Raw genomic sequence first — 144,179 nt, forward strand, 5'->3', positions numbered from 1 at the left:
GTAATGGCAGCAATCTGCAATTTTTATTGTGACTGCGACATTATGACGGGCACATCGGACACTTTTGACACCATTTTGGAACCATTGTCATTTATACAGCGATCAGTGCTATAAAAATGCACTGATTACTGTGCAAATGACAATGGCAGGGAAGGGGTTAAACACTAGGGGGCGATCAAGGGGTTAAGTGTTTCCTAAGGAGGTGTTCTAACTGTGGGGGGGATGGGCTTCCACTGACATGACAGCGATCAACTGCTCCCGATGACAGGGAGCAGTAGATCCCTGTCACGTCACTAGGCAGAACGGGGAAATGCCTTGTTTACAAAGGCACCTCCCCGTTCTAACTCTCCACACCGCAATCGCGGGCCACCAGCGAACATAGGGTTCCCGGGACCCGCGGAGGCGCGCGATAGGCGGCAAATTTAAAGGGATGTACAGGTCACCTATTTGCCTGCCTGTGCCATTCTGCCGATGTACATCTGTGTGCGGTGGTCGGCAAGCGGTTAAATAACATTTAATTACAATATGACTATGTCGCAATTATATACGCTATATTATTTTTTCTTTGTTTGCTATTTTTTTTTTTTCCCCACGAAAGTGGAGTTATCCTTTAAAGAAATGAGCTCTGGATTTAGAAGAATTCTTATACTGTATACCAGGATCTTTTTAACTTACATCACTTACAGTATATGGCCTCCTAATTGCCCATCGCTCATTTTTTTTGGCCTTATAGTGAAGAGTTTTCTCAATAGCTAACTTAGCTGGCACTTGGTCCTTTTTTGATAACCTGCCTGCAATCTTTTGGCCATGTCACCTCTGGCTGACAGCAGCCCCAGACAGTTCTGCTGAGTACAAGTGACTATCTTTGCCAGCGAGCTGGAATAGGCTCAGACACTGATTGGGTCATGCTGAAAACATTCTTGCCCAGTGAAGTAAGTCTGTTTGTATTTTAAGTTCACTGGGACTAGTGAATTAAAAGCCTTGAACTCCCGCGGTTTGTCACTTTGTTTTTTAAGGAGCGTGACAGGCGGATTTTTTTTTTTTCCCTTCCCCTCCAAAGCAATGACAACATACTAAACTCTGCTGGAAGGATAGGGAAAAGGGGGCTACAAGGAGAGGAAGGAGGGAGACAAAGTCCTTTTTGGAAAAGCAAGGCCGTTGCAGGTAGTTGCATGCTGTGCTGACAGCTGTCCCAGCCATTCAGTTGCTGTCAGAGTGGCTATGCAGCAGGTGCAAGCTTTGCTGCCATTGATTTTTTTTTTTTTTTTCTCCACAAAGACAAGAAGCGGCCAAGGAAGTGGCTGACCTGGGATTATTGGAGCGCAGACACTCTCGGCTGAGTGAGGTAAGGCAACAGGTGTGGACGTTGGACTGCAGAGAGGATGAAGCTGTAACATCACTTAATCTGTGTTGTGATACAGAATTTGCACATAAGCAGCTGGCACCCTTGCCGGCAGTTGTTGTATGGGTGTGACGGCTAAGTCCTTGCGTGGCCCCTGTCGGCTCAGCAAACATATGGTTTTTATGGCTAGCCTAGAAGGAGGGAAAACCTGAGCCCAGTCTAACCCTTTTTTGTGATTAGGGATGAGCAAAGTGAATGCTGCAAAATGAATTTTGCTGCAAAATTAGTGGTTTTGCTGTCAGTAAAATTTTAGTGAATTGCAAACTTTCAGTTTGCTCATTGAGCTGCTTCGGTGACATTCAAATGAAAAAAAAATGAAAATGAATTGCTGCTTCTCTTTTTTTTTTTTTTTGCTTGGGTATAATGAGGATAATTTTACCTTCTTTCAATTAATTTTCTTCTTTTTTTAATCCTTTTTATTAAAAGAAGAAAACACAATTTCTATTGTAGTTCTTTCTTTTATGTCTTTTCGTGTATTAGATTGTCCTTTTGTTTGTAGAAGTTAACATTTTTATTGTCATTCTTTGTTTTTCCGTTTTCCTTTTTGTGTATTTGATTGTCATTTAGTTTTTTCACAATAGAAAGTAAAATTTCTTTTGTAGTTCTTGTCTTTTTTTTTCTTTTGTGTATTTGATTGTCATTTTGTTTTTGCACCGTCGAAAATTAAATTTCGATTGTAGTTCTTTTTTTTTTTTTTTGCTGTTGGTGTATTTGATTTTCAGTTGGTTATGAACAGTAGAAGATTACATTGTCCTTCTTTGTTTTTTAATTTTCCTTTTTTGTGTATTTGATTGTCATTTGTTTTTAGAACACTACAGCATACAATTTCTATTGGAGTTGTTTGAATTTTATTTGTTCTATTTTGTATAATTGATTTTTATTTGGTTTTTGAACAGTAGAAGATAACATTTGTGTTGTTATTGTCCAGTAATCTGAACAATTGCTACATTGATCATTTATGTTAAAATAAAATTGGAATGGTTTTCCTACTAAGCCCTGCCCTTTAATTTTTTCTTTCTGCAGTCTGGGTCTATCTTACTGTGGAAAAAAAGTAAAATCAAGAGGCTAATTAGGGGCTGTTAGATGAACAATAGTTGAAAGGATCTTCTGTGATCCTCAGAAAGCTTATTGCACCTTTAAGTTGGCCATATAGTGTTTTTTAAAGGCTAGACAAAAAAAAAATCTGTGTGCATGGCCAGCCTTACAAATCCAAAAAAAAAAATCACAGCTTACTTACCAGCCAGCCTGCAACAAACTGAATTGACCCTGTCTAACAGTTCATGTTGACACCAAGAGGTTTAGTTTGCACACACACAAATACATGCGTAAGCTGCAGCGACCACATCATGGCACCCCACTATACTGCAGTCCGAACTCTATAATTGCAGCTGGCTGGTAAGTGAGCTGGAAATTTTTGTTTGCTGTTTTTTTGATGTGTGTCGCCTTTCTATGTGCTCCTTACTGCAAAGGCCAGTTCTAGGTCGGGGTGGTTGCCATTTGTTTGTAGTGCTGGTAATTGGTGAGGGCAGGGCTAGCCCAAGACATTACCTGGGTCCTAGAATGAAATGCTGCCCCCCCCAAAAAAATTACACCCACCAAAAGGCCCCCACATCCATTATTTTATATCATGGTAATTAAAACAAAAATTTTAATTTAGCAGGAAGATAGATTTACATGCAACAGCACCTTGTCTTAATGCAAAATTATAATTCCAAGGGGCGGGCCAGGGTAGTATAGGGGAAGGCCACGGTAGTATGGGGGCAGGCTAGGGTAGTATATAGACAGACTAGGGTAGTATATGGACAGGCTAGGATAGTATATGGACAGGCTAGGGTAGTAAATAGACAGGCTAGGGTAGTATAGGGGCAAGCGGAGCAGCCGGGGGGGGGGGGGGGGGCAGTTGTCATCATGACACACAAAACTGCTGGAAAAAAAATCTTGCTTGTCAATTTGCTGGGTAAGTAGAAGAGAAGGAAAGGCAGCCGAAATTCAATTAGCTGCCCCTCTCAAAGTGCTGCCTGGGTCCAATTGACCCACTGGGACTCATGGTAGGACTGGCCCTGGGTGAGGGGATGCACTGGATATCTTCACTGCCATTGTGCTATAGCTGTGTGTCCAGTACGTCCCTGTAACTTTAAAGAGGGGTGGGCTCCTTCCAGGCATACCTGTCCTTAATAAAGCGGAGTTCCACCGACATTTATTCATTTTTTGTTTGAAAATATTTCTTAAGCTCAAAACATTCACTTCTAACACTCGTAAAGTTCGTTCCCCGATGTCTGCTTTACTATAGAAAAGAAAGTTATATTCTGTTCTCCTGGCTGTTCCCATATTGCTTGTGGGCATGTGAAGCCCACAAGCATACAGTTCCGGGATACAGTGCAGCTGAATGACCAGCATGCACCTCCTGTTCTCGTGCATGCGCAGTATGACAGGCTCACAGCACCGTAAAGTTCTCACAATGCCTTCGCAATGGGCGTCGTCGTCGGAAATGCCCACCCCGTTGAGATGGCAACGAAGCCCTCGGCGCTGCCCACTGACTCCTGGGAAATGATGACACACATCTCCCAGGAGCAGTAGCTAGCAGAGGCACCAAGGGAAGTGACGTCAGGAGCCGCGGTGAGGAAGGGGAAGATTTGAAGGGACCACATAGCAACAGGGATTAAAAGCTAAGTAAAAAAATAAATACATTTCTCCAAATGTCATTAGTTATATCATTTGCTGCACAGTAATGTAAAAAAAAAATATGGGTGGAGCTTTAATCTCTGCATTATTATATATGTGCTGCAACTCAGGAGACTCTCAAAATGATAGTTAGGACTGCAACTGCAGTACACCGGGGTGCCGTGATGTGGCCTCTGCAGCTTACCCATGTATTTGCAAATGAGTGAAAACGAAACCCCTTGGTTTTAATGTGAACTGTTAGACAAGGTCAATTTGCTTTGTGGCTTTTTGAGAATTTTTGTTTGTAGCTTTATTGCCGTGCACTGCCTTTCCATGTGCTCCTTGCTGTAAAGGCCAGTTATAGCTTGGGGTGGTTGCCATTTGTTTGTGCAGCCTTAGGCCTCATGCATACCTCCCAACTGTCCCTGATTTTGAGGGACTGTCCCTGATTTGGAGCAATGTCCCTCTGTCCCTCATCCCTTCTTATTTGTCCCTCATTTTGGTCTGACCTATATAGATGTATATAAAATGCACTTTTTATCTATCAAAAAGTGTTTCCCAGTGCTAAACCTTTCATCTGATTTCTAAATTGCTGCATTTGTAAATTCCAAAAGCCAATATAAAGGAATAGTAGTGGTAAAATAAGTACTTGTGGGTTAAACCAATCTTATTTTTTTGTACAATTCTCCTTTAAGGGGGCGTGGCAAAAGGTGTGTCCTATGCCTGCATACTTTAGCTGATAGGTGTCCCTCATTCCCATCTCATAAAGTTGGGAGGTATGCCCATGCACACAGGACATAATAAAAACACCAGTAGCGTTATGCCGCATATACACGAGCGGACTTTTCAAACGGACTGGTCCGACGGACCGAGTCCGGCGGACAATTCGACCGTGTGTGGGCTTCATCGGACCTGCAGCGGACTTTTTCGATCGAAAATCTGACAGACTTTAGATTTGGTGCATGTTTCAAATCTTTACGTCGGCACTCCGCTGGACCCAGTTCCTATCGAAAAGTCCACTCGTCTGTATGCTAGTCCGACGGACGAAAATCTACGCTAGGGCAGCTATTGGCTACTGGCTATCAACTTCCTTATTTTAGTCCGGTCGTACGTCATCACGTATGAATCCGTTGGACTTTGGTGTGATCGTGTGTAGGCAAGTCTGTTTGTTCGCAAAGTCCATCGGAAGTCCGCCAAAAGTCCGTTGGATAGACCGTCAGACCAGTCCGGTCGAAAAGTCTGCTCGTGTGTTTGCGGCATTAGCTGTAGAAAGCTGTAGAATGAGTTTTGCAGTGTTTTTTCAGTAGCATTTTTCAACGGTTTTTAGCTTTTTTTTTTTAGCAAAACTATACTTCCACCAAAGCTTATGGCTCAAAAATGCTGATAAACGCTGAATAGCTGACTGTTTTGGTATTTTTCAGTGTTTCTAAGCTTTTATCAGAGTTAAAGTGTTTTTACAGCTTAGAAAATCCTCCTAAAACCCACTAATTCTGTTGGTTTTTTTTTTCCAGCCAGAAAATGCCCCAGCCAAAAAAAACGCTGATAACAGTTTATGTGTGCATGGACACATAGGATAACACGCCGGGGAGTTTACTGGCTGCCGAGGCCTTACAAGTCCCCCAAAGCATGTACAAAATTTTCAGGAAATTAAAAATTAAAATTTTGCTGATCCCTATTTACGACAAGTTCAGGGGTTAAGTTAAACCTAAAATAATACGTGGATTTTTTAGTAAATCACTTTATGCAGAATAGGTTAGAGTGTTTTTGCCATTTAAAAACATATAGAAGTCTAGAGATATATTATACATTGTGTCAGGAAAGGTCCCCTCCGCTGGTAATATGGATCATTTGGTGTGCAGTACTGAGGTTCACCAGCAGGTGTCTCCTGGCAGTTTGGAGTTGTCAGAAGAGCTTTTCCCTGCTGGTTTTTTGTCACCTTTGGGCCGCAGTACTGGCGTCCACCAGCGGAGGAATCCTGGCAGCATGGAGCAGGTTTTCCCCTCTGCAGACAGGTGTCACCTGACTTTAATTAGCAGCTGTAGTATAAATACCCGGCAGGTACACACATATCTTGCCTTGGTATTGTCCTTGAGCCCTGACCTGCAGCCTGCATCCTGTTTACCTGATTCCTGAAACCTGATTCCTGTACCCGAGACCTGATTCCTGGAGCCTGTGGATCCTGTTCCCTGTCTGTTTCCTTGCTCTGGACCCTGAGCCTTGTATCTGACCCGTCCCTCCTGTGATCCATCCATCATCTCTTTGTCCTGTTTATTTCCCTTCCCCAGCTGCTGACCTCCCGTTGATGACCCTGGCCTAGCTCTGTTTATGATCTCGGTATTTCCTTTACTTGTATATACTTGTTTTGTTATTATTATTATTTGTGGGGTTCTGTTTTGTATTGGTTGTGTTGCACTGAGTGATATTGGAGGTGGTTGTGTTATATTTATTCACTTATCTTTAACAAATCATTTATATTTTCACTTATACACGTCTGGGTTTCCTCTGTTGCAGTCCACACGGTTCTGGTCTTATCTGGTATATGACAGAATACCAGGGCCATCCCTGACCAGAAGTGGCTGCACAGAGGAACCATCTTGGTTCTGCTGGCTTTGCTGGAATGAATCCCAATGTGATCCCATATTATGCTCTGCTGGCGTCAGAAAGTGGCGAGTATCTCCGCCAGTCACTAAAAGAGTGGACCAATGACCAGCTACTTGAGCTCATCCGTTTGGCTCACTCCCTGGTTGACCAGGGCTGTATATTGTTTGGAGATGTGCAGCCTTTGATCCAAATATGTGCTGACTAGCCCCGTCCTGTGTTCCTAAGACCAGAGATGATTTTTCTCCCCCTTTCAGTGCTGATCAGGTAGAGTCTCTGGTGTGGCTGTTAGAGGATGATTCCGCATGCTTTTTTGAGCACTATTCCATCTGTTCTCAGCAGAAGCTTTTGGAGTGTACAGACCCTTGTTAGACAGGCAGCATGTGATCCGTCCTTTGTCCAACCCATACTTTCAGCATGGTCTGATATGTTACAAACAGCCACAACCAATCCACAACAAACCACCTCTGCCATCAGACACCTACCTGCCCACAAGTCTGTCTCTCCATCACCTACGCCAAACTCAGTTGCAGCTCAGTATACATTGCTCCCAACCAGATACTCATATCCGGTCTCTGCAACCTGTACCTATCCTGCATTAAACCCACCTGCCTCTTCTCAGCTGCCTGCTAATCCACAAAAACTTCCTCCAGCTACGATTATTTCTTCTCCACCATATCCCAATCCTCCTTTCCAGTCTGCTGCACCCCCCACCTACAGAGCCTCAGTGACTAAACCCAAGAAAAAACGAAAGGTTTTTCCAACCAAGATGATCCTGCCAGTAACCCAACCTGCCGCCGCACCAGCTAATCCAATCCAGTCTGACGTCCCAGTGCTTCCTATCCAGTCTGACGTCCCAGTGCTTGCTATCCAGTCTGATGTCCCAGTGCTTGCAAACCAGTCTGACGTCCCAGTGCCTGTTATCCAGTCCGATGTCCTGATGTCCGCTTTCCAGCCTGATGTCCTGGTTCCCGCCTTTCAGCCTGAGGTGCCAGTGTTCCAGCCTGAGGGGCCAGTGTTCCAGCCGGAGGTGTTCCAGCCTGAGGGGCCAGTGTTCCAGTCGGAGGTGCCAGTGTTCCAGCCTGAGGGGCCAGTGTACCAGCCGGAGGTGTTCCAGCCGGAGGTGCCAGTGTTCCAGCCAGAGGTGCCAGTACCTACTTTCCAGCCTGATGTGCCCGCTCTCCAGTCTGATGTAACCGCCTTCCAGCCTGATGTGCTCGCTTTCCGGCCTGGTGAGCCCGCTTTCCGGCCTAATGTGCCCGCCTTACAGCCTGATGTGCCCGCTTTCCGGCCTGATGTGCCCGCTTTCCGGCATGTGTGCCCGCCTTCCAGCCTGATGTGCCCATCTTCCAGCCTGATGAGCCTGCCTTCCAGCCTGATGTGCCCGCTCTCCAGCCTGGTGAGCCCGCTTTCCGGCCTGGTGTGCCCGCTTTCCAGCCTGGTGTGCCCGCTTTCCAGCCTGAAGTGCCCACCTTCCAGCCTGATGTGCCTGCTTTCCGGCCTGGTGAGCCCGCCTTCCGGCCTGATGTGCCCGCTCTCCGGCCTGATGTGCCCGCTCTCCAGCCTGGTGAGTGCGCTTTCCAGCCTGGTGAGCCTGCTTTCCAGCCTGATGAGCCCGCTTTCCAGTCTGATGTCTTATTGCCCGCTGCTCAGCTCGACGACCTGGAACCTGGTGCCCAGCCTGATGTGTTCCTGTCCGCTGCCCAGCCTGATGTGTTCCTGTCCGCTGCCCAGCCTGATATGTTCCTGTCTGCTACCCAGCCTGATGTGCCACTGCCCACTGCCCAGCTTGAAGTGCCTGCTGCCCAGCTTGAGGTGCCCGCTGCCCGGCTGGCCACCATGAACTTTCCCCATCAACGGCTAGTTGGAGCGTCCGGAGGTTGCTCCTTCGAGGGGGGGTACTGTCAGGAAAGGTCCCCACCGCTGGTAATATCGATCATTTGGCGTGCAGTACTGAGGTCCACCAGCAGGTGTCTCCTGGCAGTTTGGAGTTGTCAGAAGAGCTTTTCCCTGCTGGTTTTTTGTCACCTTTGGGCCTCAGTACTGGCGTCCACCAGCTGAGGAATCCTGGCAGTATGGAGCAGGTATTCCCCTCTGCAGACAGGTGTCACCTGATTAGCAGCTGCAGTATAAATACCCAGCAGGTACACACATATCTTGCCTTGATATTTTTCTTGAGCCCTGACCTGCAGCCTGCATCCTGTTTACCTGATTCCTGGAGCCTGTTGATCCTGTTCCCTGTCTGTTTCCTTGCTCTGGACCCTGAGCCTTGTATCTGACCCATCCCTCCTGTGATCCATCCATCCTCTCTTGTCTTGTTTATTTCCCTTCCACAGCTGCTGACCTCCCGTTGATGACCCTGGCCTGGCTCTGTTTATGATCTCGGCAATCTTGTTTTAACAAAAATGATCAATTGTTCAGAGGAAAGGACAATCACAATAGAAATGTTATTTTCTTTCAAAAACCGGTTCAAAAAAACGAAATATTTAAAATGACTGATTGTCTTTAAAAGCATGAAACAAACGCAGACAGTAAGTTTCAATCATTCATTTACTGATTTACTGATGATCATTCCAATACTGCAAAGTCAGCAGGGCTGATTTACGTAGGGGCTGTCCACTAAAATGCATTCACTTTTTTTTTCTTTGCAGGAAAACTGCGTTCACGTTAATCAGCCAATCATATTCTAGCAAAAATATTTTTTTTTTCCCTCACACCTGATTGGGTATTTAAATTTGACACAGCTTCACCTTATTTCTTAGGGTACACTTTGTACAGTGAACAGTCTCTACTCTACATTAGTAAATCAACCCCAGTTAATCTTCAAATTAAAAGAGACAATGAGGTTGATGTACTAAAACTGGAGTGTGCAAAATCTCGTGCAGCTCTGCATAGAAACCAATCAGCGTCCAGGTTTTATTGTTAAAGAGGTTGTAAACCTCGGCAAAAAAACCCCAAACAAACCCTGCAAGACAAAGGCATAATGAGCTAGTATGCATAATATCTCATTATGAAGTACTTACCTTAGAACGATGCCCTGGATCGGCGTTGGCCCTCCAAGTACAGCGTGGACATCTTCCACTGGAGTTACTTCTGGGTTCGTGGCTCTGGCACTGTGATTTGCATGGGAGCCGCCGGTCACGGCACGACTCCTGAAGAAACGGCACTAGCGACCCGTTTCTTAAGTGAGCATGTGCCGATGACGTCAGCAGCAGCGCATATACTGCATATCTCCTAAAGTTTAGGAGATATTCAAGGTACCTACAGGTAAGCCTTGTTATAGGCTTACCTGTAGGTAAAAGTGATGTAACAGGGTTTACAACCACTTTAAAGCCTAATTGAACAAGCTGAATTTAGAAGCTGATTGGCAACTATGCAGAGCTGCACCAGATTTTGCAGACTCCAGTTTTTGTAAATCAACCCCATTGTCCCATGTATGAGCGCCTCAGGAAAGAATCCCGGGAGAGCTTTCCATGATTGTGCTCTTATGCCTGCTATACGTAATAACTTAATACAAGTGAACACACCTTGTATATCTGACAGCAATGGCTCAGATTAAATAGCCCACCTGGAGACAACATGCGCTTGCTCCATGTGGACAAGTATGGCCGTGTGTCAGCCTGCGCATATGAATTCGCCTTGAGAAGCCATTTTGCCTGCTGGCATGCCTTTCCTAACACCCCACTCCCTACTTCATCATAGTTTAAACCAATACCTCTACACATACTGTATGCACACTAGTCTCTCTCATATGGCAGCTGCCTCCTACAATGTTTACATCCTCCCCTCAGGAACCTTCTCTTTGGGGCCTTTGCCAGTGCTGTACCTTCCATAGATTGTAATGTGTATACCCATACTGTTGAAATGATGCCCCATAAAAGTCTATAAGAAGTTACTTCACTGGTGCAGTTGACGCCATAGAATTTCTGAAAGGGGGATGTATACACTGTGGGCGGTCACCACTGTCAGAGAGAGGTAAGTGGGCAATTATGTGTGTATGTGGTTTTTGCTTAGAGTAGATTGGAGGGGTAAGAATTGGTAGCTGGGAACGCTTTATCTAAACATGAACTTGTCTTTTCAAATGGACCTTCGACACAAACAAACACGTTTTTTTTCTAGCACACTTACTAGCCTTTTGATAACTATTGCAATTTGCATTAAAAACAGAGGTTTTAGTTGCACACATTTGCAAACATATGAGAAAGCCGCACTGCCTCCTCAAGGCTCCTCTGTAAAGTGAGTTAGTGTGGCCTGAAATACTGCCTTGGATGTGCCCAAATGTTAATGGCTATGTACAAATAGAAGGGCTGATATACTTAAAGCGGAGTTCCACCCAAAAATAGAAGACCTCCTCCCCAGGCTCCTGTTTGTGAAACTGAGCTTTTGGGGAGGAGGGGGAAGCAGGTACCCGATTTTGACAGGTACCCGCACCACCTTCCATCCCTCTCCCAAAGTCTTCTGGCACACATGACAGATTCTAGAAAACTTCGGGACCAGTCACAGAGCACAGCACCAATCGCGCATTCGCAGTGGGCACCTGGCTGTGAAGCCGCAAGCTGTCACAGCCGGTGCCCATAGTGGAGATGCCAGGGCTGTCGAGGGAGGACATGGGGAGAACATGGCTGGGGTGAGCGCACCGCTGGATCATTGGACAGGTGAGTGTGTGTTTATTAAAAGTCAGTAGCTACAGTTTTTGTAGCTGCTGACTTTTAATTAACAAAAAAATGACTGGAACTCCACTTTAATGTTCCTGAAGAAAATGGTATTGCAGATCCGTTCATTGCTAACCTTATGTCTGATGGTCTAGGCTCCTTGTGATGTGATCTCTGTTAAAGGGAATTATCTGCTATTCTGAACTACGATTCCCCTTCAACAGAAACCACATGGCGAAATGCCACTACATATTTTTGGTATTTACATGTCAACTGGTGGTCCTTGTTTGCTAGGACACAGGCAACATATGCTGCCTAGTGTTCTTGCTTGCTAGGATGTAGATGGCCATTCAGGGCCAACCACTATGAAGTAGGCATAGGCACCGCTAATTACACATTGTTGGATATGTACATGCTGGCAGTCGGCAGCCAATAGGCACTGTACATTTGCTGGTACATATGTAATCATAAACGCAATAATTTGCATGCGTATAGCATTAAAGGATAAGTTCACATTTTTTAACATATTACAAGTTACATCCATGTTCAGGGTGTAACATGTAACATGTTACAGATGCACCAGCCTCTGCACCCCCCCAGTCCCCATTTTGATAGTGAGCGGGTGTCTTCTTCCCTGCTCGCTGTCAAAATAGGGGATCGGAGGGGTGCGGAGGCTGGTGCATCTGTAACATGTTACATGTTTTATTTTCTTCCCTGTTAGCTGTCACAATTAAAAAAAAATGCTCCGCCCAGCCACATCATTTATTCACAGTCTTCTGTGAATGTGAAAACTACATGTACCGACAGCCTTTGTGGCTATTGGCTTGTAGTTCTCAATGAACTACCTGGGCGCTGTTCTAGGTGGCTCATTGAGTCTTCCTGTCAGAGTGTAACTGCCTGCCCATATAAGGTACGGGCAGACAGCTATACAGAATGTCTGCAAGAACTCAGCATTGCACCCGCGATCTGTTGGTGACCGCGGGCTGATTACGGATGCAATGCTTTGCAGGCTCATAGTAAAAAAAAAAAATTAAAATGCCAATTTTTTACCTGTAAAAAGATGCGCATTTATTATTTTTTATACAAAGGTGAACTTATCCTTTTAAGGTGATACTAAACCCACACTTCCATTATCTTTGCCTTCTTTTTCTGTATGTGGATGATGGCACTGTGAATATTTTAATTAAAAAAAACATAAGTACCGTTTTCCCTAACCGATATACAGCTGTCACATGACCCAGCTCTTTCCCAGCCTGTCTGTAGGGAAACCTAAGAAGGAGCCTCTAGTCCTTGGCGGCTGGTCGTATCTTAAAAAACAAAAAAACAAAAAAAAAAACAGCCCAGGAATACAGAGTAAAAATAAATAAATAAATAATACCAGTAAACTGGTTTAAATTGTCATACAAATTTACACTCACTGACCACTTTATTAGGTACACCTTGCTAGTACGGAGTTGGATCCCTTTTGCCTTCAGAACTGCCTTAATTCTTTGTGGCAAAAATTCAACTAGGTGTTACAAAGGAAATCTGGTTGCAAAGGATGGAGAAGGTATTGAATTTATTCTTCTCCTCAGTCTTCACAAAGGAATCGGGGGGCTTCAGTAACCAAAACTGCAGTGTTTATCCTCATGACACAACACAGGAAGCACCCTCATGGCTAACAGAGGACAGAATTAGAGATAGACTTGGAACACTTAACGTTAATAAGTCACCGGGACCAGATGGCTTGCACCCGAGGATCCTTAGGGAACTTAGTCAAGTAATTGCCAGACCATTGTTCCTCATTTTTAAAAAGGGCCAAAATACATCCCTGGGAATTATAGACCAGTTAGCCTAACATCAATGTATGCAAGCTCTTGGAGGAGATGATAAGGGACTATATACAAGATTTTAGTAAAGAAAACGGTATCATTAGCAGTAATCAGCATGGATTAATGAAATCGTTCTTGCCAAACCAATCTACTAACCTTGTATGAGGAGGTGAGCTGCCATCTAGATAAAGGAAGGCCTGTAGACGTGGGGTATCTGAATTTTGCAAAAGCATTTGACACAGTTCCCCATAAACGTTTACTGTACAAAATAAGGTCCGTTGGCACGGACCACAGGGTGAGTACATGGATTGAAAACTGGCTACGAGGGCGAGTTCAGAGGGTAGTGATAAATGGGGAGTACTCGGAATGGTCAGGGGTGGGAAGTGGGGTCCCCCAGGGTTCTCTTCTGGGACCAATCCTATTTAATTTGTTCATAAATGACCTGGAGGATGGGATAAACAGTTCAATCTCTGTATTTGTGGACGATACTAAGCTAAGAAGGGCAATAACTTCTCCGCAGAATGTGGAAACCTTGCAAGAAGATCTGAACAAATTAATTGGGTGGGCAACTACATGACAAAGAAGGTCATGTAGAGAAATGTAAAATAATGCATTTGGGTGGCAAAAATATGAATGCAATCTACTCACTGGGGGGAGAACCTCTGGGGGAATCTAGGATGGAAAAGGACCTGGGGGTGCTAGTAGATGACAGGCTCAGCAATGGCATGCAATGCCAAGCTGCTGCTAAAAAAGCAAACAGAATATTGGCATGCATTAAAATTGGGATCAAGTCCAGAGATAAAACGATAATTCTCCCAGTCTTCAAGACTCTGGTCTGGCCGCACCTAGAGTATGTTGTCCAGTTCTGGGCACCAGTCCTCAGGAAGGATGTACTGGAAATGGACCGAGTACAAAGAAGGGCAACTAAGCTAATAAAGGGACTGGAGGGTATTAGTTATGAGGAAAGGTTGCGAGCACAAAACTTTCTCTCTGAAGAATAAACGCTTGAGAGGGGATATAATTTCAATTGCCAAATACCACACTGGTGACCCCCACAATAGGGATAAAACTTTTCCGCAGAAGGGAGTTTAATAAGACACGTGGCCACTCATTAAAATTAGAACAAATTAGATTTAACCTTAAACTACGTAGAGGGTTCTTTACTGTAAGAGCGGCATGGATGTGGAATTCCCTTCCACATGCAGTGGTTTCAGCGGGGAGCATTGATAGTTTAAAAAAACTATTAGATAAGCACCTGAATGACCGCAACATACAGGGATATACAAGGTAATACTTTTCGGGACCATTCTCTGCAAACCCTAGAGATGGTTGTGCATGAAAATCTCAGTAGATCAGCAGTTTTTGAAATACTCTGATCAGCCTGTCTGGCACCAACAACCAGCTTGGTTTGATTTTCAGCAAGTCATCTTCACCATGTCTAGATGACTAAATGCATTGAGTTGTTGTCATGTGATTGGCTGATTAGCAATTTGTGTTTCCAAGCAATTGAACAGGTGTACCTAATAAAGTAGCTGGTGAGTTTATATTTGAAATCAAATCAGTTCAAAAGGGGGCCCAGGCAGAAATGAAAGAGAGCAGCGCCACCTAATGCCCCGTACACACAAGCGGAATTCCCGTTGGAAAAATCTTGGATGGTTTTTCTGATGGAATTCCGCTCAAGCTTGCCTTGCATACACATGGTCACACAAAAGTTCTCTGAACTTTCGACCGTCAAGAGCGCAGTGACGTACAACACTACGACGAGCCGAGAAAATGAAGTTCAATGCTTCCGAGCATGCGTCGAATTGTTTCTGAGCATGCGTGATTTTTTGCGCGTCCGAATTGCATACAGACGAACGCATTTTCGGATAGGAATGTTTTCCGACCAAAAAATAGAGAACCTGCTCTCAATCTTTTGCTAGCTGGAATTCTGCAAGAAAAAGTCCGATGGAGCATACACACGGTCGCAATTTCCGACCAAAAGCTCTCATCGGACTTTTACTGGCGGAATTTCCGCTCGTATGTACGGGGCATTAGCGCAGCAATGGTATAACATTTAATTCCAAGGATAACAGTTAATACTCACAAGATTAAAATGATGTCAGTGGATGTGATAGTGTATTGGGGTTCCTCCACCCCTGGGGAGGACGAGCTGCAGTAGGAGATGAGAAAGCCATAGGTTCCGGCTGCACTAGTGGCTCCCAGTGCTTCCAGGGAATCAGGTATACTCAGCTGATGCCGCTGACGTCACATCCAGAGGGGGGCCCAGGCACCTGCTGAGCAGGCGGGCCGGTGTTCTGCCGAGAAAGTTCCACTCGGCGGATAAGGACCCGGCGGAAATAGCCGAAGGGGAATAGGTCCAAATCAGCTGTAGACGGCGCCTGTAAGAGGGCCCCTCGCGGGCTCGCTTCGCTCGCCACGCTTCGGGCACGGCCTCGCTGCGCTCGGCTCTTTTAGATTCCCCCTCTAGGTCCACTTGGATGGTAGGGAAGGAACCTGGACCCAGAGCGCAGGCGCCGTGTACAGCTGATTGTGGAGTTTGAGCTTCGGCTATCTCCGGCGGCTGTTACTAGTTGGTACTGCGCAGGCGCTGCGCCTGCGCAGTACAGGGGGGGAACTTATCCGCCGAAGGAACTTATTCGGCAAGACACCGGCTGTACTGTCTTATTACAGACACCAATCCTCTTCTGCCTCCCACTGCAGCGCGGCCAGCTTCTTCTCCTCTTTATCCCTCCGGCTTCACTGCAAGGGGATTGGTTTTAGCACACATTCCCCTTCCATCTACTGTTCGGGCCCCTCTGTGTGCTCCTTGCCCCTGCAGCGCTACTGGCTTCCCTCCTCTCCTCTAGATAGGTGCTGCAGGGCACATAGGGGGATGTTTCAGGATGGAGAACGGGGGGGAAGGGAGCGGTAAATATATAATTTATTGGTCCCTTCCTTTCCCGAATGAACACAGTGAATGATCAGTACCAATCACTTCCTTGTTCATTCATCACTGAAGCATAGTAAATTGTGTTTCTGAATGAGCAAGAAGCCTCAGAGGGCTTCCAATTCATTTATCTGTGCAGGGGGGGGGGGGGGGGGGCTTGTAGGGTAGACTGTATGGGGCCCTGTGATTTCTAACAACAGCCCTGCTTACCACCACTGCAGTGACACACCCTGTTGTATTAGGTAGACATATCTTTGCTAGTCACCCTTTAAGGGACTACCAGATCACTTTAAATAGTCCTGTAGGGATGTGTAACTAAACTGCCATTTGTTATATACAAATATATTGTAGGAGAAAAGGGTTTGATTATTTCATTGATACAAGATCTTCATTCTGATATGAAGCAAGTGTAATTATAAGCAGAGGCTGTGTGTCGGAAATTTGGACAGCAAATAAATTGGGTAATATTTCTTGTGAAAATAATAGATTAAGTCTTTATAAGTGTTGTCTTGGTGGATGTAGATAAATAAGTATATACAAAATCAGTTGCTGTTTTAAAGAAGATGGACTGTTGCTCTTTTTTTTTTTTTTTTTGCTTTGCCAGTAAACATAAATTACAAGAATATGTTTTATAGATTTATAATATTCCTTCCCTTTTAAGTGCCTATAGATAGAACTTCCTGTAAATTATTTCTGTATAAAGTGTAGCATAGTTACAGTATATAGTCTAAACAATACAGAAGGTTTGGAGTGCCCTTTATTGGCTAACTAAAAGCAGAACTAAACTCTAGACATGTGCAAATCGTTTTGTTCTGAATTTGTTTTTTAACGAATTTCGACAAATTAGTTAATTCAGAAATATTCAAGTTAATGAAAACCCGTTTAAACACTTAAGGACCGATCCTCTTTTTGACATTTGTTTACAAGTTAAAATATTTTTTTTTTTACCGAAAAGAACACCCAAACATTATATATATATATATATTTTTTCAGACACCCTAGAGAATAAAATGGTGGTCGTTGCAATACTTTATGTCACACCGTATTTGTGCAGCGGTCTTACAAGCGCAATTTTTATTTGGAAAAAATACACTTTTTTGAGTTTAAAAATAAGACAACAGTAAAGTTAGACCAATTTTTTCCTATATTGTGGGAGATAATGTTACGCCGAGAAAATTGATACATGTCACGCTTCACAATTGCGCCCACTCATGGAATGGCCACAAACTTTGGCACTTAAAAATCTCCATAGGCGACATTTAAAAACTTCTACAGGTTACCAGTTTGGAGTTATAGAGGCGATCTAGAGATAGAATTATTGCTCTCGCTCTAACTATCGCGGGGATACCTCACATGTGTGGTTTGAACACCGTTTTCATATGCGGGCGCTACACACGTATGCGTTTGCTTCTGCATGTGAGCTCGGCAGGATGGGGTGCTTTAAAATGTATTTATTTATTTTACCGTTTTTATTTTTTGTTTTTACACTGTCCTTTTAAAAAAAAAAAAATTGGGTCACTTTTATTCCTGTTACAAGGAATGTAAACATCCCTTGTAATAGAAAAAAAGCATGACAGGACATCTTAAATATGAGATCTGGGGTCAAAAAGACCTCAGATCTCAAATTTACACTAAAATGCAATTAAAAAAAATTAAGTGTCATTTAAAGAAAAAATTAAATAAAATCCCCTTTAAGAGCCCTCCAATGCTATGGAGCCGAGCAGGGGCCATATTTCCCTCACTCGGCATCCAGGCAGCGAGGGGAGCAAACGCGGTCGTCTCCACCGCTACTGTAGGCTCCAGTAAGCGGAAGAGACAACCAAAGCGCAGCGGGGGGGACCTTTTCCTGCCCCCGATAAAAGTGATCTTGCGGCGAATCCGCCGCAGAGACCACTTTTATCATAAAGAGAAACGCACACCGTTCCTGAAAATACCAGGGTTAGGGCAGCTGGCTGCTGCCATAACAACGGCATTAAGCATCAAAGTACCGGCGTACGGGTATTCGTAAATTCGAAATTCGAAAACCCAAAAATTAGAAAATCTGAAATAATAACTAATATTAACTTAACTATTAAATTATAGGTATTGGAATTTCCTTTTGAATTTGGCTGTTAGTGAACGTAACGAATACGAATTTACCCAAAGTTACGATTTATCCGAAAAAACGGATGCCATATCTAAACGTATGGAATGTAACGAATTAATAATAATAAATAACAATAATAATAAAAACGTTTTAATTTTAATTAGTTCCATTCCATTAGTTTAGCTCGGGCATTCGTAATTTCGGATAATTTGTAACGTCGAATAAATTCATATTCGTTACGTTCACCAACACCCAAATTTGAATTCCAATACCTATAATTTAATAGTTACTTATTATTAGCAGCCCTCAAAAATTCCACTCGCCTGCTCGCATTTTGAGTGAATTTTGAGGGCTGGCAAGTGTGGGCTGCCTGGGAGCGGGGGGGCGGGCGAGCACCGCCGGCAGCCTGGGTTGTATGGGAGCCGTTCTCCCAGCGATCGGAGGGGGGAAGAGAGAAGAGCCGTCGCCTGGTTGATTAGAGCGCCGGGAACATAACAGCTTTCATTTCAATAGCTGTACGTTCCCTGCCACGAGCCGTCATATACAGCCCCTCCTCTTTGTCCGGGAACTTTCATAGACAGATCACCCGTCCAATCCAATCCTATTCATGAAATTCATAAATACAGCTAAAATAAGTACATAGATCAATCTTTATATTAGCTTCTTCTAAATCCCTGTACAGCAGCAATTGCTCTGGTGGGCATATGGGCCAGTCAGGTCTCTGCTGCTTTAGTCCAGGGGTCTCTAAATGCTCGAAACAAAGGGCCAGTTTACTGCCCTTCAAATATTCGAGGGGCTGGACTGTGACCAGTAATAGTATAAAATGCCCTGGTATCGGTGGGAGTAAATAATGTGACGGGCTTGGTGGTCAGTGGGAGTAAAAAAAAAATACATTATTGGTGTCAGTGAGAGGAAAAGTGTTCCATAATTGGTGTCAGTGGGAGAACTAGTTCCACGTCTCTGGTGTCAGTGGGAGGAATAGTACCGTGTCTTTGGTGTCAGTGAAAGGCTTAATGCCCCAAGGTCCAGATAAAGGCAATTAAAGGACCACATCTGGCCCACGGGCTGCAGTTTGGAGACCCCTACTTTAGTCTAATACTGTGAAAATTCAGAATTACTGAGCAACTGGGACGAGATTAATCTGATCATGCTGCTCCATTACTGTCTAACCTGGGTTAATTGAAACCCATAATCATTATGGGTCAATTATATTGATTATTTTTAAGTTCACAAGTTTTTTTAAATTGTCATATCCGTTTTTGTTATCTATCTATCTATCTATCTATCTATCTATCTATCTATCTATCTATCTATCTATCTATCTATCTATCTATCTATCTATCTATCTATCTATCTATCACGTGGGTAGATAATATACAGCTTGGTTCAGAGGGCAACTACTACAAAAGAGAGAGGGCTTACTTTGAACCAGAGTGATATCTTTATCAATACACTAGATACTCTCCAAGGACAGTGAACATCAGCAGTGGCAGTTGGGTAGCATATGGTCCATAGCCAAATAGCTTCTTATGTGCAACCCATTCCGAATGCTTACCTCTGCCTTCAATGGACAGGGCTGTCGCTAGGCCTCATTCTGATCAGAATTTCACTAATGGGGACAGCAACACCCTCCAAGCCTCCTGGGGCTATAACCTAATAATTCCATATAAGATCTAGTAGACTTCTTCCCCAAATTCTCTTCACCTCCTCCCTAATAAACCTTATACCCTCAGTCTATCTTCATCCATTGTCAACCCCTTCCCCAAATGTGATCACCCAAATTATCTCAGAAACATCACTTTTAATTTCTGCATGGAGCGATTGGAGTCCGCATAACTGTCATTTATTGAACAATAGAACACTTTCACTGAACCATTTGTTTGCACAGGCATCAGGCACTTGCAGCTTGACAGTTTGGGCATTAGATAAGTGTTTCTCAACTCCAGTCCTTAAAGTGGTGTTCCGGCCAAAATTATACTTTTTAAATAAAAATACCCTTATAATACACAAGCTTAATGTATTCTAGTAAAGTTAATCTGTAAACTAAGGTCTGTTTTGTTAGTTTATAGCAGTAGTTTGTTATTTTATAAACTTACAGCAGGCCGTGGCCATCTTAAGTGTGGGCATCTGAAGCCAGACTGTATTTCTTCCTGGATCTTATCCTTGCAGATCTCGCACATGCTCAGTGCTGCACAAGCAGTGTAATAGCTTTCCATAGCAACGGCAGTGCCAGAGGAAGTTGCCGCACCTTCCCAGAAGGCATTGCAAACAGGAAATGATGCGATGGGCCACAGCCAGGGAGGAGGAAGTGAAAAATGAATACAGCAGATATACAGTAGGTGCTGAGAAAAAAAATAAAAAAATATCCAATTCGTTTACAGTGTACAGTTTAGTGAGGGATGCTGAAGAGTTGTAAAAGTGGGTGGAACTCCACTTTAAGGCGCCCCAACAGGTCATGTTTTCAGGCTTTCCATTATTTTGCACAGGTGATTTGATCAGTTTCACTGCCTTAGTAATTACCACAGTCGTTTCATCTGAGGGAAATCCTGAAAACATGACCTGTTGGGGCGCCTTGAGGACTGGAATTGAGAAACACTGGCATAGAGGACCAGGAACTCAGTGCTTCCTCCTTGTCTCAAATGGAGATATACCCAAAAACCTCCAGAGGTAGCCTGACGAACAGTGCCATACTCCTCCAGGAGTTCCAGGGGAACTCGAGCGTGGTCTACATAGCGCAGACTCTCACCACTCGTGTTCTCTGAACTGGGACACACTCATTCATGTACTCTGTAGTGCTTTCTCTTAACTGGGGAAATCCAACAGTTAGAAAGAAAGGATACCACACAGGGGACTTAAGATTAATCAACTTTATGACCTTCTAGTATGTATACATTTTTGTTTTTTGCAAATAAAAATGTAATACATGACAAAGAGTTCCTAGAACACTACTTTAGACCCAGCCATCCAGTAAGAGGGGCCTGAAGCAGCATTGGCCTTTATAGGATCAGCACAGTTGTTAAGTGGTTGGAACTTCCAACTAGCAGCACTTGGGTCGTCAGTTTGAATCCCAACCACAGCACTACCTGTACAGAGTTTGCTTGTTCTCCCTGTGTCTGTGTGGGTTTCCACCGGGTCCCACACTCCAAGGACATGTTGGTTTGTATTTTGGCCCCGGTATGTGTATATATGAATGTGAGTTAGGGATCTTAGATTCTAAGCCCCTTGAGGGCAGGGATTGATGTGAATGTACAATATGTGAAGAGCTACATAAATTGATGGCACTATATATGTACCAGTAATATATATAGGAGAAGGATCTCTTCATGTGGCAGACCAAGAGAGAAGTACATAACAATGCCGATGCAGCAACTGGAACACAGAACTAATGAAAGGTGCTGGATTACATAGGAGAAGATGTGTTGGGTTAAACGGCAAATGTTCTGTAAAATGCAGCATTGCAGCTACAAGCCACACAAGGAAATTTAGATTATGGGGGTATTCATAAGAGTAGATGATTTGTGTTGTTGACTTGTTAAGGGGTTGCCCTATGGGAGATATGTTGATTCTTCAAATAAAATTTTAAATAAATCCTTGAACTTTGGAATTCAGCAGTTGTGTGGCTTATCCCTTTGTTGTAATGGATGTAGGCATCTTAATTTTTAAAGTCAAAACTTTTTTTGTTTTCATTTTTAGATAGTGTCCCATTGGGGCGATTTCCCTGCACTTTCTGTCCCATAGCCAAAGGGAGAAAAAATCTCTGGCTGTCACCGGGGTCACCAAAACAAGTGTCCCAGTTGGAAGATTTCCCCTCTGTTACTGTACTAGACTGGACAACCCAAATTGTATGATTTTCTTCTACTTCCACCTCGGTGATACCAGTAAAAAGGACAAATATCCAAAACTCTATCCAAAACTAAAAAAGTTTTACTTTTAGTTATACTGTAAGGGGAAATCTGCTCTGTATATTTGTTCATTATGGCACACTTATCTTGCAGAGTGCTCCTCTACTGCAACGGCTCCAATCTCCATTGTTGCTCCAATGCTGGCACTTTCATCTTCACACAGTCTTCTTCCAGGTTTGGAATCTTCAGCTGTCTTGATTGATTAGTCTAGTATGATGTAACTCAGAGGTGTAACTGGAACCTTCAGGGCCCCAGTGCAAGAAACCATGAAAGGCCCCACTGACCGCCGTGGCTCGGGGCCTTTTCCATCAGACCTGGCCCTTTCCTCTGGTCCTGGGGCCCTTCCTTCGGAGCCTGGGGCCCTTGTTCCCAGGGCTCTTTACTCTTCAAATCTTTAAAGACCCTTTAAAACATAAAAGTCAGTAGGAAGTTGCAGGGAAATCGCAAACAAGTTGCATGACTTTGGGGTGGCAGCAGTATAAGAACCTCTCAGTGTGCTTCTGCTCCTACATTATGAACAAGCTGGGGGTGTGTACTTAATCAAACTTCTACAGTGGAGGTCAAGGACCTGGCTGCGCTATTATTTGAAGTTCCTGGATCAAGAGGATGAACAGAATTACACATTTTGGCAGGTCCAGCAGTTGATATATGTGTAATTCAAATGGACATTCTGTCTACAGTGCCCCTCTCCACCTGCCCCCGAACCAATTTTTTTAAAAAGTCCATTTATACATATTTTAAAACCAGCCATTTTCTGGCAGGTCACACGACCTCACAGGGCCTTCCTCACCTCCTCCATCAGTGGCAGTTCTTATACCTGCACAGAATACCACACATGTAATGACATCTGAGCTCTGTTCTGTGCAGAAGTCTGTGAGCCCAGGCTGGCATGTTAATGCACCCTCAGGAGGTGTGTCCATAATAGCCTGGGCTCACAAGTAGTGGGTTCATTGGTGTGTGTGGGTATCATTTACCCACATATGGAGCAACGCTGTTTCAAGCCGGTGTGATGATGCATCCTCAGGAAGTGTGTCCATTATAGCCTGAGCTCACAATTAGTGGATTCATTGATGTAGGCATCATTTATCCACATAAGGAGCAACGCTGTACCAGGCTGGTGTGATGATGCACCCTCAGAAGGTGTGTCCATGATAGCCTGGACTCACAATTGGTGGGTTCATTGACGTGGGCATCAATAAGTAGCAACGCTGTACCAGGCTGGTATGATAATGCACCATCAGGAGGTGTGTCCATAATAGCATGGACTCACAATTAGGGGGTTAATTGATGTGGGCATCATATAACCACGCAAGGAGCAATGCTGTAACCGGCCGGTGTGATGATGCACTCTCAGGAGGCGTGTCCATGATAGCCTGTGCTCACAATTAATGGGTTATTGATGTTTGAATCATTTATCCACATAAAGAGCAATGCTGTACCAGACCAGTGTAATGATGCACCCTCCGGAGGTGTGTCCATGATGGCCTTGGCTCACATGAAGACTTAATGATACAGGCATCATTCAGCCCAAAAGAGGGGCACCTCTGGACCAGGCTGGAGTGATGATGCACCTTCCCCAGGATGTGTCCATGATGGCCTGGGGTGACAGGAAGTGGGTTCAATGACATGGGCTTCATTAAGGCCAGAAAAGGAAACTCAAAATTGATTTTTGGGATAAAGTGCCAGCAAAAAGATGATTATTACAGCCAGAGCTGTTTTTCCTTTATTTTTAACATTGCAAAGCAACTGATAAAAAATAGGGAAAACTGGCATTCTAAAAATAATATAAAATTAATGACACTCACGCCTTGGTAGTGTGATGCTGTAATTGAGCCACTGCTGTATAATACTGACCCCCATTCTTAAAGAAATGTTAAACAGCGCTTGCTCCACTTACTCGTACTAATTACCTATATCTAGTGCCTTGGTATCTATCTGTAGCTGGATTATAACAGTATTATAAATCAATAAGTGCCTAAGTGCCAATTCTCTCAATCTCCAAATGCATATATATATGTATATATGTGTGTGTGTGTGTTATGTAAAGTACATAAATAAGTGACTCAATATTCAATACTAATTGAATAATAAATATATCCAACGGACTATAAATAATATTGTGACATAACAAGTGCATAAAGTGATATAAGTGCAAATGCAAAACAAAGTCTTTAAAAGTGCTGTTGTGCTCCGTGCTCCAATGGTTTCTGCGTATCCAACTCTTGGGGGCTGTAATAGCTCCGCACTCACCAGATTTGCTGGACTCCTTTACCTTATGGCAAATGGAGTCTACCGTGCTTTTAGGTCTCTTGGGGGGGACCTATCCCACTATGATGTCCTCTGGTGCTCCCACTGACACTCTAGCCTCCTATAAGGACCCCACCGCTCCAGGACCAAAGTATGCAGGTATTTGATATATAGAGAGAAACTGCTTTCAGTGTAAGATCCTCAAAACATTTTATTAGACATTGGCATTTTACACATTAAAATCCTTTTTAAAAAAGTAGAAAAGTCCAACTAGAAGTCACAAATATTGCAGCTGGCTGGCACGAATAGAAGTCGCTGCCTGTGGAAAAGCATGCATTCCACTGTCAGAACCGGTAGTGTAAGGGATTCCGTCTTGACGCGTTTCGTCATCTAAGCGTGACGTTATCAAAAGCAGCAAAACTGGCATTCTGCTTTTAAGATAACTGGGACTCTGGGAGTCATACAGTATTTGTCCCCACTCTTCCATTTACATAACATAGGACATGTACAGCTCCTATTTCTTCATTGTTCTCTAGTGATATGAGCCAAAAGGCAATTTTTCTTGACATAAAAAGAGATGTTATTTTTATGATAATGTATTGCTTTTTGTAATGCAGTCTGGAGCAACAGTAATTCTTTAATAAAACCTCAATTGCTCCATATTTCTATCTTCTAAAAAGTTGCAGCTTTGGTACCAGGTTATCGCTATTCCTAATACTGAGAAAATAATTTTCAGTGCTATCTTTATTTTCCATATAGAATGCAAAGCGTCAAAATACCTTTTTCTAAGTTCCTGACTATGCTCTTGTTCCGTGTCTTCCAGTCTTCCCCAGAGAAGGTGGTTGGAGTCATTCTGCCCATATGATCACTACAGCGAGAATCCCTGCTGATAAGCCTGTCCGAATCTCCTTCAGTCTTAATGACTCTCCAGGTAACGTTTATCCTTTTGAGCTCAGAAAATTTCCTGATATAATCTGATCGCTAGCTTTACTTTTCATGGCTTTTCATAAACGCACTTCGAATTTATATAGATAACAGGCTGTTCAGTTACACTTCGTAATACAGGATTTTTTTTTTGATTAAAATTTAAAAGTAAGGTAAATAGGTTCATACATGGCCATATAACCTAGATTTCTCAGTCCGTGATAAACAGCACACAGACAAATTTCCCGCTGTGGCATCGGCTGTCAGAACACCAGAACAGTGCCTGCTTATGATTGGATGCAAGGTGCTGTTCCGCTGACAATTTTTCATCCATCATCTTTTTTAATAGAAGGATGTGAGGCAGAGTGGCGCACCCAGGGCCCTCCACTGATCGAATTCTGGCCAGTTCATTAGGAACTGGTTGAAATGTACTCATTGTCATTCTGGGCAAAGTCTTCTCAAACCTGGAGTGTAGATATGCCAGTTTTTATTTACTTACGTAGATCCAGTTTTGACCAATGTATGCTGTATATGTATGTGCCATACTTGTGGGAACCCCCTTGTGGGAAGTTGAAAATTGCTGTAGCAGGCACTACTACACCAGTGATTAAAGAGGAACTGCAGTCTGCTCACATAATTTGTAATAAAAATATCTTTGCCATTCTGAAGCTTTCCTCCAACCACTTGCATATTATTTTATACATATATAATGTGATTCTGTACTTGCCAAATTTGCTGCAGAAATTTCCCTCCACTGAGTCTGGCTGCAACCATTTTAACTGTGGGCAGCTGAAGCTGCTGCCTGTTCACTTCCTGGATTTACACAGACACATGCCTCCAGCTCTGCAGCTCTCATTGGCCCTCTTATGACTCATCCTCCCTCCCTTCCTGGCAAACTCTCACAAGAGTGAGAGAGAGAGCGGTGCATGATGTCCAGAAAAGAAACAGGAATTGGGCTGTATAAGGTATTTACTGGCAGAAAAAAATGTTTTATTATCCAAAGTTAAAAAAACAAGGGCAGAGGATTTAATAGATGGAAAGATGAAAAAATGACTGAAGTTCCGCTTTAATCTAGTGGCTGCTGAACACAGGATACTGCTCTCCCACCATTGGTGCCATTCAGGGAACACTTTGCATTTGTTCAATGAACGCAAAGTGTTCTCTGATTGGATGAGGAGAGAAGGTGGGTTGGTAATGTCATCTCCACCTCATCCAATCGGTGAACACTTGCAATCGAAGAGAAAATGCAAAGTGTTCTCTGAATGGTGCCCATGCTGAGCGAGCAACCTCCTGTGTTTAGCAAGCAGCAGGCAGCCACTTCCCAAAACTAGTGGCAATCACTGTAGTGGCAGTGCCCACTACAGTGATTCCCAGCTTCCCTTGGTATCTCACAGGTATGGCACATACACACTTTTAGTGGTTCAAGCTGGATGTAACTATATAAAAGTTGCCATACCTGGAATTCAGCTTTTGAACCCACCAACCTATGGAGCTTACACAAGATTGTTGATGTCACCCCCTCCCACGTGTGACAGTATACCACGTAATGAGGCCAAGTTACAGTCTCCCTTAAACATGGAAGCACTGGGTATTTAATGACCCCTCTCATAGAGTCAAAAGCAAAAGGTATACGTGGGTTAGGGAATGGGAGAGGGCTGAGAGGCTGATAGTTTGCCTTGAAAGTACAAAATGAGTCTCTTTTTAAGAAAAACAGTTATGATTTGGACTTATCCTGAGTTTTAAGTCTTAAATAATAATATATGCGCATTTTTTTTTTTAATGAGCCCGTACTTATACTTAATACTAGGAAAATTAACATGTTCTTTTTATAGCAGTCATAAAGGAAAGGTGTTACTGTTACTATAGCCTTCCTACACAACCACATCACCCTGATCCACATGGGAGGTGACCAAGCTGTATTCTCCAATAGAGAAAAGTCACCTGTATTTTAATGGTTCACTTGGAGATCAGCATTATTCTACAATTCCTGTGACAACAACAACCACTCAAACTCTGTGACCACAGAAGCAAGATTGTCGCCCAATCTGACCGAATACAGGGGATCAAGTTCATTTCATCTGATGCATAACCTCCAATTGTTATTTTTTAACCAGTGAAAGGGGAAAGTCGTGATTAAAAAAAAAAGCACATTTTTGAGAACTATTTTATTTTTATTTTTTCTCTCAATTCAATCTTTTACACATACTATTTGCTACCAACAGGTAATTTTACATAATCATAGTTATGGTTTATATTATAGATAGATACAAAACATTAAATTGAATATGTTCATGTTAATTCCAACTTATTGTGAATTTTAACTTTTCAATTGGCAAACAATATATCTATAAATGACAATCTAATATTTTATTATTACACAGAAAGTTTATTATAACACCTTTTTTCTGTAATATAGAATAATACTCTGAAAATGTTGGCAGCTATATTGTATTTGTTATTATTTGATATTTAAAAAAAAAAAATTGTGAACGAGAAAAAAAAAAAAGTACATTAATGGTTTTAACCAGTATGTGTAACTGTAACTGTGGGAGGGGTGTACCTTTAGCAAAAGTTGCTCCTCTTTTTTAAGAAAATTGGGAGATATGTCATGATTACCATGTAGACATGTTAAGTAGGAAGCAGAACCTGCATTTGTATTAAGCAAGTACTGCATAGCTGCTCCCACATACTATATATTATATGGCTAAAATTGTGTGGACTGTTTGGATGCCCATCCAAATTATTGCCGGGTTCCCTTACTTGCAATGGAGGCGACAGCACCCGACAGCTGATAGAAACATCAGCTGGGGTGCCGACATCGCTGGACTCCAGAACAGGTAAGTGTCCTATTAATAAAAGTCAGCAGGTGCAATATGTGTAGCTGCTGGCTTTTCATTCTTGTAGTGGTGGTTGGACCTCTGCTTTAAAGAGATTGTAAAGCTTTGTTTTTTTGTTTTTTTCTAAATAACAAACATGTCATACTTACCTTCACTGTGCAGTTCATTTTGCACAGAGTGGCCCCAATCCTCCTCTTCTGGGGTCCCTCAGCGGCGATCCTGGCTCTTCCCCGCATCGAGTGTCCACGTCGGAGAAGCGCTCTCCTTGGTGGACACTTGTGTGCGGGAGTGCTCCCCGGTCCAACATCTGTGCCCATTCACACGGAATGCAGGATTTGGCCCCGCCCCTCGGTGCTGCGTCATTGGATTTGATTGACAGCAGCGGGAGCCAATGGCTGTGCTGCTATCAATCTATCCAATCAGGACACGGGACACCATCTAGAGCTGGTATGCTCGTTCCCGGCTGGAGGGTGACAGCATTCAGGTAAGTAAAATGGGGGGGCTGCAGCACCACAGAAGGTTTTTCACCCTAATGCGTAGAATGCATTAAGGTGAAAAACCATGAGGGTTTACAACCCCTTTAATCTATAGAAAATCTATGAAGGGAGCTGAAACTTCGAGTTGCCAAGCAACAGCCAAGAAACCTTAAGGATTTACAGAAGATTTGTAAAGAAGAGTGGACTAAAATCCCTCCTGAGATGTGTGCAAACCTGATAACCAACTACAAGAAATGTCTTACCTCTGTGCTTACCAACAAGGGTTTCTCCACCAAGTACTAAGTCGTGTTTTACTTGGGGATCAAATACTTGTTTTACTCACTGAACTGCAACTCAATTTATAACATTCGTATCATGTGTTTTTTCTGGATTATTTGTTAATATTCTGTCTCTTTAATTATATGTAAAGATGTTCTACGTGCCCACCTATCAAAACATCACTCCGTGTCTAGTACAAAACCACCAACAGTATAAAAGCAGCACCAATTAACTTTGTTCTAATGATCAGCAGCTACTTAAAAATAGATTACAATTAAAAGCAATATGATATTTTTATAAAATGAAATAAAAAGTCTTTCAATATTGCGGCAGCGCTTAATGCCCAGATCGCCGGGACACTTTTTCATATATAGTCCCTTATATGAAACAGATAATGCGGTGAGGATCCTATGTGCTCTGTGAAATCAGGTATTTCTTCCACCAAGCGTAACACCACGTGCAGAGAACCCCTAATGAAATTGCACTCACCAGAAATTCAGCAAGTTTTAGCTTTAAATGGTATTAATAGGTCTGCAACGATTCTCAAAACGACCACCAGATGTCAGCATTGCCCTCAGTAGCTCCAATAAAATATGTGGGAGAAATGGAATGTCCACATAGTGTGATATTGCTAAAACACTTTATTTAAAACATCCAGATACCCCCCATAAGAAATAAGCGTACCAAAGAGTATTATAAAATGAGCAAATAAGAAAGTGCACTGTGCCTGTTGCGTATCCAAATCGGGCAGGTATTAGGAGCATTAGGAAGCTGCACCGCTTCCTGATTCCTCCCTGGTCTGTGGAGCGCAAGCGTCACTTCCCGTAGTTCACGACACTGACGCGTTTCGTCACTTCCGGACTTCGTCTGAGGGCGTGAACTACCAGATGAAAGGCTGATACTTGTACTGGTGACAGGGCTAGCAGCCAATTAGAGGAGCCAAAACATCCACGGGGACATAAACTCACGCCCATGTGTAAGTTACTGTCAGCAGTGAGTAAAACGGAATATTCTGTCTCTATCATTTAAAATACACCTATGACAAAAAATTATAGACCCTTCATTTCTTTGTAAGTGGGCAATCTTACAAAATCTGCAGGGGATCAAATAATTATTTTTCCCACTGTACATGAGTAAAAACTATACTAAGAAACAGGGTTTTAAAAATATTAAAGCAGATCTTCACCTCTACATTATCATCCTTCCTCTCCACCCCTCCTCCGGTTCTCTGCTCAATTAGAGATCTTTCTTTTTCTTTCTTTCGTTACTTTTTAAAAAAAATTTTATTGAATTTCTCAGAATTTTTTATTGAAATCCCCCCTTGCACATCAGTTGACTAGACGAACGATGTACCCTGTTCCCCCTTTGCCTCCCGGGATATGAATGTCACGCATCCCAGTAGGCAACGCCTTTCATTCAGTAAAAGAGGAGCGGCGGGCCTAGCAGGGCATCATCAAGTAACATGCCGGCTGAACCTGGAACAGCTGGCAGGCTCTCAATGACATCACGCCAAAACATGGCGGTGCTGGACCGAGTGCTGCCAGAAGAAGATAGGAGGATCTCCATTGGACAGCGCTGAAACCACTGGGTGGATAAGTATCTAAAATGTGTTGATCTCACTACCATTAAGGTAAGGGTTAAAAAAACGGGGGTGGGGAAGGTGAAAAACTGCTTTAAAATAAGATAAGGGAGATGAAGCTGATCTCATATTTATTTACATCAAAACATTTTTTCTTGCTTTGCGCATTAAATCAGCTTAAAGAAACCATTTATAAGAAAAACATGAATGTTGCCATTGCTGACTTCTCCTTCTAATACACACGAGCGGACTTTCCGGCAGCAACGGTCTGATGGAACGATTCTGGCGGACATTCCGATCGTGTGTGGGCTTCATCGGACCTTCACCGGACCTTTTCTGTCGAAAATTCAGACGAACCTAGAAATAGAACATGTTTCAAATCTTTCTGATGGACTCAATTCCTATCGAAAAAAACATTCGTCTGTATGCTAGTCCGATGGACCGGAAACGACAAAAGGGCAGCTATTGGCTACTGGCTATTGAACTTCCTTTTCTAGTCCGGTCGTACGTCATCACGCTCGAAACAATCGTACTTTGGTGGGATCATGTGTAGGCAAGTCTGTTTCGTCGGAACTCCGCCGAAAAGTCCTTCGGAGCTCAGTCCGACGAAAAGTCAGCTCGTGTGTATGCAGGATAAGTGTGCTGGTTGCCTGGACAATAGAGAAGAAAGCATGGCCGGTGCTGTCTAAGTAGCAATCTAGACAGCTTTTTAACCTAGTCTGGTGGCTTATGCAAGCACACAAAACAAGAGATCTTCATTAAAATAGTAGGACTGAGCAAATGCCATGGGTACCTTAAATATTAGACTTGTGTGGTGGCATAGAGAGAGACGACAGCTCCAGATGCCTTCACATCATTTCCATGTTCTTAACCACTTAAGGACCGAGCCTCTTTTTGAGATTTGTTGTTAAAAGGTGTTTTTTTGCTAGATAAAATGGCGGTTGTTGCAATACTTTCTGTAACGCCTTACAGAGCGTCTTACAAGCGCACTTCTTTTGGAAAAAATACACTTTTTTTAATTAAAAAATAAGACAACAGTAAAGTTAGCCCAATTTTTTTTATATTGTGAAAAATAATGTTACGCCGAGTAAATTGATACCCAACACGTCACGCTTCAAAATTGTGCCCGCTCGTGGAATGGTGACAAAGTTTTACCCTTAAAAATCTCCATAGGCGACGTTTAAAAACTTCTACAGGTTGCATGTTTTGAGTTACAGAGGAGGTCTAGGACTAGAATTATTGTTCTCGCTCTACCAATCTCGGCTATACTTCACATGTGTGGTTTGAACATCGTTTTCATATGCGGGTGCAACTCTCGTATGTGTTCACTTCTGCATGCGAGCTCGTCGGAACAGGTACGTTCAATTTTTTTTTTTCTTATTTATTTTACCTTTTATTTTTTATTTTTACACTGTTCTTTTTTTAAAAAAAAATCTGTCACTTTTATGCCTATTACAAGGAATGTAAACATCCCTTATAATAGGAAAAAAAGCATGACAGGACCTCTTAAATATGAGATCTGGGGTCAAAAAGACCTCAGATCTCATATTTACACTAAAATGAAATAAAAAAAAAATTGTCATTTAAAAAAAAATAATAAAAAAAACAGGCCTTTTAAGAGCTATGGGCAGAAGTGACGTCATCTTCCCCTCACACGTCTCCATGCCAAGGAAGGTACAACATCCGATCTCCTCCACCGCTGCCGACGGCTCCGGTAAGCGCCGGAGGGTACCGAAGCGTGGCGGGAGGGGGGGGGCCTCTCCCGCCGCTGATAAAAGTGATCTTGCGGCAAATCTGCCGCAGAGATCACTCTTATCTGAAAGCGGACCGCCGGTTGAAGAAGAGGATATCAGGGTTATGGCAGCTATGGCAGTAAAAGAGTGGGGTGACCAAAGTCTAAAGGCTTAGTACTTGTTGGTATTTGTTGGGGTGTACAGACTTTTTAAGGTGCATTCTTTACAGTGCTTGTTCCACAATGTATATTATTGAGCACCCAAGTTTTATATTTCGTTTTGGAACGGCTTTACATTATTTCCTATCCTTACGGGAGGTAAGAGTCTCCTCATCAGGAAAAAAACAACAACATAGGATAATAAAAAAACAGATGGAGGTTTTAACCTTTCTTTACTCACAAATGTAAAAAGTGCTTGCTGGAGTTGGGTTTTAAAACAAAACTAAACTGCTTGGGAATGTTGGGAGCCCCCCAGGAGTTATGGTAATAATGAGCAAGTTTTCTCAGCAATAGACTTTTTATCCTGCACTCCATAGAAAGAATGGTTTTTGCATCATATTTCAAGCAAATGTACTGCCATTTTTTAGCGTACTTCAGAATTCCAGCAAGGAAATGCTGACATTGGAATCCCCAAAGGCTATAGGAAGCCATAGAGTGGTTTCGGCATGGGAGTTATGGGTGGAAAAACCCTTTAAGGACATGTCTGTCACAAGACTTCAGACAAGTAAATATAGTTATGTCATTAAAATGTATGGGATGGCTGCTGAGGTAATGAAATAGCAGAGCAGGTAGAGTTTATATTTACATACATCCAGCCTGTAGTGGAAAGGCTCCAATTAGCTTTAGCAACCTAATTAAAATCAACCGGATTTTTCCAGGGCTAGGTTAGCTGCAGTATACCGTGCTTGCGTTAACCCTGAAGTCAGTAGGGTGCCTACAGCAGAACAACAGGCCTAATTTATCTGTGTATTTGACATTGGAACTATAAAGCCTCGTATACACGATCAGATTGTTCGCCAACAAAACCGTGGAATTTTGTCCGAAGGGTGTTGGCCTAAACTTGTCTTGCATACACACAGCCACACAATTGTTGGCCAACAAATACAAATGTAGTGACGTACTACGTTGTTTTTCAGCTCTTTAGCGCCACCCTTTTGGCTCCTTCTGCTAATTTCGTGTTAGTAAAAGTTTGGTGAGTGTTGATTCATGCTTTGCATTTCGCACTTTTCATTTCGCGCTTTTTAGTTTGCGCTTTTCAGTTAATTTCTGAACGGCCGTTCATCAACCAGCCATGTTGCGGAATCAGAGGAGATAATGTGTTATTTATTATATGGCCTTGGAGTTGTTGCGTTGACATTATTTTTTTGGTTGAATAATGATTTGATTTGGTATATTTTCTATATTTTTGGATGCATAGACTGCATACTTTTTGGTTAAGTTCTATTGGCAGATAGCATGTCTAATTTTATTTGTTTTCTTTTTTAATGCACAATAAAAAAATTGTGTAAAATAATACTTGACTATGTGTTTTACTTCAAATGACAGTTTGGGAGTAGGCAGTTACATTTAAAAAAATACAATGTAAAATTGACAAGAGACACCAACATAGTTGTATCTTTGATCTTAAAAACTATGGGATAATGGTGTTGTGGTAACTTGTCCAAATAAGAAAAAAAAAGCATAATAATATTATTCTTGATATCACTAGAAAAAAAAAGCCTAAAAAAAAAAGCCTTTGAATATTTGTTTGCCATAACTCCATCAGTATCACCAGCAAAGCAGCTTCATTATTATCCCATTAAAGAAGAAGAGAATTGTGCGCTGCATTTTGAGATTTTATAATTTTCCGCGTCACAAATGTTAATTCTCCATTACGAACGCTAGTTTACAAGACCGACCGCTTCTGTCTCGTCCTTGCTTCCGAGCATGTGTGTTTGTACTTTGGACTTTTATCCAACGGACTTGTGTACACACGCTCGGAAAATCCGACGACACACATTTGTCCGCGGAAAATCCGACAACAATTGTCCGATGGAGCATATACACGGTTGGATTTACCGCCAACAACCTGTCATCGAACATTTCCCATTGGAAAGTCTGATCGTGTGTACGCGGCTTAACCACTTCAATACCAGGCACTTAGACACCTTCCCACCCAGGCCAACTTTCAGCGCTGTCGCAATTTGAATGACAATTGCGCGGTCATACAACACTGTACCCAAACAAATTTTTTATCATTTTGTTCCCACATATAGAGCTTTCTTTTGGTGGTATTTGATCACCTCTGCGGTTTTTATTTTTTGCGCAACAAATAAAAAAAGACAGAAAATTTTGAAAAAAACAAGTTTTTCTTTGTTTCTGTTAATTTTTTTTGTAAATAAGTACGTTTTCTTCTTCAATGATGGGCACTGATATGGCTGCACTGACAGGCAATGATACGGCGGCACTGATGGGCACCGATGAGGTGGCACCAATGAGGTGGCACTGATGAGGTGGCACTAATGGGCACTGATGATGGGCACTGATAGGCGGCACTGATGGGCACTGATAGGTGGCACTGGTATGCGGCACTGATGGGCACTCATAGGTGGCACCGCTGGGCACTCATAGGCGGCACTGATGTGCACTCGTAGGTGGCATTGATTGGTACATATGGGTGGCACTGATGGGTACTTATGGGTGGCACTGATGAGCACTGATAGGTGGGCACTGATGGGCACAGATGGGCACTGACAGGTGGCACCGATGGGCAATGACAGGTGGCACTGATGACACTGATTGGTGGCACTGATAAAACTTATTGGTGGCATTGCTGGGCATAACTGAAACATAATGGTGCCAATCAGTGCCCATTTGTGGGCACTGATTGGCACAGATTGGGCCAATTGGGCACATGTGGATGGTCATGGGGTACATACCTGGCCATCCACATGTTGCCCCTTCCCTGGTGGTCCTAGTGGCGATCCCTGGTGGTCCAGTGTGGTGATCTGAGGGGGGGGCTGCGCTGATAAACAATCAGCGCAGACCCCCTGTCAGGAGAGCCGCCGATCGGCTCTCCTCTACTCGCGTCTCTCAGACGTGAGTGAGGAAAAGCCAATCAACGGCTCTTCCTATTGACATCGTGATCAGCCGTGATTGGACACGGCTGATCACGTGGTAAAGAGCCTCCGCTGGAGGCTCTTTACCAAGATCGGTGGAGCGGTGTGTCAGGCTGACACACTGCTCCACCGATCGCCGCGACGCGCGTCCCCGCGTGCGCGCAGCGGCATGTTATCCTGCTGGACGTCATATGATGCCCAGTCAGGATAACGGAACCACTTCCCGGACGTCAATCCGCTATAGGCCGGGTGGGAAGTGGTTAAGTTGTCTGAGCTCAACCGATCAGATTTGCAACTGCAGTGGAAAACACTTTTTGGGGTTTTTAATGGTGCAATGAGTTTTAAATGGATCCTGAAAGTTGAGGAAGCTCGGATCATTTATCCTGGACCTGTTCTTTTGGATAAAAACAACCCCTTATTATTTTAGTTTTTTTCACAAAAATGTAAAAAAAGAAAACACAGAGATACAAAGAACATCGCCTGTTTTATATTTTTGTGGTGCGTTAACTATATTGCAAGTTAGAATTTATTGTGTTAAAGTGGAGCTCCACTGGCTATTTTTTTTTTTGGTAAACATTAACATAGTCACAAATAGACATTTGCAAACTCACTTTTTTGTAGATTTAGCTTTCCCGATGTCCGCTTTCATAGTAAAGAAAGCCCACAAGCATTTACTTCCTTCTTCCCTTGATGCTGAGCTACCAGCATGCCTTGCTCGTTCCCGCACATGCTCAATAGTAACTATGTGGAGCGCCATAAAGTTCATGGTTGCCATCACAACGGGCGGCGTCGCAGGACGTTCCCGCCCCCTTGTGATGGCAAAAAAAAACTGTACACAAAAAAGGCAGAGGAAGCAAATACCATTACGAGGAGAGAGCGGCAGAGGATAGGTAAATCGTGTCACTTCCGATATTGAAATCCCGCAATAACTCGCGGCAGGCGTCCGCAATGACTCCTGGGAACAATGACACAAGCTCCCAGGAGCCAGTGCGGCTAAAAGAAAATTACGAAATAGCCGCAAAATACCCGCCCATATCCGCAGAATCCACAGACAGGAAATAGAAGGAAGATCTGCAAAACACAGGTACAGTTGAAAAAAAAAAAAAAAGTTCAGTTTATAAATGAGTACATTGTAATTTACATTGTAAAGTAATCTGATTGAGCTAATGTTATAAAATAGGGAGGAACTCCGCTTTAAGACAGCCCTTTAAAACAATGGGCTGCCTGAAAGAGACGTGTCACAAAATCTGTAAAGAATGCACAATGGAGCACTGCGTGTGCATTGCCTTAGTGCATTGGAGTGCCATTCAAAATGAATGGCGTTGGGGTGCACTACAGTGCAGCATTGCATGTGATGTATGTCAGTGCATGTTTTGGTAATGTGCTGTACAGAAATGCAATAGTGTAATTGGGCCTTAAGGAAAAAACTAAACTACCCCAAATACACCCATCCATAAAAAAGAAAAATCTAAATTAAGCAAAAAAAAAAGATGAAACCTTTTTTTCTTTTTTTTTTTTTCCAATAATTTTTTTTGAGGATCCAAAAAGGATTACATTTCCAATACATTTTGAACATTGAAAAAAAAATATGCCAACATATAATAACAATACATAAAGTTCAAAGACATTACAGGTGTTGACTATGAATATATTTCGAAGGGCACACCTCTTAACCCAATGAGCTATCATGAATATTCAACAAAAGGATATAAAGGGAAAGGAATATATCTATGCCCATATTCCCTATCGCACCCCTGAACGCAGATTTGAGAGAGGCGTAAACCTCCACTCCGCTATCCATTTCCATCCATTAAAGGGACTTTCCTAAAATCTTTGTGTTGAGTGCTCAAGTCGAAAAACCCATCGTCATTGATCATTTCTTATTTGGGGATCTGCTGGAGGTGCATTTGATGAAAATACGGACTTCAGAATTGACTGTATGGGCACTAGAGTGCATTGTAACACATGCAAAACTCCATGTGCACTCTATTTTAATAATTCAACTCAATTCAACTCCAAAAAATGTTTCTGTAACTGCTGATGGAGTGTTAGCTGGAGTTCTTTATCTTTTTTCACCCATTGGCGCTGGCCTTACACAAATATGCAGCCTATTGGCGCCTGGTCCTTAGTGCCATGGGAGCGCAAATTTGCGTGAATTGTTCCCAATACACCTGTGCCGAGAGCGTGCTTGTTGTGCGCTCCCAACACAGTTTACCATCACCTAACCAAAAGCTCCCGATCGCTCCTTGCCATCGGGAGTTTCTTTGGACCCTATGACCGCTGTGACAGCCAATCACAGCTGTCACATGATCTTAAGCCGTGACTCGCCTCCCGTCATCATAAAGGGCCAGGAGGCACCGTGCTAAGAGTTTAAACTAGTCAATCCTTTTTTTTTTGCGAATAGGTTGAGGAACTCCTCCCTTCCGAGCCACATTTTGTCTTTGCCATTTACCCAACTCAGAGCACTGTTCCTTGGTTCTGCCGATACCCGCCTTCCAGTACTGCCCCTTTTAGAGAATACAGAACCAAGTATCATTTTGTGGTGCAAAGTAATTTTGTATGGGATTTGTTAACCCCCCTGGCGGTATTCCTGAGTCTGGCTCGGCGTGGATTTTCAATACCAAAAGCGGCAACCCCGAGCCAGACTCGGGATCGCATGGCAGGATCCATGTAGAGGTTACTTACCTTGTCCCCTGGATCCTGCAATGTCTCCCCGCTGTGATCTGCGATCCGTCGTGTCTCGCTCAATTCACAATGCCGAGCTCCGTTCCCTGCGAGCGTTGCGACGCACGGGGACGGAGTTCGGCGCCAAATTCAAAAAGTAAAAAACACAGTATAGATACAGTATACTGTATTCTTACTAATTACTACTACAATATAAAACGCCAAATTTCTGTGCAAAATAATTGTACCACTTTCAGCATCAAAAATCTGAAATAATCATACCGCCAGGGAGGTTAATGGTAACAAGAAAGGCAGTAAAATAGATCCTCTGCAACCAGCAACAATGAACACCCCCAGCAACAATAGACTCCCAATAGCAAGCTTCAATAAACCCTCCAGCAGCCAGTAACAATAGAGCCTTCCCTCAACAGTAAATCCTTCCTTGCAACGATTGTCCTTCAGCAACATAAGATAGATCCCCTGCAGCATCAATAGACCCCCAGCACCATAGGCGTGCGCACAGGGTGTGCCAGGTGTGCCTGGGCACACCCTAATCACCCCATGTGCATTAGCATTATCCAGGGACAGCACCAGGTGGGTAGTTGGGGGTGCCAGTGGCCAGTGTAAATGCCCCTATTATATTAAAGGCTAGGTTGAACAGTAGGAAAACGTTACACCCGTATTTAGGGCATAAAATAATATGCTCCCAATCAACTGTTTCCCACCACCAGAGCCTCCTTTCTGTGACAGCAGGTGGCGTTCATGTGTGTTTGAGATTTGAGGTGCACACCCTAATGCAATAGGCTGCGCACACCTATGCCCAGCACACTCCAGTACCCATTGCCATTACATACATTCGGTGCTGGAGTTGCAGGAACTGCGTTCCCCCGCATTCCCGCTAAAAAAAATCTGCTAGTTTGCCTAAAGGTGTCTCTGTTGCTCCTCCATCCAGAGTGGAGACAACCTAACACAGGAAGTGTGTTTCTGGCCGGATCACCAGGTAAAAATACGGGAAAATAAGCCACATCTAGGGATTAATAAGCTTCATTCTTTGACGGTTTTGATTTTGAGTTTTATACTGCTTTAAGCTTAGGACTAGCAGCTGTAATATTTAACCAATTACAAACGCAACGAATGTCACCGGGGCATGCACTTTCACTGAGGCTTGCTCCAGCAAAGTTGGGTTCACATATGTCCGGCTGCAGTTTGCAGTCCAGGGTCCAGTGCGTTTCTGTTCACCGGTTCAGGTGCAAATCAGATGCAAATTTTTGCCTGAATTCGCACCTGAACTGGACCCAAAAATGCACAGGATCCTTTTTTTTTTTTTTTTTTTTTGTATTGCCTTTATTTTCTAAGAAGTTGCAATTGCAAACAATGTAAAACAAAACATAATAAAGTATCAAGGAAAGTCTCAATTAGATCAAAATGCCAAAAGGCATAGTAAAACAAGGTATAAGTGGCCATGTACAACACTGCAGACTTGAAATTGGTCATCATATAACAGAACATGTAGGGCACATAGAGTAGCGACAAGAGAAGACAGGACCCTTTTTGAAAGTGAACTGCGGCTGCCCCGAACATGTGTGAACCAGCTCCATTAGGAGCTGGTCACATTCACATGCCATGCGAATTGGATGCGGTATAAAAATGCATCCAATTCGCATATACACTATATTGTCAAAAGTATTGGGACGCCTGCCTTTACACGCATATGAACTTTAATGACATCCCAGTCTTGGTCTGTAGGGTTCAATATTGAGTTGGCCCACTCTTTGCAGTTATAACAGCTTCAGCTCTACTAGGAATGCTGTCCACAAGGTTTAGGAGTGTGTCTATGGGAATGTTTGATCATGCTTCTAGAAGCACATTTGTGAGGTCAGGCACTGATGTGGATGAGAAAGCCTGGCTCGCAGTCTCCACTCTAATTCACCCCCCCCAATTCACCCCAAAGGTGTTCTATCTGGTTGAGGTCAGGACTCAGGACTGTGCAGAACTGTGTAACCCAGTCAAGTTCCTCCACCCCAAACTCGCTCATCCATGTCTTTATGGATCTTGCTTTGTGCCCTGGTGTGCAGTCATGTTGGAAAAGGAAGGGGCCATCCCCAAACTGTTCCCACAAAGTTGGGAACATGAAATTGTCCAAAATGTCTTGCTATGCTGACACCTTAAGAGTTCCCTTCTCTGGAACTAAGGGGCCAAGACCCACTACTGAAAAACAACCCCACACCATAATCCTCCCTCCACCAAATGATTTGGAGGGGTGGCCCAATACTTTTGGCAATATAGTGTGGGTTAGCGAGTTGACTGGCCTGCACAGATTTTGGGATGAATTGGAGCTGAGACTGTGAGCCAGACCTTCTTGTCCAACATCGGTGCCTGACCTCACAAATGTCCTTCTGGAAGAATGGTTAAACCTTCCCATAGACACACTCCTAAATCTTGAGGACATCCTTCCCAGAAGAGTTGAAGCTGTTAAAGCTGCAAGGGTGGTCAAGCTGACAAAGGAGCGCCGCCGTCACGCCATTCACAGCAAGCCAGCTCAGGAAACGCGTCGCACATCGTGTGACGTCATCATCCCTCATGTGGATCGTTTGCCATCTAAGCCTCGTTTTGGTGTCTGTCTACGCTGTCGGCCGGTATACATCCAGCGCTTCAGACTGCCCAGAGTTTACACATCCACCAGCTGAGGGAGATGACTCCACGGACCCCCTGGATTGCCTTGGGACTATTTTATGTTTGAAACCTTCTTCACAAATGTGAGTGTACAACCAGCTGTTGCTGTTCTTATAATAAATTGTTTTAAAAGTCTGCACCCAGAGGCGCCTCCTCTTCCTTGTTGGGCCAACTCAATAGTGAACCCTAAGGACTAAGACTGGGATGCCATTAAAGTTCATGTGCGTGTAAAGGCAGGCGTCCCAATATTTTTGATAATATAGTGTATGCGAACCCAGCCGCAATGTCCAGGCGGAATCCTGCCAGTAAATTTGGTTTATAACTACCCAGTGGGATCCTAGCATTGAAGAAGCAGCAAATGATAATCAAACAGGTTATTTGTCATCGATTAATTTAATAAAGATACTATGTTGGTTTATACGGTGTGTTTATTTTGAGCATAGGGTTACTTTAAGTTTAGTGTTTATCCTGCAGTGTGGCTTCATGTCAGATATAATTTAACATCATTGTCTTCCCATTATGTATAAGGCCTCTCTTGGTTCACTTGCTACCTTCTACAGATATCAGTCGGGATTCATTCTACAAGACTTGTCTGTCTGCATTTCTCACGCTTGTGCTGATGTTTCTTGTGTGCCAATGACCATAAGCGAACCCTCTTTAAAACAAACTTTGGAGATGCACTCGGCGCATTTTAATCGTCGTAGCTTCAGCAGAAATGTCACCGCGTATTTGATGAGCGGAAACATTGTTGTTAAAGGTTAACAACTTCCTTGACATTATTTCCACCTAATCAGACTTAAGCTGTGTTGGGAGTCTCTCATCTTCCAACTTTTTTCCTTCAGGACATTAAGGGACAGCAAAAATGTTTTTGGTCAGTTTCATTCTTTTTCCTAATTTGCTTTATAAACTTTTTTTTGGCATTGCATTGTGGGATGTACAGTATATCTAAAACCATTCAAACAGTATATATATTTTCATGATTAATGACTTCAGGTCCCCCCTTCCTGACCAGGCCATTATTTGCAATACGGCACTGCGTTACTTTAACTGACAATTGCGTGGTCAATTACCCAAATAAAATTGATGCCTTTTTTCCCCCACAAATAGAGCTTTCTTTTGGTGGTATTTGATCGCCTGTGGTTTTTATTTCTTGCACTATAAACAAAAAAAGACCGACAATTTTGAAAAAAACTACTTACTTACTTTACTTTACTTTTTTTGCTATAAAACATATCCAGTAAAAAATGTAATAAATCGAATCTCTTCATCAATTGAGGCCACTATGTATTCTGCTACATGTTTTAGGCAAAAGAAATCCTAATAACTATTAATTGGTGTGCACAAACGTTATAGCGTCTACAAACTGTGGGATATATTTATGGAATTGTTTTGTTTTTTTTTCTACTATTAATGGCCACGATCAGCGACTTATAGCGGGACTGCCAAATTGCCGCACTAACTGACACTTTTGACACTTTTTTGGGGACCAGTGATTATTACAGTAATCAGTGCTAAAAATATACACTGTCACTGTACTAATGACACTGGCTGGGAAGGGGTTAACATCAGGGGCAATAAAAGGGTTAACTGTGAGCCTAGCTGATGTTTCAGTGTATGCTTTTACTAATGGATTGGTGTTCCTGCTTTACAGAAACACAGGATACATGCCTTTTGTACTGACAGATCAGCAATCTGTCTTGTGTACATAGGCAGATCACCATTCTGTCTGTGTACCGAACGATCAGCGGGTGCCGGTGGACATCTGGTCCGTGTAACCAGCTGATTAGCTCCCGCTGTGTAGAATCACAAAGAGAGAAAGTCGTTGGCGACTCACACTTGCGCGCAATACCCGGAAGTGCAGGATCACGTATATATATATAAGTGTATACCTGATCCTGTGCAGCGTGGCAGCCCTGTAGCAGTAAAACTGCTATGGGGCAGTCGGCAAGTGGCTAAAGGAAGAAAACTAAAAAAACTAATTTTTATTTAGAATTTTTTTAGTATTGATTATGGTAATCAAAAAAATCTACCCATAAGATATAGATGGAGCTGCAGTGCTAAGTCAGCCCCTGGTTTCTTATACGAGAGGCAGTCAAATCAAACCGGGACTTTTGAGTTTATATAATAAAAGAACAAATTTCAAGGAGTGGAAACTGTATTTATTTTTTGACATACTCCCCTGCTACATTTATACACTTATCCCAGCGTTTAACTAATGCCTGGAAAGCTTCGGCATAGAAAGATTTGCCGGTATGCCTGAACTAGCCTAGGACAGCCTGCTTCACCCCGTCATGAGTGCTGAAATGCTGACCTTCAAGGAACTCTTTTAGGGGTCCAAACAGGTTGAAATCACTCGGAGTGAGATCTGGGCTGTAAGAGGGTTGCTGTAATGTGCATGTAGTGCGTTGAGCAGTATAAGCTTGTGCATTGTCCTGGAGAAACAGGACGCCTTTAGGGTTAGTTTACACTTGCTTCAAAACAAAGCTTCGGACAGGCTTTGTTAAAGCTCTCTGAACGCCAGTCAAAGCCCCTGTCACTAAATAAAATGGTTAGCCTTGCTTTTGCTTGGTGCTTCGGTGTGGCTTCAATGAGGCTTTGGTGGGGCTTTGATAGGGAGGACTTCGATGAGGCCTTGGTGGGGCTTTGATAGGGAAGGCTTCGATAAGGCCTTGGTGGAGTTTCAATGAGCCTTTGGTGAGGCTTTGTGGGGCTTTGATGAGGCTTCAAGCAAGCTTTGCCAAAGACTTCCATGGAGGCTTTGAAGACACTTTGAAGAACAACGAAAGCGAAATGGGGTATAATTTTTGAAGCGAAGCTGAAGCAAAGCAAAAGTAAGGTGTAAGCAGGACTGTAAGCTATTTTATTTAGTGACAGGAGCTTTGACTGGCGTTCAGAGAGCTTTAACAAAGCGTGTCCGAAGACTTGTTTTGAAGCAAGTGTAAACTAGCCCTTAATGTGTGTTGAAGCCGAAGCAAGTGTAAATGAGCCCTAAGTGACCAAACCAGGCAATTTTTTCTGCAGATTCGTATGCAGATCACTCAGAACATGACAGTAATATTCACTGTGGATAATGGCACCACGGGGTAGAAAATCCACATGAATAATACCATGTTTGTCCCAGAAAACACTTGCCATCACTTTACCTGCAGACACAATTGTTTGACATTTTTTAGTTCAGAAGAAACTTCATCACCACATGCTGTTCTATGTACGCACTAACACTTTTGTCTGCCATCTTGATTAACGGACTGACCCGCGACATGTGCGCCGTCTGTCAGTAATAGGACACACTTGCCAGTAATGGTACTGCCAAGCTAGCATCCCTTCTTATACATGTAAATCTAAAAGTCCCGGTTTGACTTGAATGCCCCTTGTAGTTTTGGATATTGCAATGGCGAGATCTCCCTGCTGTAATAAGTCTGTTCCTGTCTAAATTTTCTGCCCACCTTTGCAGTTTTCAGTTCCCACTGTTGCATTTTCCATATATAAAAGTGATAAAATAAATCTATCATAGCAAGTGGGACCTTCTCATAATGACCACAACAAGTGTACAGACCGGGGACCTCAGTGCAGAGAACTTGCAAAGAATTCCTCAGTTATAACGGGCACAAGGTTAATTAGGATGAAAAAAAGACAGACATCCTTCTGGTTCAGCCTGTAGGTGGGGTGTAGCTCAGTACGGTGGGAATAACACACTCAGTTCCAGTGCAATGAAAAAACTTGTATTGACATATTGTAGAGACAGTTCACAAATAACCCGGTGGTAAGGCAGCCCAACTGGGAATACTCACGGTTCCAACAGCAGGTAGGGAGCAGAATGCAGCCAAACTGACAGCGTCTGCAGAGAGGGGAAGAATGTGGCCGTCTTGTGCCCAAATAAGTGTGTAGCAATAACTCTCGGTGGAGCTGCTGGTTTAAGCGGGCTGTTACCGTCACCTTCTTTACCTCTATTTCACCGGAAACCGGGTCTAGGGTCCTGTTGAGTTTACCATATACACTGTAGGCACCGGACACTTGAGTATCTTTTCCTATGCTTTAATAAACGTAAATTGAAGGAAGTAGCAGGAAAGAGGTAGAAGGAAAGTTGCAGGGAAGCTCAAATACCTTTTCTTAATGTTCTTTGTATAGCATTAGGGATTGAAACTTGTAGCTGAGTATACTCTCTCTGTAGAGTTGAATCTTTGCCCGCCTGGATGGGTTTCCCTCACTAACCTAGCAGCCAGCACGTAGCACGAACAAAAGTCTCTGCCACAGACTTTATTGAAACAAAACCCACACGATCCTCTGCCACAGGATGTATTGGTTCTCGATGAACAATGAACACAGCACCAGGACCTTTAGGCCAACCCAGCAGTGCTATGCGGTAGGGTTACTTTAGGATACGTCCTCCAACTGAGTCACCGGGCCCCTCTCCAGACCAGCACTCCCCTGGGATCTTCTCAGTTGTCCAGCTTCTTCACATAGGATAGACAGCTCAAGACCATTCCTCTGCCGCTGTAGGAGGCCACAGACAAGCCTCTGGGCCCACCCACACGCCGCAGCGCCATGGGCCTCCCGATCGGAGGACCACGAGGTGGACGGAAAAGAAAAACTCCTGAAACATGGCGTCTGTCCCATAAATACCCTCTCCCAGAATGCAACTTGGAGGACCGCCTACACCGAGTTATCTCTGGGACAGAGGAGCACTCATACACTTCAACGTGTTGCCTTTCCAGCACTGGCCCATAGTAACAACGACACCCACAGGCACAATGTGAAAATACATGCAACTCAGCCGAGCTGGAACAGAGGCAAATCTGACTATGTATGAACAGATAACCCACTAAATTTACCTATCAGCAGTAGATTAAAGATCTACCAACGCTACAAGTGTCTAGTGAAGTTGTGAGCCCTAAGCATTTTCTCCTTGTCAGGAACCTTTCTTTGCTGCTAGTTCTGTCCCTACCAGGCGGGGTACCTGCCCCTACTCGACCCACTTGCAAATATATGCCAAAACTGAGCGCCAGGGCCTTAAAAAGGCTCTGCCTGACCCAAGATGGCCATTAGAGTCACATGGGCATAGCTTCCCCAGTGACACAGGAAACCATAGAGAAACCCTGTTCCTCCTGACTTCCTCTCCAGCTGCAGTGGCGCTGCAGAAGAACGCCACCTGCAGTGGAGAAAGTAGTCTGTACCTGCCTACAAGCCTGTCAAAACTCCTGCAGTTTATTTCCAGAGGTTAAAACAAACACTTTGGGCAGCTGTTGCCAATTTTGACACAGAGGCACAAACAAAAATCCCCCCCCCCTTTCCCACATGAGCAGTCAGATGAATTCCCAGAACAAAAAAACATTGCTTTATTAACCTTATGTAGTTCTGATATTGTATATTAGTAATTGCAAAAACATCTAGTTCTTATATATATAAGACTTGGTGGACCACTTTGTCTTTTTTTCTGTGGTCACTCTTTTAGGTTTCCAATTTCAGTTCTGATGATGACGATCAGAGAGGGTAACACAGATGATGAAGGTAGAACAGAGAGGGTAACACAGGCAGCAGTAAACTCTGACGGAGGTTCTCACCCCTCCTCTACCCATAACTAGGTTTTGCATTAAGATATTTACATTCCATTATTGTTTTTGCCATTAGAACCTTATTTAGTGACACACTCCACAACCTAACCACTCTTATACTGTGTACACACGATCGCACATTCCGACAACAAAATCCTGGATTTATTTCCGGCGGATGTTGGCACAAACTTGTCTTGCATACACACGGTCACACAAATGTTGTCGGAAATTCCGAACGTCAAGAACGCGGTGACGTACAACACATACAACAAGCTGAGAAAAATGAAGTTCAATAGCCAGTGCGGCTCTTCTGCTTGATTCTGAGCATTCGTGATATTTTGTGCGTCGGAATTGTGTACACACACGATCAGAATTTTCGACAACAGATTTTGTTGTCGGAAAATTTGAGAACCAGATCTCAAATTTTTGAAATTCCGACAACAAATGTCCAATGGAGCCTACAATTTCGAACAACAAGCTCACATTGAACGTTTGTTGTCAGAAATACTGACTGTGTGTACCCTGGCATTACACTAAAGAAACCCTTCCTAAACTCATGGGAAAATCGTCTTGCATATGCAATTGATCTGCTTTTGTACATTCCTTGGAATAAAAATGTAATTGTTTATACTGTCCCATTTAGCCTTGTGAGCACTCCTATTGGTCAGTCAGGCAGTCAGTTATAGCGGTGAGCCAATAGGAATGTATAGGGATGGTAGGGCGTGCACAAGTGCTGGCATAATAGGGAGGTTTTGGAGATTTGCACATGTGTGTGCAGCTAAATCTATTATGAAGATGTTATTGGTTACATTCATAGTTAAATGTAGAATAAACCAGTTTAATTGGGCTCCTGTTGCATAATATTATGGATTTTAGTGATCTACTATCGTTTTTTTTGGTGAGTTATCCTATAATGTGTTGACCTTTACAGTGTTACTTTTGAAGACTACAGTCCAGATTGCAGCAGGCTTATTATGTTGCAGAACTCTATCACCAATTTAAATGACCTTTTTGGTTGTCAAAAAAAAAATCTTAATGGGAAAATCCAGTATAGTATTATACTCACCTTTGTAGCAACCGTTGTCCCTCCCTTTACTCTCTTCAAGCACTGCAGGCTTCATAAAATTCTTTAGCATTCAACACTGTGCCCCCTACTACATACTTTGGTTCCATCCTCTGAGCTGTATGTTAGTACAGGGTACAACAGTACCGTATGGTGTCTGAGGAAGGAACCACAGTGTGTGGCAGGGGAGGACAGGCATCTGACACTCAAATAAATGTTAAAGTGGTTCTAAAGTCATTATGTTTTTTACCTTAATGCATTCTATGTTCCAATACTAGTCCCCCCCCCCCCCAAATCCCTAGACACTTACCTGAGTCCTCACTGATCCAGTGCTGCAGCTCTTATCCCTTCTCTTACTATTTGCACAGGAGACTCAGGCAGCCATAGGTACCTGCCGCTGTCAGTCACATTCTTTAAGCACGAGCGGGGGGGGCGTAGTTGATCCATGATGTGTGTGTCTATGGACAAACACAGCCCGGCGCCTACACAGGTGCCCTCATAGCACATGCCTTGCTATGGGGCACTCGTTCAGAGAAAGTAGAGTTCCAGCAGGGGACTCCAGAAAAGGGACCATTCTGTGGAATACCATCTTTTTTATTTTACTGGGAAAAAAAGAGGCTTTAATATCATTGTAAGTGCTGAAGAGACTGGTGGGGACTACAGTCCTGGAAGGGAGGGGAGGTAGGAGACACAGGCCGAGCTAAAATCCCTCTTCTATTACAGAGACCTGTCAGTTAAGTTTTTTTAAGCATCTGCCAAGGTCACTTTCGGCAAAGAAACGGTCATCAACCCATTAAGACATTTCCACTGCACTGTATTTGCCCATTGTTTAAAGAGGACTTAGAGCAGCTCAACTCTAAATATAAATTGGAGCTGTTCAATAGATGCCGGGACAGGCCTATTATGAAATTTACTACGGCATGCAATATTGCTCCTCATAGCCATCAAAACTATTTTTGCAGCCATTGACTATGTGGCATTGTGCTTGAAAAGTGCCCTTTCAGCCCATTCAGGGAACCAATTACGAAATGAAAGACTGATTTATGCTGCGGTACATTGGTTTTACAAGCATAGTTAATTCTTTGCAGTCACTTCTTTACTGTGAAATGTAAATACTTTAGAAGCAGAAAAAAATAAGACAGTTACCAAGGTCAAACCTGTAAGGAAAATAACTAAAATAATTTCTAACTTATTTGAAGTAAAAAAAAAAAGAATAAGCTTCGATTTAGGTTATGTCTGTATGGGAAAACCAATGGAGATGTGTTTCATCCCCGTTTTTCAGTCACAGCTGGAACTTACACATATTGTAATATTAGATGCCCTTCTTGATTGGTAAATTTGATCACATTGACCTTTTATTGGGTCTCTTGATTGGTAAAGGTTGCTCATCCATGTCTTTATGGACCTTGCTTTGTGCACTGGTGTGCAGTCATGCTGGAACAGGAAGAGGCCATCCCCAAACTGTTCCCACAAAGTTGGGAGCATGAAATTGTCCAAAATTTCTTGGTATGTTGACATTTTAGTGCCGCGTACACACGGTCGGACTTTTTGACCGGACTTGTCCGACGGACGCCAAAGGACCAAATCCGGCGGACAATCTAATTGTGTGTGGGCTTCACCGGACCTTCAGCGGACTTGTCCAGTCGCAAATCTGACGGACTTTAGATTTGGAACATGCTTCAAATCTTTACGTCGTAACTCCGCCGGACCCAGAAATCCGCTCGTCTGTATGCTAGTCCGACGGACAAAAACCCACGCTAGGGCAGCTATTGGCTACTGGCTATCAACTTCCTCATTTTAGTCCGTTCGTACGTCATCACGTACGAATCCGTCGGACTTTTGTGTGATCGTATGTAGTTAAGTCCGTTCATTATAAAGTCCGCCGCAAGTCCGCCAAAAGTCTGTCGAAAGTCTGTCAGACTGGCTGTCGGACTTTTGTAGCCGGAAAGTCCGACCGTGTGTACGTGGCATAAGAGTTATCTTCACTGGAACCAAGCGCAACCCTTGAAAAACAACCCAACAGCATAATCCCCCCTCCACCAAATGATTTGGACCAGTGCACAAAGCAAGGTCCATAAAAACATGGATGAGTGAGTTTGGGGTGGAGGAACTTGAATGGCCTGCACAGAGTCTTGACCTCATCCCGAAAGAACAACTTTGGGATGAATTAGAGCGGAGACTGTGATCCAGGCCTACTCATCCAACATCAGTGACTGACCTCACAAATGTGCTTCTGGAAGAATAGTCAAACATTCCCATAGACACACTAAATGGTCAAACATTCCCATAGACACACTTCTAAACCTTGTGGACAGCCTTCCTAGAAGAGTTGAAGCTGTTATAGCTGCAAAGGGTGGGCCAACTCCACATTGAACCCTACGGACTAAGACTGGGGTGCCATTAAATTTCATATGTGTGTAAAGGCAGGTGTCCCAATACTTCTGACAGTATAAGACAAAATAATTTTGGGTTAACTTAGCAAGCACACTTGGATGGAAGGAAGCCAGATTTCCTGACCTTTGACCTTCAAGGGAAAACCCTAACCCTGCCCCTAAACACTAGCCCTAACCCCATACCCTAACCCTAATACAATATAGTGTGTAGTATGTGTGTGTATATATATATATATATATATATATATATATATATATATATATATATATATATATATTTTTTTTTTATAGTAGTGTGAAATCCAGGTGTATATCCATTGCACTTGGGCGCTTGAAGCAGACGTATGAGAGGCTAACTTTGATTTAAATATTTTGGGCCTGTAATGACTCTCTCTCAGAATGAAATACTCATGTTCACTTTCAAGTACAATATCTCTTTTGCATCCTTGTGTGCTGTGAATGAATTGGACATATAACCTGAGTCCATCTGTTGGCATTATTGGCTTCCCTTGTGATTGTTCTCGAATATTTGTGGATTTGGTGGGTTCCATTTTGAGCCTTTGAGGCGGAAAACCATACAATTTGCATATTGGTATGACTAATGCCCCGTATACACGATATTACGACAACAAAATCGATGGATTTTTTCTGACGGATGTCGGTTCAAACTTGTCTTGCATACGCACGGTCACACAAATCTTGTTGGAAATTCCGAACGTCAAGAACGCGGTGACGTACAACACGTACAACGAGCCGAGAAAAATGAAGTTCAATAGCCAGTGCAGCTCTTCTGCTTGATTCCGAGCATGCGTGGAACTTTGTGCGTCCGAATTGTGTACACATGCTCGGAATTTAAGGCACCGGATTTTGTTGTCGGAAAATTTGAGATCCAGATCTCAGATTTTGTGTGACGGAAATTCCAATGGAAAATGTCCAATGGAACCTACACACGGTCAGAATTTCCGATAATTAACAAGCTCCCATCGAACATTTTCCATCGGAAAATCCGACCGTGTGTACGCAGCATAAGACTATTGGTGGTGGCAACAACATACATTGTTCACGTGTACTCCAGAAGAAAAGTGAAGTGTGTTGAGTTTTTTTCATGTGGATTTTGTCTTCTCATAACAGGAACTATTCACAATTGATATGAGAATACCATTATTGCAGTATAATCGTATAATCGTCCTCAAACAAGAGGGGCAAATACTTATTAACCACTTCTCTAATCTGACAGAATTCCTGGCTAAATGGTGTAACTACAGTGGGTTTGCCATTATATCTATTTTGGGGCCGTTTTTGTTTAGAGAGAAGATCTTCCCTGTTCTTATTTTTAGCAATGCTCAATGCACGCTCTAACAACCAAACGGGGTAACCCCGTTGTCTAAACCTATTCTACAATGCCCCTGCCTCCTTCTCAAAATCTGTATCCTCACTGTATATGCGACATAGATGAATGAATTGTCCCACCGAGATCCCCTTAATGGTGTGTGTGGGATGATTGGACTGTGCCATAAGAAGGCTGTTGCCAGCCAGGGGTTTCCTATAGAGGCGTGTAATAACATGATCCCCAGTGGAAACCAACGTCCAAATAACAAATTTCACTTGCTCTCATTGATCCTGTGAATGACAAATTGTTAGTATTTAAATTCAAATAGGTCAGAAAGGATTGCAAATGCCCAATTTGTTTGCAAACAAACAATAAATCGTCTATGTAGCAAAAGAATACACAAATATGTGGTCTGAAAGGGTTGCTATCTCCATAGATGTGGGACCGATCCCACCAACCCATGAAAAGATTGGCGAGAGAGGGTGAAAACGTAGCCCCCATTGCGGCCCCACACCGCTGGAGATAGAATGTACCATCAAAAATAAAAAAAATTGTGCTTCAAAAGATAGTCTAAAATGTCCAAGATAAATGAACATTGAGGTAGAGGTAGAGTAGTGGAGTGTACTAAATAGAAGGAAACAGCTTGTCTCACCAGGTTGTGCGGAATACTCGAGTACAAGCTAGTGACATCACATGTCACCCACATATACGGCCTCCAAACCACCTCGTTCATGGCTTTCAGCAAGTGATTGGTGTCCTTCAAAAAACTAGGTAAGGAGCTCACTATGGGTTGTAACTGACCATCTAACCACTGCCCCAATCTCTCATTTAATGAACCGATCCCGGCTATGATTGGTCTACCATACAAGGGATCTAGACCCTTGTGCGTTTTAGGAAGATGGTGAAATGTAGGTATAATGGGTCATTCTGGAATAAGAGATTCTGCTTCCTTAATACTAAAGACACCTAAATGTGTATCTTTTTGAATCAAGTTATACAGATTGCCCCTATATGTCCTAGTAGGATCCCCCCGTAGTTTCATGTAGATATTGTGGTCAGAAAGCTGTCTGCCCTGTCACGATACACACTGGCATCCATGACAATGACCATACCTCCCTTATCGGGATTCCTAATCACTATAGAGACATCATCCTGTAAATCACGGAAAGCAGACTTGTCATCCATAGTAAGATTATCAAAATGTGTTCTAGTAATATGGGCGGTAGTGGTCAAGTGTATCAGATCTTTCTCCACGCATTTTTGGAATCTATTCATTCCTTTCGTGCGTGTATTAACAGGATAGAAATCTGATTTGCTTTTAATGCTAACCTTTTGGATGCTCTCATTCACTGCATATCCTATTGAACCATTACCATAGCTTTCTGCAGCTAGATCTGGGAGATGTTTTATTGAGCAGTGCTCCTGAAAGGAGAAACATTCTGGTATATCATCCTGTATAGACTTGATGTCAGGACACTCTTGGATATTTTCTTCACAGGACAAATAGTGTCTTTTAATGGTGATATTCCTTATAAATCTATTTATATCCAAAAGTGTCCCGAAAATGTCAAAATCCTGAGACGGACAAAAGTTCAAACCCTTTGACAGGAGAGATGTTTCCGTGGGAGTAAGGACATGTTGTGACACATTAATGACGTTGTTCAATTCTTCCATGTCTTTCCCACTATTTTGAGTAATTCTAATGTGTGTCATATATATTTTTTGTCCTTCTTATTAAACTCCTGCTCGCTGTCTTTTTTGATGTAAAAACATTTTTGATGCGATTTTTTTGAATGATTTGCCTGTTTTTCTTGATTTTTCTCGGCTAGTATATATCTTTATGGGCTCAGTTATATGCACACATATTTGTTTTCATGAAACACATATACATATTCTTACATGCATTTTCTTTTTGTATTTTTGTATTTTTTATATATACTGTATTAGGCTACTGGTAAATTCTGGTCCACGGGGGGATTTTTCACGTATACTTATGTTATATATCCTTACACATGAGTTTCCTCCTACCATGATTCCATCACTATCTTTGCTGTTATGTGTTTGTATTTTTGAAAGCATAGGTATACATTCTTATTCTTTTATGTATACTGTTTTAACCCCTTTATACATGTTTTTCAATGCTTATACTATTTTACATTGGTAGGCGATTATAAATGATCTCCTGTGACATTTTGACATTTGTATTATACATGTATGTATAAGTGTTTTGTCCAGGTGTACATGTCTCTTTTGACTGATCATCCTATTTGTACATGGTGTGTTGAACATTTCCTTTTTGACAGGTGATTGATTTTTACCTATCTTTTTGTGATTGGTTCCAGCCACACACTTTGGTCTATAAAGGAGCATGCACACCCGGTGATAGTCAGCAATGATTAAGCACTTTGTGTGAAACGCGTCTGCTGAACAGTGTGGATCCTTCGTGTGTCATGTTATTTTAACCTTTGATTCTAGAATAAATCAACAAATTTTTCTTCATCTCTGGATGTGCCGCTTTTTCTCTTTACTGCAAGTAGCAGCCCTGTGGTGGAATGGGACAGATGCATTGGCCCTCATTCTTTCGTTTCTCATTACATAGGCTGAATATGTAAGCAGGCAGATGCTGTTTCCTTTTGGGTGTACACCAGCCATGTTTCAAAGGGGCTCCCTGCAGTTGTAAGAATCGGTCCGTGTTGCAGTTCTTGGCAAAAAGCTCTAGGTGAGCAACCATAGGCCTCATGTGGGAACAAGCATGAATTCACCAACTTTGATCAAATGTACATGCTACTCTCTGTGGGGAAAATGAAGCATCTTAATAAAGCTAGAGTCCAGCTAAGACAAAAAATATCCCTCCTCAGCAGCTCTTCAAAATAAAAAAACAGCTGCTAATTGCCATCACTTTCTCCTGCAGACTCATCAATTCACCAATCCAGTGCTGCTCATCTTCCTCGTTGAATGACAACCAGCGTTATGCAACTCACTTCCTAGGTGGTCCAGGATGTCATTAAGTGGTGCTGCTGTCTGCCAACCACCAGAGGAAAACATGGTGAAGAGGTCTGTGACAGACCAAACTGGGACAGAAGCTTGGACTAGGGGCAAGCCTCCTACCCACTGATTATAGCCCATGGAGGAGACTGGGGACTTTGTCTGCTTCTTACGGTCAGAGCATGGTAAAGAGCTCAGTTTAGCCTTTAATCCCATGGAGGGAGCAGATCATTCTCTAATGATGGACAACAACGTGAAGAACGCTGAGAGCGAGGCTTGGATTAATTCCCTGAATAAGGACAATAAAGCTTCCGTTCTGGCGTGGATGGAAAAGTGTAATACTAATCTTGTACAGGTTAATAGTCAGAGGAAATATGGTGGCTCTCCTACAGACTGAGTTGGAGAAGCCCCTCCATTTGGGACAGAAATATTTATCAACAATATCCCTCAAGAAATCTATGAAGATAAATTCATTCCACTTTTTTAGGCTGCTGGAACATTATATAAGTTTTTGTATCATAGACTGTTGTAGACTGGTGCCAGACAGTCTGGGGTGGGGTGGGACCTCTGATTTATCAAAGCATTGTCTGGGTGGGCAGTGACCTGAGTCACCTAGGCTTGTCTAGGTTACTGGTTGTTAATTAGATCACTGCTAGCTGTTGGCTGTTCCTTACATGTGTTAATGAGACTACTGTTTTCTGTTTGCATTGTTAGGGTAATGTGATCAGGCTCTTACCTGATGTTGTGTGCTATACTGTATATTCTGTGTGAGTTCCAGTAACTTTAATACAACCTGTACTTTTGGTACCTTTATTGCGGTAACTGTAAACATATCTCCTAAACTTTGAGATACGAAAAGACACCTTTGAGCACAAATTACCTAAGGACAGACTCTCGCCCCTTGTGACAGGGACTGTTAAGACCATTATGCAGATCATTAAAACTGATTTTTTTTTTGGTTTACATTCACCACTACGCTTACTATATACTTTTTAATATAAAACAGGCAACAATTTAGGAATGAAATTATATCTTTAGTATCTTTTGTAGTATAATAAATTTACCTTTATATAAATCATTTTTATAGAAATCTATATACTGGACCAAAAAGTGGGACAACAGAGGAGGAAAGAGGGGCACAAAGATGTGGAGAGTCCTTCAAATGAGGTTGGAAGCCATGACTAAAGGCTGCCAAAGCTTTTATCACTGGCCATGTTGTTTTCTATTCAATCCTGGGGAGGCTGATAAAATTTGCTTTAGTAGATAAGATCAAGCTCTGGGTCTAGATTTTGCACCAGGACTTTGCAGCTTTTTATTAAACCTGCACGGACTGTTATCTATAAAATAAAATAAAAGTCAAAGTTTCTTTAGAAGAACTTGGCAAAGATCATGCGGAGCAGCTGGAGGAGGCGGATTGAGTCACTCTTGGTAAGCCATTGCTGCACAGCATGATTCATGTCTCCACTTTTAGAGCTTTCACCTATTTTTAAATAAGGCAATTATGATCCTTAAAGTAAACATACTGGAATTGTAGATTGACAGTGGCGTGCCATGGAGGGAGTTAAATTTATCAGCGATAAAACAGCAGTCAGCAATAGCTGTCATAATTGATATTTATAGCTGAGAAATTGAAAGCGAATACCCTTTTATCATCTTGTTTAGTCTTGTCCCTTAATGTTGCTGCTGATCCTTGTCCAAGTTATTGTGCATTGTCCCCTCAGCTGTGAAATCATATTGTCACATTTACTGTATACGTCAGATATGTTGTATTACTATATGCAAGCTCATATTTTCCATTTCCACGATTTACAACCTCAATTCCAAAAAAGTTTGGATGCTGTGTATACTCTACATAAAAACAGAATAACCTCAATTTCAAAAAAGTTTGGATGCTGTGTAAACTCTACATAAAAACAGAATGCAATGATTTGAAAATCCAATAAACCCTTATGTTATTCACAAAAGAAAATAGAAAACATATCAAATGTTGAAACTGAGAATATGTACTATTTTAAAGAAAAAAATCGGATAATTTTGAAAGTAATGGCAGCAACATGTCTCAAAAAAGTTGGGACAGGGCCATGTTTACCATGGTGTTGCATCCCCTCTTCTTTTAACAACACTCTGTAAACGTCTGGGAACTGTGGAGACCAGTTGCTGGTGTTTTCGGTAAAGAATGATGTCCCATTTCTGCCTGATAGAGGATTCCAACTGCTCAACAGTCTTGGGTCTTTGTCGTAATTTTTTGTTTCAAGATGCGCAAAATATTTTTAGGTGATAAAAGGTCTGGGCTGCAGGCAGGACAGTTAAGCATCCGGACGATTCTACTATGAAGTATAGCTGTTTTAGATGCAGTATGCGGTTTAGCATTGTCCTGCTGAAATATGCAAGGCCTTTCCTGAAAAAGACGTCTGGATAGGAGCATATGCTGCTCTAAAATCTGCATATATCTTTCAGCATTGATGGTGCCTTTCCAGATGTGCAAGCTGCTCATTCCATATGCACTAATGCATCCCCATTCCATCAGAGATGCAGGCTTTTGAACTAAAAACTGATAATAAGCTGGAAGATCCCTCTCTGCCCATGGTTGCCAAAAAGAATGTCAGATTTCTATTTGTCTGACCACAGAACAGTTTTCCACTTTGCAACAGACCATTGAGCTTTAGCCCAGAGAAGACAGCAGCGTTTCTGGATGATTTTCAGATATGGCTTCTTCTTTGCATTATAGAGCTTTACCTTGCATTTTTGGATGGCATGGCAAATTGTTTCACAGACAGTGATTTTTGGAAGTATTCCTAAGCCCACGCAGTGATGTCCATCACACAATCATACCTGTTTTTAATGCAGTGTTGTCTGAGAGCCCAAAGATCACAGGCATCCAATATTGTGTTTCGGCTCTGTCTGGTTTCTCAGAATCTTTTGATAATATTATGTACTGTAGATGATGATATATTTAGTCCTTGCAATTTTACATTGAGGAACATTATTCTGAAATTGTTCAACAATTTTTAGATGCAGCTTTTCACAGATTGGTGAACCTCTGGCCATCTTTACTTCTGAGACACTCTGACTCTCTATGCTCTTTTAATTCCAAATCATGTTACTGACCTGACCTCTTGCCAATTAACCTAGCTAACTGCAACATGTTCTTCCAGCTCTTCCTTGTTAGGCCTGATTCACACTTGTGCCGGTTACAGTTTGCATATTGCAGGTGCATTTTGCGTTTTTTTTTCAATACACATCTTTAAACCATTGAAGTCTATGGAACCAAAAACCAGAAAAAAAAAAGATGGCCCTTTCCATAAAATGCACAGATGTGAACTACATCCATAAGAAAACCACGTTAAATGGACTGTAGTGTTTTTCTGCAAAACTGAAAATGCACAAAAAAATGCATAGGTATGAACCAGGCCTTAGTATCACTTACTTTGCTAGCTTTTTGTTGCCCTGTCACAACTTTTTTGAGATGTATTGCTGCTTTCAAGTTATAAATTATCTTAATTTTCTTCTTAAAATGGTACAATTTCTTAGTTTAAACATTTGATATGTGTTTTATTTTCTATAGTAAATAAAATATGGATTATCTAAAATGTGCAAATCATTGCATTCTGTTCTATGTAGATTTTATACTGTAGAGCGTCCCAACTTTTTCGGAATTGGGGTTGTAACAAACATATCTCTACAAGTGCTGCTGCAACCTACAGAATATCCTATGCAAATATCAACCACATTTCTTTAAGCAAGTACTTGCATAGGTTTAGGAAGGCCCCACTCCCCATGAAACAGAATTTGGGTCTTTTGACAGATCGCTCAGAGTGGAATGGCAAGTGGGTTTCTCTATTAAATAGGAAAAATAGGAAAAATACTGTTCTTTACATAAAGTTGAACATAAACTGAAATAACACTAAGCTACAGCACTGTAACATGACGTCATCACGCACAGCAGCCGATTACATAGTGAATGTTACAGTGCTACAGCTTATTGTTATGTCAGTTCATCTTCAATTTATTGTGAGTGCACTATTTTAAACCTAATACATACAATTTTTAAGGATATACTGCACAATGAGCTTTGATTTATTTTAACATGTGCCATGTGAGTGGAGCCAGAGCTAATAGTTGGACCACACCATGTACCGTGGGCATGTTTGGGATTTATCCCTCAAGCGTTTTTGACTACTCAGTAGTGTGAGAACCATTGGGTTCTGGTGAGAATCCAACTTTATTCCTATCTCTGTTGGATATCTGGGAGCTGTTCTGGAGATTGGAATCACTCCCTGCACTTTTTATGGACTTTTTTGAACATAAGAGCACTTGTATTCAATAGACTTGTTTGCTTTGATTTTTCACTTATATTTGGTATATTAACATGTTTATATTTTATCACATGGAATACACTTATTCACAGTCTGTTTTGATAGCGCTGCACATTTTTTATGTTTATGTTAGATTTTTTATCTGAAACCTTGTGCTGGCTGCTTTTTCTTTTTTTGATACATATATTAATCTAAGCACAGAATTTTCATGTTTAGAAAATTGTATGTAGTGTAGTATATCTCATTGGAATTTGCAGGGGTTACGGAGAAAGGGTTAGTCCAATACCAATGTATTATTGGGCATGATTTATGTAGGAAATTTATGATGGGTCCCCCAACTGGAGCCCCTGAGGAAGTTATTGGAGATGAAACACAAAGGGGGAGATTTACTAAAACTGGTGGACACAGAATCTGATGCAGCAGTGCCAATCAGCTATTGTCAAAGCTTCATTGAACAAGCTGAATTTAGAAGCTGCTTGGTTACTATGAACAGCTGCGCCAGATTCTTTGGGCTTGAGTTTTAGTAAATCTCCCCCAATGAGTGCCGCAGGGCCGCCATCAGGGGGTACAGCCGTTACAACTGTAAGGGGCTCCGGGGCCCGAGGGGCCCTCCTGGGCCAGAAGAAGGCAGGACGGGTGAAGGGGGTCCATGCTGTGCATTACAGAATCGATCTCACAGTTTCTGCTGTTCTCCTGTCATTGACTCAGCCATCAAGCTCCTTACTGCCACCTCTGGCTACTATGTGCATGTGCACCCCTCGTGTGACAGTGATCTGCCTGTACTATGCTTCTCAGCAACATATCAGCTTTGTGAAAACGAGCTGGGACCAGGTAGGAAGTTACAAGTAGGGGCTGTGAAGGAAAGGGAGGGGTGCTGTTTGTGTACAGGGAGGGGCCAGAGGCTTGCGTGTGTACAGATTTTTTTATATGGGCCTGCCATATATACAGGTGTGTGTGTGTGTGTTGGGGGGCGCTGACATATATACAGGTGTGTGTGAGTGTATGGGGGGCTGACATATATACAGGTGTGTGTGAGGGGGGCTGACATATATACAGTGTGTGTGTGGGGGGGCTGACATATATACAGGTGTGTGTGTGAGGGGCTGACATATATACAGGTGTGTGGGGGGGCTGACATATATACAGGTGTGTGGGGGGGCTGAAATATATACAGGTGTGTGTGGGGGGGCTGACATATATACAGGTGTGTGGGGGGCTGACATATATACAGGTGTGTGTGTGGGGGGGGGGCTGACATATATACAAGTGTGAGGGGGGCTGACATATATACAGGTGTGTGGGGGGCTGACATATATACAGGTGTAAGGGGGGGGCTGACATATATAGAGGTGTGTGTGGGGGGGCTGACATATATACAGGTGTGTGGGGGGGCTGACATATATACAGATGTGTGAGGGGGGCTGACATATATACAGGTGTGTGTTGGGGGGCTGACATATATACAGGTGTGTGTGGGGGGCTGACATAAATACAGGTGTGTGTGGGGGGCTGACATATATACAGGTGTGTGGGGGGGCTGACATATATACAGATGTGTGAGGGGGGCTGACATATATACAGGTGTGTGTTGGGGGGCTGACATATATACAGGTGTGTGGGGGGGCTGACATATATACAGGTGTGTGGGGGGGCTGACATATATACAGGTGTGTGGGGGGGCTGACATATATACAGGTGTGTGGGGGGGCTGAAATATATACAGGTGTGTGTGGGGGGGCTGACATATATACAGGTGTGTGGGGGGCTGACATATATACAGGTGTGTGTGTGGGGGGGGGGGCTGACATATATACAAGTGTGAGGGGGGCTGACATATATACAGGTGTGTGGGGGGCTGACATATATACAGGTGTAAGGGGGGGCTGACATATATAGAGGTGTGTGTGGGGGGGCTGACATATATACAGGTGTGTGTGGGGGGCTGACATAAATACAGGTGTGTGTGGGGGGCTGACATATATACAGGTGTGTGTGGGGGGCTGACATATATACAGGTGTGTGGGGGGGCTGACATATATACAGATGTGTGAGGGGGGCTGACATATATACAGGTGTGTGTTGGGGGGCTGACATATATACAGGTGTGTGTGGGGGGCTGACATAAATACAGGTGTGTGTGGGGGGCTGACATATATACAGGTGTGTGAGGGGGGCTGACATATATACAGGTGTGTGTGGGGGGCTGACATATATACAGGTGTGTGTGGGGGGCTGACATATATACAGGTGTATGAGGGGGGCTGACATATATACAGGTGTGTGAGGGGGGCTGACATATATACAGGTGTGTGTTGGGGGGCTGACATATATACAGGTGTGTGAGGGGGGCTGACATATATACAGGTGTGTGAGGGGGGCTGACATATATACAGGTGTGTGTTGGGGGGCTGACATATATACAGGTGTGTGAGGGGGGCTGACATATATACAGGTGTGTGAGGGGGGCTGACATATATACAGGTGTGTGGGGGGGGCTGACATATATACAGGTGTGTGTGGGGGGCTGACATATATACAGGTGTGTGTGGGGGGCTGACATATATACAGGTGTGTGAGGGGGGCTGACATATATACAGGTGTGAGGGGGGGGGCTGACACATAAACAGGTGTGTGGGTGGGCTGACATATGTACAGGATTGAGGGGGGCTGAGTGTGTACAGGTGAGGTGGCTGGTGTGCGGATTCGGTAGGATGGCACATAGACAAACCCTGGGAAAACGTTGGTGGTCAGGCTCGGTTGGGGGGGGGGGTTTCCAGGCCTAAAGCTGTGTAAGGGGCCCAAAAATTTCTGATGGCTGCCCTGGGTGCAGGGTAGGAATAAGCTAGGTGGCATTTGCCCCCCAGATATGTTGGACTGGAGTCTCTGAGTAGGCATACATTGCCAGACATCGATCAGAGCATGACCCGCAGGCAGTGACACATTTTATAGCTACCTGTTCCTATTCAGATTTGCAGTCACACTGTCTAGCAGATTTCCGCACCATCTTCCTTTTGCAGTACTTAGATGTCATGTGACCGAATGCTGAGAAGTGCAAAAGGAAGAGGATGCTGGTAGACATGAAGGTGTGTCAAAATAAACCATGTTCTTATTCAATGTGGCACCATGGCACATTTTTCAGTGGTACATTTTCTTTAGCCTTTAGAAATCTGTACTCACCTTAAAAGGGCTATTTGGTTGCACACACAAGTCAATGAGTCAGAGCATTGACTTATCCACCACTCTCAGTACGACTCAATCCAAGGTTTCAATAACTCAAGTCAAAAATATATAAATTTTAGATAACAAACAGCAAAAACAAATCAAATTTGGCTATAACCCTTATTCATTTTCTTTTAAAGTATATGGGTGTATAAATTGTATGATCATTTCCAGGCACCTTAAAGCAACACTGTTTCATGTTAAAAAAATTTGAATGTGAGGGAGTCTGTAAAAGAAAATGATGCTCACTGTACCTTTCTGACAGGTAGGGGGGTAAACCTTCACTCTGTTGAAGTATTTTGAGTGTTGCTTCTATCCAACACTTCTGGGTGTCCCCCCACTGAGCACTGTGGTTCCTCCCTTTCATCCTTTGTGGCAATTATCATGCTTTGCTTGTGCCGATGCACCACCGCGCACGCAGATTCGCTATTTGCTAAAGCGCATGCGCAAATTGGCATGGCCATACTGGACATTGGCATATGTGCCAGGTCTTCTCGAAATTCTTCCCTGACACAATCCTATAGAGCAGGGGTCTCCAAACTTTCTAAACAAAGAGCCAGTTTACTGTCCTTCAGACATTGAGGGAGCTGGACTGTGGCCAGTGAGAGTAGAAAATGCCCTGGCATCAATGGGAGTAAACAGTGCTCCATTATTGGTATTCATGGGGGAAATATTGCCCTATTGTTGGTATTAGGGGAAGGAATAGTGCCCCATCATTGATGTCAGTGGGAAGAATAGCATCCTGCCATTAGTGTCAGTGGTAGGAATAGTGCCCTATTGTTGGTATCAGTGACAGGAATTATGCCCTGTTGCTGATGTCAAGGGGAGGAATAGTGCCCCATGGGCTGCATAAAGGCAGGCAAAAGGCCACATTTGACCCCCGGGCCACAGTTTGGAGACCACTGCGGTAGAGAGCAAAGATTTACCACAGCACCCACAAGAAAGGTACAAAACTTTTATTGTACAGGCTGCTTCTCCTTTACATTTATCACATAGCCGCAGGGTTGCTCTAAAGTACAGTAAACACCATTAAGAAGGTCAGAGAGTTCCAGATCTTTTAATGATAATATTAATTCACAAGATAACTTAAAACAGCCAAAGTGTTTCGGGGGATCAACTTCCTCTTCTTCAGGGCTCTGGTGCCGTAAGTGGTAGGACTCAAAGATGGTACAATAACTAGGAATAATTTGTAATTGTATAAGAGACACTGTAGCTGTATAGGACACATGGACTCAGTGTATCAGCAAAACAAAATTAATTTGCTGAAGCATCATAAACAATTGCCATACTTGTTTTCACCTTTTTTCCTTCATTGTTAAACCTCAGTGCTTCTGAACTCTTGTTGGCTTTTTGAAGCCCCTTCCTGTCTAGGTACACTCCATTTATGGCTCTATGGCATTTCTCTGGGCAGATTTTTTGATGGTGACAACATCTGACCAGGCCAGTAGGGTGTGTTAAAACAGCCACTTTTCATCTCTATTAAACGTCCCTTTGACAGGGTGACAGCACAGGAGCACAATTGGGAGATAGGGACAGAGCATTGTTACCCTTTAAATGGTAAGTTTCTGACAAGGATCTTCATGTCAGGATCACAAATTTTATTTTAGGAAAAGCTATACATTTAAAGAATAGTTCCAGGCATGAGTGTTTTATACATAGTTACAGCTTGGCTTTGGAAGCTCCACCTTTGGAAGCTGGAAATCAGCAGACATCGTTACTCAAGGGATCTCCACTTCTTCTGGGTCCCATGCTGAACGGCTCCACCTCTGCTTACTGAACACAGGAGGTCAGCCACTCGACACGGGCACCACTCAGAGAATGCTTTGCATTTTCTGAATGGATGTAAAAGGTTTTCTGATTGGATGAGGTGGAGAGTCATGAAGGTGATGTTTCGCTTTGGGGCATTAGCTAGGTATGGTAAACGCCCTCGGAGGAAGTCGTAATGACGAAACTAGTCAGGATGTGACCTTATGACGACCAGACGTGACGAGTGTGTTCCATGACCAGGAAGAGACAAACCAGGAGGCAAGTGGTGGACGCTGCTCCCAATATAGCGTGAGTCGCTCTTTCCCTGTGTTGTGAGGAATGCCTGTCCATTTGCCTAGAGAGCTTTGAATGTTTTTGACCGATGAAGCTGTATGGAAAAACTTTTATTCAATAAACTAAAGAAATTACACTATCGGAGCCTTTTTTTCTGCTCTGAGAACCGGTGGATATAGTGTGACACCTTCCTTGTTGCTGAGGAGATCTGTGGTTTATCAATCCATGCCTGATATATACAACCCTCTGGTGAGTGTGAACCCTGATGGGGAGTGTGATGCACAGACTTCGGTGTGGGGTGTTTAATGTTATAACAGCAAGATTTCCATCTGAGGTTTTGGGGACTTTTTTCACATCATCTGTCAACTACTTACCACTTGTGTGTACCATATACACATGAAAGCTGATCATAAACTTTATGATAGTAGCGCTGCTATAATAATTATTGGCACCTGATTTGGACTTGTGTAATTGTTATTATTATTACCTTCTTTGATGATAAATACATAGTTACATTGGTCCAATCTGGACCAATGTAGCTATGTATAAAATACCCATGTGTGGAATTACTCTCTAAAAATACTGAAAATGACTTTTGAAATTTCAGTAACCCCTTCCAGCTGCTGGCTCCCGGCTTCTAAATACCGGAGGTGGAGGCTGGCATTTAGGTCATGCGACCGCTGTGATTGGCTGTCACAGCGATCACATGATCAGAAAGCTCCTGATCGCAGGTATTTTTCATTTTTCCATTTTTTTTTTCTTCTTTTTTTTTTTTAAATCATAAAGAATTGTTTAAAAAACACACACAATTAGGGGGTAATACTAATAAATATACTCCAGGTGACCCTCAACAGGAACTTTGGTAAAAATTGGCTTCTGTGAAGGGAAGTCTGGTTTAAAAGTTGAACATCACTTTCCTAAACAACCCTAAAGTTATGGTTTGTGGTCTTGTGTTACGTGGTTGTTGTTTGGCAATAATTCTGTGAAGAAAAGAAGAAGAGTTTTCCCAGATGATTCAGCGTTTTATCTTGGGGTGAAGTTCACAAATCATATTCCTTTTTACTTATGATGAATAAAGAAAACCTATATTATTGTTCATGTATGAAAAATATATAGGAATCATCCCTTCTCGTTCTAGAAAATATTAAAGTATGTATAGTTAAAACTTCCTTTTTCAGTTTTAGATAAAGTTTAGACTCCATGCACGCTGAAGCTCAAAAAAGCTTTTTCTGGACGCCAGATTGCTGTCAGAAAACGCTGGTTGAAAAACGTGCTTTTAACATCGTTTTGTACTAGCATTTATGAGCGTTTTTTAGCGTTAGCGTTTATGGGCGTTTTTAATAAAAAAACACAAAGGACACTCCAAAAATCACACAATACATTCCAAACTCCCACAATGCATTGAAAAAATAGAACGCTAATTAACGCATGTTTATGAGCGTTTATGCGCGTTTATCGGTGTTTGGAGTTTTTTGGCGGTAAAAAATGGCACTTTGAACGTGAATTTCTGGCGTTCAGAAAAAAGCCCATAAACTCCACTGCTCATTAAAGCTAAAAAACCTCCATGTGTGCATGGACACATAGGCTAACATAAAGTGGAGTTTATGGGCTTTTAAAAAAAAAACGCCCAAACTCCAATAAACTGCAATTTATCAGCTCCTGTGTGCATGGAGCCTAATGCCCTGTACACACGGGCAGACTTTTCGGCAACAAAGGTCCGACAGTCTTTCCGACTGACTTTCGATGGACTTTTGACGGACTTCCGACGGACTTTCGATGGACTTTTGACGGACTTCCGACGGACTTTCGATGGACTTTTGACGGACTTCCGACGAACTTTCGATGGACTTTTGACGGACTTCCCACGGACTTTCGAACAAACGGACTTGCCTACACACGATCACACCAAAGTCCGACGGATTCGTACGTGATGATGTACAACCGGACTAAAATAAGGAAGTTGATAGCCAGTAGCCAATAGCTGCCCTAGCGTCGGTTTTCGTCCATCGGACTAGCATACAAACAAGCGGATTTTTCGATAGGAACTGGGTCCGGCGGAGTTCTGACGTAAAGATTTGAAACATGTTCCAAATCTAAAGTCTGTCAGATTTTCGACAGAAGCAGTCCGCTGAAGGTCTGATGAAGCCCACACACGATTGGATTGTCCGCCGGATTCGAAAAGTCCGCTCGTGTGTACGCTGCATTAGGCTTTTTTGCTATTATTGTCACCTGGTGATCTGGCCAGTAAGTCTGTTTTTTTTCAACTTTCTTTAACAGACCAAGCTGTCCAGAAAAAGTGGTTGTTAGAGAGTTGAGACGAACCATTTAACACTGATGGGGTGTTTCCAATGATCAGCTTTTATTTATGCAAAACCTCTATCACGAAAGTAAAAAAAAAAGCTGTTGCTATAATGACTTAAAAAGTGTTAGCTGGAGTTTGGCTTTAATTTGTAAGCAAGTTAAAATGTATATTACCTCAGCATTTCATATTTCTGATATGTGTCTGTTGTGCCATGTATTTGTGTTAAGTATCCTGTTCTCTTCGCATTTCTTCCTTTGTGTGAAATACCTGGTGATCTTTCCAGTGCCTCTGCTTTCCTGTTTCAAACTGACCACACTAAACATGAGAGTGCTTCCCAGCTTGGTCAGTTTTCTGGCTGTGCTGGAAGAACAGTTTGGAAAGGGTCAGAGACTTTTTTAACCACTTCAGCCCTGGAAGGTTTTACCCCCTTAATGACCAGGCCATTTTTGCGATATGGCACTGCATTACTTTAACTTTTATGTCATGTCACGCAAAGGAAACGCTGGTCTGAAAGACTACTAATTCCACAATCCTTTCTGGTCGGGTTCACAGATGTGATGACAGTCACTGGCGCCCAGCACTAGAGGGATATGTCTATAGGTAAAGAATGACAGGGAATTGTACCATGTTATGACTGTAGTTCACATTGCTACATATATATATATATATATATATATATTATGCAGTATATATATATATATATATATATATATATATATATATATATATATACAGTATCTCACAAAAGTGAGTACACCCCTCACATTTTTGTAAATATTTTATTATATGTGACAACACTGAAGAAATTACACTTTTCTACAATGTAAAGTAGTGAGTGTACAGCTTGTATAACAGTGTAAATTTGCTGTCCCCTCAAAATAACTCAACACACAGCCATTAATGTCTAAACTGCTGGCAACAAAAGTGAGTACACCCCTAAGTGAAAATGTCCAAATTGGGCCCAATTAGCCATTTTCCCTCCCCGGTGTCATGTGACTCGATAGTGTTACAAGGACTCAGGTAGACATGTGCACTGCTTAAAAATTTGTTAGTTTTCGTTTTTTGTTTTTTTGGAAATTTGGAAATTAGAAAATTCGGAAATTAGAAAATTCAGTAATTAGAAAATACGAAAATAAGAAAGGAAAATTTGAAAATTCGAAGAACGAAAATCCAAAAATTCAAAATAATAACTAACTATCTAATAATAACTAACTATTAAATTATAGGTATTGGAATTTCTTTTTTTGGCTGTTAGTGAACGTAACGAATACAAATTTATCTGAAGTTATGAATTATCCGAAATAACTGATACCGCATCTAGACAAATTGAACGGAATTAAATAATAATAAATAATAATACATTTTTATTATTATTATTTATTATTATTAATTTGTTTCGTTCCATTCGTTTAGATATGTCATTTGTTATTATGGATAATTCGTACTTTCGGATAAATTTGTATTCGCTACGTTCACTAACAGCCAAAAAAGAAATTCCAATACCTATAATTTAATAGTTAGTAATAGTTAAGCTATTATTAGTTATTATTTCAGATTTTCAAATTTTCTGGCTTTCGTTCTTATTTTTCGATTTCCTAATTTCTGGATTTCCAAATTTTCAAATTTTGAATTTCCAAATTTTCAAATTCTGAATTTCGAATTTTCGAATTTTTGAATTTCTGAATGTTCGAATTTCCGAATATTCAAAAAAATTCAGAAATTCAAAAATTTGCATGTTTGCGAATGAACTAATTTGTCTAAATTTGTTAAAAAACTAATTTGTAACTAAAGGAATTGCACATGTCTAGTCTTGTGACTAGACTAATGACGCTCTCACTCTCTTATTCTGGTCACTGGAAGTTCAACATGGCACCTCATGGCAAAGGACTCTTTGAGGATCTGAAAAAAAAGAATTCTTGCTCTACATAAAGATGGTCTAGTCCAGGGGCGTTGCTAGGGGGTGGCTACTGGGGCTATAGCCCCCAATCTGGGGCCCATAGCCCCGAGTCTCTTGCCCAGGGTCCCTGCCTAACCAGTGGGTTGCAGCTGTTGCACCAGGTGGGCTGGCTGCATGAGAGAGGCAGGGGAGAGAAAAGAAGCGAGCGGGCAGACGAGCAGAGATGACATCTCTCTCCACCAGCTCCACATCAGCGCTCTTCACAGCCAGGCCTCTTCAATTTGGGAGTGAGGTGCGGCAAGCAGCAGAGAGATGACATCATCTTTCACTGCACGCCACATCAGTTGGCAAGTGACAACCCACATATGGTGGCCGGTGACGTGGCAAGTGACAATCTGCAAATGGTGGCAAGTGACAATCTGAAAATGGTGGCAGGAGACGTGGCAAGTGACAATCTGCAAATGGTGGCAAGTGACAATCTGCAAATGGTGGCAGGAGACGTGGCAAGTGACAATCTGCAAATGGTGGCAGGTGACGTGGCAAGTGACAATCTGCAAATTGTGGCAGGTGACGTGGCAAGTGACAATCTGCAAATTGTGGCAGGTGACGTGGCAAGTGACAATCCACATCTGCTGCCAGGTGAAAGTGGCAAGTGACAATTCACATCTGGTGGCAGGCGACATGGCAAGTGACAATCCACATCTGGTGACAGGTGATGGTGTCAAGTAACACACTGCATCTGGTGGCAGGAGATGTGGCAAGTGACACGCTCAGGGCTCCCACTGATTCTGCAGTATGGCGAGTTGAACCACTTCATTATATATTAGAATGTAACGATAGAAATAATGCACTTCAATCACCCTGACACCATATCAACCATGGTGCCATGATGATTGAAGCACCAACATCAGCCATCGCCCGTGACAAATTGCTTAACACTGGTCTCCCCCCCCCCCCCCCCCCCCCGCGGGCATGCAAAAAGGTTGGTGAGCGCTGCTATGGGCTCTAGCCCCAGATCTTTTCAGACCTAGCAACGCCCCTGGTCTAGGCTATAAGAAGATTGCCAAGAACCTGAAACTGAGCTGCAGCACAGTGGCCAAGACCATACAGTGGTTTAACAGGACAGGTTCCACTCAGAACAGGCCTCGCTAAGGTTGACCAAGGAAGTTGAGTGTACCTGCTCAGCGTCATATCCAGAGGTTGTCTTTGGGTTATAGACATATGAGTGCTGCCAGCATTGCTGCAGAGGTTGAAGGGGAGGGGGGTCAGCCTGTCAGTGTTCAGACCATACGCCGCACACTGCATCAAATTGGTCTGCATGGCTGTCATCCCAGAAAGAAGCCTTTTCTAAAGATGATGCACAAAAAAGCCTGCAAACAGTTTGCTGAAGACAAGCAGACTAAGGACATGGATTACTGGAACCATGTCCTGTAGTCTGATGAGAACAAGATAAACTTATTTGGTTCAGATGATGTCAAGTGTGTGGCGGCAACCAGGTGAGGAGTACAAAGACAAGTGTGTCTTGCCTACAGTCAAGCATGGTAGTGGAAGTGTCATGGTCTGGGGCTACATGAGTGCTCCCGGCACTGGGGAGCTACATTTCATTGAGGGAACCATGAATGCCAACATGTACTGTGATATACTGAAGCAGAGCATGATCCCCCCCTTCAGAGACTGGGCCGCAGGGCAGTATTCAAACATGATAACGACCCCAAACACACCTCCCAGACAACCACTGCCTTGCTAAAGAAGCTGAGGGTAAAGGTGATGGACTGGCCAAGCATGTCTCCAGACCTAAACCCTATTGAGCATCTGTGGGGCATCCTCCAACGGAAGGTCTCTAACATCCACCAGCTCCGTGATGTCGTCATGGAGGAGTGGAAGAGGATTCCAGTGGCAACCTGTGAAGTTCTGGTGAACTCTATGCCCAAGAGGGTTAAGGCAGTGCTGGAAGTGGCCACATAAATATTGACACTTTGGGCCCAATTTGGACATTTTCACTTAGGGGTGTACTCACTTTTGTTGCCAGCAGTTTAGACATTAATGGCTGTGTGTTGAGTTATTTTGAGGGGACAGCAAATTTACACTGTTATACAAGCTGTACACTCACTACTTTACATTGTAGCAAAGTGTCATTTCTTCAGTGTTGTCACATGAAAAGATGTAATAAATTATTTACAAAAATGTGAGGGGTGTACTCACTTTTGTTAGATACTGTGTGTGTGTATGCGTATATATATATATATATATATATATACACACACACACATATATATATATATATATATATATATATATATATATATATATATAGAACGTTTATATTTTTTTACAAAGAAGGAGGAAGATATTATTGCACAGAAGCTTTTTGTTTTTTATATTATGTATAGGACTATCTTTATGGACACTGAGATATAAGGACTGGTGACACATTGTCAGTGCTAGAATCACGCAGGCAAGGAAACCAATTCAGCTAATGAAACGTTTCCCTCTATCTATGGCCTGGATAGCTGCACAATTCTACTCACTAGAGTGGGAGCAGCAAGAGAGCAATTCCATAGTATATGTTATCGAACATAAGAAGTGATCTGGAAGTGATCTGTTATTGATCACATGCAACAAAGTCACCAGCACCTCAAATAGACGCATTTCACATACTTATTGTGAATACAGTGTCACGTCAGAAATAAGAAAATGCCATTTCAGGTCTGTTTTCTTATGATCTAAGAAGCCCACTAAAAATGGCCTGTAGAGTACCGAGTTTAACCACTTGACCTCCGGAAGATTTACCCCACTTCATGACCAGGCCATATTTTGCAATACGGCACTGTGGTAATTTAACTGGCAATTGCCTGGTTATGGAACGCTGTACCCAAAATAAATTTATGTCATTTTTTTCCCCACAAATAGAGCTTTCTTTTGGTGCTATTTAATCACTTCTGGATTTTTTTTAAATTTTTTGCACTATAAACAATAAAAGACCAACAAATATAAAAACAAAAAAACAAAACCAATATTTTTTACTTTCTGCTATAAAACATATTCAATAAAATTTAAAAAGAAAAATCAAATTTCTTCCTAAATATATAAATTCTGCTACATATTCTTATTAAAAAAAAATCCCAATAAGCGTATATTGATTGGTTAGTTATAGTGTCTACAAACTATGGGATGTATACTGGAATTGTTTTTTGTTATATTAGTAATGGTGATCAGCGACTTTTAGCGAGACTGTGATATTGTGACAGAAAGTCTGACACTTAGGGTTTATTCACTAAAGCTAGAGAGGGTAAAATTAGTCACAATTCTGTTGCAAAAACCAATCAGCTTCCAGGGTTTATTGCTAAAGCTTAATTAAGCAAGCTGGGGTTAGAAGCTGATTGGTTTCTCTGCAGAATTGTGACTAATGCTGCCCTCTCTAGCTTTAGTAAAAAAAACCCTCACTGACATGACACTGAGACTTTTGACACTTTGTGGGAACCAGTGACACTAACACAGTGATCAGTGCTAAAAATATGCACTGTCACTGTACTAATGACACTGGCTGGGAAGGTGTTAAATGTCTAGGGTGATCACAGTGTTAAACGTGCGCCAAACCAGTGTTTTTGTGTACTATATGTGCTGTTTTTACTACGGAGCTGATGAATTTTATTCCCTGCAGTGCAAGGAAAGAAAATCTATCAGATCCCTGTTGACAGAACAGAGCTCTGCCTTGTTTACATAAGCAGAGCTCTGTTTTGTGTCTCTCCTCGCCGATCAGCAGGTGCTGGCGGACATCCATTCTGGATGGCGGTGCTCGCGCCCCCTACCTGGAAGTGCCGGATTATGTACTAGGTACGTGATCCAGCGCAGGAGAGCCGCCTTGCTTCCATACATCTAAGTGATGCGGTCAGCAAGCGGTTAAAGCGGAACTTTAGTGTAAAGAATTGATAAAAAATAATGCTCTTTAGCAAGGAACATACGTTCCGCATTAATGATTATGCTATCAAAATGAGTGTGTGCTTTAAAATGCCTCCAGGATTACTCCTGTTTCTTTTTGCTGGAGGCTGTCATTTTTGAAGCCCAGAACCCCTGAGCAGCAGTTAAAGCAGAACTAAACCCTCCTATCATTTTCAGCCAAGGAAGCTGCTTCTGTTTGATCTGCAACTGCCATGGTGCTGCACATGTGATCAGTTATGACACCAGCCATTTGAAGATTTGACAGTTTGGTTGAGAAAAAAAGGAAATCTTAGCAATCCCGGCATTCCAGGAACTGTTTTTTGAAACTTGTTAAATCGATGGGTTTAGTTCCGTTTTAATCTTCAGCCAGTCAGCAGTTCGGCCATCGGAGAGATTTTTGAGAGCTACCTGTACAGAAGAATTTTATGCATACCTAAACAACATAAATAGACATGTGCACTGCCGAAAAATGTGTTTCATTCGTTTTCTATTTTTTTTGTTTTTCGGGTCATTCGTTATGATCAAAATTTGTAAATTTGTAAATTCGAAATTTCTAAAATCCGAAAACACGTAAATTCGAAAAATTCAGAAATTTGAAAATTCGAATATAAGAAAGAAGATCTGAAAATTTAAAATAATAGCTAACTAACTAAATAATAACTAACTATTAAATTATAGGTTTTGGAATTTCCTTTCAAATTTGGCTGTTAGTCAATGTAACGAATACGAATTTATCTGAAGTTACGAATTAGCAGAAATAATGAATGCCGCATCTAAACAAATTAATAATAAATAATAATAATAATAATAATTTTTTTTTTTTTATTATTATTAATTATTGTTATTTATTATAATTAATTTGTTACGTTCCATTTGTTTAGATACGGCATTCTCTATTTCGGATAATTCGTAACTTCAGATAAATTCGTATTCATTACGTTCACTAACAGCCAAATTTGAAAGGAAATTCCGATACCTATAATTTAATCGTTAGTATTAGTTATTATTTCAGATTTTTTAAATTTTCTGGTTTTCGAATTCTTGGATTTTCATTCATATTTCCAGATTTTCATTCTTTTGAATTTTCTTTTCTTCTTTTCGGATTTTCAGATTTAGAATTTCGGAATTGCCGGATTTTCGAATTTCTGGATTTTCCAATCTCCGAATTTGCGAATTTTTGAATGTATGAATATTCGGAAAAATTTGTTAAACGGGTTTTTGTTAATTTGGATAATTCTGAATTAACGAATTTGTCAAAATTAGTTAGAAAATGAATTCGGAACAAAACGAATTGCACACGTCTAAACATAAGTATTATGCCAGAGTGGCAGTACCATGTAGTGCGAAGGGATAATATCTGTAATTGTTTTATTTTATATAGCGGAGTTATGTGTGTTTGTATTTTACAGATGAATCATCTGCAGAGAATGCCTTTCCTTTGTCTTTTCCAGATGTAGACCAGCAGCTTCAGGTAAAGATACATGGAAAATTCTTACTGAAGGATTCCTAAGAGCCACTGACCTTTTCCATCTCCTAATTACTGTCTGACTTTTTGCACTATATGGTGGGATTATAGTATGTACTGATTTACCAAATGTATGATTACCATTCACATCAGTCCTTAAGGCTTTTCCCCATCAATTTCTGAAAATTGTAATTACTCAATTGTTAGGCTGATGAGAGATAGCAGAGACTTGAAGTGTACATGGGGAATTTCTCTACGCATGTGCAGCATTAAAGTCACGTAATACTTCATCTCGCTGCTTACTGAGATCTGATATCCCAGAAGGAAGCAGGAGAGTGATTAACGTCATCCTTGCCTAAGGCTCAATGCACATCTATCCATGTTGCATTTGAGCGTTTCTGCAGTGCTTTTTGCGGTGCTTGATGCGTTTTTGGACATGTGTTTTTACCGCGATTTGCGTTTACTTTTTTTTTTTTTTACACTGTATATAGCTGGTTGCTAAGGAAGAGGCTGGGAAGCCGGCCACTGCGTCCCTAACCACTTAAGCCCCGGACCATTTGGCTGGCAAAAGACCAGAGCACTTTTTGCGATTCGGCACTGCGTTGCTTTAACTGACAATTGCGCGGTTGTACGACGTGCCTCCCAAACAAAATTGACGTCCTTTTTTTCCCCACAAATAGAGCTTTCTTTTGGTGGTATTTGATCACCTCTGCAGTTTTTATTTTTTGCGCTATAAACAAAAAAATAGCGACAATTTTGAAAAAATGCATTATTTTTTGCTACAAATATCCCCAAAAAAAATATTAAATATATTATATTTATAATATATATAAAAACAAATATTTATAATATATAAAAAATATAATAATATATAAAAAAACATTTTTTTTCTCAGTTTAGACCGATACGTATTCTTCTACATATTTTTGGTAAAAAAAAATCGCAATAAGCGTTTATTAATTGGTTTATGCAAAAGTTATAGCGTCTACAATATAGGGTATAGTTTTATGGCATTTTTATTAATATTTTTTTTTGTGACTGCGACATTATGGCAGTGAGATCGGAAAATTTTGGCGCTATTTTGGGACCATTCACAATTATACAGCGATCAAAAATGCATTGATTACTGTGTAAATGTGACTGGCAGTGAAAGGGTTAACCACTAGGGGGCAGTGAAGGGGTTAAGTGTGTCCTAGGGAGGGATTCTAACTGTGGGGGGAGGGGCTACGTGTGACACGACACTGATCACCGCACCCGATTACAGGGAGCGGTGATCAGTGTACTGTCACTAGGCAGAACGGGGAAATGCTGATTTACATCAGCATTTCCCCGTTCTTCCTCTCGGAGAGACGATCGCGGGTATCCCCGCGGACTCAATGTCTGTGGGACCCGCAATCACACTCACGGAGCTCCCGGCCGCAAACCGCTTCTTAAAGGGCAACGTACAGGTCCGTTAGTATGCCTGTACGTGCCCTTCTGCCGACGTATATCGGCGTGAGCCAGTCGGCAAGTGGTTAACAACCGATGAGTCATCAGTTGTCAGCGGGCTCTGCACCCCCCACCCCAAAACACTTTGCCCCCATGTTGATGGGGACAAGGGCCTCTTCTCGACAAGCCTTGCCCGTTGGTTGTCGGAGTCTGCAGGCGGGGGGGCTTATCGGAATCTGGAAGCCCCCTTTAACAAGGGGGCCCCCAGATCCCGGCCCCCCCTATGTGAATGAGTATGGGGTATAATGTACCCCTACCCATTCACTAAAAAAAAAAGTAGTGTAGTGTTAAAAAATACAGTAGACAGTTTTTGACAAGTCTTTTATTAAAAATCTTCTTCTTCTCCGCTTCTTCCTCTGGTCTTCCTCCATCTTCTCCCACATCTTCATCCTCCGGTCTTCTCCTTCTCCCCTTGCTTCTTCTGTCTTCTTTGTCCGGTGTTCTTCTTCCTCTGCTACCGCTCCCGTCGACAACCCTCCTCCGATGCTGCGTTCTGCTGATCTGTCGGCGGCAATGTCCTGCATTTCTTAAATAACGATTGGGGCATGGCAATCGGATTACGTCATCCGGAGGCCACACCCCCTTGTGATGTCACGGACCCATCATGTCCCGAGCGGTGACATGACATGACCATGACCATTCACAGACATGACTAGGCATGATGGGAATTGTAGTTCCTGAACAACTGGAGGGCCGTAGTTTGGAGACCCCTGGTCTAACGGATCGGATGGCAGTTGGGTGTAAACAGACAGGTGGTCCGTTTACATCTGACCACCCATAGGGGAGAGTGGGCTGTGTCTGTGTCTGCTCTGCTAAACACAGACAAGCCACCCACCTTCTCAGCAGGGATTAGCGGACAGATTCTGCTGAGCCAATGTGAAAGCAGCCTTGAACCGTGATCCACTGTTCAAAACAAGATATTTGGTAGCCTCAAGTGGCATCTCAACAAGGGTAGCCAAGCCAAAATGACACAATGGGAGAGATTTACTAAAATTGGTGCCCAAACAATCTGGTGCAGCTGTGCATAGTAACCAATCAGCTTCCAGGTTTTATTGTCAAAGCTTAATTAAACATGCTGAATTTAGAAGCTGATTGGCTAGAATGCACAGCTGTACCAGATTTTCAGTGCTCCAGTTTTAGTAAACACCCCCCCCCCCCCAGTGTGTCATGAATAATTGCCCAAAAATTATACTGTTTTTTGTTTTTTTTTCAGTGGACATACCACTATATCATGAGACTGTCCTCCTAATATTTATAGCCTTCAGCCATTCGTTGCAGGGATCAGTATCAAAGCTTAGACATAACATACAAAAATAGCTGCACTTTGTGAAATATGGGTAACCACCAGGCAAAAATTCAAGCGGGAAGTCAGATTACAGAAATTGTGTATGAGCAAACACTTCTCTCTGGTTTCTCATGACACAGTTAGTTAAAGTGATTGTAAAGGTAATTTTTTTGAAATAACAAACATATCATACTTACCGTATATACTCGAGTATAAGCCGAGTTTTTCAGCACATTTTTGAGGCTGAAAACCCCCCCCCTCGGGTTATACTCGAGTGAGGGTCTCGAGTGAGGGTGCCCATCTGCAGCCATACCTTTAATTACTAAAACAGCGTGTGTCTCCCGCTGTGCTATGCAGTCTGTTTGGCGGCTGTCCATTGTAACAAAGCCCCGCCTCCTCCCCGTCCGTGATAGATGGAACACTGATACAATGCTGGGAAACTGTATCAGTGGCTTTGTTACAATGGACGGCTGAACAGACTGCATGAAACAGCGGGAGACACCTGTTGTTTTAGTTATCAAAGGTACAGCTGCAGATGGGCACAGTGTGGCTACAGATGGGCACAGTGAGGCTGCAGATGGGCAGAGTGAGGCTGCAGATGGGCAGAGTGAGGCTGCAGATGGGCACAGTGAGGCTGCAGATGGGCAGCACAGTGGGGCTGCAGATGGGCACAGTGAGGCTGCAGATGGGCACAATGAGGCTGCAGATGGGCACAGTGAGGCTGCAGATGGGCACAATGAGGCTGCAGATGGGCACAGTGAGGCTGCAGATGGGCGGCACAGTGAGGCTGCAGATGGGCAGCACAGTGAGGCTGCAAATGGGCACAGTGAGGCTGCAAATGGGCACAGTGAGGCTGCAGAAGAACATTGTTTACCCAGTAGCTGCTGCATTTCCCACCCTAGGCTTATACTCAAGTCACTACGTTTTCCCAGTTTTTTTGTGGTAAAATTAGGTACCTTGGCTTATATCCGGGTCGGCCTATACTCGAGTATATACGGTACCTCCACTGTGCAGCTCATTTTGCATAGAGTGGCCCCAAACCTGCTCTTCTGGGGTCCCCCAACGGCTCTCACGGCTCCTCCCCACATCTGATAACCCCCTCGGAGAAGCGCTTCCCCGAGGGGGCTACCGTGGGGGTGCTCCCGAGTCCAGCATTTGGCATCCATAGAGGCTAAATGCAGGACTCAGTCTGCCCCCGGTGCTCGCGTCATTGGATTTGATTGACAGCAGCGACAGCCAATGGCTGCGCTGCTATCAATCTATCCAATAAAGAGCCTGAGAACCCCGTGTAGAGAGACATCGTGGTATATACAGTATATACCAGATTCTGCACCATGCAGTTTTTGGTAAATAACCCCCTCTATCACTTTGTCCCATATGGCTAGAAATGAAAAAAAAAATAGAAAAATTAAATTGAAATACAGTGGAACCTTGGTTTACGAGTAACACGGTTAACGAGCGTTTTGAAAGACGAGCAACTTTTTAAAAAAAATCCTGACTCGGTTTGCCAGTGTTGTCTTGCAAAACAAGCAGGATTCAAACCTAAGGGGTGTGCAGTACCGCATTTGGCCAGAGGTGCGGGTGCGCCGGTGACACTCGGAAAGGTTCAGAGCCGTTCGGAAATACTTGGAAGTACTCCATTCCTGAGTGTTTCCGAGCCTTTCCGAGGGTTTCCAAGTTCAGCCGAGCTGTCCCCGAGTATTTCCGAGGCTCTCCGGCGCCCCTCCACCTCTGGCCACATTCGGTATTGCATGCAATAGAAATCAATGCGGAACTAATTATCTTTGTTTCCATTGACTTCTATGGGGAAACTCGCTTTGATATGCTAGTGCTTTGGATTACAAGCATTCTCCTGGAATGGATTATGCTCGTAATCCAAGGTTCCACTGTATAGAAAAATGAAAAATAGAAATGAAAGGCAAAACATTGATAGAGGGGGTTATTTACCAAAAACTGCATGGTACAAAATCTGGTGCAGCTATGCATAGAAACCAATCAGCTTCTAGGTTTTATTGCCAAAACTTAATTGAACAAGCTGAAAGTGGTTGGTTGTAAAGGCAGAAGGTTTTTTTATCTTAATGCATTCTATACATTAGGATATAAAACCTTCTGTGTGCAGCAGCCCCTCTCAGCCCACCTAATACTTACCTGAGCCCATCTTGATGCAGCGATGTTGCACAAGAGGCTTGGCTCGGCTTCTCATTGGCGGAGACAGCAGCGGGGTGCCATTGGCTGCCGCTGCTGTCAATCAAAGTGATGAGCCAATGAGAAGAGGGAGGGGGCCGGGCCACAGCTCCATGTCTGAATGGGCACACAGAACAGCAGCTCAGCTCGGGTGCCTCCATAGCAAGCTGCTTGCTATGGGGGCACTCAACAGGAGGGACGGACGAGGGACCCGAGAAAACGAGGATCAGGGCTGCTGTGTGCAAAACCACTACACAGAGCAGGTAAGTATAACATGTTTGTTATTTTTAAACAAACAATTGTGACTTTAGTATCACTTGAAGTTAAAAGCTGATTGGCTACCATGCACAGCTGCACCAGATTCTGAGTGTACCAGTTTTGGTAAATATCCCCCCGACTCAGAGTCTCTTAAAAGACCCATACTCTGATCCACTTAACCACTTAAGGACCGAGCCTCTTTTTGAGATTTGTTGTTTACAAGTTAAAAAAAGTTTTTTTTTGCTAGAAAATTACTTAGAACCCCCAAACATTATACATTTTTTTTCTAACACCCTAGAGAATAAAATGGCGGTCGTTGCAATAATTTCTGTCACACCGTATTTGCGCAACAGTCTTACAAGCGCACTTTTTTTGGGAAAAAATACACTTTTTTGAATTAAAAAATAAGACAAAAGTAAAGTTAGCCCATTTTTTTTTTATATTTTGAAAGATAATGTTACGCCAAGTAAACTGATACCCAAGATGTCACGCTTCAAAATTGCGCCCGCTCGTGGAATAGCGACTAACTTTTACCCTTAAAAATCTCCATAGACGACATTAAAAAAATTCTACAGGTTGAATGTTTTAAGATACAGAGGAGGTCAAGGGCTAGAATTATTGCTCTCGCTCTACCAATCACGGCGATACCTCACATGTGTGATTTGAGCACCGTTTCCTTATACGGGCGCTACTCATGTATGTGTTCGCTCCTGAACGCGAGCTCGGCGGGACGGGGCGTGTTTACATTTTTTTTTCTTATTTATTTTACCTTTTATTTTTTATTTTTACACTGTTTTTTTTTTTAAATGGTGTCACTTTTATTCCTATTACAAGGAATAAAAACATCCCTTGTAATAGAAAAAAAGCATGACAGGACCTCTTAAATATGAGATCTGGGGTCAAAAAGACCTCAGATCTCATATTTACACTAAATGCAATAAAAAATAAAAAAAAATTGTCATTAAAAAAAAAAAAAGTCCCTTTAAGAGCTATGGGCAGAAGTGACGTTTTGACGTCACTTCCCCCCTGCAATGGTATGGAGACAGGTGGGGGCCATCTTCCCCTCACTCATCTCCATACCCAGCAAGGGTGAAGATATGATCGCCTCTGCCGATGCCGACGGCTCCAGTAAGCAGCGGAGGGCACCGGAACGCAGAGACCACTCTTATCGGAAAGCGGACCGCTGGCCAAAGAAGAGGATACCAGGGTTATGGAAGCTAGATGCTGCCATAACAAAGATATCCCTCTTTAACCACTTCAGCCCCAGAAGATTTTACCCCCTTCCTGACCACAGCACTTTTTGCGATTCGGCACTGCGTCAGTTTAACTGACAATTGCGTGGTCGTGCGACGTTGCACCCAAACAAAATTGAAGTCCCTTTTCCCCCACAAATAGAGCTTTCTTTTGATGGTATTTGATCACCTCTGCGATTTTTATTTTTTGCGCTATAAACAAAAAAAGAGCGACAATTTTGAAAAAAACGCATTATTTTTTACTTTTTACTATAATAAATATCCCCCAAAAATATATAAAAAAACATTTTTTTCCTCAGTTTAGGTCGACATGTATTCTTCTACATATTTTTGGTAAAAAAAAAATCGCAATAAGCATATATTGATTGGTTTGCGCAAAAGTTATAGCGTCTACAAAATAGGGGACAGATTTATAGCATTTTTATTATTAATTTTTTTTTACTAGTAATGGTGGCGATCTGCGATTTTTATCGGGACTGCGACATTATGGTGGACACATCGGACAATTTTGACACATTTTTGGGACCATTGGCATTAATACAGCGATCAGTGCGAATAAAAATGCATTGATTACTGTAAAAATGTCACTGGCAGTGAAGGGGTTAACACTAGGGGGCAGTGAAGGGGTTAATGTGTGTCCCAGTGTGTGTTCTAACTGAAGGGAGGAGGGGACTGTGCAGGGAAGCTAACGGATCGCTGTTCATACTCTGTATGAACAGACGATCTGTCTGTTTTCCTCTCAGAGAACCGGAAACTGTGCGTTAACACACACAGTTCCCGGTTCTCCGTGTCTCAGCGGCGATCGCGGGAGCCCGGCGGTGATCGAGACCACTGGGCACTCGCATCGGCTCGGGGGGGGGGGGGCGAGCGCCCCCTGGTGGCCACAGGGCAAAGCGACGTTACATAACGTCGTTTTGCCCAGCCGTGCCATTCGGCCGCAGTACAACTGCGGCGGCTGGTCGGCATGTGGTTAAACTTAGGACGTATATCAGCGTGCGGCGGTCTGTAAGTGGTTAAAGTCATCTTCACTATCCCCTCCTATTGTTCCATTGCTCCGCCAGAGCCCCAATGATTGTGAGGATGGGGGGGCATGTGACCTCCTTCCAGGAGACATCAGAGAACCCCACTCGCATAAGAAGCCCCCCATCACATCAGCATTGTTGCCACCCGGTAAAATCTTGTAGCAGGCTGAATGTGGCCTGTGGGTCGACTATCATATTATATAGATCAGTGATGGATCGAATAATTCTTCAGGTAGTGAACTTCTTTCCTTTCTTCTCTGCAGTTTCCAGACTGCATATAAAATACATTTTTGCTGATATCTGACAATTACATTATATCCCATCTGTTTCTTTAGCCTCTTCCACCATGTAACACATCGAAGGAGTCCATGCAGGTGTTTAAACAACACTGCAAAATCGCAGAGGAATATCATCAGGTGAAGAGGGAAATCGCACTGCTGGAAGAAAGGAAGTAAGTATGTGTGTATGTGGGTGTACATAGCATGGCTGTATATACGGGCAGCTGTGTGTTAATACAGGATTCACAGTGCAAACAGGTAATTAGACATGTGCAATTCGTTTCATTCCGAATTAAAATTCAGATGTATCCAAATTTCCGAATTACAATAGTACCGAGTTTAAACAAATCCGAAATAACGAAAAAAAAAATTTGGACGAAATTCAAATTCGAATCGTTTTCAATTTTTTTTCAAATTCGAATTCAAATTTGAATCTATTATATTATAATCTTTTATTTCCTGTTATATTCTTTTTTATGCTATTCAATTTTTTTTCTATTCTATTCCTTTATTTTCTTTTCTATTTTATTCTCATTGGAAATTGGAAAACAATTTGAATTCGAAAACGATTTGAAACGAAAAAAAAAATTTGGACGAAGTTCAAATTCGAATCGTTTTCAAATACTTTTCAAATTCGGAAAGTTTTCGAATTCGAATCGTTTTCCAATTTCCAAAGAGAACAAAATAGAAAATATAGGAATAGAATAGAAAAAAAAAATAATAGACTAGAAAAGAATATAACAGAAAATAAAAGAATAGAATATAATAGAGTAAAACAGAACAAAATAGAATAGAAAATAAAAGAACATAGACTAGAATATAATAGAAACAAATAGAATAGAATAACATAGAATATAACCATCTTCTGAAATTCAAATTTCAATAATAATAAATTTGAATTTGAATACATAAGAATAGAATAGAAAAGAATAGAATAGAATAGAAAAAATAATAGAATAGAAAAGAATAGAATTAAAAAAAAAACCAATAGAATAGAATGGAAAAGAATAAAAAGAATATAACCATTTCCTAAAATGCAAATAGAATCAATTCGAATTTGAATACAATATAAAAGAATAGATTAGAATAGAAAATAACAGAATAATATAGAAAAAGACAACAGAATAGAATAGAAAGAATATAACCATCTTCCGAAGTTCGAATTTTGAATAGAATAGATTTGAATTTGAATAGAAAATAATAGAATAGAATAGAATAGAATAGAAAAGAATAGAAAAGAAAATAATAGAATAGAAAAGAAAAGAATAGAATAGAATAAACAAAAAACAAAAAAATAATATTAACAAAAACAATAGAATATAATAGATTAGAATAGAAAGAATATAACAATTTCTCAAAATGCAAATAGAATCAATTTGAATTTGAATAGAATATAAAAGAATAGATTAGAATAGGAAGATAGTTATATTCATTGTATTCTATTTTATTCTGTTGCTTTTTTCTATACTATTGTGTTATTTTCTATTTTATTCTACTCTATTCTATTCTTTTCTATTCCCCCGGTGTCATGTTACAAGGTCTCAGGTGTGAATGGGGAGCAGGTGTGTTAAATTTGGTGTTATCACTCTCGCTTTCTCATACTGGTCACTGGAAGTTCAACATGGCACCTCATGGCAAGGAAGTCTCTGAGGATCTGAAAAAAAGAATTATTACTCTACATAAAGATGGCCTAGACTATAAGAAGATTGCCAAGACCCTGAAACTGAGCTGCAGCACGGTGCAGCCACGATGAAAGCACTGCATTTTTACTGCCTCCTAAGGCTTGGTGCACACCTATGCATTTTTTAATGCTTTTTGCAGAAACACACTACAGTCCATTTAACACGGTTTCCTATGGGACACGTTCACATCTATGCTTTTTTCAGCCGCTGCATTTTTGGAAAGGGTCAGGGACTTTTTTATATGCAAAACAGTGTGTTTGTGGTTCAATAGACTTAAATAAAGAAGCTGCAGAAAAGCATGTGTAGCGGTACCCCCGTAGGGGCTGCTGGTAGTTGTGGTCTGTCTGTCACCCTGCCCAGCCAGGCACAAAATTTTTCGGTCAATCCCAAACAGAAAACAGTCCATGCACTTTGTTTTTGTTATTTTTATTGGGGGAATTCAACTTGAATGGGGATAGGATAGATCTGAGATGCCCATTTGATCAAAAGACAATGTAGGGACTGCAACTATATATATCTCCAGTATATACAACTTCCTTTCTTCCTCCAGCAGAAACTTGCTTGCAGATAATCACCTCCCAGGACCAGCTAGCACTGAAATGCAGGCCTGACACGGGCTCAACCAGGCCCAAAGCAATTGTCCTTTGCAGGCAGACCCTGTGGGCCCCTTTGGTGTAGCAAAAATGAAGGAAGTCCCAAAGCTAGCTGTCCCACGTGGCTACTGATCCCAGTACCACCTCTTTAGGCCCCTGCCAGCCCTCCTGGCTGCAGCTGCCTCTCTCCACTGTCCATGCCACCACAGTCCACTCCACTGGCTCTGCACCCATCCCAGACTGCAATCTCCTAGTCTTCTCAGGCGTGCCTCCCCAGTCCTCCTGACTGTGTGTCACTCACCAGCCCTCCTGGCTGCAACTTGTTATTTCTCCCTGGAGACTTACCTGGCAGTGTTCTCCTGCTGTCCTTTCCTTGCTCCCGTGCCTCCTGACCAGGACACTTCCATGTGCTGTAAGAAGGTCCTGTCTGCACCTGAGCCCAGGCCCAGGGTCACCCCCCCCCCCAGACTGGGGAGCTCCCTCAAAGGCTACGACAGCCTAGTACTCCAGCTTCCACCCCGAACAACTCCTCCCCAGCTGGGCTGACTCTGAGTATTTTGGAGGCCTTCCCCCTGCCAATCCAGATTGAGGATTGGTCAGGGCTCCTCAGAATACTCCAGGCAGCTCCACCTCTCCTCTCCTCCTTCCTTTCCAGAAGATTCCGGCATGTTCTGGAAAGAAGTGGGAGGTCTCAGTGATGCTGCCTTTGAGTCACCCAACTCTGCCTGAGTTACTCCCAACCCAGATCAAACAAACAGGCTTGGTTGCCAGCCAAATCTGAAATTTACCTACACTACAGAAAACCTGACTACTGTACTCTTCTAGCACACTAGGGGGTGCTACACATGTAGTGCGTTTTTGCCATGATTTTGTCACAATTTGTGTTTTTTAATTCACCCAACAACAAATTGGCCAAAAAAAGCAGGCTTTGTTCACACCGCCGCGACTTAGGATCCGACTTGTGAGACTCTAAGTCGTGTGGCATGTGGAATCCCATGTTAATCAATGAGAGTTGTCTTAATTAGCACTACTGAAGTTGCTCTGACTTCAAAAAAGGTTCTTGTACTAATTCAAGGTGACTTCTATCCAACTTCTATTCTTTAATTCCATCAAAATAGTACTCAAGTCACCGGGAAGTCGCCTGGCAAAGTTGCACCGTAAGTCGCGCGACTTTTAGGTCGAGGCAGTGTGAGGCGAGCCTTAAAATGCAACACACATGAAAAATGCATCAAAACGCGTGTGCAGAAACGCATAGTGCACTGCAAAAAGCACTGCAGAAATGGATCAAAAGCAAACTGCATAGGTGTGAACCAAGCCTTACAGAGGATTTTCGGCAATTTGGACAGATCTTCTCACAGTTTCTGTTGGGATAGGGGACAGAAAGGCTGGATTCACATCTATGCAGTTTTAGTGCCTTTTGCATTTTGCAGATTTGCACTACAGTCAATTTAACATGGTTTCCTATGGAACACTTTTTGTAGTGCAAATCTGCATAATGCAAAAAGCACTAAAACTGCATAGGTGTGAATCCAGCCAAAGAGAATAGAAATCTCCCCAATAAAACACAGGTGGCAAAAAACACTGACGGGGTCTTAACCCTTTTCTACTCCGTTCAAAACCAAAAAAGTATGTGCTTTTAAATATTCCTTAATGACCTGATTTCAAACATCAGCTGCATAATTGGTCCATTTATTGTATAACCTCATAGAGATGATACAAGTAGTCAGAGGAGTGCTATAAGAGGTCTTCTAACACAATATGGCCCTCAATGCTAGTGTTTATAGGAGAAATCTTCTACTTCAACAATATGCATAATGCAAGAGTAAAAGAGATTTGGCCTTGAAGTAGCTAAAATGTTTTTTCTGGAACATACAGTTCCTTTTATACATATTCCCTAAGTACTTGTCCTTTTTTATTTTAGTTTTATATGTTTTATTAGTTCTTCTTCTTCTTATTTTTTTTATGTGTTGGAATGAAACATGAGAATACATTCTTTACTGTCTTACTCACTGATATGGTTGGAGTGCTTTTTTTTTTTAACAGATAGGTTGAAGTGCTTTTTGATTCCTTTATTCCAGGGGTCTCCAAGCGTTCTAAACAAAGGGCCAGTTTACTGGTCTTTAGACTTTAGGGGGGGCTGGACTGTGGCCATTGGGAGTAAAAAAAAAAGCCCTGGCATTATTGGGAGTAAACAGTGCCTCAAGCTTGGTGGTCAGTGGGAGCAAAAAATTACATAGTGGCCTTGGTCAGTAGGAGAGGGAATAGTAGCCCATCGTTGATATTACTGGGAGGAATAGTGTCCCATCATAGTGTGATGGAAAGAATAGTCAGTGGAAAGAATAGTGCCTCATCATTGGTGTCAGTGGAAAGAATAGTGCCTCATCATTAGTCCCTTCTCATTATAATCTGTATGGTTACATTGTGTTAATAATAGTTATATTTTTGTTTTGTAGGAAAGAACTGATGGCCAGACTGGATCAGTTTGAGAAGGAAAGTTCAGATGTCGTTCATTTAGCAAAGGAGTATGAACAGCTCACCAAAGAGAATCAGAGCCTTAACCTGGCCCACTCCCGATGTAAAGAGCAGCTAGAGAACCTACGAATACAATACCAGAAGTGGCAAGGCTCTTCCTAACAGTAGGGACATGTAGGGATCTAGTAGATAAAACAATGTTTCCACAGTTTTAAAGCACTCTATTTGCCTACATATGATATTAAGTTGGCCATACCTACAATCTGATTGTACAAGGTTTAGGTTTGCCAACACTTACGTAGTGTGAGGCCCTATCTGAAGTTACAATGAATGGATTCTTTAGGTAGGTCCTCACTCTATATACTTGTTGATAAATTAAACGGTCTGTGTCAGTGGGCTTGTATCAATGCCACCAGTTTTAGACACTTCTGAGATCATTCACAATTCATTGACAGATGCATTTGATCTGCTTTAAGTTGGTTATTGGCTTTTTCATTACTTTGTATAGGAATGCTAAGCCCATTTGAAGTGAAGAAAAGCCCATCGACATAGGCCATTAAAAAGATATCTACTTTAAATTAAAAAAAAATATATATATTCACATACCCTTATGTATAATAACCAATCTGCGAATGTAAATATTCTATTTAAAAATGTGGTGTAGTCATGTCATGGTATAACCCACTGCTTTCATTATTACTATACTATGGGGTGATTTACTAAGGTAATGTGAAAGAAAGTAAGCATGGTTTTACTGTTTTGACAAGGGAATTTAAAATAATAATATAGGCGTTTTTCCACATGATTAGATGTGTAAAGCAAACCCTGTTTCACTTCATTTCACTTGTAGATCAGCCTATAGACTAGAAGGCAATGTTAACATTTTTAATTATTATCTCACAAAATTTCCGACAGGATCAACAGGTATTTTTGGAATTTATTAAACAGAACAAAAGGCTTTCAAATGTATAATTTACAGACCAAAAAGGAGCTAATATAGAAAGTTGATTGTTAGGGCATGTATATTCATCAAGATTAAATTAAATGATATTATAACATAATTCCCCATGATTTACATGTGACCTAAACTGACAAATTTACAAGAAAATTTAAATGCATGTAAAATAATTTTACATTTTTATTCTATGTATTGTTCATATTGCTGTTGCTGTGTAGTTTAAGGCTATATCATATATGCAATTTTATAGAAATGTGTATCAGCTACAGAATCTCTCTCATACATTTTTGGTGCTATCAGTGTTAAAGTAAGTCCATATAAAGCAAAGGTACCACACCAGTTCCAGCTGAAAATTTTACTGGAATTTTTTGCAAGATCAACATAACGTTTCAAAGATACAGCATTCACCTTTATCAAGGTGAACAAAAATCCTTCCCGCACTGTACCTTTAAATGTTTTCAAGGGGGTAATACTATGGACGCACCGATATACCGGCCGCGAAAATTATCGGCCAAAAATAGGGTCAACTGCGTTTTGCTGATAGAAAAAAAAAAAACAAGCGCAGTAGCTTCTGCAACCAATCAAAGGAAGGCTTTCTGTTCCATCGCCGCAAAACCGAGTGCCATGGGTAGACGGGGTGGCTGTCCAATTATCGTGTGACAAGGCCATGGTAGAGAGTGACTAGGTGTCCCAGGAGCCAAACAACAAGTCAAGACCTGCAGTATTATAGTAAGTGGCAGTCTCAGCCTGGACCCCTGCCAGGCCACAGCCCCAATGCGTTTCAATCCGCCCACTGGAGCTTTCTCAGTACATATACCCAGATATTACTACCCTGGGGGCACCATGAGTACACATATCCAGATATTACCACCCTGGGGACACCATGAGTACAAACACACAGATATTACCCCCATGTGGACACAATGAGTACACATACCCAGATATTACTACCCTGGAGACACAATGAGTACAAACGCCCAGATATTAAAAACCATGGGGACACCATGAGTACATATAGCCAGATATTACCACCCTGGGGACACCATGAGTACAAATACCCAGATATTACAACCCAGCGGGCAGCATGAGTACACATATCCACATATTACCACCCTGGGGACATCATAAGTACAAATACCTAGATATTACAACCCTGGGGACACCATGAGTACAAACACCCAGATATTACCACTGTGCAGACACCATGAGTACAAATACGCAGATATTACCACCCTGGGGACACCATGAGTACAAATACCCAGCTATTACTACCCTGGGGGCACCATGAGTACACATATCCAGATATTACCACCATGGGGACATCATGAGTACAAATATCCAGATATTACCACCCCGGGGACACCATGAGTACACATACCCAGATATTACAACCCTGGGGACACCATGAGCAGTATTAAAAAGTTGAACATAATACAATTATATATACAAAGTATATATATAATTTTTAAACCTATCCATTGCGGTTTCGGTTTTTGGCCAATTTTTGGTTTCGGTTCAGAATTTTAATTTCGTTGCACCATTAGGTAATACCACTAAAAAGTACAAATGGCCAGCATACCAATAGGTAAAGACCCAACATGTTTTTTATTGAGGTCTTAAGCTGGCCATACATTATACAATTTTCTTATTCTAATTCTTTTAGATTTACCCTCAACTATGTAAAGCAAGGGCCTGCCTGACTGCATACAAAATAAAAATGTTTAGGCTTGACCTCATATTATAAGGAAAATTGTACAAGAGGATAGAAAAATGTATGGCCATCCTTAGTTGCAGTAAGCATATTTTAGCACAATGGCCTCCAGACCGTGGCCTGTAGGCCAGATGTGCTTGCCTTTATCCAGCTCATGAGATGCTATTCCTTCCACTGACATTAACCTCCCTGGCGGTATGATTCTTTCGGATTTTAGGTGCTGAAAGCGGTACAATTATTTTGCATGGAAATTTGGCGTTTTATATTGTAGGTCTTTAAATCTTAACAATAACACACTTAAATCTGTCCAAACCAGAGTCTAGTAGATATCCCGGGTATGATAAAGTTTGAAACACAAAAACATAAATTATAATATAATAAATAAAAATAAATAATTAAAAAAAAAAAAAAAAAATAGTAATAAAATACATTTCCCCACAATTCACTATCGCTCAATTCTGCAAGTGTTCTAATTTACTATCGCTGTTTTCTAGCTGGTCTAAAGCCACTTTTGACGTAAAGGGACACTTTTTGGTTGCTATGGACAATCTCCAGTTTCCAGGCAGAAAGAACAGTGTTTATCATGTAAAACTGCATGCAGGGCATGGGCCAGAGCACTGGGGACAAAAGGGATGTGAAATCATTTCATACAGTACTGTAATCTGTAAGATTACAGTACTGTATGTGTTATGATTTTGACATTTTTTTGAATTTGCCGCCAGGCTCCGCCCCCGTGCGTCGCGCCGCTCGCAGGGAACGGAGCCTGGCACGGAGAGGCTTCGGAGGAGGACGGAGCCCTCGGACACTGCGAGGGACATCGCAGGATCCCGGGGACAAGGTAAGTAACGCCGCCCCAGGGTCCTGCAATGCGATCCAGAGTGTGGCTCGGGGTTACCGCTAATGGTACTGAACTTTAACCCCGAGCCACACTCGGGAATACCGAAAGGGAGGCTACAGAAGTTGTAAAGGCAGAAGGTTTTTTTATTCTAATGCATTATATGCATTAAGATAAAAAGCTTTCTGTGTGCAGCCAGCAGCCTCCCCAGCACCCCTTAATACTTAACCGAGCCCCATCCATATCCAGCGATGTCCATGATTCCCTCGGCTGTATGGGACTCTCAGTCTTGATTGGCTGACACACAGCAGCAGCACCATTGGCTCCCACTGCTGTCAATCAAAGTCAGTTGGACAATCAGGAGAGAGAGGGGGTGGGGCCAAATGGCAGCCTGTATCTGAATGGACAAACGGAGCTGCAGCTCGGGTCAGGTGGCCCCATAGCAAGCTGCTTGCTGAGGGGGCTCTTAACAGGAGGGAGGGGCCAGGAGCAGCGAAGAGGGACCCGAGAAGAGGAGGATCCAGGCTGCTCTGTGCAAAACCAACTGCACAGAGGAGATGAGTATAACATGTTTGTTATTTAAAAAAAAAACAATAACACGAGCCTACAATCACTTTAACAATGGGCCAGTATTGCTCCCACTGACACCCTTGATGGGGCACTATGCCTCCTACTGACACCAATGATGGGGCATATTTTTCTATCCACCGACACAATTGATGTAGCACTATTCCTTCCACTGACACCAACAATGGGACGCTATTCCTTCCACACCAATGATGGAGCATTACTGTTGCTGACACCATTGACAGAGCACCGTTCCAACAATGGGGCACTATTCCTTACACGAATACCAATGATGGGACAATATTCCTCCTCTCACTAACTACAGGCGCTATGTCATTTTCTTACTCCCAGTGACAACCATGCCCAAGGCATTATTTAGTACCAGTGAGGCCAGGGTATATTCTACTTTGTAAGAAAAAAGACTCGCTGTATACAAACCTAAAAACTCTAGCTGCAACTCAAAGTGAAATACACACAAGTAAAGATAAATAAAAAGGGAGATGTGCTCTCAAAGTGACATATTAACAAAAAATAAATACAAACAAATAAAATTAAATAAATGAATAAAAGTTATAACAAGTCCCAATAAGTGAATCACGTGACATATATAAAGTCCTCCAGTGGACAGTGAAACCTTTAAAATTCCTCCAATGGAAAATGAACAAACAGCAAAAGTTGGTGAAAATCCTGTGACTTTAAGGAAGGACAAAGTGAATCCACCACAAACATCTGAAGTCCCTGGAGAAGTCCCTGGCTGGGTATTAGCCGCAAGTGTTAAAGCTTTTGCAGCTGGTAAGCGTGCACTCTTTGTGGTGGTGGATTTAGTTTGTCCGTCCTTAAAGTCACAGGATTTTCGACAACTTTTGCTGTGTTCCATTGGAAGAGTTTTCAAGGTTTCACTGTCCGCCAGAGGACTTTATATATCTCACATGATTCACTTATTGGGACTTGTTATCATTTTTATTAATTTTTTTTTTTTTAATTTATTTTCTACTTTGACTGTCTACAGTCTGTCCTTCTAAAGTCTGACTGTCCACAGTCTGTCCTTCTAAAGTCTGACTGTCCACAGTCTGTCCCTCTAAAGTCTGACTGTCCACAGTCTGTCCCTCTAAAGTCTGACTGTCCACAGTCTGTCCCTCTAAAATCTGACTGTCCACAGTCTGTCCTTCTAAAGCTCTGACTGTCCACAGTCTGTCCCTCTAAAATCTGACTGTCCACAGTCTGTCCTTCTAAAGCTCTGACTGTCCACAGTCTGTCCCTCTAAAATCTGACTGTCCACAGTCTGTCCTTCTAAAGCTCTGACTGTCCACAGTCTGTCCCTCTAAAATCAGACTGTCCACAGTCTGTCCTTCTAAAGCTCTGACTGTCCACAGTCTGTCCCTCTAAAATCTGACTGTCCACAGTCTGTCCTTCTAAAGCTCTGACTGTCCACAGTCTGTCCCTCTAAAATCTGACTGTCCACAGTCTGTCCTTCTAAAGCTCTGACTGTCCATAGTCTGTCCCTCTAAAATCTGACTGTCCACAGTCTGTCCCTTTAAAGTCTGAAGGACCAAAATCTGGCCATTTGTTTAGAAATTTTGGAGACCCCTCTTTAACACATAGAAAACATCACAAACACCCTTTATCAAAGTGACACAGAACTTTACTGGAGTTCCATGGAAGACTGACATAATGCTTTGGAGACCCATTGGTTCCCTTTATCTGGCTGACACCCAGAACTTTACTGAAGTTCCATGCAAAACTGACATCGTCTTTTGAAGACAGAGTGGTCCCCGTTATGAAGGCAACACACAGAACAAAGTGTATCTCCATGATAAAGGGGGCTGCCATTCCCCCAAAATATTATGCCGGTCTTGCATGGAACTCCACTAGAGTACAGCTAGAACCCAGTGAGCTGTCTTTACTTTATACTATGGACTTTACATGGTAATATTATCAGCTAAGCACCCTCCAAAATGCATTTGAGGTGAGGTATAGATTGACTATACTTGAGTTTCAACGGTAAAGCAGGGTCCTATTGATTCCAGGTTGAGTTATCCACAAAATCTTGAAAATCATCATCCCACTAGGGGTCTGTAGCTGGGTAGACATGTATTATATAGCCAGCTACAAATCAGACAGAAAATGGCACAAGGATGTTTTAGCGATTACAAACCTCTGCTGCGGAATTGCACTTTTGAAACAGCCCTAGACATAATGATTACATTTTAGGAACACTATTAAGTCTACTGGTGCGCATACTGAGCTGCTGTAAGACTGACCCCTGCAGTTATTTAGAAGGTACTACCTAGAAACCTGTCCAACCGTGTACAGTTATGTTTTTAGCTCTACACAACACATTACAATTCAGATCTTAAAAGATAAGCTCAAATAAACCAACACATATTTGACCTCTGTACGACAAACCTGTGAATGTGTGTGTGTGTTTTTCTTTTGTCTGTTTAGTGTAAAAGCTTTTGTTCTTAGAAATGTTAGGGAGATGAAAAAATGTAGTTTGTTGCATTTTCTTTTGCAAAGGATGATTGGTCAAAGCCTGTTTGAAGGCAGAAATTAGCTGCGAAAATCAGTTTGATTCTGTGTTTTATGCTGCGTACACACGGTCGGACTTTTCAGCTACAAAAGTCCGACAGCCCGTCCGGCAGACTTTCGACTGACTTTTGGCGGACTTTCAACAGACTTTCTAAGGACCGGACTTGCCTACACACAATCACACCAAAGTCTGACGGATTCCTACGTGATGATGTACACCGGACTAAAATAAGGAAGTTGATAGCCAGTAGCCAATAGCTGCCCTAGCGTGGGTTTTTGTCCGTCGGACTAGCATACAGACGAGCGGATTTCTGGGTCCGACAGAGTTACGACGTAAAGATTTGAAGCATGTTCCAAATCTAAAGTCCGTCAGATTTGCGACTGGAAAAATCCGCTGAAGGTCCGGTGAAGCCCACACATGATCGGATTGTCCGCCGGATTTGGTCCGTCGGCGTCAGTCGGACAAGTCCGGTCGAAAAGTCCGACCGTGTGTACGCGGCATTAGTGTTTTTTTTTGTGCATATTTCAGCACTTGATTTGCAGACAAGGTGTATTTACTAGGGGGCTATTGATAAATAACTGGAGAAAATATTGACAGAAAATAAAGGTGGTGTTATTGTGGTGCCTAATCAGATCTGGGAATCAGAAAAAGAAAGATAAAACCTGACTGGCCACTACAGGCAGAAACTCCCCTATTAAAACCCAACTCCAGCCCAAACTTTATTTTTCAGTAGTATTGTATAGAGTGTGAAAGCTTACAAGCTCTCTCAACTTTTAATTGATGAAATAAGTCCGCCTTCACGATTAAGGGTGTAGTTGCCATCATCCCCTAATAATACAGAATACCAAACTGTGAACCCCTTGTAACGAGATTTTTAAAGGCAACCATACAACTGTTAATACATGTAAAATTCTTTCAATTTAATTCCTTTATGTTAATAAAAAGGGGCCGGATGCATGAATAGGGGGATGACAGCCATGGATAGAGGGGGCTGTGGATAGAGGGGGTGGCGTCCCTAATGGACGGGCCGCCACTGGTCAGAACACTATCTGCACAGAGCTTGCATGTTCTTCCTTTGCTTGGGTTTCCATATTGGGAGGTTAATTGGCTCCTGTTAAAAATTGGCTCATGTGTTTGTAAAAGAGGAACCTAATGCCCCGTACACACGATTGGAATTTCCGTCGGAAAAACCTTGGATGGTTTTTCCGGCTGAATTCCGCTCAAGCTTGGCTTGCATACACACGGTCACACAAAAGTTCTCTGAACTTTCGACCGTCAAGAACGCTGTGACGTACAACACTACGACGAGCCGAGAAAATTAAGTTCAATGCTTCAGAGCATGCATTGAATTGTTTCTGAGCATGCGTAGGAATTTTGCGCGTCGGAATTGCTACAGACGATAGGAACTTTTTCCATCGGAAAAATAGAGAACCCGCTCTCAATCTTTTTTTGGCGGAAATTCCCGACAGCAAAAGTCCGATGGAGCATACACCCGGTCAGAATTTCCGACCAAAAGCTCACATCGGACTTTTCTTGTCGGAATTTCCGATCGTGTGTACGCGGCATTGGACTCAATGTTTCTTTGAACGCAGAGACTGATGTAAATGAATAGTATGTAAAGCACTACATAAGTTGATGGCACTATATAAGGATCTGTAATATAAATGATGGGCAGTATAACATAAATTCACATGTTTAGTTTCTGAAGGATACAATTCAAATAGAATTTCCGAGGTTCACACCCCAAACTATTGTGAAGCCGTATTATTTGTTTCCCTGTCTTTTCCCTTAGGGTGAGCTCAATAAAAAATAGCATTGCCGGATGTATAACCATGCCATATTCTACTTACCTATATGTTTCCTTTGTATTGAACATTGTTAAATTCCATTTCTGTATGGTATTTGTGTTTTCAATTAAAATTGTAAATACACAATGCTGCATTGGTTTTATTACATTGAATGATTTGTTATGAATGCTACTTAAAATAATGACTCTTTCTATAGTATGCTGCAATCAAAATGGAAAATTAGGCCATGCATATAAGGAACATAGTCAAGTTGCTCAATACCGAAGTTTTTCTTTCATGCATTGCTGTACTGTCTTTCACCAGTCTGCTAAGTTTGATTTGGTCTGGATTGTGGTGATCTGAGAACCCCTGTTTGTGATATAGTAGAGGAGTTCTCAAACACTCCCACTCTTTGCTGCTAGCTCCTTGGCTGAGTTGGAGATCTTGACATCAACCATCTTCCTCTACACCTCAGCCAATCAGAGGAAGCTTTGTATTTATTCAAAGAATACAAAGCTCCCTGTGAATGGCTCAACAGTACTCAGCCTGACACGATTTTGTTCTGGAAGCAGAACACAGCGCTGTATACTGTATGTAGCTGAGGTTTCATACAATTTATACAACGCCACAGCACAGCCACAGCACAGTAAACATTTAGTGAACTAAACAGTTCATTTGGACCAGCTTGGTCCAAACAAACGATTTAAAATTCTTTAACCAGTTCCTGCCCAGCCTATAGCAAAATGGCAGCCGGGCAGGACTTCTGTCATAGGATGTCCTCCCAGATCATGCCCCGTGTGGCAGCGCTGTGATCTGTCACCGACTGCCGTTACCATGTGATCACTGTGACCAATCACAGCAGATCACATGACAATTGAAAACAATGGATAGCTTCCTTTCATGCCATCCATTCTGTACAATTGTGGTGCTAGCTGTGATTGGTCAAAGCGATCAATCACATGCTAAAGACAGGGCCAATCACAGCCCATCATACCATGTGTTTAGCTGTGGCCAATCACAGCTAATCACAACAAAACACACTGAATTAATCAGTTTCATTGAGCAATGAAAGTGAAATTCAATGGCCTAAACAATCATAAAGTGTAAAAAAAAAAAAAAAAAAATCCTTATCACTTCCTCAGAGTAGTACAATGTTATTATGGAAACACTGTATTGCTCTGGTCACACTGTGTAATAAAGAAAAAAAAAACCTTAAAAATTGTAAAAAAAAAATAAAAAATTGAAAAACAATTATTGACGTTTTCTTTTTTTTTAAACTGTCACCAGTCAGTGACCCTAATCACTGCCACACCCATTATATGGTAAGGCTGTACTGCACTGGTGACAGTATGTTAAAAAAAAAGAATTGTGAATACATTCTTCATTTTCAAAAAAATTGTGACAAAAAGTTACAACTTCAAAAAACTTGCTTCAAAAAATGTGGCCTAAATTTAGGAAGAAAGATTATTTATTTGCAACATTTTATAACAGAAACAAAGATTTTTTTTTTTGTTGTTTTGTTTTTTAATTTTGTTTATTTAGCAAAAAATAAAAAACCCAGTGGTTATTCAATACCACCAAAAGAAAGCTTTATTTGTGTGAAAAAAAATCATATGGGTACAAGGTTGCAGAACCACACAATTGTCATTCAAAATGCGACAGCGCTGAAAGCTAAAAATTGGCCTGGGCAGGAAGAGGGTAAATGTGCTCGGTTACTCTGGAAACAGCAGAACCCACCAACCATAGCGCTATGGTTGAAAAAGGTGGAAGATATTAACAGGATGGAGGACTTGATAATGACTGCGACAGACAGACATGAGACATACAAGAAGACCTGGACTCATTGGAATTTATTCAAATATTCAGAAGAAGGTAAAACTCTCTTTAATACATAAACACTGAAATGTAATTTCTAATAAAAAAAACACCCCCCCCCCCCCTCCAACCCCTACCTCCCCCTTCTGCTTGAGTTTCCCTACACTCTGCACCAATCTGTGCCCGAAGGCCCCATTTGAAGTGTGATTTGAAGTTGAGGATGGGTGGCGTGTACAGTTCTAGAGCACCCCTTAGCTGACTCTACATGGGGCAGGCTGCCCCCTCTCCAAGATATGCTACTGAAGATAATGAGATTTTGACAATTGTGTTGTCATATACTTCAAATTCTTGGTTCCACACATGTGTAATAGAGACAGTTGCGTCCGCGCCTGGCCAATGACATCACATGCCAGCAGGGTTGGAGATGCATAAAATCCGGCGTCTCCTGCCAATACTTCTGCCGGTAACCACGCAGGTGGATGCTTATATAGTAGTTAAAGTTCCCCGGAGGCCATGTGGAGGAACTGCGGCTGCTCCACTATAAGAACGGATAGAGCGGTAAAAGCTGTCCACCGTGCAAATACTTGCCTATTCCCTACTGCTGCACTTTTATAGTCTAGTTCTTGATGTTTTAAAAAACTGCCACCCGCGCACTATTCTCTACTGTACCTTACATTCACCTGGTCTATATGCATCTCTTATGAGCCCACTGCAGCGCTATTGCTAGGTCTAATGAAGACAAATGACTTTGAAAGTCGTTTTTCTTGATGCAATTTAGTATCTGGGAATGGCATAATTTGCAACAGACAAGTATATATCCCTGAAGAAGCCCAATGGGGCGAAACATGTCAGGACCTTGCCAACCATGCCAAACATGAACTGTCTAAGGTGATTTTCTAAACGCTACCATATCAATCAATTTTGTATTTTTTATTTTTTCTTATATACCCTTTTAATCATGTTTATAAATAAATGAATGGATTTTAATATGATTGTTGTGTATATTATATATTAGCACCTTAAAAATCCCAAATAACTCTGCATTTTCTCTAAATATACGGGATGTGGTGCAAGAAGTAATTGGCGACACACCCACTTCTCTATACTTTAACTAAAGTTTTTGTTTTTTTTAATGGTTTTTGTCCCACCAAGTATTCTATTGGAAAGTTTAACGAGTTGTACTGTGGAGATTTACAGCAGAGGGGGCGTAATAAAAAGCAGTGCTATCATGGAATGAAAAAAGAAAATAGCAGATAAAATGGACGAAAAATATCTGTTGTGTCAGCCCATGTTATTCCCAGATAGAAAGTCCAGGTTTGCTAATATACCCGAATGATGACATTCATTTTCCAAGTCAAAATGTTGCAATATTTCCGGAACTTCATTAACACATCTGCTTCTTGCATAAGCTTCCAGTAGAATGTATCTATATTTATACAAAATTATTTCGCAATCTATCAGATAGAGTAACTATGATTGTATTCTCAGTTTATAAACAAAATATAGCTGTAAACTACTTTAAAGGGTTAGTAAATTCAAAAGTAACATTTTAATTTTTTTGAGTGGATGAAGGTTTTTCAGTCACCCACTCTTGATAGGCCATAATTGGGCAGATGTCACTCTTATGCCCTGTACACACAATAGGATTTTCCAACAACAAAACCGTAGATTTTTTTCCGACGGAAGTTGGCTCAAACTTGTCTTGCATACACACGGTCACACAAATGTTGTAATTCCGAACGTCAAGAACGCGGTGCAGTACAACACATACGACGAGCCCAGAAAAATGAAGTTCAATAGCCAGTGCGGCTCTTCTGCTTGATTCCGAGCATGCGTGGAACTTTGTGCATCGGAATTGTGTACACACGATCGGAATTTACGACAACGGATTTTGTTGTCGGAAAATTTGAGATACAGATCTCAAATTTTGTTTGTCGGAAATTTCGACGGAAAATGTCCGATGGAGCCTACACACGGTCAGAATTTCTGACAACAAGCTCCCATGGAACATTTGTTGTCGGAAAATCCTATCGTGTGTACAGGGCATTAGGGTGATGGGTGTAGCAACACCCCCGTAGAAGTTGTTGAAGTTAGGGTTCCCCACTGCTGCACAGCCAGTCACACCACGTTTCCTTCTTTCATCTGGACACAGAAAATCAGTCTTTGGCTTGTTTTGTTGTTTAATTAGGGAATGATAACTTGGATAGGGTAAGGGATTATGGGATTGCTCAATGTGACAACAAACAGAACTTCCAGAACAACTTCCTCCCTATATACAAACTTCTCTTCCTTCTTCCTCCTGCACACACTTGGTTCCTTTATGTTCAGCTCCTGCTGGCTCACTCTTGAGGGAACTAACAATATGTTGCTAGTTCAGCAAAGGCAGGCAGGAACTCTCCGTTCTTTTTGGCAAAGTACAAAATTGGAGTGAACAGCATAACACATGTTCCTCTGCTTCCTGTGACCACTGATGCCAGTTCCACTTGCTTGCAGAATGCTAGCACACCTGGCTGCCACCAGCCCCACCTGGCTGTTTCTCTTCTCAGTTCTTCTGACTGACTCTCGGCACCAGTCCTGCCCAACAGACACCCCCGCACATGGAGATTCCCCAGGGCAAGGTTGGATGAAGACTTGGCACACCGCTGTCTTCAAGAGAGACCTGCCACAGCTGGCAGTCTCTCCCCTTGTCTGTTCCTGCGCCGTGCTAATCTACTCACTGTCTCTCCTTGCTCTCTCTGCTGCTTCTCTGACTTGAATCCAACTGCCTCCTGTGATGGGATCCTTCTAGGCCAGCCTCCCGAGCACCAGCTCAAGGTAATCCCCCCCCGGTGAGGGGGGCCTCAAGGGCCACTGACAGCCTCTTCTCTGCACTGCTCCTCCATTATTTTTTTTTTTTAAACTCTTTTTATTGAAAGAGGTAGATGACAATGACAGTTATCAAATGCGCTCAACATGAGCGAACAAACAGTGCAGTACATCTTACAATGCAAACATTTCAATGTCTTTACAAGTCACTGCATTTCTTAGCATATTGATCCCGATACACATGCATGTTATAGAAAACACCACAGAAACATTAAAGTACAATAGCTATTTCTCAAATCTTTTAGTGATATAGTTACGTGTTGGTTACAGTAAGGGCAGAAGAACACCAAGCATCCCACACTTTATTATACTTAGTTGGGCAACCCATGTGTTCAAATATGAGTTTTTCATAGGGTAAAACCTGATTTACTAACCAAAGCCATATATGTATGGATGGAGGAGTGGGCTTGATCCACTTAAGTGCTACAGCTTTACGGGCCATAAATAATATCTCCAGTAGCATGGTCCAAATATGTCTTGGCCATTGCTCCTTGTCGAGGACCCCCAGCAGACACACCAGTGGGGTACATGGAACAGGAATTGATAAGACCACAGGCAATATCTCCGTCACCTGTTGCCAGTATCTCACTATAACTGGACAGAGCCACATAACGTGCGAAATCCGCACACGGACAGGTGCACCTAGTGCAGGCAGAGGTAGGTATACAGTGCATTGCGTGCAGTCTGACCGAGGTCAGGTATGTTTGATGTAGCATATAAAGGTGGATTAATTTATTGTTGACTGCAGGAGATACAGATAGATGGGCAGAGCATGTCCCCTCCCAATCCTCATCAGACAAATCGGAGACAAGTTGTTGCCACTTGATGCACACCTCCAGTGGAGCCCCACTAGTCGTGGCAGAGAGTAAATGTAGATACAGAGTTGAGATAAGTCCCCTAGGGCCCTGAGATCGAAGCACTCATATCAGTGGGTATTCAGAGAAGTCAGTGTCACGAATACAAAATTGAGTATGTAGCACATGTCAAAGTTGTAAATACCTATAAAAGGTAGATTGGGGCAATTCATATTTCCTTTGCAATCCCTCAAAAGAAGCCAATACATTTCCATCATAGATGTTGTCCAGAGAAAATATTCCCCTACGCTCCCAGAATCCAGAGTCCACAAATTGCTTTAAATGGGGGAATATTGGATTGGGCCAGAGTGGTAGAGCCTCGTTAGTACCCTGAAAATTTGTAATTTTCTTGGTCTCCCTCCACACCATACGGGCCAATGTCAATAGTGGTATATGTCTTTCCCCCAGTGCGGCTATAGGTGCCTCCAGTGCCATCAACAGATGTTTGATTTTAAGGACATAGGCGAGATATGACTCAACCACCGCTGGCGTAGCCGGTCCCAACCAGTCTGTCAGATGGTGTAGCTGCCCAGCCAAATAACAGTATAAGTTAGGCAATGCCATGCCAGCATCAGCCTTAGGGCGCTGCAGAGTGGAGAATTTAAGTTTCTGCCTATGGGTGGCCCAAATAAAAGGTGATAAGTAGCATGTCCATGGTATGAAATAGATTATGTACTGAGGTAGGCATGTGAAAAGTCACGTACAGACACTTGGGCAGAAGGATCATCTTAATGAGATTAATCCTGCCTGCCACAGACAGAGGGAGTTTGGCCCAGACAGTAAGTTTAGCTTTAATCATGGTAACCAGAGGGTCCAGATTTACTTGGGAAGCCTCTTAAGGAGACAGGGTAATAATGATTCCCAAATATTTAAAAAAGGTCACTATCTTAAGAGGACATGGAGGATCACTGCATGGAAGGGCCTGCGAGGAAAAGGGCATCAGGGCTGACTTCTGCCAGTTCATTTTAAGGCCCAAATGAACCGGCAGAAGTAAGTCAAAAGTGTGTCTGTATGTATATATGTGCCTGTATATATGTGTATCTGTGTTAGGGTTGCCACCTGTCCGGAATTCACCCGGACACAGTCAGGGTTTTGAATCATGTGTTCGGGTTTCAGGCGGACTGAAACCCGGACACATTATTCAGACCAGGCTGTGGCTTCCCAAGTAACCAAGACAGTCACACACAAATATGTTGCCTTCCGGAAGCTGTGGGTGGCTGTCTTGGGGCAGGTTTGGCATCAATGGGGGGCAGGGCAATGATGTCAGTGAGAGCAATTTGGCCACACCCACTGTTCGCTGTGGCACGCAATGCGCACCGCATTTCTACTCTCCTTAGAGGCACCCAAAGTTGTCCCAGGCCACAAAATTGTTCAGGTTTGGCTTGAAGAAAAGGTGGCAACACTAATCTGTGTGCCTGTATATACAGTATGTGTATATGTGTCTGTTTGCCTCTGTGTGTCTGTGTAGATCTAGGAAGTGAACAGGCAGCAGCTTCAGCTGCCCACAGTTAAAATGGATGCAGCCAGACTCAGTGGAGAGAGATTTCTGCAGCATATTTGGCAAGTACAGAATCACATTATATATAAAATAATATGCACAAAAAATTCTACACCAGTGGTACTACACACCTAGGCTTTTCCGGATCTCGCCCCAACGTAACCCCACCTGCTGGAGGAACTGTGGAGACACTTGGTCTACAGTGCACATCTGGTGGTCCTGTCCCTCGCTCCTCCCCTTTTGGCAATCTGTCCAAGTCCTTTTTAACAACCTGATCCAGGAAGCTAAATTTGTCAAACAAATTTTATAGAAAGAAATCAGATTTGTTTGACAACTTTTGTCTAAAATAAGAACACTAATTGACACATAGTTTGTTTCCAAAGACTTTCTTTTTCATTTATTTCAACTTAGAAAATTTCTGCCTGAGTCTTGTGCACTGGCTTTCACTACAAGCCTTCGACTCAGTAGAATGGCCCTTTCTTATGGCTGCATTGCGCTCATTTGGCTTTGGCACTAAATTCCAACAATGGGTCATTATACCTTATAGGGATCCCACGTCTAACCTTTTAGTCAATGGTCTCCTATCCCCATCTCTACAGCTTCAAAGAGGTACCAGACAGTGTTTGTAGCTGCTGACTTTTAAGAAAAAACGTTTTGAGGGTGGAACTCCGCTTTAATAATAGCATGCAATGCCAAGCTGCGGTTCCCAAAGCAGTTCCTTTCCCGTATTGAAGCGGACCTTCAGTCATTTTTTCATCTTTCCATCTATTAAATCTTCTGCCCTTGTTGTTTTAACTTTGGATAGTCAAACTTTTTTTTTCTGCCAGTAAATACCTTATACAGCCCACTTCCTGTTTCTTGTTTGGTAATTAGCCTAGACTTATGACATCATGCACACCTCTCTCTCTAACTCTTGTGAGAGTTGCCAGCAAGGGAGTGTGGTGGTGATGGTGGGGGGGGGGGGGGGTTGGTGGGATGGCAGGAGAGTGGAGGAGGGATAAGTCACAGGAAAGCCAAAGAGAGCTGCAGAGCTGGAGGGGGCTGGATGAGGGCGGAGATAGGAGGAGACTGCAAAGATCCATGGGTATTTATCGAGAGAGGAGAAATGTTCAGGCAAGCAGTGGTGTGAGTGTGTCTGTCTGTATATATGTGCCTGTATATATGTGTATCTGTGTTAGAGTTGCCACCTGTCCAGGATTCACCTGGACACAGTCAGGGTTTTGAATCGTGTGTTCGGGTTTCAGGCGGACTGAAACCCGGACACATTATTCAGACCAGGCTGTGGCTTCCCAAGTAACCAAGACAGTCACACACAAATCTGTTGCCTTCCGGATGCTGTGGGTGGCTGTCTGGGGGCAGGTTTGGCATCAATAGGGGGCAGGGCAATGATGTCAGTGAGAGCAATTTGGCCACACCCACTGTTCGCTGTGGCACGCAATGCGCACCGCATTTCTACTCTCCTTAGAGGCACCCAAAGTTGTCCAAGGCCACAAAATTGTTCAGGTTTGGCTTGAAGAAAAGGTGGCAACACTAATCTGTGTGCCTGTATATACAGTATGTGTATATGTGTCTGTTTGCCTCTGTGTGTCTGTGTAGATCCAGGAAGTGAACAGGCAGCAGCTTCAGCTGCCCACAGTTAAAATGGATGCAGCCAGACTCAATGGAGAGAGATTTCTGCAGCATATTTGGCAAGTACAGAATCACAGTATATATAAAATAATATGCACAAAAAATTCTACACCAGTGGTACTACACACCTAGGCTTTTCTGGATCTCACCCCAACGTAACCCCACCTGCTGGAGGAACTGCGGAGACACTGGGTCTACAGTGCACATCTGGTGGTCCTGTCCCTCGCTCCTCCCCTTTTGGCAATCTGTCCAAGTCCTTTTTAACAACCTGACAGGCAACACCGCCAAGATCACACCTCAACTAGCACTACTAGGACTGGGACTTGAAGCCTGGGACTCTTCACACCACACCGTTCTTACCCATACACTAACTGAGGCCAGACTCTCCATTACAAGACAATGAAAGAGTACCTCTCTGCCCTCTATTCAGATGGTCCATCAAATCCTCAACCAAAATTTTCAAATGGAACTCATTTTTGCCAGAGCAAACCTGGGCCTACCGAGGCTCCAGAAAGACTGGACACCATGGTTAACTTTCTCCAATCTATACATCTCATCCTAAGCTCGCTAATGGCGCTACTTGTATACATAAACCGCTGACACTTGCCTCCTTGTTAACTCATGTCCCTTCCTGCCCTTGCCCTCTATGATTACTGGCTAACGCTACCTACAACTCAACCCAATCCCCTTGAAGTTCAGTTTTGGGCACCACAAAAAGGATATTGGGAACTGGAGAACACAGAAGGGCAACCAAACTGATAAGAGGCAAGGAGGAGCCCAGCTATGAGGAAAGATTAGAGGAACTTAATTTATTCTCTCTTGAGAAGAGGAGATTAAGGGGGGATATGATCAACATGTACAAATACTTAAGTGATCCATATGATGAACTCGGTGTTGAGTTTTTAAATTTAGGGTCATCACAGAGTCAAGGGGGCGCTCTTTACGTCTGGAGGAATAGAGATTTCATCTACAAATACGGAAAGGTTTCTTCACAGTAAGAACAGTGAAAATATGGAACAGACTCCCTTTAGAGCTGGTTCTGGCCAGCTCAGTAGATTCCTTTAAGAAAGGCCTGGAATCTTTCCTAAATGTACATAATATTACTGGATACTAACATTTATAGTTAAAGTTGATCCAGGGAATATCCAATTGCCTCTCGGGGGAACAGGATGGGATTGTTTTCCCATGCTGGAGCAAATTGCATCATGCTTTGGAGGATTTGTCTTCCTCTGGATCAACTGTGGGTATAGGATTTGTGTATACGGGATTGTATGATTTTTGTTTTTATCCCCCTTCTATTGGTTGAACTAGATGGACTTGTGTCTTTTTTTCAACCTGACTAACTATGTGTATATATATATATATATATATATATATATATATACACAGGCATACCCCACTTTTAGGTACACAATGGGGTTTATTTACTAAAGCTGGAAAGTACAAAATCAGGCTCACTTCTGCATAGAAACCAATGAGCTTCTAACCCCAGCTTGTTCAATTAACCTTTGGTAATAAAACCTGGAAGCTCATTGGTTTCTATGCAGAAGTGAGCCTGATTTTGCACTTTCCAGCTTTGGTAAATAAAACCCATTGTGTACTTAAAAGTGGGGTATGCCTGTATGTATATGTATATATATGTATGTATATATATATATATATATATATATATATATATATATATATATATATATGTGTGTATATATATATATATATATATATATATATATATATATATATATGTGTGTATATATATATATATATATATATATATGTGTATATATATATATATATATGTATATATATATATGTGTATATATATATATATATATGTATATATATATATATATATATATGTATATATATATATGTATATGTATATATATATATATATATATATGTATATATATATATATACAGTATCACACGAAAGTGAGTACACCCCTCACTTTTTTGTAAATATTTTATTATATCCTTTCATGTAGCAACACTAAAGAAATTACACTTTGCTACAATTTAAAGTAGTGAGTGTACAGCTTGTATAACAGTGTACATTTTCTGTTCCCTCAAAATAACTCAACACACAGCCATTAATGTCTAAACCGCTGGCAACAATAGTGAGTACACCCCTAAGTGAAAATGTCCAAATTGGGTCCAATTAGCAATTTTCCCTCCCCGGTGTCATATGACTTGTTAGTGTTACAAGGTCTCAGGTGTGAATGGGGAGCAGGTGTGTTAAATTTGGTGTTAACGCTCTCATTCTCACTCTCTCATACTGGTCACTGGAAGTTCAACATGGCACCTCATGGCAATGAACTCTTTGAAGATCTGAAAAAAAAAATTTTTGCTCTACATAAAGATGGCCTAGGCTATAAGAAGATTGCCAAGACCCTGAAACTGAGCTGCAGCATGGTGGCCAAGACCATACAGTGGTTTAACAGGACAGGTTACATTTAGAACAGGCCTCCCCATGGTTGACCAAAGAAGTTCGGTGCACGTGCTCTGCGTCATATCCAGAGGTTGTCTTTGGGAAATAGACGTATGAGTGCTGCCAGCATTGCTGCAGAGGTTGAAGGGGTGGGGAGTCAGCCTGTCAGTGCTCAGACCATACGCCACACACTGCATAAAATTGGTCTGCATGGCTGTCATCCCAGAAGGAAGCCTCTTCTAAAGATGATGCACAAGAAAGCCCACAAACAGGTTGCTGAAGACAAGCAGACTAAGGACATGGAATACTGGAACCATGTCCTGTGGTCTGATGAGACCAAGATAAACTTATTTGGTTCAGATGGTGTCAAGCGTGTGTGGTGGCAACCAGGTGAGGAGTACAAAGACAAGTGTGTCTTGCCTTCAGTCAAGCATGGTGGTGGGAGTGTCATGGTCTGGGGCTGCATGAGTGCTGCCGGCACTGGGGAGCTACAGTTCATTGAGGGAACCCTTCGGAGACTGGGCGGCAGGGCAGTATTCCAACATGATAACGACCCCAAACACACCTCCAAGACAACCACTGCCTTGCTAAAGAAGCTGAGGGTAAAGGTGATGGACTGGCCAAGCATGTCTCCAGACCTAAAGCCTATTAAGCATCTGTGGGGCATCCTCAAACAGGAGGTGCAGGAGCGAAAGGTCTCTAACATCCACCAGCTCCGTGATGTCATCATGGAGGACTCGAGTGGCAACCTGTGAAGCTCTGGTGAACTCCATGCCCAAGAGGGTTAAGGCAGTGCTGGAAAATAATGGTGGCCAGACAAAATATTGACACATTGGGTCCATTTTGGACGTTTTCACTTAGGGGTGTACTCACTTTTGTTGCCAGCGGTTTAGACATTAATGGCTGTGTGTTGAGTTATTTTGAGGGGACAGCAAATTTACACTGTAATACAAGCTGTATACTCACTACTTTACATTGTAGCAAAGTGTAATTTCTTCAGTGTTGTCACATGAAAAGATAGAATAAAATATTTACAAAAATGTGAGGGGTGTACTCACTTTTGTGAGATATTGTATATGTATATATATTAAAAAAAAAAAACCATATGTTCAATGTGTTTTCTTGCAAAATAAATTCACCAATAATAAATTCACCACCTCTGCTTTTGCTTATTACAAAAATACTATAAGTGTAGCAACCACCATGGTCAAATACGCTTATGTCCTAGATAGCTATCCGGACACCTCTGACAACTCAGATCTTCAGTTTACTTTATGGTACTTTCCCTTCGAGGTAACCTCCTGGTCTCCGCCTCCACTCAATCATACAGGGAAAAAAACTCACAATAATGTTTTACTGTTCCAAACTGATCAAACTGATGATTGTACAGATAAAGCCCACATACTATTACTCACATTTATTATGAATATAAGCAAATCATTAAAAGTGCCAACAATATGATACACTCTTGATTTCCACCGCCAAGACCACCATCACCAATGTTACTGCAGCCCTTTCAGGTGTGTTCTCATCTGGATCAAATGATCACACTTTCATTACATGATCATACTAAGTTTGGGTCTCCTTAAGGCTGGGTTCACACCAGAACCGGGACAAGGGGTGGGCAGGAGGGGCGGCTGCCCTGGGCAACGTGGTATCATGTGAGGTGGGGGGGCACCACAAGGAGATTGGGGGGAGGACATTTATGTTGGGAGACGGAATTTGGGGGGCGGTATGGGGTAAGAATTGTTCTAGGAGGAGAGATTAGGAGAGGTGTGCTAGGAATTGTGGTTTGGGGGGATTTTGTGCTAGGATGGGGGAGTCGAATTTGTGCTGGGAGGGGGGGGAATCTGGAGTTAGGGGGAGAGGATTTGTGCTTGAAGGGGACATTTGAGGGGTAGAATATTTATGCTAGGGGAGGGGGAAATTTTTTGGGCAGGTGGTGGGGTATTTTTGCTGGGGGCATACTGAGAGAGAGAGAGGATGTAAGGTGAGGGGGATGGGGGGGGAAGCAAAGATTTGTGATTTCAGCAGGGGGGTGGATTTGAACTGGCAGGAGGGGGATATTCTGCTTAGATAGTAAACATGCAGACTGGTCAAACTAATTTTTTTTGGGGGGGGGGGGGCGAGGAGAACATTTGCTCATACATCTTGGAGTGGGGGTGCAATTTGGCATGTTTGCCCTGGGCTCTAGATGACCTTGTCCCGACACTGGTTCACACTGATGCGAACTGGATGCAGCTTTTCTCGCATCTAATTCGCATGACAGGAGACTGTGACCGATTCTCAATGGAGCTGGTTCACACATCTCTATGGGGTTGAAGTCAGAACTCTGTGCAGACCAGTCAAGTTCCTCCACCCCAAACTCACTCATCCATGTCTTTATGGACCTTGCTTTGTGCACTGGTGTGCAGTCATGTTGGAACAGGAAAGGGCCATCCCCAAACTGTTCTCACAAGGCATCAGCATACCATGGGATCATGAAGTTGTCCAAAAGGACTTGGTATGCTGATGCCTTAAGAGTTCCCTTCACTGGAACTAAGGGGCCAAGCCCAACCCCTGAAAAACAACGCCACATCATAATCCCCCCTCCAAATGATTTGAAGGGGTGGCCCAATTCTTTTGGCAATATAGTGTGGATGAGCGAGTTTTGGGTGGAGAAACTTGACCAGCCTGCACAGTTCTGACCTCAACCCAACAGAACACCCTTGAGATGAATTAGAACGAAGACAGTGAGCTAGATCTTCTCGTCCAAAATCAGTGATTGACCTCACAAATGTGCTTCTGGAAGAATGGTAAAACATTCCAATAGACACACTCCTAAACCTTGTGGACAGCCTTCCCAGAAGAGTTGAAGCTGTTATGACTCTATGCAGGCTAGTCAAGTTCCTCCACCCCAAACTCACTCATCCATGCCTTTATGGACCTTACTTTGTGCACTGGTCCAAATCATTTGGTGGAGGGGGGATTATGATGTGGGGTTGTTTTTCAGGGGTTGGGTTTGGCCCCTTAGTTCCAGTGAAGGGAACTCTTAAGGTGTCAGCATACCAAGACATTCTGGACAATTTCATGCTCCCAACTTTGTGGGAACAGTTTGGGGATGGCCCCTTCCTGTTCCAACATGACTGTGCGGAGACTTCAAGTCAGGCCTTCTCGTCCAACATCAGTGCCTGGTCTCACAAATGTGCTTCTGGAAGAATGGTCAAACATTCCCATAGACACACCCCTAAACCTTGTGGACAGCCTTCCCAGAAGAGTTGAAGCTGTTATAGCTACAAAGGGTAGGCCAACTCCATATTGAACCCTACGGACAAAGTCTGGGGTGCCATTAAAGTTCATGTGCGTGTAAAGGCTGTACTTTTGGCAATATAGTGTGCGCTAACATGGAGCGACATTTAGAGGTAGAAGAAAAACGCTTAAGTGCCTGTAAATCAGGTGTTTTTTAGCTGCAGTGTGCATGAGCCCTAATGTGCTGACAAGAAGGAGAGCAGAGTGGCAGAGAGATGAACTCATGAGTCTGCTGCTTCTCCTTTCACTGTTCAGTGACAGACTGAGGAAGTAACGGGACCTGTAAGACCCCATACACACTATTAGATTTTCTGCATATTTTTGTCTTCAGATTTACCAAAACCATATAATATGAGATCAAACCTTAATGCCCCGTACACACGGTCGGATTTTCCGATGGACATTGTCCGATCGGAGCGTGTTGTCGGAAATTCCGACCGTGTGTGGGCGCCATCGGACATTTTCCATCGGATTTTCCGACACACAAAGTTGGACAGCAGGAGATAAAATTTTCCGATAACAAAATCCGATCGCGTCAATTCCGACCGTGTGTGGCCTGTTCCGACGCACAAAGTGCCACGCATGCTCAGAAGAAATTCCGACACGGGACAGCTCGTTCTGGTAAACTTAGCGTTCACAATGGATACAGCACTTTCGTCACGCTGCAAAAAAATGGTTTAATACAGCGCACTCTCTTCTTCTTTATAATGTGACAAGAATTAAGTAGTTTTGCTGCTCATATTCACACACACTTCTCACAAAGTTTTATTTGTGTTTTTTTAGTGGGATTCCCTCAATATATTGTTATTAGTTGTCACATCTGACAGTTTTATATTTTTTATGTTTTTTTTATTTTGGATTTTAAGCCTTTTTTTTTCTTTAATGTTTGGATTTTTTCCAAGGCTGATCTTTGTTCAATGTTATTTTTATTTTTACTCCAGAATATTTTTGTGTGTGTTTTGTGTGGCAAGTTACCCCAACACCATTGATATCTTTTATTATTTAATCTCCATGAGATTTTTTGTTGTTGGTGTCCCTTGTTCATTTCACATTGTATATTAGAAATGTACCTGAATCCTCACAAACAAACCATCATTTTTGAAGTAAAACACATAGGAGAGTATAATTCAAAACAAAAATCCTTTATTAAGGGCTCAGAACCAAACAAAGAGGAAGGCAACACTGGATCAACAGGAGAAATTAGTGAAGCCTGGGACCCCCACGGCAGACATCAATTCTTAAACCTCAAAATTGGTGGCCTGAGGAGTCCATATGTAAGGGAGGGCAGTCTGGTCCGGGATTCACAGAGATCCGGATAGCAGCAGATGACATCAGTGTCCCCAGGCTGTGGTACCACAAGAGGCTGCATCTTTTGGCCGACCAGACTGGATCCAGGGTCCTCACTGTCTGGTCTTCCTTTCACACTTCCTTCCGGGCTGTGGCTGTGCAGTTGGAGATGTGGCAGGAGGAGGAGTAGGACCTGGAGGAGGAGTAGGACCTGCAGGAGGAGGAGGAGGACCATCGCGAAGGTGTGTTTGAGGTGTAATTTGGCCCCTCATACCTTTCGCCAGAGCCTCTGATATGAGGGCCTCACACATGGCTTTTTGGCCCTCCTCCATCCTCTGCATTTTATATGCTATGAATGCAGCAAAGTTCTCCTGCCTGGTGTGTGGTGCTCCCAGGACCTCTGTAGCCCTACAAAAAAATCTGATAGCCGCCTCCTCTAGGGTACTCCTCCTACTGCCACTTTCTCTTTCCAGGGAGGATGGAGGGACCTGCAGATCAGCCAGCCGGCTCGGCCCGGCCACCTCCTGGCTGAGACTTCCCTGTGTATGAAAAAGGACATGGTTTTAGTTTTTGCATCATCAATCACAATCCTAAATTAGTACTCCCAACTAACATCTAGTTCACATCATTGATTGGACAAGCAGAAATATTTAGAGGAATGCTATACCTGGCTCAATCTGGGCTCCTCCACATGTGGCCTGGAAGGCCCAGGTTGGGCGTCAGAAGCCTCAGCCGGGGGGGAAGGAAGCGTGGAAGGAAGACTGGAGAGTGATGACCTGGGTTCAGTCTGGCCTGCCAGAAAGTGCAGCCTGTCGTAGTACAACATCCTGGGGACATAGATGTCACCTGCTGCTCCGGATCTCTGCGAATCCAGGACTTTATTGCGCTCCCTCAGATATGTGCTCCTCAGGCCACCAATTAATATCTTTAAATAAGTGATGTCTGCCGTGGGGATCACCTGCTTCACAATTTCACACAATTGCTCCAGTGCTGCCTTCCTCTTTGTTTGGTTCTTGTAATGGGGGTGTTTAATCTCCCACAGACAGGGCAGCTCCCTTAGCATCTCTATGAAGACTGAAATGAAGTCCTGATCTTTCAGTACCATATCCATGTTCACTGCAAGACACAACACAAGACAAAGCCTAATGTCACACCAAACTCTCCTAATCTTGTTACAATATAGGCCTCAATCTATAGAAGCAGTATAGGCCCAAGTTTGTCTCTTACCTTCGTTCTTACGATCGCCGCGTTCAATGCTCCTTCCTCCGCTCACAGATCAAACGTAATACGCACGCGTGTTACGCTTTATATACACTGCGCATGCGTGTAACTCCGCCCGCCCCTGACGTTCTTTCTAGTGTATTCCCCGCCCCTTTTCATTCGGCGCAGTGGGGGAAGAGCATGATGGCGGACATACAGCAGGTGTGGGCTAATTGTAGCAACGAGGAGGAGGAGGAGGAAAGGGCGGATCCAGGCACGTCCCGATCCAGAAGGAGACGTTTTAAGGCCACAAATATGTCGTTTGGGGAGATGTTGGAGATGGTCGACATCATGAGGAAGTCCGACTATGACGGAAAATATGGGCCTTACCCCAACCCCAATATCCGAAAGGCCAAAATCATGGCGAAAGTGGTCAGGAGTCTAGAGCGGAATTTCGGGGTACGAAGGTCTAAAGATCAGCTCAGGAAGCGGTGGTCGGACCTGAAGTTGAGAGAGCCAGAGCAGTACCGAAAGATCCGGAGAGTGCTGCAAAAAAGTAAGTAGTTGTGCTGTGTTCCTATTCTTTCTGTCTTTATTACGTTCGTTCTGCTCCATATGCTTTGATTAGTTGTAACGTTTCCAAAGGTCAACTTTAATGTTCATGGGCACATTATTCGTTCGTATCAAACATTTTTCTTTCGGCCTCTAGAACACCATTGTTTAGGCCATATGCATTTTCACACATTTTTGGGGGCCTACTTGGATGCCAAATATTTGTTTGTGTAGATGGGTTTGTTACTAGAATGAAATGCAAACTAGATTGTGTGTAAGGAGAGGACACTGAGCAGCTGTTTTCACATCTGGACACTGGAGCACTAGTGTGGGACACAAGAACACCATTTTTATTAGGGGGGCACACAGATGCTCCAGTGTATACTATAGGGGGGTCTCCATCTGTGAAGCTTGTACCAAACAGGTAAAGTATTGCAGCTTGACAAAGGGCAATAAAAAATATACATCTTGGAACTCTGCTAAAATAGACAATTGTACCCCACTTCCAAGCAATGTTTCCTATTTCTATAGTTCTGCCATCAAATATCTGTGTGCTAAGTATACCATTTTTGTTTTACATAGGGGAGAAAAGACTCGGACACCCCTCATCCCAGGAGACCAGAGACCCCCCACCTCTGGAAGAAGGTGAAATACCAAACCAAGAAGAAGAGCAGGAGGAAGAAGAAGACGTGGTGGAGATTGGCACCACAACAGGTGAGTGTCTGCGACCACAGACTCAGGTAAAAGAGATGGCTGGTGGCAGATTTTTGAGACCTTTTTTTTTGTTCTTTATCTCTTTTTAGGTGATCGTGATGTGAGGGATCCAGAACGCTTTACATCTGAAAGTGCCCAGATACTGATCGGGGAGATCATGGGGTGTAATCTCCAATTGCAAAACATACATCAACAAATCAGTGATGTTATTAAAAAAAATAATAACATCATTGATGTTTTGGGGCGAATTTAAACCCCACAAAATCACCTGTTTTATCGTACCAAACTTTTTTCAATGTTTAGAAAAGCCAAATTTGGAGGATGCACACAGTGTGCCAACATGTGCTATCTGCCATCACTGGAGATCAATGGACGCGTTTTGGGGGGGCAACCCCTTCCTCAATTATAAAGTAGCGTTGAGGAAGGGCTTGCTCCCCCCAAACACGTCCCTTGATCCCCCATGATGGCAGATAGCACATGTGGACATTTGTAAATTGGTGTGCATCTTCCAAATTTGGCTTTTCCAGGGGTGATTTCCCCCCATCTGAACGCTATATCAAACCCAGTTCCTAAATACTGATGTCTGATATAGCCTTCAGGTTTTACCTAATGTGAACTTTGTAAGTTCAAGTTTTTTGGCTTTCTTGTTGGTTTTACACAGGCCTGTTTTATCTGAAATGGATATTTTGATTTTTCATAATGCTACTGCAAACATTGTTATACAACAAACATGTTGGTTTGTTTTAAAAACCTTTGGTAAATGCGCATGTGATTGTGCAGGTATAAAAAAGTGCCTTACTCAAGAATGTGTGGATTATTGTCTCAACACTACAACACTTTTGGGGTGATGTAATTGTTGTTTTATGCACAAATGGGGGTTATTTCCTAAGGGCAAATCCTCTTTGCACTACAAGTGCAGGTTCAGTGCAGTTGCAAGTGCACTTGTAGTGAAATGTGTTTTTGCATTTAGGAAGTACCAGCCAACACTGTTTTTTATAAGGTTACCCAATCACGACATTTTCTGCACTCAACACATTTCTGTCAGGGTCAGCTAAAACAAACACAAGCAGTAAATGGCCACCAAGAATTTCTTTTGGTTGTTTTTTATTTGAAAAAGGTGTCACATATTGTCTGGCATATTGATAGCCCCCCTACCCGCAAAGAACTCCAGGTATCGTAACCGGACATCACGGGCATTCAGGGAGGGCAAGCCAGGACGGCCGCTTTCAAGTGCCGTCATTGTTGATGTATTTGGGATTCCGGCCTCAGGCCCAACTGAGCCAGCATAGTTGGCTGAATGTTTTCGTAGAAAATTATGGAGAACACAGCAGGCAAGTATTATATGGTTCAGTTTATACTCCGCCATATGGATGGGTGTCATAAATAATCGGAACCGGCTGGCCAGGATTCCAAATGTGTTCTCCACCACTCTTCGGGCTCTGGCCAGCCGGTAATTAAAAACCCTCTGTTCCGGGGTGAGGGTCCTCAGCGGGAATGGCCGCATCAGGTGGTCCCCCAGCGCAAATGCTTCATCAGCAACGAACACAAATGGGAGACCTTCAACATTGTCCTCTGGAGGTGGCAAGTCCAAGCTGCCATTCTGGAGACGCCTGTAGAACTCCGTCTGGGCGATCACTCCACCATCGGACATCCGGCCATTCTTCCCCACGTCCACATACAAGAAGTCGTAATTAGCCGACACCACCGCCAACATCACTATACTATTAAACCCCTTGTAATTATAATAGTACGACCCCGAGTTGGGTGGTGGGACGATGTGGACGTGTTTCCCATCAATTGCCCCTCCGCAGTTAGGAAAGTCCCACCGCTGGGCAAAGTGGGAGGCCACAGTCTGCCATTCCTGTGGCGTGGAAGGAAACTGTTGAGGAAAAAACAATAAACATTACTATTTTTTCACAGAAACCTGGCAAGCAGATTAGACACAAACATTATGGGTCAACCTCCAGATAGCATTTATTAAGGGGAATTTAACAACAACAAAGTATAAGGTACACCTATCATATTCCCCCCCCCCCCCTCTCATTGGCCATTTCTAACATTATAGGGGGGGGGAACTCTTGGACAGGTAACCCTCTTCACTTCATTGAGAGATGAATGCCTAAATACAGGGTATTACTTGGAACAGCCCCTCCTTAGTTACACTATTGGCAGACCACTGGACAGGTAAGAAGTGTCATAATGCAAAGATATAAATACACACTGTACACATTTGAGCACATTTGGACATTCTGCTATTACCTATCAAGATCATAATAGGATACAAGAACTTTAAACAGTACCATTGGAAAGTATACAGGCAGGCCCTTGCACTACATGCTTTGGGGAATTCATCCATAAATCTGAGCACAAAATAGATGGGTATAGTGTGTATGGGTTTGGCAAAGTCAGCAGATAGATGATTGAGGATAGAGAATTGGGATCAGCTGACTTAGCAGTTGGGGGGAGGGAGGGTTACCAAAAATTTGGGGACACCACAAAAAAAAGCCTCTGGCCCTCTGCCTGAATTTAAATCAAAAATAACATTTCCAAACATTTTAGGGGGTGTTTGGGGTAAAGCACTACTATGGAGCTGATAAAATACATTGTTAAGTGACTACATGAGGTGAATATAGGCCAGGAGACACCATGCTGGGGAGGTTATTGAAGGGCAAATATGTATGAAGGACCTAAAATAATAATTACATAAAAATCCAGCATGCATGAGGACAAAGGGGACATTCACAGCATAATACAATCATGGTAATTAGGGAATGAGGAAAGAAATACAATATATTATCAAACATTCAATACAATAAAATGTGATATAAAAGGATAAAAATCTTACCTTCATATACTCCTTCTGTAGGACCTGGATGATGGCAGAACAGGTCTCTGGGATAATGATCCCCAGAGCCTGGGGGGAGATGCCTGTCGAGAACTTGAGGTCCTGCAGGCTTCTCCCTGTGGCCAAATACCGCAAGGTAGCGACCAACCTCTGCTCCGGAGTGATGGCTTGCCTCATGCAGGTATCCTGCCTGCTGATATAGGGGGTCAGCGAAGCCAACAAACGGTGAAATACGGGGTCCGTCATCCTGAGAAAGTTCCTGAAATCATCAGGATTATTCTCACGGATCTCACGGAGCAAAGGCATATGACAGAACTGGTCACGCTGAAGCAACCAATTCTTGGTCCATGAACTCCTCCCCACCCTGTTCATGGACTGGACTTGTGTCAAGGTCAGGACCCCAACACCAAGCCCCCGCACAGCATGAACTCTACGAGGAGTACGCATACGCAACATGGCTAGAAAACGGTCGGCTGCTCAGAACGAAGTAACAGAACGCACTGAAGAACAGCAAGGCCTGTGAAGAGCGACCTGAAAAACAGCAACGAGCGGACAAGATCGCACAGAAAACTCCAATACGAACTGACTGCACGCACTGAAGAGCAGATACAAACCCACAAGCACAAACTGAACGGCAGAAAACGATCTGAAAGCCACGAGTCTGAAAAAGCGCGAATCGTCTCTCACCAAACTTTTACTAACACGAGATTAGCAAAAGGAGCCCAAAGGGTGCCGCGCTTGGTTCTGAACTGGCCTTTTCTAGTCTCGTCGTACGTGCTTGACGTCACCGCGTTCTTGGCGATCGGAAATTCCGACAACTTTGTGCGACCGTGTGTAGGCAAAACAAGTTTGAGCCAACATCCGTCGGAAAAAATCCGAGGATTTTGTTGTCGGAATGTCCGAACAAAGTCCGACCGTGTGTACGGGGCATAAGAGTTTCAATTTGGCAGGCTCTTACACTACATGGTTTTGGTAAATCTGAAGACAAAAATTTGCAGAAAATCTAATAGTGTGTATGGGGCCTTTGTGTTACTTAACTGCAGCAAAGAAAAATCAGGTCTCCTGTTGTGTAAATCTAAGAAATGGATGGACAGAAATTCATATTCTTTTGGTTGAAAATAGCTCCGTATACAATATGTATTTCATCTGTGAATTTAGCCTTGAGTTCAGCTTTAAATGTACACGGCATGTTTGCATACCAGCTAGGCCTGATTTAACAGTGGCAGAGAGGCCTCTCCATACTGATACCTCCTTTTTAAAAGCTTCAATTGCCTTATGAAACTGGCACAAAATTGCTAGGATACTAAAACCATTTATAGAAAGCCTTGAGAGCACTCAAATACTCAACATACTGGACATTTAATACTGCAGTACCACCGACTCATAATGACACCACCGCCGAGATGCAGGCCCCGTTATAGACATGGAGGGACAGCTGGCACAGCCAACAAACTGCTTCATTAAGTTGGTGCTATTTCAAGGTAGCAAAGGCCGAGTGGTGAAAATGGAAAGTGTTAAATTATTTACTATTTATCTGTGTTTAATTTCAGATCAGCCTCACGCACATGCTTATGTAATCTGAGAAATCTGACAGATATTTTGTGAAGAATCGCAGTGCAATATTATTAGATGTGAATGTGAAGCTGGGTAAACGCACGCTATATTTTACCAGGCCGAAATGACGCAATCTGCATGAAGAAACCATTGGGCTGATCAGATGACAGTGGCAATCAGCATCTGAAAGAAGAACTGTTTGTGTTGACCACAGAACCAGTAAGATTCTCATTTAGGGTCTATTTTTAAGAAACTTTGCTGTATGAATGTGACACACAGCTGCGCCAAAAATATTGTCAGTTTTTTTTTCTAATGTGATTATTTCCTATAATTGGCAGAACCATCTAGTGGCGATAATGTTGTATTCTTCCTGAAATACCTGAATCAGGAAAAATACAGCATTATGGCCACTAGTTGGCGCTGACGATCATAGGAAATAATCATATTAGAGAAAACCCTGCGAGTCTTTGTTGCTGTGTGAATGTTAGTCACATTTGCATAGCAGATTTTTTTATAAATAGATCCCATAGTAAATGAAAGGAAGTGTCTGTTTGCTACATAGTTTCCTTTCAAACGTATGAGGACATGAATATAAATAAGTAATGAACATGCCACCATTTTTCTAGGTACGTATATTTCTAGAGGTGCTATTGACATACATTTTTCACCACATGTCAGCTCCCTGCGGCTCGGCTGATCACACAACAGGGTAAAGGGCCAATCACAGTAGCCCTTTACCATGTGATCAGCTGTCAGTCAATGACAGCCAATCATGGAAGTAAACAGAAGCCAGTTATCAGTGTGAGGAGTAAAAGAGAACAGAAGAAAGCCGGTAACTGGCTTCTGTTACAGGGACATCAGTTCCACCAGTGTTGCTAATCAGTGCCAACCAGTGCCTCCCATCAGTACCCACCAGTGCCACTTATCAGTGCCCGTCAGTGCTACCTATCAGTATAGTCTCATCAGTGCTCACCAGTGCCGCCTCATCAACGCAGCCTCATCAGTGCAGCCTCATCAGTGCCACCTATCTGTGCTGCCTATCAGTGCCACCTTATCAGTGCCCATCAGTGCAGCCTATCAGTGCCACCTCATCAGTGCCTATCAGTGCCCATCAGTGCAGCCTATCAGTGCCCATCAGTGCAGTCTATCAGTGCCCATCAGTGCAGCCTCATTAGCGCACATCAGTGAAGGAGAAAAATGACCTGTTTGCAAACATTTACAGCAAACTATGAAAAAGTATTCTTTTTTTTTTTTTTTTTTTAGTTTTCAGTCTTTTTTGTTTCTTTAGCAGAAAATAAAAAATCTAGTGGTGATTAAAAGAAAGCTCTATTTGTGTAAAAAAAATAAATAAAAATGTTGTATGGGTACAGCTGCATGACCGCGTAATTGTCATTCAAAGTGTGACAGCGCTGAAAGCTGAAAATTGGCCTGGGCAGGAAAGGGGGAATAAGTGCCCAGTAAGCAAGTGATTAACATGCTTTATCTTCACCAATGGAGTCTAACGTGGTGAGCGGGTATACAGGCCATGGCGGCTGAGTGCATTACTTTTTGTTTTCTATTGTACCTGCTAATTGCAGGTCTTTCTGAAGCTCTCCACAAGTGGTCCTTGGCTCTTGGACAATTCTTCTGATAATTCTTTTCACTCCTCTGTCGGAAATCTTGTGAGGAGCACCTGGTTGTGACCTGTTTATGGTGAAATGTTCTTTCCACTTCCGTATTATGGCCCCAACAGTGCTCACTGGAACATTCAGGAGTTTAGAAATCCTTCTGTAACAAATGCCATCAGTATGTTTTGCAACAATAAAGTTGCGAAGGTCTTGAGAGAGCTCTTTGCTTTTACCCTTCATGAGATGTTTTTTGTGTAACACCTTGGTAATGAGAAACCTTTTTACAGGCCATCAGTTGAGACTGAACCAGCTGATATTAATTTGCACTGACAAGGGGCAGGAGTGCTTTCTAATTACTGATAGTTTTCAGCTGATGTCTTGGCCTTCCATGCCCTTTTGCACCTTCATCTCTTCATGTGTTCAATACTTTTTCCCTGTGTCATTCCATTTTATTACACACAGGGGCGGACTGACCATTCGGTCACTCGGTCGCCGACCGAGGGCCCGACGTCAGGAGGGGCCCCATGAGCGGCTCAGTCAGCAGCGGAAAAAAGCCGCCCGCCGCACCGCACGAAAACCCCGTCCTCCCGGATTATTTCAGCTCCCAGCACCGCGGCCAGCCCGCTGCCCGAGCAGACCTCGGCTTAGGCTCAGAGAGGCTCTGTCAGCAGGGAGGGGCGGGGCAGAGAGCTCCACTGACGCTCTGACCCTGCCCTGCCCCGCCCCTCCTTATGTAGTCTCAGTCTGTTCCTAATTAGAGCGTCTCTCCTTCACTTCTGAGAGCTCCGCTCTGGACGACAAAGATCACCGCCCCTACCGACGAAAGCCCCGCCCCCTACCGACGGAAGCCCGCCCCCTACCGACTGAAGCCCCGCCCCCTATCGGTGAAAGCCCCGCCCCCTACAGACGAAAGCTCCGCCCCTGGACCTCTGAGAGCGGGAGGTGAGCCCGACTGGTCAGGTAGGTCCTTCTGCCTACATTATATACACGGCCTGTAGACCCCTTTTTTCCCTAAACCATCCCTGGAAATGTTGTTTACCCCCCCTGTATAGCTGTGCATTGCTGAAAGTTTAAATTTTAAAACTGGCTACCTGGTCATTTCCTGTAGTCGCATTCGCAGTCTCTGGTTATCTCCTGTAGTCACATTCGCAGTCTGGTCATTTCCTGTAGTCGCATTCGCTGTCTGGTCATTTCCTGTAGTCACATTCGCAGTCTGGTCATTTCCTGTAGTCGCATTCGCAGTCTGGTCATTTCCTGTAGTCGCATTCGCAGTCTCTGGTTATCTCCTGTAGTTGCATCCCCAGTCTGGTCATTTCCTGTAGTCGCATCCCCAGTCTCTGGTTATTTCCTGTAGTCGCATTCGCAGTCTCTGGTTATCTCCTGTAGTCGCATTCGCAGTCTCTGGTCATCTCCTGTAGTCGCATTCGCAGTCTGGTTATTTCCTGTAGTCGCATTCGCAGTCTCTGGTTATCTCCTGTAGTCGCATCCCAAGTCTCTGGTTATTTCCTGTAGTCGCATTCGCAGTCTGGTTATTTCCTGTAGTCGCATTCGCAGTCTCTGGTTATTTCCTGTAGTCGCATGCCCAGTCTCTGGTTATCTCCTGTAGTCGCATTCGCAGTCTGGTCATTTCCTGTAGTCGCATTCGCAGTCTCTGGTTATTTCCTGTAGTCGCATCCCCAGTCTCTGGTTATTTCCTGTAGTCGCATTCGCAGTCTGGTTATTTCCTGTAGTCGCATTCGCAGTCTCTGGTTGTCTCCTGTAGTCGCATCCCCAGTCTCTGGTTATCTCCTGTAGTCGCATCCCCAGTCTCTGGTTATCTCCTGTAGTCGCATCCCCAGTCTCTGGTTATCTCCTGTAGTCGCATTCGCAGTCTGGTCATTTCCCGTAGTCGCATTCGCAGTCTCTGGTTATTTCCTGTAGTCGCATCCCCAGTCTGGTCATTTCCTGTAGTCGCATCCCCAGTCTGGTCATTTCCTGTAGTCGCATCCCCAGTCTGGTCATTACCTGTAGTCGCATCCCCAGTCTCTGGTTATCTCCTGTAGTCGCATTCGCAGTCTGGTCATTTCCTGTAGTCGCATTCGCAGTCTCTGGTTATCTCCTGTAGTCACATTCGCAGTCTGGTCATTTCCTGTAGTCGCATTCGCTGTCTGGTCATTTCCTGTAGTCGCATTCGCAGTCTGGTCATTTCCTGTAGTCGCATTCGCAGTCTGGTCATTTCCTGTAGTCGCATTCGCAGTCTCTGGTTATCTCCTGTAGTTGCATCCCCAGTCTGGTCATTTCCTGTAGTCGCATCCCCAGTCTCTGGTTATTTCCTGTAGTCGCATTCACAGTCTCTGGTTATCTCCTGTAGTCGCATTCGCAGTCTCTGGTCATCTCCTGTAGTCGCATTCGCAGTCTGGTTATTTCCTGTAGTCGCATTCGCAGTCTCTGGTTATCTCCTGTAGTCGCATCCCAAGTCTCTGGTTATTTCCTGTAGTCGCATTCGCAGTCTGGTTATTTCCTGTAGTCGCATTCGCAGTCTCTGGTTATTTCCTGTAGTCGCATGCCCAGTCTCTGGTTATCTCCTGTAGTCGCATTCGCAGTCTGGTCATTTCCTGTAGTCGCATTCGCAGTCTCTGGTTATTTCCTGTAGTCGCATCCCCAGTCTCTGGTTATTTCCTGTAGTTGCATTCGCAGTCTGGTTATTTCCTGTAGTCGCATTCGCAGTCTCTGGTTGTCTCCTGTAGTCGCATCCCCAGTCTCTGGTTATCTCCTGTAGTCGCATCCCCAGTCTCTGGTTATCTCCTGTAGTCGCATCCCCAGTCTCTGGTTATCTCCTGTAGTCGCATTCGCAGTCTGGTCATTTCCCGTAGTCGCATTCGCAGTCTCTGGTTATTTCCTGTAGTCGCATCCCCAGTCTGGTCATTTCCTGTAGTCGCATCCCCAGTCTGGTCATTTCCTGTAGTCGCATCCCCAGTCTCTGGTTATCTCCTGTAGTCGCATTCGCAGTCTGGTCATTTCCCGTAGTCGCATTCGCAGTCTCTGGTTATTTCCTGTAGTCGCATCCCCAGTCTGGTCATTTCCTGTAGTCGCATCCCCAGTCTCTGGTTATCTCCTGTAGTCGCATTCGCAGTCTGGTCATTTCCCGTAGTCGCATTCGCAGTCTCTGGTTATTTCCTGTAGTCGCATCCCCAGTCTCTGGTTATTTCCTGTAGTTGCATTCGCAGTCTGGTTATTTCCTGTAGTCGCATTCGCAGTCTCTGGTTGTCTCCTGTAGTCGCATCCCCAGTCTCTGGTTATCTCCTGTAGTCGCATCCCCAGTCTCTGGTTATCTCCTGTAGTCGCATCCCCAGTCTCTGGTTATCTCCTGTAGTCGCATTCGCAGTCTGGTCATTTCCCGTAGTCGCATTCGCAGTCTCTGGTTATTTCCTGTAGTCGCATCCCCAGTCTGGTCATTTCCTGTAGTCGCATCCCCAGTCTGGTCATTTCCTGTAGTCGCATCCCCAGACTCTGGTTATCTCCTGTAGTCGCATTCGCAGTCTGGTCATTTCCCGTAGTCGCATTCGCAGTCTCTGGTTATTTCCTGTAGTCGCATCCCCAGTCTGGTCATTTCCTGTAGTCGCATCCCCAGTCTGGTCATTACCTGTAGTCGCATCCCCAGTCTCTGGTTATCTCCTGTAGTCGCATTCGCAGTCTGGTCATTTCCTGTAGTCGCATTCGCAGTCTCTGGTTATCTCCTGTAGTCACATTCGCAGTCTGGTCATTTCCTGTAGCCGCATTCGCAGTCTGGTCATTTCCTGTAGTCGCATTCGCAGTCTCTGGTTATTTCCTGTAGTCGCATCCCCAGTCTCTGGTTATTTCCTGTAGTCGCATTCGCAGTCTGGTTATTTCCTGTAGTCGCATTCGCAGTCTCTGGTTGTCTCCTGTAGTCGCATCCCCAGTCTCTGGTTATTTCCTGTAGTCGCATTCGCAGTCTTTGGTCATCTCCTGTAGTTGCATCCGTAGTCTCTTTTTATCTGTAGTAGTCATTTATGATATCTATGGCTATGCATATTTCTTGAATCCATATTGAGCACTATATTTGATTGGCTGTTTGCTTCTGCTTAGGCCTGGCAAACACGCACAATCGCACATGATGATGACTTCATCATCATGTGCGTGATTGTGATTGTGCGTGTGTGCCAAGCAGAAGCAGCCAATCAAATATAGTGCTCAATATGGATTAAATAAATAGTGGGAAGAATGCCCCTTACATTGGTGGTCAGTGGGAAGAATGTTCTTTACATTGGTGGTCAGTGGGAAGAATGTTCCTTACATTGGTGATCAGTGGGAAGAATGTCCCTTACATTGGTGATCAGTGGGAAGAATGTCCCTTACATTGGTGGTCAGTGAGAAGAATGTTCCTTACATTGGTGATCAGTGGGAAGAATGTCCCTTACATTGGTGATCAGTGGGAAGAATGTTCCTTACATTGGTGGTCAGTGAGAAGAATGTTCCTTACATTGGTGGTCAGTGAGAAGAATGTTCCTTACATTGGTGGTCAGTGAGAAGAATGCTCCTTACATTGGTGATCAGTGGGAAGAATACCCCTTACATTGGTGATCAGTGGGAAGAATGTTCCTTACATTGGTGGTCAGTGGGAAGAATGTTCCTTACATTGGTGGTCAGTGGGAAGAATGTTCCTTACATTGGTGATCAGTGTGAAGAATGTTCCTTACATTGGTGGTCAGTGAGAAGAATGCTCCTTACATTGGTGATCAGTGAGAAGAATGTTCTTTACATTGGTGGTCAGTGAGAAGAATGCTCCTTACATTGGTGATCAGTGAGAAGAATGTTCTTTACATTGGTGATCAGTGTGAAGAATGTTCCTTACATTGGTGGTCAGTGAGAAGAATGCTCCTTACATTGGTGATCAGTGAGAAGAATGTTCTTTACATTGGTGGTCAGTGAGAAGAATGTTCCTTACATTGGTGATCAGTGAGAAGAATGTTCCTTACAATGGTGGTCAGTGAGAAGAATGTTCCTTACATTGGTGATCAGTGGGAAGAATGTTCCTTACATTGGTGGTCAGTGAGAAGAATGTTCCTTATATTGGTGGTCAGTGAGAAGAATGTTCCTTACATTGGTGATCAGTGGGAAGAATGTTCCTTACATTGGTGATCAGTGGGAAGAATGTTCCTTACATTGGTGATCAGTGGGAAGAATGCTCCTTACATTGGTGATCAGTGAAAATTATATAAAGTTAAGAAAAATAATTAAAAAAAAAATGTAAAGCACCCCCATGATCCCCGCACATGCTCTATATGAAAAGCTTTATGTAGGATGAGCACATGTATGTAAACATGTGTCTGTAGACGCAAATGCTGGACACAGGAGCCCACCTGCAAGGTAACCCCCCCCCCCGGGAGAGCGCTTCTCCTAGGGAGTTATCTGATGTGGGGAGGAGCCGCGAGAGCCACCCCCAGATGTCGAGGTTCGGGGCCACTCTGCGAAACGAGCTGCACAGTGAAGGTAAGTATGATATGTTTGTTATTTTAAAAAAAAAACAAAAAAACGAGCCTTTACAATCACTTTAATTTTGGAAAGGTACCGTTGTTGCACTTTCTTTAATGTAATTCTGTGACAAACGCATGTAGTGTGGGCAGTGCAAAATGTAGGTGGCGATTTGTGTGGGTGTGGCTTGAGTGTGGGTGGGAACACATGAGCGGGGACAGGGGGCCCCAGGATCTCCTATTGCCCGGGGGCCCCATGAGTTGTCAGTCCGCCCCTGATTACACATAACTTCATTTCTGAACTTATTTGTTTTGGTTTCTTTGTATGTATGGAAGAAATATATTTACCTAGAAAAATGGTGACATGTTCAATATTTATTTTACCCGCTGTATATAGGATTGGACAACAACCAGCCAACAAGCCAAAAAAAGACATCTGATTGGCTGTAAAGTGTAGACCACAAGGCCTTGACATTTCCCTGTTATCTACATCAATGGTGGTCAATGGATTTTACTACACAAAACCATTTAATTCTACTGTTGCTATTGCTAATAACAGATTCATTTGTTGGTAATTAGCAAATATGACAGATTTTACTTAAAGCGGAGTTCCACCGATAAAATGTACTTTACAGAAATAAACAGCATTATCCTTCAACAACAACATTTGGATTTTTTTTTTCACTCCTTCTGCTCTGTTGCTATGAGGTCCCTTGTAATCTGCCACTCCCTCTCCGAGCCAATTGACGTAATTTCCCTCTGCGCCTGTGCTTGCTAGTGCTCCTGGGAGATGTGTGTCATTCTTTCCCAGGAGTCAGTGGGCAGCGCAGAGAGCTATCATGGCGTTATTTGGAAACCAGAAGTGACGCTGCTCTGAGGCTAAATGTGTTTGCTTTAGATGCCGTATCTTTGAAACCATAACGATTTCCTCCTTCGCCGACCGTTGTTATGGCAACAAGTTAATTATCCTTTCCCGGCGCTCACGTGACTGCTCGCAGCTCTCCTCTTCCAGTCTGTCAGCTACAGCGGAGGGGCCGAGAACTCCCACTGACATCAGCCGGGAGGAGGAGAGGAGAGAGGAGAGCAGAGAGCAGTCACTTAAACGACGGGAGGCGCTCTGAAATAAGGTAGAAATCAGCATATTTTTTATACAGCACAGACACTGGGACCATTATTTAACAGAGAGGAATGTATGATTATGATATAGTTGTATTAGCAGCAGGAAGGGAAGGAGCAGGGAGCAGAGGGGCATTGACATAGTTTACAGGCAGGGAGGGAGGGGGGAGAGGGCAGAGGAGAGCTGCGGATGACGGAGGCAGGTAAACTGACCACGGTGTAAGGGCTCAGCAGCCATGATAAGCTGTGGTCAGAGTACAGAGGAGAGGGCAGAACCAGACAGGATCCGCCAGGTGTTTTCTGATAGAAAGGGGCCAAATTACACAGCACAAGCACTGTGCTGTATGACATGCTTTAAGGGAACAGGATCATTTTTTTTTTTTTTTTTTTTTTTTTTTAGGGTTACAAACACTTTAAGTAGCAGAGTCCTGCCCCTCTCTGAGAACACTAGATCTTGCTACTGAGGAATTCTTCTGCACCAGGCAGTTGGCCTGTTGCTCAAAGTAGTGTCTGTGGCATGTGATCCAGACTGCAAACACATGTAACAGCATCTTGTTTTATCCGGATGAGAAAAGGTTATCGAGAGACTCCCTCCTCCCTGTGAATCTTGGGAGCTCCTCTGCAGCAAACTGTAGTAGTGTAAAGAGATCAAATGTCATCAGATCCCTGCTGAATCAGCCCATGATTCCCACTTTTGGCATCAGGCTTGATAAAATTGTAAGTCAAACGCTGGCCGCATCCAATCAGATGTTTCAAGTGTGTGTTTCTGACAGCCATGGACAGCAGCTGTCAGAATACAATAGCATACCTCCCAACTTTTTGAGATGGGAACAAGGGACACCTACCATTTTAGCAAAAGTATGTAGACATAGGATACACCCCCTGCCATGCCCTCTTAAAGAAAAGTTATACAAAAAAATGAATTGTTAAACCCACAAGTGCTTTTTTCTACAACTATTATTCCTTTTTACTAGCTTTTGAAATTTACAAATGCAGTAATTTGGAACTTGGATGAAAGGTTTAGCACTGGGAAACACTTTCTGAAAGATAGAGAATTTTATGTACAACTATATAGATCAGACCAAAATGAGGGACAAATGAGGAAAGAGGGACAGAGGGACTTTGTTCCAAACCAGGGACAGTCCCTCAAAAGCAGGGACAGTTAGTTGGCAGTAGAGATTTGCCATACTCCCAAAAGTCTAGTATTTCCAAACACTGTGTAGATGGTGATCTCTTATCCACAGTCTGTTATGAGTGATATAGGAGGTAAATGCCTACTCCAATGGTTGCTACTACACTACCAGGGCTGCCATAGGGGGTGGCAGCCCATACACATATAGGGGGCATGAGGGACCCAGGCCCTGGCCGGAGGTATTTATATCTGCTGTCTGCAGGTTGGATGACTGACAGCTGCAGTAGCTACTCATCTCCACCCAGCTCCTTACTCTGCCAATTGCAGCATGAGTGCATCCCAGGGAGTCCAATCAGTGGCGCCGCTGACGAGAGTGCTTGGCTTTGCCCCAGCAACCAGGTAGTGTTGTGGAGCGGCTTAGAGGCGAGAGAAGCTGGGAGAGGCGCCGGAGGCTACTGGTCGTGTTTGGGCAGCTGCTGGCCGCCATCCTTATCCTCAGGTAAGGGGGAGATGGAGGTACCTCATGAGGGGGCAGGGGGCTCAGACTGAGGCTGTATGAACTGATATCTCCTCCCTTTCAATGGAGAAGTGCAGGTCTATAGATAGAATCCATTGATGAGGACATGGGATGGGGGGGATGGGACTGCAGGAGGTAGAGGACGTGGGATGGGGGAGATGAGACGGAAAAAGGAGGACATGGGATGGGGGGAAGGAGGACATGGGATGAGGGAGATGAGACTGGAAGAGGAGGACATGGGATGGAGGAGATGGGACTAGAGGAAGAGGACAAGGGATGAAGGAGAAAGACGACATGGGATGTGGGAGATGGAAGACATGGAATGGAGAAGAAAGAGAAAATAAGATAGGGGAAATGAGACTGGAAAAGGAGGACACGGGATGGGGGAGATTGGACTAGAGGAGGAGGACATGGGATGGAGATGTGCTGGGAGTAAAGATGGCCAAAAAGTTAGAGGGGTTTTTAAACTAGGCGATGGGGGGAGGGTCCAGAGGTAGAGATAGTCAGCGCGAAACATAGTCCAGAGGGTAGTATTGGGGGCATTAGTGGTAGGTTGACTAAAGCACATAAACCCAAGGTAAGTATAGTAACAAGTCCTAGTTGCAATCTCGGAACACCCAATAAGAGGATAGTATGCGACCGGTCTTAACTAAGTGGCATGTTCACCAATGCCAGGAGCCTGGCTGACAAGATGGATGAACTGGAGATACTGTTGTACGAGGAGGATTTGGATTTTGTGGGCATTTCAGAGACTTGGTTCAACAGCTCTCATGATTGGCTGGCAATCATTCAAGGGTATACCCTTTATCTCAGGGATAGATAGGGTAAAAAAGGTGGAGGGGTATGCCTGTATATCAAGAATAATGTACAAGTGAATGTGAGAGATAACATCACTAAGGGAGCTAGGGAGGAGGTGGAATCCTTATGGGTAGAGCTCCAAAGGCATAAAGCTAAGGGGAAAATAATACTGGGAGTATGCTATAGGCCCCCTAACCTGAGGGAGGAGGGGGAGGCGGACCTCCTATCACAATTTGGATTAGCAGCAAGGATGGGAAGTGTTATCATAATGGGGGATTTAAATTATCCAGACATAGACTGGGCAGAGGGAACCACTCATTCGTCTAAGGCTCGCCAGTTCCTAAATGTCTTGCAGGACAATTTCATGGGTCAGATGGTAGACGCACCAACTAGAAATAAAGCGTAAATCTACTGATTACCAATCAGCTTTAGGAGCATATTAAATAAGGCCATTAGCCAATGCATCCCATTGGGTAATAAATTTAAAAGAGCGAACAAAAGTCCTGCATGGCTTGACGCCAATGTAAAAATGTATATAAAAGCAAAAGAGAAGGCCTTCAAAAAATACAAGGTTGAGGGATCATCAGCTTTTAAACTTTATAGAGAATGCAACAAGAAATGTAAGGGTGCAATTAGGGCGACTAAGATAGAACACGAAAGACACATAGCGGAGGAGAGCAAAAAAAATCCCAAGAAATTCTTTAAGTATGTAAACAGTAAAAAATTGAGGACAGACCACATTGGCCCCATAAAGAATGAGGAAGGACATCTGGTTACAAAGGATGGGGAGATGGTGAAGGTATTGAATTTATTCTTCTCCTCAGTCTTCACAAGGGAATTGGGGGGCTTCAGTAATCAAAACTGCAGTGTTTATCATTGTGACACATCACAGGAAGCACCCTCATGGCTAACAGAGGACAGAATTAGACTTGGGAAACTTAACATTAGTAAATAACCGGGACTGAATGGCTTGCACCCGAGGGTATTTAGAGAACTCGGTCAAGTAATTGCCAGATCATTGTTCCTAATTTTTATTGACAGTCTACTGACTGGAATGGTACCAGCGGATTGGAGAAAAGCCAATGTAGCACTAATATTTATAAAGGGCCCAAAATACATCCCTGGGAATTACAGACCAGTTAGCCTAACATTAATAGTATGCAAGCTCTTGGAGGGGATGATAAGGGACTATATACAAAATTTTAGTAATGAAAATGTTATGATTAGCAGTAAACAACATGGATTCATGAAGAATTCTTGCCAAATCAATCTATTAACCTTCTATGAGGAGGTGAGTTGCCATCTAGATAAAGGAAGGCCCGTAGATGTGGTGTATCTGGATTTTGCAAAAGCATTTGACACAGTTCCTCATAAACGTTTACTGTACAAAATAAGATCCGTTCGAATGGACCATAGGGTGAGTACATGGATTTAAAACTGTCTACAAGGGCGAGTTCAGAGGCTGGTAAAAAAAAGGGGAATATTCAGAATGGTCAGGGGTGGGTAATGGGGTCCCACAGGGTTCTGTGCTGGGACCAATCCTATTTAATTTGTTCATAAACGACCTGGAGGATGGGGTAAACAGTTCAATCTCTGTATTTGCAGACAATACTAAGCTAAGCAGGGCAATAACTTCTCCTCAGGATGTGGAAACTTTGCAAGAAGATCTGAACAAATGAATGGGGTGGGCAACTACATGGCAAATGAGGTTTAATGTAGAAAAATGTAAAATAATGCATTTGGGTGGTAAAAATATGAATGCAATCTATACACTAGGGGGAAAACCTCTGTGGGAATCTAGGATGGAAAAGGACCTGGGGGTCCTAGTAGATGATAGGCTCAGCAATGCCATGCAATGCTAAGCTGCTGCTAACAAAGCAAACAGAATATTGGCATGCATTAAAAAAGGGATTAACTCCAGAGATAAAGCGATAATTCTCCCACTCTACAAGACTCTGGTCTGGGCTCACCTGGAGTATGCTGTCCAGCTCTGGGCACCAGTCCTCAGGAAGGATGTACTGGAAATGGAGAGAGTACAAAGAAGGGCAACAAAGCTAATAATGCTTGAGAGGGGACATGATTTCAATTTGCAAATACCATACTGGTGACCCCACAATAGGAATAAAACTTTTTTGTGGAAGAGATGAAAACAAGACACGTGGCCACTCATTAAAATGAGAAGAAAAGAGGTTTAACCTCAAACTACGTAGAGGGTTCTTTACTGTAAGAGCAAAAAGGTTGTGGAATTCCCTTCCACAGGCGGTGGTCTTGACAGGGGGCATCGATAGTTTCATAAAACTATTAGCTATGCACCTGAACGACCGCAACATACAGATATACGTAATACTGACATATAATCACACACATAGGTTGGACTTGATGGACTTGTGTCTTTTTTCAACCTCACCTACTATGTAACTATATGTAACTATGGAGAAGGAGGTGAACATGGGATGGGACTTGGTGGAATAGCCATTTGGGGGATTCAGTGGGATGGCTAGTGGGCAGGCCCTGGAGAATGTTGGTGGTCAGACATGGGGGGCTCAGGCCTAAAGCTGTGTAAGGGGCCCCAAAATTTCTGATGGATGCTCTCTACACTAGGCCACACATATCTCCTTAAGCGAGGGACTAAGGACATCCTCTTGAGGATCCCATCAAAAATATAAACAACCTGTCTGTTGCAAAAAACTAATTTAAATTATTGCAAAAATTGTAATTAATGATAAAGGATTTCCCAAAGCACTAGGGGTTACCTAAAGTGACAGCACATCAAGCAGTGCTCTGAGGCTCCTTTTGCCTCACCGCTAGATGTCTGGTATTAGCTTCTACTTTTATAAAAAAACAAATCCCAAAAATAAAGAGAGAAAGAAAGAAAGAGAGAAAGAAAGAAAGAAAGAGAGAAAGAAAGAAAGAAAGAGAGAAAGAAAGAAAGAGAGAGAGAGAAAGAAAGAGAGAGAGAGAGAGAGAAAGAAAGAAAGAAAGAAAGAAAGAAAGAAAGAAAGAAAGAAAGAAAGAAAGAAAGAAAGAAAGAAAGAAAGAAAGAAAGAAAGAAAGAAAGAAAAAAAATCATATTAAAACCCACATTTCTAATTAGCTAAGTTGCATTTGATACAGCTCTATACAATTACAATGTAAACATCTATAAACTGAGCCAATGAATGTCTGTCCTCTTCAAACAATTTTCACTTTTTGGTCTATGTTAACATTAAAAAGTGGAAATGAAAATCACAATGTAGGAACTTCTCTGAGTTGGCTTTGATTGAAGCAAAAATGTTTGGAAAAAGAGCATCAACGTGCAACTAAAGATGAAAACTAATAAAGGAAGTGATACAGAAAAGGGGAAATTAACCAACATCTCTAAATAGGTATCAGACACAACAGGGGAAACAATTATTATCTTTGTAATAAACCATGCAAATGTGAACTAAGCAAATGTGGAAGTCAAAGTTAGATTATCGTAAAAAAAATCCCCTTCAAAAATACATTTTGCGGGATCATATACTACTTTGACAAATATACAAACACACCTTTGTTCTTGAGCTGCAGTTTTTAATGGAAAAAGCAAGATTTAGCAAGTGTTAACATCATCATTGAAGTTTCTTAAATGAACAAGCTTGCACTCTTATGTCCCTATGATCGATATATACCAGTGCACACTGAATTTACCTACCAGGATATCCAAGGATAACATACAAACTCCATGCAGAGTGTGTCCTTGGTGAAAATCAACCACAAGCTCTCATCATTACAAACAAAATTGCTGACTATTCAGCTTTCGTGATGTCTGTGTGGATAGTTTGGTTTCATCATGCATGCTACTTTTCATTTATTTCCAGCCCATTCTCAATCACGTGTTTTGTAGCATTCACATTAAATAATAACTGAAAGCTGATTCTGCACAATGCCTTCCATCAATTGCTAACAGCACAATCAAACCTGCAGCATGTTGCAGCTATAGAAGACCCCTGAAGACATCAGACGTAGGCTGATGAAACGGCATTGGATGGGGTTTGAGATATGTCAGTTCCGGTCAGCTGGCACGCGGGTGGAGCGCAAACCGGCGATTCCTATACAATACATGCTGATACCTGTTTTCTTTGATGTAAGTGCAATACAACCTTCTTTTTTTAAATAAATGATCTGAAATACTGCACCATGAGAGTGTTCTTTCCTCTCCCTCTCTATATATCAACAGTTGTGCTTTGAATAGGTTATCTATATATATATTGAATGGATAACAGCAGCGGTTTGAATTCATTCTGGTGACCTCATGTATGACATTTTGGATTTTCCCATATGCATATTTTTTTATTCCCTGTAATAGGGGTCAATTAAGTCTGGTGAGTGCGTAGTGTGTCTGCATGCTGCTGGAGAGGAACCATTCCTATACTCACTGAGGACGTTATTCACGTGTGGGATCTATACATGGACTTCACAATTTGTATTTATTTTTTATAATTTAAATGAAGATGTATTTATTTATTTGCTTATTCACTATGGTAATATGTAATTTATGATATAATACCGTGTATACACGGGCGGACTTTTCGACCAGACTGGTCCAACGGGACAAATCAGTCAGACAATCGGACCGTGTGTGGGCTTCATCGGACCTGCAGCGGACTTTTTAGGTCGAAAATCAGACGGACTTTAGATTTGTAACATGTTTCAAATCTTTCTGACGGACTCGAGTCCGGTCAAAAAATCCGCTCGTCTGTATGCTAGTCCGACAGACGAAAACCGACGCTAGGGCAGCTATTGGCCTATTGGCTACTGGCTATCAACTTCCTTATTTTAGTCCGGTCGTACGTCATCACATACAAATCCATCGGACTTTGGTGTGATCGTGTGTAGGCAAGTCCGTTCTTTCGAAAGTCCGTCGGAAGTCCGTCAAAATTCCGTTGAAAGTCTGTCAGAAAGACCGTGAGGCATTAGATTGCGGTTCCTTTGTTTCTTTTCATGTTGCAGCTTTAGGCTCAGTGAACAGCTACAGGTGTGACCAAGTGCACCGCATGTAGGGCAGCCAATTCACTTCAATGGTCTGCCCTACATGCGAGTAAGCAAGTGGGCCTTGCTCAGAGTTATGCTTTAGAGACTTTAATTTATATTTGGTATAAACATAGGGTTCTCCTTTAACTGCTTACCTGCTTACTGCTTACGTAGGAGTAAGGTGGCAGAGTGGCTCTCCTGCACTGGTTCACATATCCAGTACGTGAAAAAAATAAAATAAAATTCCAGTATATATATATATATATATATATATATATATATATATCATAGTTTGTAGACGCTATAACTTTCACGCAAACCAATCAGTATACCCTTATTGGGATTTTTTTTACCAAAAACATGTAGCAGAATACATATTGGCCTTAATTGATGAAGGCGCTTTTTTATTGTATATGTTTTATAGAAGAAAGTAACAAATATTGGGTTCTTTTTTCAAAATTTTTGGTCTTTTTTCATTTATAGCGCAAAAGATAAAAAAACATTTGGTGGTCAAATACCACCAAAGGAAAGCTCTGTTTGTGGGGAAAAAATTACATAAATTTAATTTGTGTGCAGTGTTGCATGACCGCGCAGTTGTCAGTTAATATAGTGCAGTGCTAAAAAGCAAAAAATAGCTTGGTCATGAAAGGGGTTACATTTTCCGGAGGTCAAGATGTTAACCGCTTCAGCCCCGGACCATTTAGCTGGCCAAAGACCAGAGCACTTTTTTGCGATTCGGCACTGCGTCGCTTTAACTGACAATTGCGCGGTCGTGCGACGCTGTACCCAAACAAAATTGACGTCCTTTTTTTCCCACAAATAGAGCTTTCTTTTGGTGTTATTTGATCACCTCTGCGGTTTTTATTTTTTGCGCTATAAACAAAAATAGAGCGACAATTTTGAAAAAAAAGCTATAATAAATATCCCAAAAAAAAAAAAAAAAATTTTTCTCCTCAGTTTAGGCCGATACGTATTCTTCTACATATTTTTGGTAAAAAAAATTGCAATAAGCGTTTATTGATTGGTTTGCGCAAAAGTTATAGCGTCTACAAAATAGGGGATAGTTTTACGGCATTTTTATTAATAATTTTTTTTTACTAGTAATGGCGGAGATCTGCGATTATTTTCATGACTGCGACATTATGGCGGACACATCGGACAATTTTGACACATTTTTGGGACCATTGTAATTTTTACTGCGATCAGTGCTATAAAATTGCACTGATTACTGTAAAAATGACACTAGCAGTGAAGGGGTTAACCACTAGCTGGCTAGGAAGGGGTTAAGTGTGTCCTAGGGAGTGATTCTAACTGTTAGGGGGCGTGGCTACGAGTGACATGTCACTGATCACAGGGAGCTGTGATCAGTGACAGTGTCACTAGGCAGAACGGGGAGATACTTATTTACATTAGCATCTCCCCGTTCTTCCTCTCCGTGAGACAATCGCGGGTATCCTCGCGGACATCGAGTCCGCGGGACCTGCGATCCTACTCACGGAGCTCGCAGCGGGAGTGCGCCGCCGGCGGCGTGCACGCGATGGCGCAGCGGCAAATTCAATGGGACGTACAGGTACGCCCATTTGCGCAGCCGTGCCATTCTGCCGACGTAAATTTACAGGCGCCGGTCGGCAAGCGGTTAAAGTAATATTAAAGGTTTGTTTTTTCTTAAAAAAAAAAAATAACAAACATGTTATACTTACTTACGCTATGTAAGGCCCCTTTTCACACGATCGGCCCGCTCCGATTCGCCTGTCTTATGGACGCATAGAGCAGGGCTCAGGAGCGAACACACACCAGTGCCCCAATAGCAAGCAGCTTGCTATTGGGGCACTGGTCAAGGGGAGGAGCCAGGAACAGAGACCGGGGACCCAAGAATAGGAGGATTGGGGCTGCTCTAAAACCATTAGGCCCCTTTCACATGGGGCAGATCTGCTGGATGGACTCCGCCAGCACAGCAAGAGTTCAGGTGTATGACAGGTCCGTCTCTGCTCACTGTGCAGGGACAGACCTGTCAGAGCCCCGCTCCGCTGTCCTTTATGAGAGATCAGACGAAAACGGACAGCCTGTCCGTTTTCATCCGATCCGCTGGACGGATGGCAAATGTTTTGCCATCCGTCTGTTTTCAGTGGATCTTGTTGGATCGAAAGGCAGATGGGTGTCAGCGGACACATCTCCGCTGATATCCACCTGCCTATTGAAGTCAATGGGTGGCCCGCTCGGATCCACCTAAAAAACGGACAGGCTGATCCGAGCAGACGGATCGTGTGAAAGGGGCCTAGAAGATGCTTGTGTACACATATCCTTTCTTTCTGTTATAAAATGACAAGAGTGGCTGCCTTAGAGTTTATAAGAGGGGATCTGCTGTTATCGTCTATAGTGAAGCCATCTGAGTCATTATTATTATTATTATACAGGATTTATATAGCGCCAACAGTTTACGCAGCGCTTTACAACATTAGGGCAGACAGTACAAGTACAATACAATTCAATACAGGAGGAATCAGAGGGCCCTGCTCGTTAGAGCTTACAATCTAGGAGGGAGGGTCAAGTGATACAAAAGGGTAATAGCTGTGGGGGATGAGCTAATGGAGAAAATAGTGCAGTTGTTAGATGGAGGCAGGATAGGCTTCTCTGAAGAGGAAAGTTTTCAGGGATCGCCTAAAAGTGGATAAAGTTGGAGACAGTCTGACAGATTGGGGTAGGGAATTCCAGAGGATGGGCGAGGCTCGGGAGAAGTCCTGGAGGCGGATATGGGAGGAGGTGATGAGGGAGCTAGAGAGCAGGAGGTCTTGGGAGGAACGGAGATGGCGATTAGGTTGGTATTTTGAGACTAGGTTAGTGATGTAGCTGGGGGCAGAGTTGTGGATGGCTTTGTAACTTATTGTTAGTATTTTGAATTTAATTCGTTGGGCGAGTGGTAGCCAATGGAGGGATTGGCAGAGAGGGGTAGCAGACACTGAGCGGTTTGTAAGGTGGATGAGTCTGGCAGCAGCATTCATGATGGACTGAAGGGGGGATAGTCTGTTTAAAGGTAAGCCAATGAGGAGTGAGTTGCAGTAGTCAAGGCGAGAGATAACCAGGGAGTGAATCAGGAGCTTTGTGGTTTCATTGGTTAGAAAGGGACGTAGTTTAGAGATGTTGCGGAGGTTGAGGCGGCAAGCTTTAGAAAGTGATTGGATGTGGGGCTGAAAGGAGAGTTCAGAATCCAGGATAACACCTAGTACCCTGACATGTGGGGACGGGTGGATGGTTTTGCCATTGCTCTTGACAGAGAAGTCGGGGGAAGATGAACGTGGGGGAGGAAATATTATAAGCTCGGTTTTGGACAAGTTGAGTTTGAGGAAGTGGTGTGACATCCATACAGATATGTCGGTTAGTAAGTTAATGATGAGTGAGGAGACTGATGGAGTGAGTTGAGGGGTGGAGAGATAGATTTGTGTGTCATCAGCATAAAAATGATATTGAAAGCCGTGAGAAGCTATCAGCTGACCCAGGGAAGAGGTGTAGATTGAAAATAAAAGAGGTCCAAGAACAGAACCTTGGGGGACCCCGACAGAGAAGGGAAGAGGAGTGGAGGAAGTAGAATTGTAAGTGACACTGAAGGTGCGTTGGGATAGGTAGGATGAGAGCCACTGAAGAGCACAGTCACGGAGACCGAGGGAGTAAAGTTTTTTGAGGAGGAGGGGGTGGTCAACCGTGTCAAAGGCAGCTGAAAGATCCAGAAGTAGGAGTACAGAATAGTGTCCATTGGTTTTTGCAGTTAGTAGGTCATTTGTGAGTTTTAAAAGAGCAGTTTCTGTGGAGTGTTGAGGGCTAAATCCAGATTGAAAGGGATCAAGAAGGTTGTTTTTAATGAGGTGGTCACTCAGTTGGTTGTAAACCAGGCGTTCAAGGAGTTTAGAGGAAAAGGGGAGCAAGGAGATTGGGCGTAGGTTGTTAAGATTGGTAGGGTCCAAGGACGGCTTTTTGAGTATGGGGGTGACCAGTGCATGTTTTAGAGCATCGGGGAAGATGCCAGAAGTGAGGGAGAGATTGAAGATGTGGGTTAGAGAGTGTAGGATGGGGTCAGAGGGTGACCGTAGCATTTGAGAGGGAATAGGGTCCAGGGAACAGGTGGTTAGGTGGGCGATAGAAAGGAGTTTAGCAACTTCATCTGTAGTAGTAGATTTGAATAGGGGGAGTGTCAGTTGTATCTGTTGACATGGGGTCTTAGCTGGGGGAGATACCTGTAGAATAGAGATTTCACCACGGATTGTATCAATCTTGTTTTTGAAGTGATTAGCGATTTCCTGGGCAGTGAGTAAGTCAGTGGGTGGAGGCGGTGGAGGACAAAGTAGAGAGTTGAAGGTAGAGAAGAGTTTACAGGGATTGGATGAGAAAGTGTTAATAAGAGTTGTAAAATAGGTTTGCTTGGCAGTGTGGAGGAAAGAATAGTATATTTGGAGGGCAGATTTGTATTGGTTGAAGTCTTTGAGAGACTTAGTCTTGTGCCACAGACGCTCAAGAGCGCGACTACGTTTTTTGAGAATTTTAGTGTCATCTGTTTGCCAGGGTTGTAGGGGTCGAGGCCTGATTCTGCGTGTAGTGAGGGGAGCGAGCTTATCCAGGGTGGAGGACAGAGATTTATTGTAGATGGACATAGCTTGGTTGGGGCAGGACATGGGAGAGATTTTGTCATAGAGGTGGTCAGTAGCAGAATAGAGGAGACAGGAGTTGAAGTTGCGAAAGTTTCTACGGGTGATGGTTAGGCGATTGGAGGGAAAGGTGGTGGAAGACAGGGGGAGAGAGAAACGAATAAGGTGGTGGTCCGAGAGAGGAAAAGGATTGTTTGAGAATTTGCATGGAGTGCATAGGTAGGAGAATACAAGGTCAAGGGTGTTGCCATCAGAGTGAGTAGAAGCCTGTACCCATTGCTTCAGGTCAAATGAAGAGGTTAGACTAAGAAGTTTAGAAGTAGCGGGAGTGTTTGTATTAGCAGGGATGTTGAAATCACCGAGAAGGATTGTGGGAATATCCGAAGAGAGAAAGTAGGGTAGCCAGGCAGAAAACTCATCAAGGAAAGTCGATAATGGTCCAGGGGGACGGTAGATCACAGCAATTCTTAGGGAAGTAGGAGAGAATAGACGTATACAGTGGGCTTCGAATGATGAGAGGGAAAAAGAGGGAGGAGGGTGAATAACCTGGAAGGTGCTCTGGGGGGATAGGAGGAATCCCACTCCACCTCCCTTGCGTCCATTAGGCCTAGGGGAGTGAGTCCAGTGAAGGCCACCCTGGGAGAGGGAAGCAGGAGAAGGGGTGTCATATTCGTGGAGCCAGGTTTCGGTGAGAGCAAGTAGATTAAAGGAATTAGTGACAAAGAGGTCATGAACAGCAGTGAGTTTGTTGCAGACAGAGCGGGCGTTCCAGAGGGCACAGGAGAGAGGGAGGCTGGCGTTGGGAAGAAGAGGAATGGAGACTAAATTGTGTAGAGTGCGACTACTGCCAGAGGGTGTAGGGTGATGGTGATGGTGATGGGTGTGTTGGGCACAGTTAAATAAGGGAGGCCCAGGGTTTGGGGAAATATCTCCAGCGATTAGGAGAAGCAGAAGAGTGAGGGAGGTAATATGAGAATATGATTTGTATGAGGGGACATGCTTTAGTATCCTGGGGGGTATGTTAGCAAGTGGGCTTAGAGTTAGAAAGAGGTGATGAGTGCAGTAGTAGGGGGAGGGGAGAAGTGAGGGTGATATGTACAGATTGTGTGGTGGAGCAGAGGGATGTAGAAAAGAGAGCTTGAGTAGGCATCATATACAAATGTTCCATGCATATCCAGCCAGGAGGAGAAGCAGGCACATGTCCAACACAATTCTGAGATTATGCCTCCAATATGGCCTGAGAACAGTTGCAATAATATGATACAAGGCAAAGAGAATTCGAGCTATTCCTGATGTCACTACTTTCTGCATACAGGTTCTGAAATTTCCAGTATAGCAGTCATGCCTTCAAAACCGACTATGGACAGTCCACATGCCTGATGGAGGTTGAGGCTGATGGGAGTATCCAGGTTTTGGAGTCTGTGATGACAAATCTGTTAAAGCTGATGTTTAGGTATGCCATTTTCTACATAATTACATTGGTCCAGCTTAGACCAATGTAAGTACATATGCTTCTAAGGTGACCACATTTCCAAGCTGCCATTCAGGGCCACCCCCTCACTAGTTGGGGGGTGTCACATGTTTAGTTCTGAGAGGTTCATGCTGGGACTTGTAGTCCTTCACTTTTAGGGGGGGGGTCACATCCCCCACAATTGAAGGTCTACAAGTCCCAGCATGAACCCCTGATATCTAAGGATGTGACTCCCCCCTCCAAAAGTGATAAACTACAAGTCCCAGCATGAACCCCTGAGATCTAAGGGTGGGTGTGACCCCATAGATTTCAAGGGTTCATGCTGGGACCTGTAGTTCTTCACTAGTTGGGGGGCTGGGGGGTCACATCTTCAACTCTGAGGGGTTCATGCTGGGACCTGTAGTCCTTCACTTTTGTGGGGGTCACATCCCCCAAAAGTGAAGGACAACAAGTCCCAGCACAAAACCCTGAGATCTAAGGATGTGTCCTCCTCCCATCCCTCCAAGGTTGTCACCTGTCCTCTGCTGCCAGCTCATCTTCCGTCCTCTCTGCAGGTAGTGCCTTATGACCCACATGGTGTTCCATACATCCCCAGCGCCTGGCCTCACCTCTGAGTATTGAGAGTTGCTCTCAAATCCTGGCAGTCCCTTTTGCTCTGAGCATGCCGCTGGAGAAGATTTAGGAGGAGGTGGGTAGAGCTAAAACAGTAGGTGTGGAGGAGGAGGAAGTTAAATCCTCCTCCGCTCTGAATGCTGGGGCCTCGGCCTCAATCTGTGGTGACATGACATCACTGGTTGCTAGATGGCAGGCGGTCCTAGCAACCAGTTCGGGTAGTGCAGAGCCAGCGGTGGAACAAGGTAAAATGGGTCTTGGCCGGCCAGGACAAGTATTGTCTGTGAGTAAAGCTGAGATGCAGCGGCCTACCCCCTGGGCCCAGTTCGCCACCCATGGCTGTGTCAGTTTTATTCTGGGACACTGTATGGTCCTGGAATGAAGGTGCCCGGGACCCGGGACAAACTTGCAAAATGCAGAACACGTGGTCACTCTATATGTGCCATACCTGTGGGATCAAAGTTTTAGCTGGAAATCACTGTAGTAGGCACTGCTACTGTACCGGTTTCACTTGCTTATGGGTCCTGTACTAAGCCACTGCCCTGCTGCATTGTGAGCACAGGAGGTCGCTCTTTTGGCATGGATGCCACTTAGAGAACACCTTTAAAGAATACATATTACTTTCTGATTGCATTAAGTAGAGATCATGATGTCACCACCCCACCTTTCTACCTCGTCCAGTCAGAGAATGCTTTGCATTCATTGAGAAAATGCAAAGTGTTCTCTGAATGCCACTCATGCCTAGCAAGTGAGCAACTTGTTGTGTTCACAGTAATGCAGGGCACCTATTTGCATGCAACCAGAAACCATGGTTCTGTGCAAAATGATTGCACAGAGCAGGTAAGTATAGGCATGTTTGTTATTTTTATTTATAAAAAAAACTAGGGTTTACCTCCCATTACATGTTAGTAACATCCACAAATTGGGCTTCTGGGAAGGGAGCAGCAGAGAAGCTGGAAAGCAAGGAATAAAGAGGGGATTTTCTTCACATTTGAATACGGCTAATACAGGTATTTAGACATGAATGTATAAACTTTTTTTCATTCTTTTTAGTTAATGCTCATGAGAGTTCTTCTTTGATGAAAGTCACAAATTTAAAAATATTGAAAATCACTGTTGAAATCACATTAACATGTTAAAACTCATATGAGATTCAAGTGATTGGGTTTACATATACATGAAATGGCAACTCAGTGCACATCGTCCTTTGATGGATTTGCATGAAGCTGCAATTTAATTATGTAATATTACAATTCGCCATGTACAGAATCCTTGCTGGAAATCCAATAATCATGGTAAAGCCTTCAGCTGCATTTAGAAGCGTGCCTGATGTATAAATCACTGAGGGGCTCGCTATGAGACTTACAATATAACCTCAGAAGAGTTTCACTACTAATTGGGACATGAATCATTACAAGGAGATGAGATGGAACGCGTAATGTGTTATTTACTGCTCTACTGTGTACGATATCCACAATATCCACCAGCCATAACTGTACAGACTATGAGCCCCAAGCGCGGAGGAGGATACAGAAAATAAATGTTTATTTACAATGGTCTGTTCCGTCATTACTCACACTGGGATCATATACTAGAGCATGTTATCACTGCCCAGAATTATATCACTGCCGACAAAGACTCCATAGAAGTTCTGGAGGGATTTCCTGAAAAAAGGAGGTCTGGTGATGAATGAATCATTTTATACATTGGAGCTGGAGCTGAAACAAGATGATGTACAGTGTTAGTTACAATAACTAAGACATATCAGCTGTCCAATTGGGAAATTATAGGTACACTACAGCCAATCAAAGCTATAGGCCCATAGTTGGATTAGCCCACTGAAAGGTTCTCAAGGTGGGTTTCAACACTGGTACAGTTGCAACAATTGCCATATTCAGGCCACAGTTGGCCAGCTTTAATGGGCAAAATCTTCATTCTTTTGACATCAGTTTGGGACAGTTATGAAATCAGCAAGCAGCTGACCTGTTTCAGCAGCTTTTCCAGTTCTGTAGCCCTATATGGGGAGAGAAGGTGTTCTAATGTGAACACAAGCCTGCCAACACAAGGCCTAGGGGCCTGTTCACACGTGCATTCCGTTCATGTTTCATTGCATTGCAAATGCATTGTTAAGGGCACACCAAACATAGATTGCAAACACATTGCGTATGAGGGCACGCATGGTATCACAGTACTATGTGATTTGGTGTTGTGTGTTTTTTAAAAGTAGTGCATGCGCTACTTTTTGTGTATTCCAGTGTGAATTGCAGTCCAGTCAAATTCTTGGGATGCAAAATTGCAGTGCAGGGCAATGTGCAGAAATCGCACAGGAACACGGATCAAGGGCTTCAATGATTTCCAGCTCCCAGGGGTATCGGCCAGATATGGTATATACAAAGTTAAGCTGCGTACACACGGGCCGAATGTCAGGAGTCATCGGCCAGTTCAATAAAAAACAGAAAACTAGCATCCGACTGGCTCCTGATCATCAGAGTGGTCAGGTGAGGGGGCGGGGGGTCCCCCTGTCAGAACACAACAGCACATCGTGGGAAATCGCTGTACTAACCTTGGATTGTTAGTACTGCGGCTCTGGCCGGAACTGTCAGTTAGTGTGTACTAGGCTTTATCCTGGTCCAAACTAGACCAGTATAACTATGTAAACTTGCCAACCAGGCTTTTTCTGGCACTTTTTGTTTATAAGTTTAACCACTTAAGAACCGAGCCCCTTTTTGAGATTTGTTGTTTACAAGTTAAATATGTTTTTTTTGCTAGAAAATTATTTAGAACCCCCAAACATTATACATTTTTATTTCTAACACCGGTCTTACAAGCACACTTTTTTGAATTAAAAAATAAGACAACAGTAATGTTAGCCCAATTTTTTTTATATCGTGAAAGATAATGTTACACCGAGTAAATTAATACCCAACATGTCACGCTTCAAAATTGCGCCTGCTTGTGGAATGGCAACAAACTTTTACCCTTAAAAATCTCCATAGGCGACGTTTAAAAAATTCTACAGGTTGTATGTTTTAAGTTACAGAGGAGGTCTAGGGCTAGAGATATTGCTCTCGCTCTACTGATCGTGGTGATACCTCACATGTGTGGTTTGAACACCAGTTTCATAGGCGAGCGCTATCCACGTTTGCGTTCGTTTCTGCACAAGAGCTCCACAGGACAGGGCGTGTTTAAAACTTTTTTTTTTTTTTTTTTAACACTGTTCTTTTAAAAAAAAAAATGTGTCACTTTTTTTCCTATTACAAGGAATGTAAACATCCCTTGTAATATAAAAAAAGCATGACAGGACATCCTAAATATGAGATCTGTTGTCAAAAAGACCTCGGATCTCATATTTACACTAAAATGCAATAATAAAAAAAAAAAATTGGCATTTAAAAAAAAAAATTTAAAATGTCCCTTTAAGAGCTATGGGCGGAAGTGACGTTTTGATGTAGCTTCCGCCCTGCAATGGTATAGAGAAGGGTGGGGCCATCTTCCCCTCACTCGTCTCCATGCCACTGATGTGAGAGGATCCGATCGCCTCCGCCGCTGCCGACAGCCCTGGTAAGTGGCGGAGGACACGGGAGCTCGGCGGGGGGGGCCCTCTCCCGCTTCCGATAAAAGTGATCTTGCGGCAAATTCACCGCAGAGGCCACTATTATCGGAAACCGGACCGCCGGCCGAAAAAGAGGATACCGGTGTTATGGCAACGATATTCTTCTTCAAAGTTAGGATGTGTTTCGGCGTTCGGCGGTCCGGAAGTGGTTAAATCAGTATTTTTTGCTAAAAAATTACTTATAACCCCCAAATATTATCATTTTTTTTTTAGCAGAGACCCTATTGAATAAAATGGCGATCGTTGCAATTTTTATGTCACACAGTATTTAAAGCGGAGTTTTGCTGGAAAAAAAATATTAAAAGCCAGTAGCTACAAATACTGCAGCTGCTGACTTTTAATACATGGACACTTACCTGTCCAGGGAGCCCGCGGTGTCAGCAGCCGAAGCCGATCCGTCCTTCGGCTCTTGGCTGCTGCTGCCCCCATCCTCGGTGAGGGAATAAGGAAGTGAAGCCGTGCGGCTTCACTTCCTGGTTCCCTACTGCGCATGCGCGAGCCGCGCTGTGCATCCTCACAGGTCCCTGCTGTGTCTCACAGAATACAGCGGGGGAGGACAGGGTAGGCGGCGGAAGTGGCGTAGGTCACCGCAATCACCGCGGTGATCTATGCCAGGAAGTTGGAGCAAATACCTGTCTTAGACAGGTATCTGCTCCCTCCTCCCCCCTGAAAGGTGCCAAATGTGACACCGGAGGGGGGGGTCCAAAAAGTGGAAGTTCCATTTTTGGGTGGAACTCCACTTTAAAGCGGGATTCTGTCCCTGAAAAAAAAATTAAAAGTCAGCGGCTACAAACAGTGTAGCTGCTGACTTTAAATAAGAAATTACCTGTCCTGGTTGCCCGCGATGTCGGCCGCCCGAGGCCGTCCCGTCCCTCGGCTCTCGGGTCCCGGTGTCTTGCCGAGAAAGTTCCCTCGGCGGATAAGTCCCCCCCCTGTACTGCGCAGGCGCAGCGCCTGCGCAGTACCGACTACTGTCAGCCGCCGGAGATAGCTGAAGCTCAAACGCTTCAATCAGCTGTACACGGCGCCTGCGCCCTAGGTCCAGGTTCCTTCCCCATCATCCAAGTGGACCTAGAGGGAGAATCTAAAAGAGCCGAGAGAAGCGAGGCCGTGCCCGAAGCGAGCCCGCGAGAGGCCCTCTTACAGGCGCCGTGTACAGCTGATTTTCAGCTATTCCGCTTCGGCTATTAACGCCAGATCCTACTGCGCAGGCGCAGCTCCTGCGCAGTAGAGTGGGGAACTTAGCCGCCGAGCGGAACTTTCTCGGCAGAACACCGGCACCACCATCCTAGGTAAGGTAAACAGGCAGTAGAGCCTTGCGGCTTCACTGCCAGTTTCCTACTGCGCATGCTCGAGCGTCACGGCGCTCTGTGAATGTCCCCGTGGTGTTCTAGGAACACACACAGTTCCCAGAAGGCGACGGGGCCGCACACCGAGGAGCAGAACACGCCGCGGAATAGGAAGAGGCAGATTGGGAAGACTGCCTAGCAAAAAGGGTTTAGGTAAGTTTAAAAAAAATTTTTTTTTCAAATGGTTTTTTTTTAATTTGTTTAGGATTTTTCATGGAATTTTTTTTTTTTAGGGTGGCCCTCCACTTTAAGCAGCGGTTTTGCAAACACATTTTCTTTGGAAAAAATACATGTTAATAATAAAAAAAAAACCACACTAGTTACCCCAATATGTTTGTATAATGTGAAAGATGATGTTATGCCAAGTAAATAAATACCTAACATGTC

At 43.0% G+C, this 144,179-nt stretch overlaps 1 protein-coding gene across 1 annotated transcript; it reads left to right on the forward strand.

Moving 5' to 3' along the window:
* The first annotated feature begins 901 nt into the window (after window positions 1–901).
* Window positions 902–90,506, forward strand: MAP3K7CL (MAP3K7 C-terminal like). The gene is made up of 5 exons (XM_073617095.1): window positions 902–1,345; window positions 25,112–25,219; window positions 72,996–73,057; window positions 80,877–80,992; window positions 85,548–90,506. The coding sequence occupies exons 2-5, from the start codon at window positions 25,150–25,152 to the stop codon at window positions 85,726–85,728; spliced, it is 429 nt and encodes a 142-aa protein (XP_073473196.1). The 5' UTR covers window positions 902–1,345; window positions 25,112–25,149; the 3' UTR covers window positions 85,729–90,506.
* Window positions 90,507–144,179: the final 53,673 nt, after the last annotated feature.

Source organism: Aquarana catesbeiana, linkage group LG02, assembly GCF_042186555.1.
Source record: "Aquarana catesbeiana isolate 2022-GZ linkage group LG02, ASM4218655v1, whole genome shotgun sequence".
Lineage (NCBI taxonomy): Eukaryota > Metazoa > Chordata > Amphibia > Anura > Ranidae > Aquarana > Aquarana catesbeiana.

Coding starts and splice junctions, on each gene's coding strand:
- MAP3K7CL (XM_073617095.1), top strand. CDS start 25,150: ATGATCACTACAGCGAGAATCCCTGCTGATAAGCCTGTCCGAATCTCC. Junction 25,220..72,995: donor CAGTCTTAATGACTCTCCAG/GTAACGTTTATC, acceptor TGTATTTTACAG/ATGAATCATCTGCAGAGAAT. Junction 80,993..85,547: donor GCACTGCTGGAAGAAAGGAA/GTAAGTATGTGT, acceptor TTTGTTTTGTAG/GAAAGAACTGATGGCCAGAC.